We start from the raw sequence: 144179 nt of genomic DNA, 5'->3' as shown, positions 1-144179 counted from the left end.
GCCATCATATTGGGGGTTAGGGCTTCAACATATGAATTTTGGAGGGACATTAACATTCAGTCCATAACAGCAAATAAAATATGTTATTCCAGTTCTAGGTAAAAGGAGTAAGCACACTCTACCGTGCTTTTCTCACTGAATGTACCTATGAGACCTGGATGGAACACATGGAACAACTCTTTGAAGCCTATAAATAGTAGCAGGTGAACTAGAAAAGAAGACCAGAACTCAAAGCACCACTAAATCAGCAGTGAGTTGTTTGTTTGTTTTTTTTTAAGATTTTATTTATTTAAGAGAGAGAGAGAGCACGCAGGAGCAGGGGGAGGGGCAGAGGGAGAGGGAGAAGCAGACTCCGATGAGTGAGGAGCCCAACATGGGGCCCTATCCCAGGACCCCGGGATCATGACCCAAGCCAAAGGCAGATGCTTCACTGCCTGAGCCACTCATGTGCTCCCAGCAGTGAGTTTTCTGCTTTGTTTTTTCCCCTATCAGAATCCCCTGGTCACTAGATGTAAGGCAGCCTGAAACTCGGAATGGGTGCCAGGACTCAGAGAAAGCTCTTGAAGAAGCTTTCCAGTCCTGTTCTGGCTCAAGGATCAGGAAAAGCAATTCCTAATGTTCAGAGAGTGTCCAGGAAATCTGCCACTTTTTCCTGTTCTTTTCTCTGTTCTCTCGGACCCCAGGCCCCAGGAAATCCTGCTGCCCCAGCAGTAGTAATGACTACCATGGCAGTGGGGGCCCACAGGCACCAAAATCTCTGAGGGAGGGAAACCTTCCTCTATGGAGAAGCTGTGGTCCCAGAGGTGTGGGCAAAATCACAGTTGTTTTCTCTCTGTCCTTCTATTGCTTGGTCCCAGGCATGGCACAGTCTCAGGAAGTACGCAGCGGAACAGGATAACTAAAGCACTAGCTTTCTGGTGATGGCAGTAAAAGAGGAAGTCCAGGGAGCTGGGAAGGATCAGAGATCATGGAGAAGGAGAAACTCAGGAAAGTAAGAGATAAAGTTGATTATAAACTCCTAAGCTCCCCCTCAAGCCAGAGCTGAGCCTAAACTGTACCAAAGACTCTGGGCCCCGAGGGCGCCAGGGTGGCTCAGTCGCTAAGCGGCTACCTTCAGCTCAGGTCGTGATCCCAGGGTCCTGGGATCGAGCCCCGCATCGGGCTCCCTGCTCCGTGGGAGGCCTGCTTCTCCCTCTCCCACTCCCCCTGCTTGTGTTCCCTCTCTCGCTGTGTCTCTCTCTGTCAGATAAATAAATAAAATCTTTAAAAAATAAAAACAGACTCTGAGACCGAACTAAAGGATGGGCCACCACACATGTCCCAGACTAATCATTGAGTAGTGGCACACATAGAAGATAGATCCAAATAGTACTACAAATGCTTTGAAAACAGAATAGACATTGAAACCACAACCCACAGAATACTGGTTAGAATTTGTAGCTTGAACGCAACTACCTCTATTGCCTGCTAGAACAAAAATATCAATATCCTGCATAGGATTTAAACAAAACCCAGAGTCTTATACTATTCTAAATGTGGGGATACAATTCAAAATTATTCAGCATACACAGAACCAGGAAAATCTCAACTCACATGTGAAAGACAATAACAGAGGTCAATGTACATATGATACAGATGCTGGAATTAACTAACCAAGGCTGTAAAGCATTTATATAAAAGTGTACCAAGAAGTAAGGGGACATATTCTTAAATACAAAGAAACAGAAGCTAAAGACAACAAAATTGAAATTTTATAACTGAAAAGTAAAATAACCAAAATAAAGAACTCATTGGATGGACTCAATCCCAGAACAGGGATGACACAGGAAAGAGTCAGTGAATTTGAAGATAACTCAACAGAAACTATTCAATCTGAACAATGAAGAGAAAAAATAATGGGAAGAAAATGCACAGTGCCTCAGAGACCAATGGGACAAAACCAAAAGATCTAATATTCATGTTACTGGAGATCTAGAAGAGGAACAGAAAGAATAAAATGCAGTAAAACATATTCGAGTAGATTAAAAATTTCCCAAATTTGGTAAAAAATATAAACTTACAGATTCAAGAAGCTGAGTAACCCTAAACATGAGAAATCCAAAGAAATCCATGCCCATATATAGCATAATCAAACTGCTAATGATTGAAGACAAAAAAAAAAAAATATGGAAGCAGGCAAGAAAAAAAAATGACACATTATTTACAAGGCAACAACAATTCAGTGACTACAGGTTTCTCATCAGAAACTATGGAGGGTAGGAGTCCCTGGGTGGTTCAGTCCTTGAGCGTCTGCCTTCAGCTCAGGTCATGATCCCGGGGTCCTGGGATTGAGCCCCACATCGGGCTCCCTGCTCTGCGGGAAGCCTGCTTCTCCCTCTGCCACTCCCCCTGCTCCTCATGCTCTCTCTCTCATTCTCTCTCAAATAAATGAATAAAATCTTAAAAAAAAAAAACTGGTCCTTTGAGAGAAATGAAATTCATAAATCTTAACCAAAAAAAAATATATAAATTATCATTATCAGGAATCAAAAAGAGGGTATCACTATAGACTCTATAGATATTACAAGGGTATTAAGGGAATTCAATAAGCATCTCTAAACACATAAATATGACAACTTAGGTAGAATTAATAATTGTTGAGAGCAAACTACTAAAACTCATCAAAAAGAAAACAGACAACTTAAAGAATCCTATAACTATAAGGACATTTTTTAAAAACCTTTCAAAATAATTTTCCAGGCCTAGATGATTACACTGTAGAATTCTACTAGACATATATAGATGAAAGATACCAATTCTATACAAACTATTCCAAAAAATAGAAGAGGACAGAACACTTCCCAACTCATTTTTATAAAACCAGCATTACCCTGATACCAAAACCAGACAAAGGCAATACAAAAAAAAAAGCAAAAACGAACAAAACAAAAACTCTAGGTTAATATTTCTCATAAACATTGACATAAAAATCAAACAAAATCTTAGCAAATTGAACACTGAAGCATTTTTTTTAATTATATGCTACAACCAAGCAGGGCTTATCCTGAAAAGGCAAAGCTGCTTCAGTATTTTAAAACACCAACCAATGTAATCTATTATATTAATAGCCTAAAGAAGAAAAGCTACATAACCATATCTATTGATGCAGAAATAGCACTTGAAAAAATTCAACATCCATTCAAGATTAAAAAAAAAAATTGTCAGCTAACTAAGAAAGAAGAGAACTTCCTCAACCTCATAAAGGTCACGTACAAAAGGCTAACATCTGATATCATACTTAATGATGTAAGACTGACTACTTTCCCCTTCAGATCAGGAACAAGGCAAAGATGTTCCTTCCCACCATTGCTGTTTAACATCACACTAAAACTCCTAGCCAGGGGCGCCTGGGTGGCTCAGTCGTTAAGCATCTGCCTTCGGCTCAGGTCATGATCCCAGGGTCCTAGGATCAAGCCCCTGCTCAGCAGGAAGCCTGCTTCTGCCTCTCCCACTCCCCCTGCTTGTGTTCCCTCTCTCGCTGTGTCTCTCTCTGTCAAATAAATAAATAAAATCTTTTAATAAATAAATAAATAAAACTCCTAGCCAGTATGATAAGGCAAGAATAAGAGATAAAGGGCATGCACATTGAAAAGGGAGAAACGAAAATGTCCCTACTTGCAGATGACATGATTGAAACCAAAAGTGACCCAAAAAACTCCCCCTAGAACTGAGTTAAGGAAGGTCACAGGACATAAGGTAAAAACACAAAAACAGTCTTATCTGTATACCAGCAATGAACAACTGAAATTGATTTTCTTAAATCATTAGAATACTCCAAAATTATTTAAATACTTAAGAATAGATTTAACAAAACATAAGCAGGATCTCCACACTAAAAACTACAAAACACTAATAAAAGAAATTTTTAAAAAGCCCTAAACAAATGGCAAGACCTATTGGGGGACAAGAAACTTAACTCTCCAAGCTGATGCACAGATTTAACTCAATTCTATTAAATATCTCATCAGAATTTTTATGGATACAGGCAAGCTGATCCTAAAATTAACAGAGAAATTCAAAGGAACTAGAAAAGACAAAATAAGTTTGAAAAAGAAGAAAAAAATTGGAGGAATCCCACTACCTGATTTTTAAGTTATGCTCTAAAGCTAGATTAACAGGACAGTGTGGTCATGGTGAAGGGGTAGTCACATAGATCAGACAACAACTCAATGGAACAGAATAGAGAACCTAAAAAGACATCCTCACAAATATGGCCAATTGATTTTTGACAAAGGTCCAAAGGATCATCTTTTCCACAAAAAGTGTTAGATGTTCGTATACTTAAAAATGAACCTTAACCAAGGGGGCGCCTGGGTGGCTCAGTCATTAAGCATCTGCCTTCAGCTCAGGTCATGATCCCAGGGTCCTGGGATTGAGCCCCGCACCGGGCTCCCTGCTCAGCAGGAAGCCTGCTTCTCCCTCTCCCACTTCCCCTGCATATGTTCCCTCTCTGTCAAATAAATATATAAAATTAAAAAAAAAAATGAACCTCAACCTAAACCTCACACTTTATACAAAAATGAACTCAAAATGTATCATAGATCTAAATGTAAAACATAAAACTTGCAGAAGAAACCTTTAGAGAGAGTCATCATGACCTGGGGTATGGCAAAGAGTTCTCACACATGACACCAAAAACATGATTCATAAATGAAAAAAAGTGATAAACTGGACTTGATCAAAATTTAAAATTTTACAAAAGATACTAGTAAGGGCATAAAAAGATAAGTTACAGACTAGAAGAAAACATTTGCAAATCACAGACCGACAAAGGCCTTGTATCCAGAATATATAAAGAACCCTCAAAGCCCAATAGTAAGAAAACAACCTAATTGTAAAATGAACCGAAGGCTTGTACAGGTATTTCACCAAAGTAGATAAATGCATGGCAAATAAGCTCATGAAAAAAATGTTAATATCATTAGTCATTAGGGAAAATGCCATTTAAAACCACAATTAGATACCTATTAGAATACTTAAAAAATACTGATGATACCAAGTTCTGGTGAGAATGCAGAACAAATGGAATGCTCATACATTCTCGTGGAAATGCAAAATGGTCCAGCCATTGTGGAAAACAGTTGGGCAGTTACTCATAAAGTTAAAAATATGCTTATCATATGACCTAGCAATGCCACTCCTCAGTATTTATTCTAAGGAAATAAAAACTTCTGTTCACATAGATGTTTATAGCAGCTCTCGTCATAATTACCCAAAACTGGCAGCAACCTAAATGTCCTTCAGTGACTGAATGAACAAAGTGTAGTAGGATGGAATACTACTCAGCAATTAAAACGAGTGAATTATTGACATATGCACATCTTGGATGAGTCTCAAAGGCATGCCGAATAGAAGAAGCCAGTCTCAAAAGGTTACATGCTGCATGATTTAATTGCTACGTCATTCCCATAAAGACAAACCTACAGTGATGGAGAACAGATCCGTGGCTGCCAGGGGTTGAGGACGTAATTACAAAGGAGTCGCACAAGGTAGTTTTTAAGGAGAATGAAACTGTTAATGTATCTTGATTGTGGTGGTGGTTATATGAATCCATTGTATCCGAATTCAGAGAACTGTAAACACACACACACACACATATGCACACCCTGTCAATTTTACCATATGTTAATTTAAAATAAAACTCAAATAGGATATACTGTTGTTATAATATTTGAAAACAATTTGTATCAGGATAAGTTCAAGATTCAGAGGCATCCACTAAGATTCAATGACATGTGATATTCCTTTCTATCCTGAGAGAATGTGATTCCTTGAAATTATATCCTCCTAAAAATATATCTAGATCTTCCCTAATCATTTCTATAACACTGGAGGAGGTGTCTTTATCAAGGGAAAAATGCATGTGTCTTATCTTTCTTAATATTGGTTTGTTACTTCAGTGAGAGAGATGTGTTCCAAGCTTAACACACCACTCAGTATGTCAACAGTCAATGAAATTAACAGTAAACTGTACCATGTAGAAGAGGTATGGAATTTCCTACTCTTGAATTTACTTCCTAGAGAATGAGATTTTAAAATCTTCTTTAAGGGGCGCCTGGGTGGCTCAGTCGGTTAAACGGCTGCCTTCGGCTCAGGTCATGATCCCAGGGTCCTGGGATCGAGCCCCGCATCAGGCTCCTTGCTCAGCGGAGAGCCTGCTTCTCCCTCTCCCTCTGCCTGCCTCTCTGCCTACTTGTGCTCTCTATCTCTCTGTCAAATAAATAAATAAAATCTTTAAAAAAATAAAAATAAAAAAAAATAAAATCTTCTTTAAAAAAAAGAGGTAAATTTTTTTCTGTTAATAAAAGTACCAAATGAACACGTAGGTATAGCTAAATCTATGTCCTTACTTCTGCACTCTTCCTCTTCAGCTCTCAATTAAAACATGATTCATGAGAATCTAGTGAGTGTTTTCAAAATTTGTCAGTGATCTCTCACTAACTGGGGGTGGTGATAGGTACATTCCTAAAAAGTGCCTTGTTAGCTAAAACCTGGCAAGTTCAAGGTTTCACAGAAAGTAGGGAATTTACAAGAGAATAAAACAATAATACTGATAATAAAGCAGAAAAGACTATTTTCCTTCAGTTGCTCATGAGCTCATATCCTGAGAGCCATGATCTGCTATGGAAGATGGGGTTTATTTTATATTAACCACACTTCTTTTTGAAAAAGTTCTTGATGTAGCCCTTAGTATATTGATATTAAATGCTTTCTTGCATTTACTTTCTCTCTAGTAGCATTTTTGCAAGCCTTGGCAACATTCTTAGTAGCCAGCTGGTCTCTCCACAAAAGAAGGGCATGGTTTCTCCTGGCCCGGCCTCCTACTGTTATTCTCTACTTGTCATATATGGACAGGGTGGAGAAGAGCAGACCTCCTCCATCTTTACCATCTGACCTTAAGATTGGGATAGGGGTGCAGATGAAGGTAGGGATAACTGGAGCTAAGTCCTTTAATTTAAAGGAACTGAACTCTTCCAGACATACACAGATCAATTATTTTACAACTCAAGCATACAAATGTGAAACCACATTGTAACTAAACTAGGACGGACAGAATGGTGGCCAACAAGGGGTTACTACACAAATCTCAGAAACCTTCCTCACTTAGTGTTTCCAACTCTACTCCCAAACATAGAATTCAAATTTAGCATTCATTTGTTGGGTCCCGGGGGAAAGAAATTCAAACCAAAGTTGCTTCACACTCAGGCCAGAGAGAATCACAGAACCGTGGAATGACGAAGCTGGTAGAACTAGCTCAGTTCCAGAGGAAGTGACCCAGAAAGGCTATCCGACATGTGACAGGGCCACAGAGCTGACCCTTTCATTCAGTACTGTCAGAATTTCTCAAATACTGTACTCAATCATCTGCATCTTGCATGCTTGAAACTATTTTGAGAGAGGCTGTATTTGTACCTGACACTCTGGACTCGGCAATACTTTCCTGTATCGGGTACAGAGACAGAATTTGGAGACGGTCACTAAAACGGAGTATCATAGACCCCCACCCTCCTATCGAATGAGGACGAATGTCTCCGGAGAGGTTTTTAGTTGTCTCCTGTTTTTGTCTACATGTGTGAGTTCACATGCTGGCAACGCTTATGATTCATTCAACTGAAGAAATAGGATTATTTACTCTTTACCCCTGCCCCCTCCAAAAAAAAATGAACAATCACTGTATTTCATGACTTTAGACACCACTCAAACTGTTTCCCCATCTACCTCCAAGAGTTCTAGGAAAGGAGTCGGGGAAGGCTCCTTCAACACTAGCCCATGAGGACAGCATGATAACAGACTACGGAAAGCCAGTCTATCTAGCCCAAGTAGGACTGAATGAGGGATGCATTGGAATGTGGAAGGTGCAACACTGTCCAGCCTGAGATCAAGATCATCTAGACAAAATTCTCATGTTGCTTTCAGCCGGTTAAGAATCATTAGCATCTCTTCTGCTTTTTGCACACCACCACAGGGGGAAAAAACACTGTTGGGGGGTCAACCTCTTTGTCTCCTTTCCTTAACTGTCCCTTTTGTGGCCCCCCTCCCCATTTACCTGAGAACACAGAAGACATAAAGAAACAGGTATGGGCCATGCCTCTGGCACTGGACTCATTCAGCATTGACTGCTCTCAGAATAGTTCTGGAGTTTAAGCTTAATCATTAGCAGCGGACTGGAAAGGAGAAAGGTGCGTGAAACTCTATCAGGTACAGTGTTTTGAAGTTGAATGCAACTTTGAGCACAGCCAAATTAGTATACTTGATTTGTTTCCTGTACTTCTGTGACTCAAGTTACAGGCATTTCTTTCTTTCTTTTCTTACTTACACCTTTGTTTTGTTTTTCTGGTTCCAGAAACACTGACAATAAAAAGATGAGAAGGGTGATTTTAACGTTACCTTGCCAGTACACTATTGTGGGGCTTCTCTAGGGTGAAAGAAGGTCTAGTATAATCTCCTTCTTAACATCTAAAATCAGCAAGGTTTGACCTTGTCTTTGCTTTGAAAGCCACGTACTCAGTCTCTAACCAGGATATAGTGCTTCTTTTGCTCAGGAAAACTCCCTCAATTTCAGGAGCATTTCCATGAGTTGCACATAGTAAATGTTTTTTTTTTTTAAATGTGTTGTGCTCAAATGAATTAAATTTTATATGAAGAATAGCAGCTCTGATGTTAATGATAGTCCCCAAGTGTGATAAGAAAGTTGTAGTTTGCAAAGAAAAGATAAGACAGGCAAAGTATCGACCTCTAAAATCTCCAGTCTGGCTCAGCATCTCACCTTTACCCAATGAACTAATTTATTTTTCTTGTGCAAAACCCACTCAACAATCTAAGGGAGGAAGTTTTCCCTAAACAAATGATAAATGGGGATGAAATATAGGATAAACCTTTAGCTTTAAAAAAAAATCAATAGCCCTGTGAGGACTTGCATTTTGATGTTTTAGTCTTTGGAACTCCATGAGAGCAAGAACTGTAAGCTCAATAAATGGCTGTTATTAGACAGATGGGAACAACAGCCAATATCAATAATGGTCTTCAGTGAACTGAGAAATATCCACATAGCTATTTTCATGGATTGATCAATATTTTAAATGTTATTGTTGGTGGCCATAAGGATGGAATCTTATAGGTCTTATATAACTATCAAAAATGGTTTATTGACTACTAATCAGTAAGAGTCAGCCAGAGAGGTGTATTAAGAGTGAGAATGAGAGAATCAAGAGGTCAAAGAGAGAGGCATGGCCCTTCACCAGTCAGAGAACACATTCCCAGACAAGGTGCTATGGTTAAGACTTTGAGAGGTGAAGTCTTCATGCAAATACTATGGAGATATGAAGGAATCTTTGTCCTTACAGACTTCTGGAAATGAGAGAACATCATTTCATAGTATAATAAAAATATGAGTATTACAATGGCATGTTTATTGAGTCCTTGCTAAGTGCCAGGCATAGAGCTCAGCACTTTCCTGATACTGTCTCATTTAATTTTCAATGCAACTCTATGGCATGCATACTGTTTTGTCCCCATATTAAAAATGGGGAAGTTGAGGCTTAGTGAGCTTAATATATGGCCCAAAGTCAAAGAGCTAGTAAAAAAAAAACAGATCATGCACTCAAACCCAGGTCTGTTGGACTGCAGTGTCCATGTTCTTAAATCCTATGGGTACCAAGACTCACCCTGATGAGACTGGGCTCTGGTGGACACATCAGGAATGGACCTATCACAACAGGGCAATAATAAACGTACAGTCAGTAAAATGGCTTGATTCCACATCTCCTATCTTTGAACCATGTCTTTCCTTCCTTTTTCTCCCTTAGTCAGGTGAAATCTGTAGGAATGGAGCCTAAAAAGCCCCATTAGATAGGTCAGATTTGGGGGAAAAATCAATTAATTAAAACACTAGTTGAGAGCGGAGGAATGGATGAAATAGGGGAAGGGGATTAAACTTCTGTTTATAAAATAAATAAGACATGGGGACGAAAAGTACGGCATCGGGAATATAGTCAACAATACTGTAATAACCTTGTATGGTGACAGATGGTGACTGTACTTACTGTGGTGAGCACGGTGGAATGTATAGAGTTGTGGAATCATTATGTTGTACACCTGAAACTAATATAACCTTTGTGTGTCGACTACACTTCAATAAATAAACTTTAAAGAAGCATTTGTTGGGCGCCTGGGTGGCTCAGTTGGTTAAGCGACTGCCTTCGGCTCAGGTCATGATCCTGGAGTCCCGGGATCGAGTCCCGCATCGGGCTCCCTGTTCGGCAGGGAGTCTGCTTCTCCCTCTGACCCTCCTCCCTCTCATGCTCTCTGTCTCTCATTCTCTCTGTCTCAAATAAATAAATAAAATCTTTAAATAAAAAAAAAAAAAAAAAGAAGCATTTGTTAAGCCCCTCCTATGTCCTAGGCATCCTCTTTTCTCAAGAAGTTCACATCTGGGGCGCCTGGGTGGCTCAGTCGTTAAGCATCTGCCTTCGGCTCAGGTCATGATCCCAGGGTCCTGGGATCGAGCCCCACATCGGGCTCCGTGCTCTGCAGGAAGCCTGCTTGTCCCTCTCCCACTCCCACTGCTTGTGTTCCCTCTCTCACTGTGTCTCTCTCTGTCAAATAAATAAAATAAAATCTTTAAAAAAAAAAAAAAAAAGAAGTTCACATCTGATAAGAGAATACATAAACTTAAACCCCAATTAGAATTCTGAGAGATGGATATTGTGTCGGTGCTCAGTAGAGTAAATTTGGGCGCAAACAGAATGGACACAGGATTTTAGTGTTTTTGTGCTTAGAAAAGGAGATCTCAAATTCTTCTCATCCATTTTAGTTTCACTTATGTTTCAGGGTTACAACTTATTCAAACTAATAGAGAAATGTGGGGAAAGGGGAGTTTTATGCAATCTTAATTTTTAGAATGTTAAATACCAGCACACATTCTTTTCCAAATACTTTCAAGGGCATTTTCCTCGAATCAGGTAAATGAGAGCAAGCAAGTGACCTACTTACAGCAATAAATGCTCCAGGTTATAAAGCATGGGAAGCCAAGTGCATCCTGGAAACCACAGCATCTGGTCTTGTTTTATGCTTCATCTATCAATCTGCTGTTACAGAAATTGAGAATTAATGTTTCAACTGTTTCTTCCACGTTCGCTGATGAATTCACATCTTTGTCATTCTCACCCGATCCCTCGCATCCCCTCTCCCACTGAAGAAAAGGATATGGAAGGGTATTTATGAAGGTCCTAAATGAATCCTAGGGAGATTGCTCTTTCATCTATGCTTTAAAACTTTTGCTAATGAGTCTATAGTGGGCTTAGCCTTCTTCCCAAGCAATGCCGTTTTGATCCATCCTGACTTTCCACAGACAGTATCATTTGAGCAGTACATTTTCAGTACCGTATAAAAGCGAAACAATAAAACACGGCGGGTTTAAAATAAATATCCAAGTTCTAGATGATGTTTATTGCTAGCATAAACTGTAAAAAAGTCCAACTGGCAGTAGTGCTTAAGAAAAAGGATTATGTAGCGATGGAAGATTGTGGTTTAGTGCAACCCTGATAACATTAGAGAAGTACATATACACACGTTTTAAATTATGTGTAAAATTTTAAAATGTAAAAAGCATGAAATTTACAACATGTTCTTTCAACTTTGAAAGAGCTGAACAACTTTGCTATTGTATCTGTTAGCTCTCTGTGCTTTTTATAGAATGGAGCTATCAATTCATCTTTCCACTCCTTCGATTCTGTTGAAATTCTAATTTTCCATTACTTTTGCCTCGTTGCCATCTTATTCTTTCTATTGGAGCTTCAAGCAGTTTAATCTCGGTCTTTCTCGGTGCTTTTCTGGTTTCAGGTACAGCTTCATATTCTTGCTTTACCGTTCTTTCTCCAACCATCCTATTTAACTTGTCAAAAGAAACTTTTAAAAGAACCAAGGCTACCAAGTGACTATTATACTGGCATAATTACCGCTATGTAATTCTATATATTTGTTGAAATTCTGCTCTTTCTAAATCACCGTCAAGAGAATCATTTCTAATGAGCAACAAATAGGGTCAGGTGTAGTGTGTCTGCTTATCCAAAAATTTCAGGTCTGTTTTTCCTTTCAAAGAGATTTTATTCTGAATCTCAACGTGAGACTTCCTTGCCTTGATTTTTTGCTATACACCATCTGACTTAATGGTTCAGCTGACCAGACAGGCTTTTGGAACTGGAGGTTTTTGTAAAAATACATCTAAAATCATCACTGACTAGAGCAGTTTTTTCAAGTATCCAAAACTATCTCAGATGCTTATTCAAAATTCAAATCCCCAAAACCTAGAGCAGTTAAATGGGAGCTTCTAAGTCTATAACGTAGGAATCTGCATTTTGCCAAGTTGTCCAAGTGAACAGACCCACAATGAAATCTGAGAACCCCTAATCTAAGGAATCCCTTCCCCTTCAGGGTCTAGTGCAAAGATTCACCTTGGCTGTGGAGCAAATTAATCACACTCCCATCCAACTAACAAACGTAAAGGATAATTCAGTTCCAAGTGGGAAGAACTGCCATAAACTGTTCTGGGAGGCATTGGTAAAAAACAAAACAAAACAAAAACAAAAACAAAAAACCCAAAACCCAACTTTCTATAATAAACGTCATAATTATTTTTAATATCTTGATTCTAACAATCACAAGGGGAAGGCCCAGAAAGTCTACAAAAAAATCTGTTGTCATAATTTCCTGATTAATGTTATACATAATGAATTATTTATTGAGCCCCTACTGTGGGCCAAATATGGTGTTTTGTGCTGCCAGGAATTATATAAAGCTATCCTAGGATGAAAAGCATATGTTCACTCAGCTCTATTCTGGAAGAACTTAGCTGATTTAGTGATAGCTGGAAATGAACATGCATGATATGTGAGAAGGCAGTAATTTGATGTCTTAGGACCCAGACATAAGAGGCTTCTTGAAAATTTGCTAAATGAAAATTAGGTCCAAAAGGTATAGGTGTAGATAGCAGGTACTTGGTTTATAGCCAAACCACTGAAAAAGAAATGAGTAGAGAATTTATTTGGGGGCACACAGACTCTTTATGGCCAGTCTTGACTACTTTACCAACAACTTCCTGTACGATCATAGTCCAGGTGAATTGAGACTAGATGCAATCATACCGGGAGTTCCACTTCATTCTAGAATCCATATAAGATGTCCCTAATAGGGGATCAACTCCTCATGGTTTGCCTAAGACTTTCCCTGATTTAGCATCCAAAGTCCTATGTTCCAAAAACCCACTTAGTGTCAGACAAACTGGGCAGATTGGCCACCCTGGTCCTCAGCATAGCAGCGGAGGTCTTTGGTACATTTTCACTCAGTGAATGATGGAAGTCCATTACCATCTTGAATTTCTCAGCTCATTTTCCTTACTGGTGAGCCGATCTTAGTGGGCCACCTTAAGTTCTTTCCTTCAGCAATCTCTATCTTTTAGCTCTGTCAATGTATGCTCCCAGGAGCATCCCAAGCAATGACTCAGACTGAGGATAATCCCAGGGAACCAAAGGAGAGTCTCTTCCAAGACTACTTTCAAGACTACTGAGCAACCATGGTTTTGGTTTGCTTTGGTTTGGTAAACACTGGCCTGGTCTTATAATCATCCTGTTCTTCCCAAAGTTCTATATCCTCTCTAAATAACGAGTCTAGTTCTCTTAAACCTAGCTTCATATCATTCAGTATTAAATTCCATTCTGATTCTTGTTAATGAACCCAATCATAGTTTTTAAAATATTACACATCCCTGCCATCCCATCCTCACCTTTTAAAGACTTACAACTTCGTCATTTCATGGTCTTCTTTCAACTAGACTTAAATAGAACTGGTATTAAATTACTATCTCAAAGAGAAAGTGTAAAGGGTAGGGTCTGAATTAAATTTGGTTCCAGTGAAATTTGCCTATTAGGTACATGAACTTAGGAAAGTTTTTCTCCCTAGGCCTCAAAATTTGCTCGTCAATAAAAACAGAAAATTAAGAGGATGGGTTTTTTGGAGGAATTTGGATTATGGATGCGAAGCACATAGTAGCAGATCACGCGACACCTAGTAGGCATTCATAGCATACACTAACTCCTACAGTCAGGCTGCAGGATTTTAGACATCAAAGATGATGTCTAAAGCAGAAAGGCACAAACTGCCCTCCGGAGGAGGGTAGTCTTGCTGCCTCTACCTGAAGAAAGCGATGCTTCTTCTATCTGGAAACAGTGGCGAATATCATCTCGCCCCCTGGCAGTCTGTGTGTTCAGGTGGCGCTGGCTTTCAGGTTTGCTCCCTTGGGACCTCTTGTGTCACGTCTCTTGTTCTGGAAAGGGGAAGGTGGAGAAGAAAAAGGGAAGTCACTGAAATGCAAATCCTGCAACCAGATAACCTATTCTGTCCCGACTGCCGGTCCTGCTTGGGTGGGCTGCAAAGTCGTTTCACATGGCTTTCAGGCGCCACCCCCAGGTGTTTGTTAGCGCAGAGACGGGGGAGGGTGAGCTCACCGTGGAAACTGAAAGGCAGATGGTGAGGGGTGGGGGTGGCCATGCGCGTCAGAGCTTTGGCTAAAGAACAGACAGAACAGGAGCCTGCGGGTGTGCACGCGGGGTGAGGGGCGAGGGGCGGGCGGAAGGCTGAAGGAGAAGTCGGGGAGAACTCTGCGGGGATGCACAGCATTTCTTCGCACTCTGGAAAAGGCTCCCCGATTTGTCAGGGTCGCGCCCGGAGCCCGCGAACTCGGCAGGGACCTGCTGTGATTAGCGCCTTCCCCTATCCCATCTCAGTAGCTAAACTCCGAACCTCGGTGAGTGCTCTAAGCGGCCGCACCTGCTGCACGGAAAACGTCAGCCCCTCCCGCCGCATCATCCCCCCTCCCCCACCGCCTTGTCTGAAACCCGGAAGCGCGCCCTCTCCTCGCCGACGGCCGTGGGCGGCGCATGCTCCGTGCGAAGGGGCGGGGTACCGTCCCCGCCGGAAGCATTCTCTCCCAGGCGGCGTTTCCTTCCCGTGTGAGGCTGGCTGAGGGCTCCTGCTGCCTCAGTGTCCACCCTGGGGTGAGTAGCGGGGTCTTCCGGGGCCTCGAGGGACGAGCGCGGGATCCCGCTGAGCTCCCTTGGGGACCGGCTGGGATCTGGGAGGCCGCGTGAGGAAGATCACCGCGCCTTCCTCCCACGCCCCTCCTCCGTGCAGCCCCCCGGCTTTCCGCAGCCCTTGGTATCCTGCGGATTAACCTCCAAGGGCGTCCCGGGCCTCGCCTTGGCTTCCGGCCCGGCCTAGGCCCTTGGGTCTCCGTTAGCGCTGCCCCCCCCCCAATGTATGCCACTTGCGAGGGACTCTCGGTAGACAGCCGGGTCGCCGCGGGGCCTGGGCACCGGCGGTCCTAGGCGGAGGCGGCCGGATGGAGCCGGGTGTGACTGTCGCACGGGCACTGCCACTACCGAGTGCAAAGGCGGGGGGGGGTTCTTCAGGCCCGGGCACGCTCTCGCAGAGGATGGTGCTGTTAATAATAACTTGTCCTTTATGGGAGGGTTGGCAGTCATTGTCACAGGCTGTGTTCCTAGGGCCTTGTTGCCCTCCAGACTGGGACTTCGGGGTTGAGAAAAACTTTTCTACAACCCTGCAGTGAATTAGGACAGAAACACCATACTCTCGGTCCCTAACCTGTCAGTAGATTGCTCACTGTCGAGGTGGTACGATTTCTAAAGTTTTCTATCCTGAAACCGAGAACTCTTTAAATGAAACTGTCTGGTGTCGTGTTTGCCCAACAGATAACTGTGCATTGCAGGGTTTTGCCATATTTCTTAGTTGTACATAATAGCGTCTGTATGTTTGCGCATACTTGCGTATTTTGTTGATTTTTAATATTTATTTATACAAGATTGAAATACATTCCGTACTGTTGTGTGCACACGCAGCTTTTGTTGTGTATTCTGCTGCAGTGCTACTGTAACGGCCTTATATTGCAGGTGGATCCGTGTCGTATGAACGATAGATGAGTGGACAATAAAGTATATACGGTTACAAACTACAAGTAGGAGTTTCGGTTTCATTTCAGGATTTTAAAGTCATTGTGGAAGATGCACTACTGGTTTAAACATGGCCGTAGGTCTAGAGTACTCTACTGCAGGTACTATTTTAAATATAGGAAAACGTATAGTTAACAGGTTTTATGTCTTGAAATTTTTTATAGGATTAAAAATTGTCATTGTCTCGGCGACTGGGATGTACTGAAACTTGCCCTAGTTGTTCATGTAGTTCCGGGAACATCCAGTAGGTGGCGGTTCTCTCGCTACTAACTCAAACTTTGAAAATAAAATGTTTTATTTGAATATCACTAGTTTTCACAGATTAAGTTATTAAAACCTTGATTTTTGCCTGTTGGTTTATTTACATCAATGAATAATATCCCTGCGTCATAATATCACATCTTCCAGCTGAATTTTCAAATTTACTCTGTTAAAATGAAGGCTAGGGAAGTCAATTTTTTGGTGGAGTATTGTTAACTCATCTTTAGGAATCCATGCGGATGGATGAAAGCACACTTGAATTTGTTGCATGAGGAGAGATTTTAATTAGGTGGCTTTTCCTCCTTAGCTCCATTTATAGAGATATAATTAATAACTGAACTGTATTCCTTGGGGACAGTAATTGTATCTTGGCCGTTATTGTATGCCCAGTATATAGTAGGCATTATATATACATGTTCAATAGGTGCTTTATGGTGTGAATTAAATCACTTAATGTCCCTAGGTCAAAGGTTCTTCATCTGAAATGAAGGCTTTCAATTATTTTGTTGTTAAGTTAAATAACGTACTATTGTGAAGTAAATGACTCCTCGTAATGGAGAAACGTGGAACCCTTGACATTTTTTGGGAAATCATTCAAAATCTGGCAGCAGTTTTGTTGGAATGATTGAGTGGGAAGTGTTTCTGCAGTTGCAGTTTATCTGTTGAACAGATAATTACTGAATAGCGTCTCTTGTATGTGACAGAAAGATGAAGAAGGTAAAGTTGGTTTTTGAAGTTTGGATAGAAATTGACTAATCCTAGATGAAGGGAGAGAAATGACCTGTCCCAGGGTACCAGACAAGTATGGTGGAGGGAAAATACGCATGGCATTTTCAGATACCAGTGACTCCAGCTATTGAAAGTTCTTACTGAGAAGTAGTGAGAAAATGCTTAAATGTTACTCTTTAAGGCTAGGTTAGGATGGTCTGGAACACTTGGAAATCCTGTAAGTAAAAGGAAAGCTTTGAAGTCTTTTTATCAGGGAGAAGTATATACTCCTGAATGGAAGGGGGGAGGTATCTAAGAAGAATTTAAAAATCGTTGGAGCTATTCCAGAGGGAGGGAAGTGAAGATCTTTAATTGAGTAGTAGTAGTGACAAGGGAAACTAATTTTAGTGGAGGACCATAGATATGAATCTATGCAGTTCCTAATTTTTACCGGTTGCTGAGCCATCTGTGCAAATTCTGATTTATTCCTGTTCACATGAGTGCAGAATATAATCTCTCTCTCTTTTTCACATAGCATAGCATTCAGCATAGTCCTATGCCATGAGAGGAAAATGGCATTATTAGAATCTGAGATCCTGTCTTCCAAAATGTGACAGTCCCATCGTCCCTAACAACCTTATTGTTCTGGGTAGTTATTGCCTTACTGACAGGGCTGTGCATGCCTTCTGCAAGCCTGTATGTGATTGAGGTAGCTGTTCAGAGATGTAGGTAAAAGTAGGCACGCTGTCTCCTTTTTTCCTCTCCGTCTCAGGTGACTACTATACTGTGGTTCAAAAACGTGTGAAGATTCTAGTGCTTCATATTTAGCTGGGTGGTTGGAAACAGTAGGATGGCTCAAAACATTTAATGTCACTTATTAATAGAGAAAATGGCATGTTTAAATTTAAGCAGGCCTTGAAAACCTGAAAAGTAAGCCTGAGGAAAAAGCGAGTCTGTTCAGTTTCAGTTTCACTCAAAAATTGCCTCTTGTACATTGTACTAAGAAGAAATTCTTACCATCACATTAGTAAAGTATTTCATTGTATCTCTAGATTTTCTGAAATAGTTATTTAAAAGCTGTTTAAAAGAGTAAATACCGTAAGATGTTGACTGTATTATTGCAGAATTATCGTCTGCTTAAATTATATGAGCTTTAAGGAAAATTCATTTAAAAAGTCTAATAAACCTCAGTTTTTAGTATGTTCATTTTTCCTTAAAATAAAACACTTTAAGGCAGGTAATGTTGAATTTGACTAGAAGTTAGTTTTTCTTGCTAAGTTTAAGCTACTTATCAGTCTCCCAATTGTAATGAATCTAGTTATTACTTAGTGACATTTCTGTTTGTCTTTTAAGGTTAATCAAGATGGTACATGCTGAAGCTTTTTCTCGTCCCTTGAGTCGGAATGAAGTTGTTGGTTTAATTTTCCGTTTGACGATATTTGGTGCAGTAACATACTTTACAATCAAATGGATGGTAGATGCAATTGATCCAACCAGAAAGCAAAAAGTAGAAGCTCAGAAACAGGTATGACTGAAATGTTTGAGGATCATTTTTTCTTGTAGCTAGCTAGTATTTTTCCATTAAACTAAGGATATAGAATTATAAATTAATTAGAAGTTCTCTAAGACCCATGTGAAAATGTGTTTGAATGTCCTATTTAATTTCATTATTCCTAAAAAAGTATTCGTTTTTCAAATCCTTTCTAACTGTATAACTTCTCAGGATAAAAGGGGTGAAAAATAAAGATATTCCAGTATTCTGTTGTGAACATCTTCATTAGAATATTTTTGTCAGCTAATGAATGAAGGAATCTAGGTAAAAGATTTCAACAGACTAAACAAAAACAACTTATCTTGAGTATTGGTATGCATTTTGCTTTGTAGACATTTGAAATGTGGGTAATACTGATCAGCTGTCAGTCTTACACTTGCAAACTCACTAATTTCTAATTAAGAAATTGCTAAATATTATTATTTTTTAATATAAGTAGTAGGTTTGTTTGTTTTTTTTCAGTAACTTCCTCTTGTGGTCATTTTCTTATGAGATTGACATATCTGTTTTAGTTTCTATTCTTGCTCAAAAAAGTAAAAGGCTTACAGGAGCCTTTCAAGTTTTTCTTGCTGTTTGAGGGCAAGATGTTTATATTCATTGATTTTTAGATTCCTTCTGGGTGTTGTGACTGTGATGCATTCAGTAAACATTTACTCAGCTCCTAGCAAATTCTTGGTGGCAAGGATAAAAGATAAATAAATCTTGTTCTTTCAAAATGCTATAGGCTAGTGTGGCAGACCAGGGTGTACATAAGTGAGTGCTTTACAGTACTATGCATAGCTCTTAAATCAGTGAAAATCACCGTTTTGTGACTACTGCTTACTATTTGTATCCGAAAAGCAATTTGAACAGTTGTGAGTTTGTTCCCTGAATTTGATTATACAATAGTTGATTCAGGGTCTAGATTATATCATAATATCACTCAATTTATAACTCTCTAAGAAGTCTGACCAGTGCAGTGTGTGTGTGTGTGTGTTAATTAAGTATATCCATGTGTCAGCTGAAGTGCAGCTTTTCCTGCCACCTACACAATGCAAGTCAGTTTGAGTCTGAGGCCAAAGTATTGGTAAGTCATACCATTTTCAAAAGTTTTAAGGGGCGCCTGGGTGGCTCAGTTGTTAAGCGTCTGCCTTCGGCTCAGGTCATGATCCCAGGGTCCTGGGATCAGCCCTGTATCGGGCTCCCTGCTCAGCGGGAAGCCTGCTTCTCCCTCTCCCACTCCCCCTGCTTGTGTTCCTTCTCTCACTGTGTCTCTGTCAAATAAATAAATAAAATCTTAAAAAAAAAAAAGTCTTAAAAGCAGAGATGTGACTATTAAAACAGAGAATTTTGTTGTTTATTTCCGTGGCTTCTAAGAGCTCCTGGAACACCCATATGGAAGATGTAGAAAGCCAAACACAGGTATTAAATAACACATGAATGGATTGTTACCTTTAAGCCTTTATTGAGAATGTATGCATAGTATTGTAAATATCATTTACATGATGTGTTAGATTCTGCATCTGTCCTCATAGTGCCCGTGGTAGGGTAAAAAGACTTGTCCATGATAATATAAATTATAATAGTAGCATATTCTAATTACCTAATGAGTAGACAAAAACTATGGCATTTAGAGAAAGGAGCAGTCACTAATGATTGAGGTAGTTGAGGATGGCTTCATGAAAGAGTTTGGCCACTAGAATAGGCAAGGACAATTTGAAGTAGATCATGAACAGAATCTTGACGATTGTAGGAATAGCAAGACCTGTTGCAGGAATAGTAAAAAGACTAGTCAGATTGGAATAGAGGGTTTATGCAACTAACTAGTAGAACTTGGAGGGAGAGGTAAGGGATTAAAGTGTAAAGTCGGGGAAAAAACTTCTACTTTTCCTTACTCTGTTCTTTTTGAACAGAGGCTGATTAAAAAAAAAAAAAGCCACAGCATTTTATAAGTCATCATCAACCAAGAAGGAGGCATGCTGTTTGCTTGGTCAGCGGCTGTAGCTTCTCCGATAGCCTTCCTCTCTTCCTTCCTTACCTCCCTGGCCAGCTACTGAAATACCCTATTGACCAGTTGAAGTCTTCTGTATAGGCAGTGATAAACTACTAAACTATCAAACTGCCTATTAAAGATTTTTGAGTATGTGGGTGATATGCAAAGGAATTTTTAAGGATAATTAACTTCACAGTAGTATATAGCAGGAACTGGGGTTAGGGAGACTAGAAGCAAGATCTGTTGCATAGACTTAACCAGATTGCAGTAGGCCTGGCAAAGATTTAGAATAAGGGGGTGACAAAAGGAATGGAATGGGTGAAATAGACTAATAAGAATGAATGCTGGAAGGACTTTGTGATGATACGGGAAAAGAAAAAGGACATCTTACAAATGAATCCAAGATTTGTTTGGAGTCCTCGAAGACTCATAGTATCTTTCATCGAGGTTTAGAAACTGATAGATGGGCAAGTTTATGGGAAGATGATATTTGATTTGGGCATGTTGAGTTTGTGTTGGTGGTAGGCATCCAGAGGAATATGTTCATCCAGCAGTTAATGGTAGGTCTCAGTCTCAGAGAAAAGGTCAGTCCTTAGAGGTTCCTCATCAGATGCTCAGAAGTTGGCCTTATTAGAGAAGTGAGTCTCAACTGGGATGCCATAGGCCCCAGGGTTATTCTTGTGTAGGTATGTATCATTTGTGGGGTTTTCCCCACCTTCCTCCTACCACCATCAGGATTTATACATTCAAATATTTGTTGAGAGCTTTTCTTGTAATTGTGAATATAATAAATGCTGATGACTGTATTGGGAGTGATGAGGTCTCTAAAGGAGGTGCTATCAAACACCATAAATAGTTGGCTGAAGGATAAGCCTTCATTTAGGGAATGGGAAGAGGAAGTGAAGCCAGTGGAGAATGAACAGGTTGGTTAGGGTAACTAGATATCTGGACTGACCTTCCTGCTAAAAGTAACTAAATGATCTAGATAAAATATTTTTTTTAATCTTCTTAAAGGTATTCATGAGCTAGCAAGAAAGTAAGAAATTCAGGTAAAAAACTGGAGGCAAAGATTGAAAAAGATAACATGAGCTTGATGGCCAGCTTTCACATTGGGGGGAATTTGCTGAAGCTGCTGAATTTGAACTTCTGTTTTTATGGCCCAGAGGAGCTCAGGATACAAAGCACAGGACCATTCCAAGGTAGGATGTCTCATAGACAATACTCCCATAAATCTTTGACTCCAAAAGAGTATATCCTCTTTGGTAATTACCTAAAGATAAAGATATAAGAATGGTTTAAAAAGAGAAATTTAAGCCATACACTAGTTGAAGTGACACATATAAACTGTAGACACAGAAAGGTTGAAAATTAAAAGATGGAAAATGCCTCTACCATACAAAGAGAAAGCTGGTTGAACACAAACTTTAAGGCAAAAATACTATTAGAGAAAATAAGGTTCATTACAGAGTGATTAAAGATTCAATTCACCAAGAAATATAATATTTATTTGTGTACATCTATTAATATAGCTTCAAAATACATAAAGCAAAAAATTGATAAAACTATAGGGAGAAATAACACATCCGTCATCATGGTGGGAGGTTTTTAACATTGCTTTCAGTTAGTGGTAGATGAAATACTAAAAAAAAACTTTTTTTTATTCCAGTATAGTTAACATACAGTGTTATATTAGCTTCAAGTGTAAAATATAGTGATACAACAATTCTCTACATTACTCAGTGCTCATCATGATAGGTGTACTCTTAATCCCATTCCCGTTTCACCCATTTCACCCCCCACCTACTCACCTCCACTCTGGTATCCATCTGTTTTTTCTCCATAGTTAAGTGTGTGTTTGGATTAGATTATTTGGGGGGGGGGGTGGTTAGTGTTGAGTTGTATAAATTCTTTATATAATTGGATACTGATCTTTTATTGGATATGTCATTTGCAAATATCTTCTCTTATTCAGTAGATTGTCTTTTAGTTTTATTGATTGCTTCCCTTTTTTGCTGTGCAGAAGCTTATTATTTTGATGTAGTCAGATGAAACTTTTTTTTTTTAATGGGTAAAGATCGCAGATTTACGAAAGTAACAGCATTATCTAGTGGCCACATATAGTATATTGTGCTTCAGAAAATGCAGGGGTATTTAAAAAGCACCCATGTAAGATTTGTGAAATTTAACCAAATGCTAAGTTGTAAAGCAGATGTCAAGTTTCATAGCACCGGTAGCATGTTTGTTACATTCCCTGGCTCCAGTGCAGAACAGGAAGATGGTTAAATATCCAATAAGTTTGGAAAGTAAGAAACATCTTTAAAGAACTCCTAGGTAAAAGAAAACATAGTAGAAATTAGAAAATATTTATGATGAGGGCGCCTGGGTGGCTCAGTCGGTTAAGCATCTGCCTTCGGCTCAGGTCATGATCTCAGGGTCCTGGGATCGAGTCCCGCGTTGGGCTCCCCACCCAGCAGGGACTCTGCTTCTCCCTTTGCCTCTCCCCCCACTTGTTCTCTCAATCTTGCTCTCATGCTCTCTCAAATAAATAAATAAAATCTTTAAAAATAAATAAAGAGCATGAAAGAAAGGTACAGTATTAACAAGAATATGAATTTGCTGTTCCTCTTGGCTCCGTATTCATCTTCATTTGTCTAGAGCCCACCTCGGGCTCCCTGCTCAACGGGTCTGCTTCTCCCTCTCCTTCTGCCCCTCCCCCTGCTTATGTGCACACACACACACACACACGTGCGTTCTCTCTCTCTTTCAAGTAAAAACTTAAAGAAAATAGGATTGAATTAAACTTAATGTATTAATGTTTAGAGAGAAATTTATAGTCTCAAGTGTTAGAAAAGAAAGTGATTAATAAAGTAAATCAAACTTAAGCTCAAGAAAAGATTTTAACATAAACCCATGGATAATGAAAGAAGAGAAATAATAGGAAGACAAATTAATAAGAAATAGAATATACAATAGAGAGTGAATAAAAATACAGAAAATGAAAAGACAGTAAAGAAAATCAGTGAAACCAAAAAGTTGGTTATTTGAATATACAAAAATATTTGACAGTTTTGTAAAACCAAGAAAAAAATGAAGCCACCAATAAATATTACTGGGAATGATAGAGGAGACATAATGACGATGCTACAGACATTAAAAATAAGGAAAATTAATAACTGCCAATAAATTTAAAAACTTTAGATGATACAGATAGACTCTTAGAAAAATATAAATTGCCATAACTGACTTAAGAATTAGACATGAATAGTTAGTCCCATACCTATGAAATAAGTTAATATTGGACATATATATTGATAAAGAATAGTCCAGGCCCATAGAATTTTACTGGCAAGTTCTAGCAACATATAAGGAACAAATTAATAGTAACAATTTTATACGAACTCTAGAAGAGGGAACAGTCACCAAACCTTGTTATGAGGGTAGCATAATAATAACCCTAAAACTTGTAATGGGCTATAATTTATCTCAATTAAATGAATAGAAAAATCTTAAAATACTAGCAAGTTGAATTCAGCAGTGTATAAAAAAAGATAACATTATGACCAGTTGGATTTATTCCAGGAGTTTAAGGCTGGCTTCAGTTGAGGAAAAAATATATTTATAATGTTCTGTAATAACAGATTAAAGGATAAAACTATGATTATCTCAATAAATGCAGAAAAAGCCTTTGTTAAAATTAAATATTCATTCTTTTTAGAAAAGCTTAGTGAATTAGGAATAGAAGATAGCATGATAAAATGAATTTACTGTAGGAAACATACTTCATGGTAAAAAATTGAAAGCATTTCCTTTATGATTAGGAGTAAGTCAAGGGAGCCTGTCATCATCACTTCTGTTCAACATTTTACTGTTAATGATGCATAAATCAAGAAAAAAGATAAGATGTAGAAGGATTTGAAAGAAGAAATTAAACAGTCATTATACATATAATATGGTAATCTACATAGAAAGCAAACAAAGTCTGTAGCTAATCTCTCGGGGTTAATAAGGGTTTAAGGGCTGCTGGATATAAAGTCAGTGTACAAAAACCAACTATTTCTGTGTACCCATCACACTTTGAAAATGCAACTTTAAAAAAATACTATTTATAGTAGTATCAAAAATATACAGTAACTGACAAACACAAGTTGTACAACACATTTTTAATGAAAATTGTAAAACTACTGAAAACTATGCTTAAATTCCATGCCAATAAAAAATATTGACAGGCTTTTTTGTTGTATTTTTTTTCTAAAATTTTTATGGAAGAATAAAAGTTTATATGTAGGCAAGACACTCTTGAAAAACAAAACGTAAAAAAAGAAGAAAAACAAGACATGTATTGGGGGAGGGAGTATTTGCCTTAGTTTATATCAAAACTTATAAAGCCAGGGGCGCCTGGGTGGCTCAGTTGGTTAAGCGACTGCCTTCGGCTCAGGTCATGATCCTGGAGTCCCGGGATCGAGTCCCGCATCGGGCTCCCTGCTCGGCAGGGAGTCTGCTTCTCCCTCTGACCCTCTTCCCTCTCATGCTCTCTGTCTCTCATTCTCTCTGTCTCAAATAAATAAATAAAATCTTTAAAAAAAACAACTTATAAAGCCATAGTTACTAAAACAGTATGCTATTGGCACAGGGATGGATTAGCAAATTTAGCAGGATAGACTCCAGAAACAGACCTAGGCATACTTTGGAAACTTGATGTATGACAGAATTGGCTCTTCTTTGTAGATTATTGGAGAAAGGATGGACTTTTCAATACATGATACTTGGACAGTTGGTTCTATAGGAGAGGGAATAAATTTTGTTTTTTACTTGATACCATTTACAATAATATCTTCTGTGGATTAACAACTTGAATTTATTCATATAACAAATAATTTACTGAGGACGTGTTCTGTGGTTCTTTTTACCTCATCTATGTATTTTAAAGATACCTTTTTTTAATCTACTCAATTATTAACAAAAGCACCAAAAAAAAAAAAAAATGGCCAGAAGAATAGGGAAAAAACCGGGATAACGTAAGGTGTTGGTACTAGTCTTTCCCACCTGAACACACCTGAAGTATACAAAACACTGCAGACTAGTAGTCGTTCATTGTGGCAGTATATTTCAACTGGAAGGCCTACATTCTGAAATAAGAATTGGGGGAAATTGGTGGGTGTTGAATATAATTTTTAAAAGCCCCTCCTCACATTTCTCTCCCACTATCTGGAAAATCATTTGTGTCAAGTCGTCAAAACCAAAGGAAGAGAAAGTTGCAAAAGAGAATTATTTGTAAATATGTTATAAAATGATCCAGGAGAAAAGGAGGACATAAAGAATTTAATCAAAGAAAGCGATCTGTAAATTTAGTGAAATCAGCATTTCCATTCACTGGGGACAGCAAGTATAATTTGAAGTAAAAGAATGTGGTTATTCCAGAGTTTGCTGGGGAAAGGTAAAGAAGAAAAGGGAAAAGACTAGTGGAAAAGGAAGAGGTAGAGGGTTGCTGCCAGAGGATGGAGGTAGGTCCCAGAGGGGTTAGGATCAGTAGTTAAGAACATTTTAAGATTGAGTTAATTTATTCTCAGTGAAGTGGGGAGATGGGACCTGCTGAGGTAAGTATGTGATCAGGATTTAATGAGCTAAATCATTGTGGATTATGAACATTAGGGCATAGTTGAAGGAAGCATGACTTTATTGGGAATTGAGTTGTTTTGTTTTTATTAACTTCTTCAAGTATTTCTCAGCATCTTGGTAGCAGATAAACAATGGTGGTGCGGAACCAGCATTGAGGATAAGGCTGACTGATACAAGTCTAAGGGGTTCTAAGATTCAACAGAAGACGTTGTTAAAATGGTGAGCCATAGTCCAGGCCATTTAGGAAGTCAAATATTGCCAAGTGGGGGATAATTAAGTGGGAGTGCAGAAGGGAATTAAAGAATTGAGAGGATACATTGAGGGTAAAGATCACATGTGAATATGGGTCAGGAGGAAGCTATGACTTCTATGGTCACAAAGGCAGAGCACTGAATATAGAAGCTGAGATAAAGTTTTGAGGCTACTGATAATCAGTGGGCCTCATGTGAATTTAAAGGCAGTGCAATTGTCAGATGAAAGAAAGGTAAACGATGATGTCAGTGCATTCAAATTAGGAACAGTAACCTAGAAGTAGTCTTAATGTTTGAATTAGAATATTTGTAAATAATTTCTAGCCTGAAGCCAGGAAAACTTCCCAGCTTGGTGAAATGTGGGAGATGGTTTCTGCAGGGTGTTACACAGGGACGGGGATTTTCTGGGCATCCACTGCTGCTTGGATCGTATTTAGATGTAGTAGAAGAGTTCTTATAGGTATGTCTGATGAAAGGGTGGTTAATTGGGATGTAGAAAAATGGAATCTCTAGGTAAGCTCTCTGTTTTAGAGCTTTCAAGTACAGGATGAGTAACATAATGCTTGACCTGTTCTGAGCATTTATAAATACAATATTTGGGTTAGCATATTAATTAGACTATAATATTTTTGAGATTGTAGTTTAATTGTCAAAGGCCACGAAAGATTCGCTACTGAGAATTCTACATATGAAGGTCATATACTGTGACCTTAGTGAAGTTAATGTCTTCTTATTTTTAGTCCTATCATGATACCTTAGTCTTCAAAACTCTTAGTTATTTTGAGAGAAGTATTAGCCGAAATATTTTGTGAAGAGATGATACACTGAAACCTTTAAAAAGAAAAAAACACAAACTGTCAGCTGCCAGGGATTTTTAAGAGCAGCCATCACAGAATGCCAGTTACACTGGGACGAGCTAACGTTTGCCGACACCAGGAAGCCATTGTGACCTACATTATTGATCAAGTGGCTTTCGCAACTAAGGTTTACTGGCGCTGAATCTTAGAGGACTGAAAAGCTGAAGTAAATTGAGATAGGAAGTCAGTAAGAAATACACGGTTAGCATTGCCTGATTGGCCAAGGAATAGGTAGAAGTGACGGACGGGAAGAGAAGAGCAGCCAGAGAGGAAAACTGGAGGAGAGAAAACTCTGTGCAGCATTGTGCTGTATGCCCAGGGTCAGTGGAAGAGCACGATAGTAGAAGGCCATCTGATCCTGTAACTTCCAGAATACATCCAGTAAAACCAGAAGAGATACATGTGCACTAACCCTAAGAGGGGAAATGACTTGTGTCCTCTAGAAAAGGGTGTTTCAGGAATTTTAATATAAGTTTATAATAGATTATATCTAGGGCGCCTGGGTGGCTCAGTCGTTAAGCGTCTGCCTTTGGCTCAGGTCATGATCCTGGAGTCCCAGGATCGAGTCCCGTATCGGGCTCCCTGCTCGGTGGGAAGCCTGCTTCTCCCTCTCCCACTCCCCCTGCTTGTGTTCCCTCTCTCGCTGTGTCTCTCTGTCAAATAAGTAAATAAAATCTTAAAAAAAAGAGAGATTATATCTAATATATAAAGCTAATTACATTCTTTGGTGTTTCCTATTTCAGTGTATTTTTATGAGCTTTGTATCCATGATTTCCTCTGTCCACACTTAGAATATGTTAGCTATGACATCTGTAAAAAAAAAAAACAAGTTTAATTATAGTTCACCTCTGGTTTTTCACCCTTAACTTGTTAATGCTATCTCTAACTTTCTAAAATTATTCTTCCAAAAGAACAACCAATTTTATGAATCTTTCAGAAACTGAACAAAATGTTTCTTTTCTGCTACTTCTTTTTTCTCCATCTCCTCTTTTCCCATTCCAGGCAAAAATAGTAGTTCACTCTTTCCTACCCTACTTCTTAATCTTGTTACAAATACTTTACATGGGGAAAAATGAAATAGCCTGAAAGGATAAAAAAATACTATGAAACGGTTAAAAAGATGAGTGTACAGTAGAAAGTAAGTTTCCCTCCTACCTGACTCCCCTGCCGACCCACCCCCACCATTTTTCCTCCACAGAGTGATAACTACTTGGAGAGACTCACCGTAAAAACCAAACAAAAGGGGTGCCTGGGTGGCACATTCCTTAAGCGTCTGCTCAGGTCATGATCCCAGGGTCCTGGGTTGGGCTCCCTGCTCAGCGGGAAGCCTGCTTCTCCCTCTCCCACTCCCCATGCTTGTGTTCCCTCTCTCGCTGTGTCTCTCTCTGTCAAATAAATGAATAGAATCTTTAAAAATAAATAAAAATAAATAAAAACCAAACAAAAGTTGGTAACTAGAAAATACAATTGTCACTGAGCTGTGAATGATAAAGCAATGCGTGAACATAAGCGGTTTTTAGAGTACAATCATAATTTTGTTTTTCCTGGTAAAACATTTTAGAAACGGGCTCAGTTAAAGGTGTCAAAGCTAAAAACAGTTGAATAACTTCTGGAACACAGTTTGGTGTTGGTATGATGTGTTTTGGGGTACTTTCTTTTTGTTTATTTGTTTATTAAACATGTTCTGCTCTCCCAAATGAGGAATATTAGTGTTTCAGCAGAACATGAGCTCTGGAATTAGACAGATCAGGGTTTGAACTCTGGAAATGCCAATTCCTAGCTTGTAATCTTGGCAGTTCTTTTGATTTCTTTGACCCTTGGGTTCCTCATCTGAGAAATGAGCATAATAATAGCTACTTCTCAGGATGATTTTAAGGGCTGATTGTAAAAAAAAAATGAGTTTTGCCCAATAAATATTAATTTCTTTTTTCTATCAATGTTTTTTTTTTTCTAAAGATTTTATTTATTTGAGACAGAGAGAATGAGAGAGAGAGAGAGCACATGAGAGGGGGGAGGGTCAGAGGGAGAAGCAGACTCCCTGCCGAGCAGGGAGCCCGATGCGGGACTTGATCCAGGGACTCCAGGATCATGACCTGAGCCGAAGGCAGTCGCCTAACCAACTGAGCCACCCAGGCGCCCTCTGTCAATGTTGTCAATGCAACTTGAAGACATTGTTAAATGGGACTGCTTTTATGGGGAAAAGATTTTAGGTAAATTTTACCACAGCATTTTCTAGCTCTATACTTGTTATTTAGGAAATCCCAGACATAAAAGGCTGTTACTATTTAAAGCAAGAGGCAGTTGTGGCCTGGAGTAAAAAAATTTTTTTTAAAGATGTTACTTATTTATTTGACAGAGAGAGACAGCGAGAGAGGGAACATAAGCAGGAGGAGTGGGAGAGGGAGGAGCAGGCTTCCTGCCAAGCAGGGAGCCCGACACGGGGCTCAGTCCCAGGGCCCTGGGATCATTACCTGAGCTAAAGGCAGATGCTTAACGACTGAGCCACCCAGGCGCCCCCTGGAGTAAAATTTTAAGAGCAGGTAGCTAGTGGGGGAGAAATCAGTGTTTCCAACTTGGCGCTATTGATATTTGGGGCCAGATAATTGGGGAAGGGCAGGCTATGCTGTGCCTTTAAGAATGTTCAGCAGCATCCTTGTCTCTTTGACTAGATACCAGTAGCATCCCATCCCCCCAGGTTGTGACAGCCAAAACTATTCCCAGACCTTGTCCTATGTCCCCTGGGGGGGCAAAAATCACCCCTGGTTGAAAACCAATGTTCCATCAAAAACTAATGATGTAATGTATGGTGATTTTTTTTTAATATTTAAGGACCTCAAAAAAAAAAAAAACAGTGTTTTACAGCATAGCCTAAAAAGAACACATGTGGGATGGCTTCACATTTATAGAAGCATAATGAAAAAGAAGAGTAAATTGATGTTATTACAGATACTAAAATAGGATACCTTTCATAGCTGACACACAAAAGATTTAAAGTCAGCAAAAGAAGATATTTACAAGAAAGATGAAAGAACCTTGGAAAGGCTATTTTATCCATTGCTTCAGTAATTTTACAGGAGATAGCTAAGGAGGAAAACAATGTGGTTCATAGCACTTTTTTAAAAATGCTACGTTATAAGGATATGATTTATCCACATTTATCCTAATCCTCCAACCAATCTCTAACTGTAATGCTGTGTGATACGGATTTCATTTAAAGCAGCAGTACCCCCTGACAAGAACAAGATCTTATAGAATCAAAGTATTTTAGGGGGTGCCTAGCTGGCTCAGTTGGTGGAGTACGCACCTCTTGATCTCAGGGTTGTGAGTTCAAGCCCTACGTTGGGCGTAGAGCCTACTTTAAAAATATGTAAAATAAAGTATTTTTTTAAGTATTTTAGGAAAATGTAACAACAAAAATTTTGGTCTTTATTTCTAAAAATGCTCACTTAATTGAAATTTGAATGTGTTTTCTGTAGATTTTTGAAGACTCTTTAGTGGTCACAAACTCCCATCTTATAATTGGGGACAGTAGGGTCATGTGGGTTAGTGGATGGGCTCTGGAGTTGGGTTGCCTGCATGTGTATGTTGTCTTTTCCATTTGCTAACTTCAACCGAAGGCAAATTATTTCATCTGAGCTAAACTTTTAATTTCCTTTTTTTCAGTGGGGAAAAACTGTACCTACCTCATAAGCTCACTCAGGGGATTCAGTGAGTTAATCCATTTTCCGTATTTTGGCATGATAGTTGGCACGTTCAGCAAGTGTTTATAACCATTTTTTAAAATTTTAATCAAAAGCTTTGTTGCATTGGTAAAGCTCATAGGTTTAAAGCTAGTTTGCCCAGCTCTAAAAATATATGTAAGTATATTTCTAATTTAGAGTTATTTTTACTATCTCTGGTTGCCTAGTCCCAGGAATTGGCTTTAACTAAAAAGGACAACATCTCAGAACAATTTGAGATTTGATAGCTATGGGCATCTGATGTCAATAACTGGGTAATTTGAAAGAAGTAAGGCACCTGTTTTCAGAAACTTGTTTTAAGGGAAGAAACTCCCATTTGTCCATTTTTTGATACGCTTAACTCCTCTGTCTTCCATTTTGAGGTTTCATCTCCACCTGTCATGATAATTCTACCAGGAAAGAGATCGAGTTGGACCCTGGAGTCTCAGTGGAGCAATAGAAGGCCCTATATGTATCTCTTCAGTCATGTACCTTATATTTTCCATTTCCTAGGAGCTGGTTTAAATTGCTGTGATTTCTGTGGAGTTGGACACTCAGATCTACCCGAGGGCTTACACTGGGGAAAGATGAGATCAAGGGGCCTAGAATTTCCCTGGAAAATTCTTCTATGTCTAGTCATCACTGTTTAGACTTCACAGATCATCCATCTCTTTTGGAGTGCCAGTACGTAAATATCAAACTGAAGGAAGTTGCTTGTTTTTTCGTTCTAGGCAGAAAAATTAATGAAACAGATTGGTGTGAAAAATGTGAAGCTTTCAGAATATGAAATGAGTATTGCTGCTCATCTAGTAGACCCTCTTAACATGCATGTACGTATCTTTAATCTTATTTAAGATTTTTTTGGTTTAGCACTTAGTGTCAGGGCTCCTGAAGACAACCAGGTTTGATGATTTTCTAAGAGGAATCACAGGAGTCCGCATAGCTTTGCTCACAGATACGATTTAGTACAGAAAAGGGATACAGGGCAAAATCAGCAAGGAAAGAGGGGCCTGGGATGAAGTCTGGAGGAAATCAGCCCAGGCTTCCGGAGTGTTCCCCAGTGAAGTCACACTCCTTCAACCACAAGTTGTGAGAACACATGTAAAGTGCTGTCCACCAGGGAAGCTCCTTAGTGCCCACGGTTTTAATTGGAGCTAGTCACATAGACCACTTCCTAACATCTCCCCAAATTCTAGACTTTCAGAGGGAAATCGGATTTCCCCACCATAAACCATTTTGTTTACACAAACAGTTGAGGCACAGTGAGGTGTTCTTACTGGGGAGTGGTGGGAATTCTCCTGAAATCTAAGCTCCCATACTCCAGCCAGGGGCCAGCCCCGCAGGCAGGCCTTTCTAAGGACAACAGTCTGGAGCCTGCTGTTTTAACTTTTCTTGGCATACACCTGTTTAGATAAACTTGTACTTTAATTCACCTTTATGGCATATAAAAAGTCCTGCTTTAAGTTATATGGATATTTGATTCGGAGTTTAAGTGTAGATTTTCATGATAAGGTATGGTAGACAACACAAGCTTCTAAATCCCAGTTTTTCCATTCATGGCCTTGGCAAATTATTTCCTCTTTGACTGTCAGTTCCCTCCTGTATAATCCAGGGACCCTGTATACCTACTCTACCTACTTCAAAAGGATTATTTGAACATCAGATTAGTGTAATTTTTTTATAACTGATTTTATTTGGGGGGAAATTTTTAAAAACATAATAAACTAAATTAGATTATACTAATCTGAACATCAGATTAGTATAATTTTTTTATTAGTGTAATTTTTTAGAGTTTATAAACTCTAAAATCCCGTGTATTTTATAACAACAAGTGTAAATGAATTTTGTACAACAGATACAAATAAATAGAATAAATGATATTCCTATCTCTAAATCTGGAAAATGAAAGTCTGTAATGTCTTTTAGTATCTGTGTGCGCAGAGAGATACATGTCCCCAGAAGTAATCCTCCATTTGAATTCGATTTATAAATTTATAGTGAGACTTTCTTGGCCTTACCAGCATTCACTTTTGAGTAAGGCTGTATCAATAGACTCTGTTTTTTGTTATAGCTACAGTGGAAGTAGGTGGTGATTTTTTTCAGATTTGGCTATGGCTTTTCATTTTTTTTTTTCAAGTTGTAGGGAAAGTAAATCACTTGTAAATAATTGCTTCTGACTCACCCCATCTCCAGCCCCTTTACTCTGTCAGGTTAGAGCTAGGTTGATGTTTTTTACTTAGGTCTTTTTCAGTTGGTTTATTCTCCCCTCCACCCCTCACCCCCCAGATTTTTTAAGTTGAGTCAGAAGGCTTTAAAATACACAAGCTGTGTTTATTTTGAAAGTATATATCTCCTATTTGCTACTTATAAAGATAAAAGTTTTGGCACAGTTCTACTTAAGATTAATAAAATTCAAAAGTCCAGTTTTGTGTGACTTTATTTCTAAAACCTATTTCTGTTATATTTGACAGTATCCTGTATGAATTAGGGGCATTCCTGGTATGAGTGACTGGTATGAATTAGGGGCTCTTCCCCATCAGCCAGTGCTGACTTAGCTGTTTGAATTGGTTCTCAATCTTCTTGGCAGAGTATCTCCTCCTCATAAATGGAGTGAATTCAGTTTATTAGATCCCTGTAGAGTTCTGAGTGCTGGGCCTAGTGCTTTTTTTTTTTTTTAATAGTAGTTGACTATTAAGTTCCTTTTTGTAATTTCATAGTTGTTAGGAATTTCATTATTGCTATGAAAAGTCTTTACTCACATTATATGTTAATCTTTTATTTACGGATAATTATCAGATTAAAGTTTGCCATTTTGGGGGGATTTTTTTTACTTCATTGAGTATACATAAATTGTAAAATCCATGTCGACCTTACCTTTCACCAGGTTACTTGGAGTGATATAGCAGGTTTAGATGATGTCATTACGGATCTGAAAGACACGGTCATCTTACCCATCAAAAAGAAGCATTTGTTTGAAAATTCCAGGCTTCTGCAGCCTCCAAAGGGTATGGTACAAGTTTCTATTCACTAAAGTATTAAAAATGTAGGAAACACTGAAACTTTCTGCCATTATAGAACTGGTATTTTTGAGGGTGGATTTTCAAGAGAAAACTGAGATCAAGTGTGCTGTTTTATAAATAGTAGTTTTAAAATATTTGCTCATTCTTCGGCTTCCCAAATTTCAGTAAAATTTTTTCCCTATAATTACATGTCAAAACAATCCCTTTATTTCAAACTCATTTTTACGACTTCCAAGTAAATAAAAATTTGGGAAATTGAGGTTAAAAAATCCAAAGTCATGATACGGGTTCTTTTGTTTTCAAAGTAAGACTTCTTTTTGTTGTTTCACAATTTAGTAATTTTTTTTCCTCTTAGTAATCGTAATTATTTTGGGATTGCAGTGGTGTTTCAGAGGAAATACTGAAGTACCGATGAACTAGAAATTAAATGCTACTTATTTTTAAGGGGAACTTCTTTATCCCTATTTAGTAATCACTTTGAAAGCCCTGGAACTCAAGAATTGGAAATGCTTATTTAAAAAAAAAGGAAAAAGGAAATGTTTATAACTCCATCCTTAAATGTAGTACTTCTGTTCTTGTCCATTCAAATATTAATCATGTTTAAATATTAATCATGTTTAAGTGTTGTTCAGGGTGATTCAGATGGAGCCTAGAGGATAATTGGCAGTGAGATGAATAGAGGTGTGTTACCACAGCTTTCAGATACAGACGCTACAGTGGAGCTTGATTTACAGCTACTCTTCTTTGTATGCCCAACACTAGACAGGTTTGCTTTTCTGTTGCTAGTCAAGGCCGAAATCAAATTATTAGACACATACATTTTTTTAAAAAAATAGGATCTGTAGAAATACCAAAATAGCACTATGTATAAGTTATAGTTGCCTATAATTTTACTAATTTTGCAGTTATATCAAAAAGTGCATTAAATTATATTTCAAAAGTAATTGCAGCCGATATCTGTACATTTTCATGAAATAGATAATTTTCCTTCTGGGAAATAGAGAATGATGACAGTTATCACCAAAAATGACATGTTCTTTTCATTAACTAAAATAACAAAACTGTTATTTATTAGGTATTTCTTTTTATTTTCTAAAACAACAAAGCTGCCTTTTTTCCCCCTTACAAAAAGCATTTAGTTTATTATGTTTTTAAAAATTTCCCCCCAGGGCGCCTGGGTGGCTCAGTTGGTTAAGCGACTGCCTTCGGCTCAGGTCATGATCCTGGAGTCCCGGGATCGAGTCCCGCATCGGGCTCCCTGCTCTGCGGGGAGCCTGCTTCTGCCTCTGACCCTCCCCCCTCTCATGTGCTCTCTCTCTCTCATTCTCTCTGCCTCAAATAAATAAAAAAAAAAAAAAAAATCTTTAAAAATTTCCCCCCAAATAAAATTCAAATGATTTATCTGAGCCCAGATCAGAAGAGTAAAGTAAAAGTTGGGTTATTCAGTTACGTTCTTTACTACCCTCTTCCAGATCATTGGTAGTCTGAACAAGAAAATTTTATAATTTTTCATGTCTCAGTTTCACAAAGTTAGTGAATTTAGAAAAGTGAGTTGTGTTTCACATGCTATTAGAGAAAGCTCCTTTCCTCATCAGCGAGCTCTTAGCCCAGGTAATTGGGTGACTTCACCAGCTGGACTTGGCCCTAGTTAGCACAGTGGGTACCAAATTATGATGGGATACTTCAAAGTTATGTGTAAATCTGTTGCTTATTTGAAAGTATTATCCAAAACTAGAAGTGGTTTCTATGAGTATTTCAAATTTTTTTTTTTAGATTTTTTAGATTTTTTATTTATTTATTTGAGAGAGAGAGAATGAGAGACAGAGAGCATGAGAGGGAGGAGGGTCAGAGGGAGAAGCAGACTCCCTGCTGAGCAGGGAGCCCGATGCGGGACTCGATCCCGGGACTCCAGGATCATGACCTGAGCCGAAGGCAGTCGCTTAACCAACTGAGCCACCCAGGCACCCAGTATTTCAAATTTTTGTAAGTTACGCAAGTGTCTCTTGATTATGTAATCTCAAGTTAACACTGTTTAAGGCTTTTTGGCCCTGCATTTTTGGAAAGTTTTTTATCAGGAACAAAAGTTTGAAAAACCATTGACTTACTTTTTGACCCTGAACATAAATTGGATATTAGTGTACAGAAGCAGAGCATAAAATCAGTTTCATACCGTAGCTTGTTCCATTTTTGAACTGGAAATAGGTTACCTAGACTAGAGTCATTGCTTTATTGCCAATTTTATGTTATCCCTAGACAGTTCATTGCTATCTAAGCCAAAAGTCATCACTGCCTCAGAGACTACACAAGGATAATTTGAGAATGACTTATAATATACAAGCACATGAAGTCATACAATCACATAAAGGTATAAAGTTAGAGCTGTCAGGCCAATAAGTGGTTACAAGAACATGCCATAAAATATTAATGGTTGTATTAAAAAAGTAACCCTTTGTTATTCCAAAATTTACAATTAAAATTCCATCTGAATGCTATATAGTTCTTTCTATAAACTCTAACTTCAGTTATCGTTATTTTGGCACAAAAGTTTTATGTTTGTGAATTTCACCATGTTCCATGTTCAATGCATCGTGAAATTGTTAAGTAACTTAGGAAAAATATATTTTGAAAAGTCATTTTTCTGGGGCTGTAAAAGCCTCCTTCCCCCCCACCCCACCTCTTTGAGTACTTTGTATTTAAATAGATTTAGTTTTTACAGATACTAATTTTTCCACCTTTTAGACAAATTTTTTATTAAAGCTTGAAAGTCAGTAAACTAGCTCAAAAAAGAAAAAAGTTGGTTACTAGTAAGGTATTTGTCACTCGGATTATTTCAGATTTAGATCTTTTGTCCCAATTCTCCTTTTCTTCCTCATCCTAAATCTTTTGTGTGCAGTATTTATGAAGTGAAGCCTTACCAAAACTGATGAAATACTGTATGGTGACATAACATAACATAACATAACATATAAATAAATAAAAGTTCTCATTTAAAACATTAAAACATAAAACATAAAAAAAAAGAGGGGTTTGAGTTTATCCTCTGCAAAGCACGAAGTAATAGGCACAGTTTTTTGTTTTGTTGAAATTCATTCTAAAAGTATCGGAATGAGCTCAGAAAAACTATTTAAAAGGTTGCAAAACTATAATTGAAGCCGAATGCCTCACATTCATTTGCAGGACCATTCATGTATCACTCTTCATAAACATGAACAAAGGATACAGAAGAGGTGCCACTTTTAAAAACCGCTAGACTCATTAATAACATGCCAGATGAAACAACATGAATCTTGGTGAAACAACATACATACAGAAATGGGGATAAAGCAGTTGAATGGATAATTATAAAGCTAACACATAACTACCACCCAGGTCAGGAAGTGACCAGTGACTGCCCCCACCTGCTCCCTCATCTGTCACATCTCTGTCCTCCAGCAGATTATGAAATCCCAAAGCTTTCATTGCATGTTAAATCTTCAGACATTAGTTAGGAAAAAAAAAAAAAACTGCTTAATAACCCTAATTATAATCCTTGAAGAGCAATAATAGGAAAAACTTAATCCTGCAGAAGTGCCAAAACTGAACTATTAGGAATAAAATATTCCAAGTGATAAATGGATACTGTGAAACAAAGAAGACATTCTACAAATACTTGCCAAGGTTATAAAGTGACGGTGTAGCTGCAAAATCAACAAGATATGAGGACTTTTGCATCAATAGATTGTTCAAAAAACCCCTAAGATTCAAGTAATATGTGTATAAAAGTTTGCTCATAGATCTGCATTCCATACTAAATTATATGATCAAAATACAAATGTAATAATAATTCCAAGCTTCTGCAGTCATCCCATATGTTTTCAGTTTGATTTGAATTAAATGACATTAGACAATTATTCTGTATTCACATGTTGCCATCCAAAAGAAAAGTGTCAGTAGGGGGTTCAAAGTATAACTGACTTAACTAAATTTTTTACACGTAAATGAACTTAATTAAAACTTGCAAAGGGCTGCATGGAAATATTAACATGTTCTGGCAAAACTTACTGGTTTAAATTTTAAAATAGCTTCAGGAAAGTTTAGTTTAAGATGATTAAACTTGGCTTAGTTGAATCTTAAAGAATTTTTAAGACTACCAGAAAAATCTGTGTGTGCCAGAAGAAAAGTTTGAACATTATTTTGAAGAGCTTGATGTGAAAAAATTTGTTAGTTTTATGGAATCAAGCTCAAGTTTCTCATTAAAAAAAAAAGAAAATTTGGGCAGGGTGGGACTTTAGTACAAAATATTTATTTTTCTTATATTTTGTATTTTATTTTTATTATATAATAAGAATATTTTGGAAATCTCCAAAGCCTCTTCATTTTACCCCAGCATGCCATCTGTAAAGACTGTTTTTTTAAGTGCAATTACATGAGAAAAGTAGAGAAGCTCTGAATTAAGCAGATATTTAAGTCTGTAGATTACAATTTTTGTCAGACCTATGGTCGGGATTTTAGTATTAACTTACGAAAATGTTTCCTCATTTTAGTTGAAAAACAGTTGGTGATGATTCCCAAAATGCTTAAGACCTCGACCAGTTTCTCATATTAAAAGCATTACCTTAAATTGTATTAAGCAGTAAACTGCTGTCAGTGGAGACTTTAGGTTAATAATACAGTTTTATTCCTTGGAAATTAAAACAGGAGTGACTGGCGGCTTTTGCTCCTTTTAAGAGGAGATCTTTATCTGGGTGGGAAAAGTCTCATGCCCTTTTGGCCAAAACTTAAGTTTGCCAAGTAACAGTGAAACAGGGTTGGCTGCAGTCAGTTCTGAAGAAGTTCTCGGTTTTCTCTGGGCTACTGGTGATGCGCTGTTGTGCTTTGTTAGCGCGTGAAGGTAGGCGGTGTTAGACCATTTTGTCAGCTGTTGGTCAAGGGGCGGGAGTGTGATTGTCTTCTTTCCCTGAAGGGAGGAAACACAAGCGTGCTATGATTATAACCCCAAATACGTGTCATCACTGACACTGAACTTCGAGAAAGTGGCGCCTTCCTTTTCTACTATTCAAAAAAGATTATCAATAACAAGTGAATGCTGGGGAAAATTTTAGTGTAGGCAGCATTAATATTATCACATAAGCTAAAGCAAATACCCCGTTCTCTTAAAGGAAATGATAAAATAACATGTTTATTTCCAGGTGTGCTTCTCTATGGGCCTCCAGGCTGTGGTAAAACATTGATTGCCAAGGCTACTGCCAAAGAAGCAGGCTGTCGATTTATTAACCTTCAGCCTTCAACGCTGACCGATAAGTGGTATGGAGAATCTCAGAAACTGGCGGCTGCTGTCTTCTCCCTTGCCATAAAGCTGCAGCCGTCCATCATTTTTATAGATGAAATAGGTATGCGACCTTTCTATATGATTATTTTAAAGCGCCATTCTCAAGGGTGGTATTTAGATGACCGGATTTAGTTTTTAACATTTATTAGATCAAATTAAGAAAACAAAATAGGTAACCAACATCCATATATGCTCTGTATAAATTTCCATATTAGAAAATGAACCATAATCTGTTCATGACCTTACTTGATAGTAATTTTCTGTCTTCTCCCTGTTAACAGGCAGCACGCAATGACAACGCATACCTGTTTCCTTACGCATCTCTGTTTGTCCAGGGTAGATGCCTGGAAGTTGAGCCATGAGGTTGTGTGATGGGTCTGTCTTCAACCTCACTCATGCCTGTTTCCACTCTCACCATTATATAGTTTCCCTAAAATTTATTTTTTCAGACATTATCATTGATTTTTTGTCACTTTAAAGAACATGAATTATCTCATCGTTGTTTTGTGTTTCCCTGCGTTGCTAGCAAATTTGGGCATCTTTGGACATGTTGACTAGTCATTTGGGTTTCCTTACTTTTAAATTGCTAGTTTTTCTTTGGGGCTATTTGCATTTTCTAGGTAATTCTTTGTTGATGTTTATTATGATTGCAAATATTTTCTAGACTGAACTAGTTTCTAAACTTGTGTTTTCACTTTATGATAGTTTCTTTTACAGGGATTTAAATTCAGTTGTATTTATCCATCTTTTTTCCTTATTTATACTTTTTGTGTCTGGCTTACAAATCCCTTCACTATCACCATAAATATTCCTCTTTTTAAAATATATAGTGTGAAGTAGGAATCTAATTTCATTCTTCTCCATATGGACAGCCAACTTCTAAAATAGATCATTTTTCCCTGTATGTCATGACTTTTATATTAGTGCACTTTTTCTGTATTTTATGGATCATCAGTACTTTTGTTCTGTTCCTGGTATGGTGAGTCATAGTAAAGCTATAGCAATTAAAACTACAGCTTTGAATTAATTATACTATTATATGTAATATGATAGGCTGTATAGAAATCTAGAGAGAAAAATAGGTACAGATGTATGGTATTTTGGTTACTTGTTTGCCTTGTGTGTGTCTCTCAAAAATTTATTGAAACAGTTTTGGAGTTTGGGTGTGAATTTTGCACAAAAGCGCAAATAGCTAGATTTTTAAAGATTTTAATCTAAGATGCTTTAACTAGGAGGTGTGGTCAGATTGCCTTTATTTTGCTAGCTGATATATTTAGATATATTTCTCTTATATCACTGTGTGCTTTTTATTTACCAGTCTAGTGGACTTTTTTTTACTTTATCTCCTTTACCCTGCCGAAGTTTTTGAAGTTATGTATTGTTTTTCTTTTAGTGAAACATTTAGCATACCTACTTGCCTTAAAAGTCTAGGCTAACCATTTCTGTCCTCCTCCCAAATAATATAGGGACCTTACAACTCTTAAACACTAATCATTCCACTCATCTCTTACATGTTAACATTTTCTCTTATTTTGTATCCTCCATACTAGTTGTTATTTGTACACTGGTGGTACTTGTTTAGAGACCCACATTTGCCAGTTTGCTCACTGTTGCTTCTTGAACACCTGCCTTTTCTGGATTTAATTTCCTTCTTAACCAAAATCTGTCGAAGTTCTTTCAGCAAAGATCATGAATACAGTAAATTCTGTCTTTGGATGAGAATGTGTTAATTCTACCTTCACTCTTAAATGATAGAGAATTATTTTTCTTCATTATTTTGAGGCTACAAGTCCATTGTCTTCCAGTCATTGTTGTTGCTTTTGAGAATTCTGCTTGTAGTCAAATATTTCTTTGTAAGTAATTTATCTTTTCTCTGTAGTGCTATTAGATTTTTATCTTGTTCTCCTATTTGATTATGGTTTTGCAAGACTTATATTTTGTAAAAAATATACATATATGAATGTGCATACACCCACTTCACCTCTGCTTAATTTTGAGTCATTTCCACAGTTTTATCATCGAGTTCTCTACCATATTTCATCAGTTCTAAAATATACCATTTTGTCATTTACATTTTAACCTTTCTGAAATTGGGATAGCATGTTATAATTGGCAGCTTTTTCTTCTTTTAACATTATAACTGACAACATTTAAAACTTTGTTGATGCATAAAATAATGGTACAACTAAAAATCAGTTAATCTTTGAGTAAGGTATAAAAAGCAGTTCTTTGCTTGGCTGTGTTTATGTCACGACCATTGGGTGTGTATCCTGTTAATGATATTTGAGCTTTAGAAGTTCTGTTTGATTCTTTTTCAGATTTATCTTTTTTCACCATAGTTTGCTCTTCTGTTTGAATTTCAATCCCTTTTATGTCTCAGTTTTAAACATACTATTTTTATATAGTTTTTTTTGGATTGGTTTTTCTGTGGTCTGAAATTCTACTCCTTTGTATTGTTAACTCTTTTCATACGAATTTGTTTCCTTGGGTCATTTCTGACATTAGATAGCGTACAGTGTGTTTTTATATGAGAATTCTTCCTTGCCTGAGAACAATCAAGAGTAGTTTTCTTATCTTCCACAGAGAGCCTGTGGGGTCTAATCACTCACGACCAATTTTTATGATAATTTCTCAACTTGGATGTTTCTAGACTGAATGAATGACAGTCCAAATCCAGACTTCACGCCTGAGAGAGACCCCCCCGCCCTGTGGTCTTGGTTTTTTATTTTTCAGGGGAGACTTGTTTATTCCCAGAGCCCAGACCAAGACAAACTTCTTTAACTCTCTGTAGTAGTGAGCAGAATTTTTTTCTGTGAGTGTGCATTCTTTTGAGCATCGTGGTTCCAGCGTGGATATTAACATTGACGCAGAACCTTCCAGTGCTGTACATGCATATCTGCTGTGTCCACAAACGCACACACACAGTGGCATAATCACCTCACATTCTCACCACTTCTTTCCTGCTTCCTCTTTTCCCGAACTCTTGAGGTTTTTTTTCCTCTTTTTTCCTTCAATCTCAGGTACTCATTAAGCTTTTTTAAAAAATTACTGGACTTTGTTTTTTTAGAACAGTTTTTCTTTTTTAGATTGATTTATTTATTTGAGAGAGAGAGCAGAGAGGGAGAGAGAATCTCAAGCCGACTCCCCGCTGAGCATGGAGCCCCACACGGAGCTCAGTCTCACCACCCTGAGATCACGACCTGAGCCGAAACCAAGAGTCAGTTGGTGGCTCAGCCAACTGAGCCATCCAGCTGCCCCTAGAACAGTTTTAAGTTTACAGAAAAATCGAGCAGAAGAAAGTACAGAGAATTTCCATCTTCCCTCCCCCTGCACACACACAGTTTCCCCTATTATCACTATTTTGCATTAGTGTAATATATTTGTTAGAATTTATGAGCCAGCAAAAAAAAAAAAAAAAAAAAAAGAATTTATGAGCCAGTATTGATACATTATTAGTAACTGAAGTCCATAGTTTATATTAAGGGTCATTCTTTGTGTTTACAGTTCTATAAGCTTTGACACATGCATAATGTCCTCTTTCTACCATAGTATCAGGCACCCTGAAAATCCCCTGTGCGCCACCTGCTTGTCCTAAACTCCCGAACTCCCAGCAGCCACTGATCTTTTTACTCTTTACCTTTTACAGAATATCATACTTGGAATCATACAATATGGAGCCTTTTCGGATGGCTACTTCCACTTAGCAATATGCTTTTAAGGTTTCTTCATGTCTTTTTGTAGCTTGGTGGCTCATTTCTTTTTATTGCTGAGTAATATTCCATTGTATGGTTTTACCACTGTTTATCCATTCATCTATTGAAGGACATCTTGTTTGCTTCCAGTTTGGGGCAGTGATGAATAATGCTGCTAACAGCAGTGATTTGCAAGGTTTTGTGTGGACATACATTTTCATCTCAGTTGGGTAAATACCTAGGTGTGCATTTGCTAGATTTTATGGTAAAACTATGCTTAGCTTTCTAAGAAATTACCAAACTGCCTTCCAAAATGGCTATACAATTTTGCAATTCCACTCGTTTATTTGAGAGGTCCTGTTGCTCACCATCCTCTCCCATCACTTGATATTACCAGTTTTTTGGATTTTAGCTATCCTATTAAGTGTGTCGTTGTATCTCATTATTATTTAAAGTTGCAGTTTCCTAATGACATATGATGTTGAGCATCTTTTCATGTGCTTATTTGCCATCTATGTTATCTTCTGTGAAGTGTGTGTTCAGATCTTTTGCCCATTCTTTAACTGGCTTGTTTTCTTATTGTTGAATTTTAAGTGTTCTTTGTATATTTTGGATACCAGTTTTTTTATCAGATAGGTATTTTATAAATCTTTTTTCCCATTTTGTGGCTTATTTCTTCTCTTAACAGTGTCTTCCACAGGGCAGAATTTGTAATTCTTTTTCTTTTTTGGGGGGTTCTTTATTCAGAATTTTAATAAAGTCTAACTTAACCATCCTTTTTCTTTGATCAATTATGCTTTTGGTGTTGTATGTAAAAACTCATCACCAAACCCAAAGTCACCTAGATTTTCTCCTGTATTATCTTCTAGAAGTTTCATAGTTTTGTGTTTTACATTTAGATCTGTAATCCATTTTGAGTTAATTTTTGTGAAAAAGTATAAGGTCTGTGTCTAGATATATTTTTTTGCACATGGATTTCCAGTTGTTCTAGCACCATTTGTCATGAATGCATTAAGTTTAAAATAATACATTTTTCGGGCGCCTGGGTGGCTCAGTTGGTTAAGCGACTGCCTTCGGCTCAGGTCATGATCCTGGAGTCCCTGGATCGAGTCCCGCATCGGGCTCCCTGCTCAGCAGGGAGTCTGCTTCTCCCTCTGACCCTCCCCCCTCTCATGTGCTCTCTCTCATTCTCTCTCAAATATAAATAAATAAAATCTTTAAAAAAAAAAAAAAATAAAAAAATAAAATAAAATAAAATAATACATTTTTCCACCTTTGTTGTCAGTATTTACATACATGTCTTTTTCCATTCTTTTCAGCATCTGAGCTCTTAGGTTCAAAGTGTATCTCGTAAGCAGCAGACAGTTGGGTTGTTGTTTTTTGTTTGTTTTTTTTAAATCCAGTCTAATTTCTTAACCATGTACATGGGTACTCTAAGACCGTCTACATTTAATGTAATTACGGATATGGCTAGGTTATTTACTTATCCAGCACTTTAAGTTTTTCATATTATTTTAAGCAGCTGTCTTGCCAGAACCAGCTTCTTAGTAATGAAGATAATTTAGGACTAATTAATAGCAGAGTTATGGTGGTTAGGTAGGCGGCTGTACCTTACACATATTATCTTTAAAAAGAAGCAATTTAAAAATGACAGCATTTTCTACATCCAGAGTAGATGGGTTAGTTTGGTACATAGTCCCAACAATGGGATAGACTGTATAAAATTGGAACTACATAAGAAAATCCAGGATATATATTTGCCATCAGAAGACTCTGTCATCTTGTGGTATTGTGGTTTTGCCATAATTACTTAAAAAAAAAAAAACCAACTTTTTTTTTAAAGCCTGGATGGACCCTTGCAAAGCATTTCTGTGCTACTTGCACATATAGATTGACAGACTTCAAGTTGTAGTTTCAGTGCTAAAATGTAAAATGTACTCAGAATTCTACCATTTATTTGAAGGGATATAAGAAAACATTTGAAATAGGATTATACTAGGCAATCCAGGATTTATTTTTACTGTCTTTTTTTCATTCTTAGGATGTCCTGTCTTCCAGGTCTTTTCATTCTAGAAGGAAAATGTTTTCCCCCCTTTCAAAAGCATTTCATGTTCTTTGTAGATAATTGGGAAGACAGAAAATAATTCAAGGGAAAATTTGAATTGTCCTTAAGTCTATGACTGAGAAAGAACTAAAGCAATTAGCGTTTTGTTGTACTTTTTTTTTTTTCCAGCTGCCCCTTTAGATGGGACAGGTTATTTTTTTTTTTAAAGATATTTATTTATTTGAGAGAGAGAATGAGATAGCACATGAGAAGGGGGAGGGTCAGAGGGAGAAGCAGGCTCTCCGCTGAGCAGGGAGCCCGATGGAGGACTCGATCCTGGGACTCCAGGATCATGACCTGAGCCGAAGGCAGTCGCCCAACCAACTGAGCCACCCAGGTGCCCTTTGGTGTACTTTATTAAAGGCTTTTTCACATTACATAATGTATACACACATGCATGCTAGCATGTGTGTTTGAAACCATTTTCTGTCCCGCATTTCCCACTTAGTAGTGTTTTGACATTTTCCAATGTAATTTTTCTTTATTTCCAGGAAAACTATGTGAGGAAAAAGAATGCGACCCCATAATTAAGAATACATAGGATGCAGATAACCTGGAAAGTTAGGGCCACAGCGCACAGACCTTCCTCCAAGACACTACTTGATCTTCTTCCAGCCTCTCAGTACCAGATCCTGTACTACTTTAAATATGTTGGCATGAAAGTATTTTTAGCAAAGAAATGAAGATTGGGAGTTGATTGTGTTTTAATTTGCCCAGTTATTTGCCAGAATTATTGTATCAGACTGTGTGAAAAGGCATCGTTGAACTCTTTTTCTTGTACTCTTTCACAAAGTTGTCAGCTTTTGATTAAGGATTTGAAGTTATAGGAAGAGTAAATAATTCAGTATTTCTAAGGTTGAGGACTTTTTCCTTTTAGACTCCTTTCTGCGAAACCGTTCAAGTTCTGACCATGAAGCCACAGCCATGATGAAAGCTCAGTTTATGAGTCTGTGGGATGGACTGGACACTGATCACAGCTGCCAGGTGTGTGAAAGAAATCTTTTGCAAGCTCGTGGCGGGGGGTGGAGGGTGGGAAAGAGAAAATTCGCTGGGCTACTTCATAGGCTTTTTTAGAAAAGTGGTTTTTTTTAATAACTATTTATACTTATTAAGTGATGGGGATCTGAAAGCATGATTTGTGCACATTTTCATCCATTTTGAGGGCTTCATGTTAAAGAAAGTGTTAAAAGATTACCTAAGTGCCTGAAACAAATACAACAGAGAAGAGAAAACCAGGGTAAAGCCTCTCCTTGGAGTTTTTAGACTCTTCCTAGTGGCTGTGGGTCCTGTATGAGCGTTTCTTAGACCCTTACCATAAATCTTTATTCTCCATTCTTCTGTCACTGACCTTCGTTTCCTTTTGCTGTTTTCATTAGTTGCTGGAACATACACACTTTCCCACTTCCTGCCATATGCACCTTTCTCAGGATCCAATTTTATAAAAGACAGTCTTCTAGCCTGGGCCTTGTCTGTTCTCCCTGCAGGGCTGTGAGCACCAGAACTAGGTCCTTTGGTATACCCCGAAGGGAATGCACCTGTATGGTTCAGTTTACCTCTCGGGGTTCCCATTTTCTCTTAGTTCTTCGCCTCTAAATGTTCCATACTTTCTTGCCAGAACAATAATGTATTTTAAAAGAAAATTTAAAAAAAATTCACCTGGCATGTTTGTTTTTCTGCCATTAATACTGGAAATGGAAGTTCTAGAACCACTTTTCTGTTCTTGTTTTTTGTTTTTTTCATGAATCACCTATTTTATATCACATGGAAGAGTACTGGAGAAGTTAATGATGGTGTTTTGCTGTTTTAACTTTAGTAGGTATTTTCTATTTTGTTATCTGTTTTTGCCCTTTCATATTTAGAATTATTTCTTTTATCACTTCTAAAAAATTCAACCATTATTTCTTCCAATATTGTTTCCCCTCCATTCCCCATGGGATCTCCTTATGGAATGCCAATTGGATGTACCTTACTTATATTCCATGTGTTTTAACTTCTCTTTCATATTTTTTCTCTCTCTGTGCTACAGTCTGGGTAATCTTTTACTTCTTTTAATTTGCTAATTCTAGGTTCAGTTGTATCTCTTCTGCTATTTAATCTTTTTATTGAGCTTGTTATTTCACTTATTATATTTTTCAGTTCTAGAAATTCTTTTTTTTTATTTCCCCCGCCAGTTCTAGAAATTCTTTTAGATCCTTCTTGAAGTCTGCCGGGTCAGTTTTGATGGGCTCTTCCCCATCAACTCATGTTTCCTACTCGATTAGAAAACTAAAGCCCTGGGATCAACTAGCTGTGTGACCTTGGCCAAATAATACAGTCACTCCGTATCTGAAAGGAGGGAGAACTGTCTATAAAAGGGGATGGGTAGGATCCACCTCAGAACCGTTGTAGGGTTTCAAGGAATCTGAGTAAAGTGCTTTTAGCTTGCCCGGTATATATTTACTGCATAAGTATTTACTTATGATTTTTCTTATACCTTCTTTATTCTTTTAAATGTGTTAAAATACTAATTTTATAGTTGTATCCAACAATTCTGACCTATGACTGCACATCTGGTTCTGTCATTTGTTCTGAGTTTATGGTGGCTATTCCCTTGTGTGTTTTGTGATTTCGTAGGAAAAACCATATTTGGTAAAACTTTTTGTTTGAATTTTTGGAACTTGTGTTGAAGGTTTATGGCCCACACGGCCCAAAGAGGATTTTGTATTTGTCTTCTGCCAGATTTTTTTCAATACCAATAGGTAGATTCAGATCCAAGATCCATGTTAGCTGGTGAAGAACCTGAAATCTCAGATTGTGTGTGTGTGTTTATGTGTTTATATGTCTTTACAAGAACCAAAGCTTGACTCTCCTGAATGTGTTTTCTAATATTTCACCACTTTTTTCAGGACCTAGTACTTCATGAGTCCCAGCTTTATGTAGGGTGGTCTCTTTAAGCCTGTAAGGTGTCCAGTGTATACCCCACTGTCTAAGATCTGTACATTTCCACGTGGTACATGGTGACCTTCTCCCCTTGCTTATTACTTCCCTTATGCATAGACTTCACTGCTGGCTCAGCTCAGTTCCTTTACATTTTTGCAGATTTGTTGATTAATTTGAGGTTTTTTATACTTCATTATTTTCGTTTTATAGCCGGAGGGTTTAAGGATCTCCTACGCCCACCACATTACCATAAATCAAAAGTTAAAACATTCTCCTCAAGGAGAACATTAAGCCACGTGTCCTCCTTCTACATCCCCTTTATGAAAACACAATTTCATTATGAAGGAAAGTTGCCTTTAGTGTTTGTTGGATGATTAGAGAAGAAAGCACAACTTAGATAAATTTAGGTGACATTAATAGGAATAATTTTTATTAATAATTGATGCTAATAAAGCTGTTCAATGATAATACTTTATAGGTTTCCAAACACCGATTATCCTCCTGAGCAACAGTATTTAAAGCACTTAGCCGTGTAAGAGAAAATTGTTTCATATTATATCGTAACAGAGTGTAGTTTTGAAAGTCATGGAAATAGTAGCAGTTGGATCAAGTATACTCCAGAGCCACACAGCACGGGTCTGATACAGTACAACTTAAAACTGAGCTTTCAGAACCACAATTCTTCATTACACTGACAGTGTTCACTATTTTCGTTGTGATAAATCTATATTTGTAGGAGCAAATAAAGATGTGGCTTTTGTTAAACTCTGGTAACAATTTTTTTTACCTTTTCTGTGTGTTGAGGGGATTAAATTTGATATTGTTAACTTGAATATTAGTTTTAGACATATTCTTTCATATGAACCAGTTAGTTTTTCTCTAAAATTGTCTATTATTATGGATCCAGCCCAGTACCCCTGCTTTTTCTTGTGTGTATGATATGCCACAGTGGAAACAAAAATCGCTGAGTGGCCCAAGTCAACCTGTCACCAGTTCTGGAAATCCAGGTTAACTGATGACATGTTCTTCATCTGCAGAGACATGAGACATAAAGATTCTAAAAATCTACTAAAGCGCTAATTTTTCTGCTTAAATACTAAAAAATTACTTTCTTCCCATTTTGAATTTTAGCTCAGTTGCACTAGAGTTAACATATTGTGTACAGTTTATCCGTTTTTGCCTCTTATAATCGCTCCTTAAAACAACTTCTTTGGGGCGCCTGGGTGGCTCAGTTGGTTAGGCAACTGCCTTCGGTTCAGGTCATGGTCCCAGCGTCCTGGGATTGAGCCCCGCATCGGGCTCCCTGCTCGGCAGGGGGCCTGCTTCTCCCTCTCCCTCTGCGGCTTCCACTGCTAGTGCTCTCCTGCTCTCTTGTTCTGTCGAATAAATAAAATCTTAAAAAAAAAAAAAAAAACTTCTTTAAGTGAAACAGGTAGTTTGAATCACTCTTGCTTTTTTATCATCGTGAATATCTGTTACCATCCTATATGTATTTGTTACATCATGTTGTGCTAGGTTTATTTAAATTCCTTGATCCTAATTTTTAGCATTCTATCTTCCATACTGGCTTTTGTTTTTTAAAAGGCTGTTTGTTCACCTAGAATGTTTCTCAAAATACAGCCCATTTTTCAGGTTTTTTAAAGTACTGTCTCAGCCACAATGTCTTTTGTGATTCTCTACAATCTGATATGTCCAGTCTTCCCAAGCTTCCCACTTTGAAACTCTTTTAACACTTAAAGTATGCTCTATCTCAAAATGTACTTATATTCATTCTTTATCTTACGCAGTTCCTTTGATCATTTTTAAGACTTTTTTTGTCTTGGGGCGCCTGGATGGCTCACTCGGTTAAGCGGTCAGCTCTTGATCTCAGCCCAGGATTTGATCTCAGGTTCGTGAGTTCAAGCCCCTAGTTGGGCTTTGCGTAAAGCTGGGCATGGATCCTACGTTAAAAAGAAAAAAAATTTTTTTGTTTTACATTTCGTAGAAATTTTACTTATTTTCTAGGGTTATAGAAAGTCAGTAAATTGGAAAAATAAGAGCATTAATATTTTTATTTTAGGACAACTTAAATACAAAATTGCATTGTGGAACTAACATTTCTCAAATTTATGCTTGTATTTACATTTTTCCCCTCTAGGTGGCAACCTCTCACAGTTAAATTGAAAATAATTTGGCTCTTGAATGTCATTAAATGTAAAGAGTAGAAGTAGAATATAAGATTTAGTGGGTCTTTCAACATGTTCTGGAGTTAGATTATTTCAGAAATCTAAAACCCCTTAGGCTGAAATAAAATTATATTAAAAGTTTTCATTAGAATACCAGTAAATTTCATTTTGGGTAGCAGATGTGGGCCATTATTGGGTTATACAGAAATACCAACAGTAATGGTAATATTGAAGCCTTTCAGAAATTAACTTGTTTTGGATATTTTGTCTTTATTTGTGTTGATTTTTCATGTCCACATCCTTTATAAAGAAAGTGATATAGACCCAGAGATTGCATTTTCTTTTCTTCTTCCTTTTTTTTTATTTTTATTTTTTTTATTTTATTTTTTTTAGTAATCTCTACACGTTGGGTAGAGAACACATGACCCCAAGATCAAGAGTTGCACTGTCCACTGACTGAGCCAGCCAGGCACCCCATTCTTTTTTCTTTTTTTAAATTCTACCCAGCAGGGCGCCTGGGTGGCTCAGTCGTTAAGCGTCTGCCTTCGGCTCAGGTCATGATCCCAGGGTCCTGGGATCGAGTCCCACATCAGGCTCCCTGCTTGGCGGGAAGCCTGCTTCTCCCTCTCCCACTCCCCCTGCTTCTGTTCCTGCTCTCACTATCTCTCTCTGTCAAATAAATAAATAAAAAATCTTTAAAAAAAAAATTTTTTAAATTCTACCCAGCATTTTGATGTTTGCTCTTAGGTTTGATGTTTGCTCTTATTCTCTTGCCCTTGTTGAAAGTTTGATCGCTTGAGGTTGTATTATATCATTGAGAAGATGTCACCAGCAGTGCTGATAAATGCCGTGAAATGGTGATGTGAAATCTAGAGGGAAAAGTACACAGTTATCTCTTCTTATCGCCAGAATCCTCAGACTCGGGGGAAATGATTCCTTTATATTAATATCAAAGGACTTTTAGTACCCCCCATATAGCCTCCCAAGCTGTAACATACATGACTCTTAGTTATTCATCATGCAGCTGTAGAGAACCATGTACCGCAAAATACTACCTTTTTTACTTTAAATCTTTATAATTCTTCGTTAACTGAACAGCATGTTATTTTAGTTATGAAAGGCTGGTGAAATGCATCAGTCTTACCAGCTTTGCTATGATTTGATCTATTTAGGATTAACTTTGATTTGTATTTATAAATTTTTGAGTAATACTGGATTAAAATCATTTCTTACAGAAGATTTAAACACTCCTTAATTTTTGTATCTTCTAAGCTCTAGTAATAATATCCTGAAGGAGCCATTACTGGTAGATGTAATACCTTGTGTTTTCTTTATCTGCCCAGGTCATAGTGATGGGAGCTACTAACCGTCCTCAGGATCTTGACTCAGCCATCATGAGAAGAATGCCCACAAGATTTCATATCAACCAGCCTGTGAGTGGTTTTGATTGATGTTATGCACAGTTAAATACTCAGCTTTTTACAGGAAAGGAATGGTTTCTTTAATCGGACTTACTTATGATAGGCGGGAAAGGAACGGGGCAAGAATTGCTGCTTATTTGTCCTCTCCACTCTCCACTCTATTTTCCTTCTTTCTTACTTTCCTAAGATGAGTGTTACTTGCTTCTCTTCAAAGTTTGTAATTACCCCGAGTTAGCTTAGCTACTTGTGTGATTTTCTTTAGAATGTAGCAAGTCACCTGGGAAGTTATGTAGAAAACCCGGACTATGGTTTTGGTTTAGTACAGGATGAAATTAGGAGTGCTGCCATTAAAGCATCCTTCCCTTCAGAAGGCTGACTGGAGGAACGATGGCCGTTGATCTGATTCATTATTGGCAGTTGTAGTCGGTGCTTTCCTTTTTTTTTTTTTTAGTTTTATTATGTTATGTTAGTCACCATATGTTACATCATTAGTTTCTGATGTAGTGTTCCATGATTCATTGTTTGCATATAACACCCAGTGCTCCATGCAATACGTCCCCTCCTTAATACCCATCCCCCCACCCCCCTCCCCTCTAAAACCCTCCGTTTGTTTCTCAGAGTCTATAGTCTCTCATGGTTCGTCTCCCCCTCCGATTCCCCCCCTTCATTTTTCCCTTCCTACTATCTTCTTTTTTTTTTATTAACATATAATGTATTATGTTTCAGAGGTACAGGTCTGTGATTCATCAGTCTTACACAATTCACAGCACTCACCATAGCACATAACTTCCCCAATGTCCATCACCCAACCACCCCATCTCTCCCATCCCCCTACCACTCCAGCAACCCTCAGTTTGTTTCGTGAGATTAAGCGTCTCTTACAGTTTGTCTCCCTCTCTGGTTTCATCTTGTTTCATTTTTTCCTCCCTTCCCCTATGATCCTCTGTCTTGTTTCTCAAATTCCTCATATCAGTGAGATCATATGATACTTGTCCTTCTCTAATTGACATATTTTTTTTTTAATTTTTTTTTTTTTTTTTATTTGTGTGTGAGATAGAGAGAGAGATAGCACGCAGGCAGAGGGAAAAGCAGGCTCCCGGCTGAGCAGGGAGGCCGATGTGGGGCTCGATCCCAGGACCCTGGGATCATGACTTGAGCCGAAGGCAGACGCTTAACCGACTGAGCCACCCAGGCGCCCCGACATATTTCACTTAGCATAATACCCTCTAGTTCCATCCATGTCATTGCAAATGGCAAGATTTCGGTTTTTTGATGGCTGCATAATATTCCATTGTGTGTATATATATATATATATCTATACCACATCTTCTTTATCCATTCATCTGTTGATGGACGTCCATCTTGGCTCTTTCCACACTTTGGCTATTGTGGACATTGCTGCTATTAACACTGGGGTGCACGTATCCCTTTGGATCCCTGCATTTGTATCTTTGGGGTAAATACCCAGTAGTGCAATTGCTGGGTCGTAGGGTAGCTCTATTTTCAACTTTTAAAGGAACCTCCATACTGTTTTCCAGAGTGGCTGCACCAGCTTGCATTCCCACCAACACTGTAAGAGGGTTCCCCTTTCTCTGCATCCTCGCCAACATCTGTCATTTCCTAACTTGTTCATTTTAGCCATTCTGACTGGTGTGAGGTAGTATCTCATTGAGGTTTTGATTTGGATTTCCCTGATGCCAAGCAATGTTGGCACTTTTTCATGTGTCTGTTGGCCATTTGGATGTCTTCTTTGGAGAAATGTCTGTTCATGTCTTCTGCCCATTTCTTGATTAGATATTTGTTCTTTGGGTGTTAAGTTTGATAAGTCCTTTATAGATTTTGGGTATTAGCCCTTTATCTGATATGTTATTTGCAGATATCTTCACCCATTCTGTTGGTTGTCTTTTGGTTTTGTTGACTGTTTCCTTTGCTGTGCAAAAGCTTTTTATCTTGATGAAGTTCCAATAGTTCATTTTTGCCCTTGCTTCCCTTGCCTTTGGTGATGTATCTAGGAAGAAGCTGCTGCAGCTGAGGTTGAAGAGGTTGCTGCCGCCTGTGTTCTCCTCTAGGATTTTGATGGATTCCTGACTCACATTTAGGTCTTTCATCCATTTTGAGTCTATTTTTGTGTGTGGTGTAAGAAAATGGTCCAGTTTCATTCTTCTGCATGTGGCTGTCCAATTTTTGCAACACCATTTGTTGAAGAGACTGTTTTTTCCACTGGACATTCTTTCCTGCTTTGTCGAAGATTAGTTGACCATCGAGTTGAGGGTCCATTTCTGGGCTCTCTATTCTGTTCCATTGATCTATGTGTCTGTTTTTGTGCTTGATGATTACAGCTTTGTAATAGAGCTTGAAGTACAGGATTGTGATGCCACCAGCTTTGCTTTTCTTTTTCAACATTCCTCTGGCTATGTGGGGTCTTTTCTGGTTCCATACAAATTTTAGGATTATTTGTTCCATTTCTTTGAAAAAAGTTGATGGTATTTAATAGGGATTGCATTAAATGTGTAGATTGCTCTAGGTAGCATAGACATTTTCACAATATTTGTTCTTGAAATCTGTGAGCATGGAATGTTTTTTCCATTTCTTTGTGTCTTCCTCAATTCCTTTCATGAGTAGTCTATAGTTTTCTGAGTACAGATTCTTTGCCTCTTTGGTTAGATTTATTCCTAGGTACCTTATGGTTTTGGGTGCAGTTGTAAATGGGATCGACTCCTTAATTTCTCTTTTTTCTGTCTTGGTGGTGGTGTATAGAAATGCCACTGTGGATTGATTTTATATCCTGCCACTTTACTGAATTCCTTTATGAGTTCTAGCAGTTTTGGGGTGGAGTCTTTGGGGTTTTCCACATCAAGTATCATATCATCTTCAAAGAGTGAGAGTTTGACTTCTTTGCCGATTCGGATGCCTTTTTTTCTTTTTGTTGTCTGATGGCTGAGGCTAGGACTTCTAATACTATGTTGAATAGCAGTGGTGATAGTGGACATCTCTGCCGTTTTCCTGACCTTAAGGGAAAAGCTCTCAGTTTTTCCCCATTGAGAATGATATTCGCTGTGGGTTTTTCATAGATGGCTTTTATGATATTGAGGTATGTACCCTCTATCCCTATACTCTGAAGAGTTTTACTCAAGAAAAGATGCTGTACTTTGTCAAATGCTTTTTCTGCATCTATTGAGAGGATCATATGGTTCTTCTTTCTTTTATTAATGTATTGTATCACATTGATTGATTTGCAGATATTGAACCAACCTTGCAGCCCAGGAATCAATCCCACTTGGTCGTAGTGAATAATTCTTTTAATGTATTGTTGTATCCTATTGGTTAGTATTTTGGTAAGAATTTTTGCATCCATGTTCATCAGGAATATTGGTCTGTAATTCTTTTTGATGGGGTCTTTGGTTTTGGGATCAAGGTGATGCTGGCCTCATAAAATGAGTTTGGAAGTTTTCCTTCCATTTCTGTTTTCTGGAACAGTTTCTGAAGAATAGGTATTAATTCTTCTTTCAATATTTAGTAGAATTCCCCTGGGAAGCCATCTGTCCCTGGGCTCTTGTTTGTTGGGAGATGTTTTGATTACTGCTTCAATTTCCTTACTGGTTATGGGTCTGTTCAGGTTTTCTATTTCTTCCTGGTTCAGTCTTGGTAGTTTATACGTCTCCAGGAATGCATCCATTTCTTCCAGATTGTCTAATTTGCTGGCATATTGTTGCTCATAATATGTTCTTATAAATGTTTGTATATCTTTGGTGTTGGTTGTGATCTCTCCTCTTTGATTCATGATTTTATTTATTTGGGTCGTTTCCCTTTTCTTTTTGGTAAGTTAGGCCAGGGGTTTATCAATCTTATTCTTTCAGAGAACCAGCTCCTAGTTCCATTGATCTGTTCTACTGTTCTTTTGGTTTCTATTTCGTTGACTTCTGCTCTGATCTTTATTATTTCTCTTCTCCTGCTGGGTTTAGGCTTTATTTGCTGTTCTTTCTCCAGCTCCTTTAGATATAGGGTTAGGTTGTGTATTTGAGACCTTTCTTGTTTCTTGAGAAAGGCTTGTATTGCTATATACTTTTCCTCTTAGGACTGCCTTTGCTGCATCCCAAAGATTTTGAACAGTTGTGTTTTCAGTTTCATTAGTTTCCATGAATTATTTTAATTCTTCTTTAATTTCCTGGTTAACCCATTCCTTCTTTAGTAGGATGCTCTTTAGCCTCCATGTATTTGAGTTCTTTCTGACTTTCCTCTTGTGATTGAGTTCTAGTTTCAAAGCATTGTGGTCCGAAAATATGCAGGGAATGATCCCAATCTTTTGGTACCTGTTGAGACCTATTTGTGACCTAGGATGTGATCTATTCTGGAGACTGTTCCATGAGCACTAGAGAAGAATGTGTATTCTGTTGCTTTGGGTTGGAATGTTCTGAATATATCTGTGAAGTCCATGTGGTCCAGTGTGTCATTTAAAGTCTTTATTTCCTTGTTGATCTTTTGCTTAGATGATCTGTCCATTTCAGTGAGGGGGGTGTTAAAGTCCCCCACTATTATTGTATTGTTGTCAATGTGTTTCTTTGCTTTTGTTATTAATTGGCTTCTATAATTGGCTGCTCCCATGTTAGGGGCATAGATATTTACAATTGTTGGATCTTCTTGTTGGATAGACCTTTAAGTATGAAATAGTGTCCTTCCTCATCTCTTATTACAGTCTTTGGTTTAAAATCTAATTTGTCTGATATAAGGATTGCCACCCCAGCTTTCTTTTGGTGTCCATTAGCATGGTAAATGGTTTTCCACCCCCTCACTTTCAACCTGGAGGTATCTTTGGGTCTAAAATGAGTCCCTTGCAGACAGCATATCAATGGGTTTTGTTTTTTTATCCAGTCTGATAACCTGTGTCTTTTGATTGGGGCATTTAGCCCATTTACATTCAGGGTAACTATTGAAAGATAGGAATTTAGTGCCACTGTATTGCCTGTAAGGTGACTGTTACTGTATATTGTCTGTGTTCCTTTCTGGTCTATGTTACTTTTAGGCTCTCTCTTTGCTTAGAGGACCCCTTTCAATATTTCTTGTAGGGCTGGTTTTGTATTTGCAAATTCCTTTAGTTTTTGTTTGTCCTGGAAGCTTTTTATTTCTCCTTCTATTTTCAGTGACAGCCAAGCTGGATATAGTGTTCTTGGCTGCATATTTTTCTCATTTAGTGCCCTGAATATATCATGTCAGTCCTTTCTGGCTTGCCAGGTCTCTGTGGATAGGTCTGTTGCCAGTCTAATGTTTCTACCATTGTAGGTTACAGACTTCTTGTCCCGAGCTGCTTTCAGGATTTTCTCTTTGTCTGTGAGACTTGTAAGTTTTACTATTAGATGTCGGGGTGTTGACCTATTTTTATTGATTTTGAGGGGAGTTCTCTGTGCCTCCTGGATTTTGATGGCTGTTTCCTTCCCCAGATTAGGGAAGTTCTCCTGCTATAATTTGCTCCAAGATACCTTCTGCCCCTCTCTCTCTTTCTTCTTCTGGGATCCCAATTATTCTAATATTGTTTCGTGTTATGGTACCACTTATCTCTAGAATTCTGCCCTTGTGATCCAGTAGTTGTTTTATCTCTTTTTCTCAGCTTCTTTATTTTCCATCGTTTGGTCTTGTATATCACTAATTCTCTCTTCTGCCTCATTTATCCTAGCAGTTAGAGCCTCCATTTTTTTATTGCACCTCATTAATAGCCTTTTTGATTTCGACTTGGTTAGATTTTAGTTCTTTTATTTCTCCAGAAAGGGATTGTCTAGTATCTTCCATGCTTTTTTCTAGCCCAGCTAGTATCTTTATAATCGTCATTTTGAACTCTGTTTCCGACATCTTACTAATGCCTGTATTGATTCGGTCCCTGGCAGTTGGTACTGCCTCTTGTTCTTTTTTTTGAGGTGATTTTTTCCATCTTGTCATTTTGTCCAGAGGAGAATAGATAAATTGAGAGAACAAAATGCTAAAAGGGTAACAATGGTCCCCCAAAAAATACACACTAAAGAAATCAGAAGAGACCTGAAACCGGTGGGGAAAGAAAGGCAAAGAAAAAAAATATATAATCGGGCTGGTGAATAGATCAGAGCCACACAGTAGATTTTTGGTGTTTTTTGGTCTGTTAGAAGAAACTGCCTCCCAAAATTTTAAAGAAAAACTTATATATGTACAAAAATAAGGGTAAATATGACGAAGGGATGGAATATGACTGTAAACATGAAAATTATAAAAGTTTATAAAAGGAATTGATAGGAAGTTGGTTGAAAAAAGAAAGAAAATTAAAAAAAAGAGAGAGAGAATGTGATCAGGCAGGAGACTAGAACAAAGCCATACACTAGAGATATAGGGTATGTTTTGGTCTGTTAGAAGAAACTGTATCCCAAAATTTTAAAGAGAGAAAAACTTATAGATGTATACAAAAAAATAAGGTTAACTACAATGAAGTGATAGAATATGACTCCAAAAATGAAAATTAAAAAAGATTTTTAAAAACGGAATTGATAAGATGTTGGTTGAATAGGGAAAAAGAAAAATTCAAAAAAAATAAGAAAAAGAAAAAATAAAGAAAATTTTAAAAATTAAGTTTGAAAGACTAAAGAATCATGGGGAAAATCATGAATTCTGTGTGCTGTATTCCCCTAGTGCTGGAGTTCAGCCGTTCTCATTGATCAGTAAACTTGGTCTTGGCTGGCTGTTCTTGCTGATCTTCTGGGGGAGGGGCATGTTGCTGTGGTTCCCAAATGTCATTGCCGGAGGCGGAATTGTGCTGCCCTTGCCGTAGCTGGGCTAAGTCATTTGCTTGGGTTTGCTCTTGGGAGCTTTTGTTCCCTGCAAGCTTTCCGTACAGCTTTGGAGTGTGAGAGTGAAAATGGCGGCCTCCCAGTCTCCGCCCCAGAGGAGCCGAGAACCCCGGGCCCCACTCCTCAGTGTTCCCCCAGAGAAAAGCAGTCAGTCACTCCTGTCTCCCCATCCCCGGCCGCACTCCATGCTCACCCGGCCTGTGACCAAGTGTTTCTATCTCAGGCTCACGACCCCATTTGGAGTCTCCAAACCCAGCAGATTCCCGTGGTGCGCTCCCCCGCCACTCCTCCCAGGGGAGGAAGGGGAGTCTCCCCCGATCTGCTACTTGTTGGGTCCCTGCTGGAGGAGCAGTGGCCTGACTGTGCCGTGGAGCACAGTTTATGGCAACCCCGAGTTGAGAGCCCACTCCTCGGCTCCGTCTCTGCAGCCAGCTTCCCCACTCAGATATCTGGGAGCTCTGCCACACTCAGGCACCCCCGGTCTTTCTGTGCGAGGGTTCCACCCCCCGCTTAGCCATTGGAGTGACATCCCTCAGCGGAGCAGACTTCTAAAAGTTCCAATTTTGTGCTCCACTGCTCTATCACTTGCTAGTAGCGGGTGACGGAGGCTCCCTACCCCCGCCGTCTATCTTCCCGAATATTGCCTCAGATTCACTTCTCCGCACATCCTGCCTTCCAGAAAGTGATCATTTTTCTGTTCAGAGAGTTGCTGCTCTTCTTTCCTTTGCCCTCCTGTTGAGTTCGTAGGTGTTCACAATGGTCTGATACCTATTCAGCTGAATTCCTGGGACCAGACCCAATTTAGGTCTCCTACTCCTCCACCATCTTGCTCCTCCTCCAAAAAGTCTTGATTTTAAAAAGCCTACTTGTCGCAGTATCTCAGATTCTTAAATCAATCTTTGTTGTAGAACTTTGACCACAGTAGGATACAACAGTTGCTAATACTCACTTCGGCTGGGACTGCTCTGGTGCTTTCCTTTGATAGGATTAATGGTTACCCATTCGCTGAGGAATTGCACTTTTACTTAATGCAGATGTAAGGGCAGTCTTGAACCAGTGCTATCTTATCTTATCTCCTTTCTAGTACTTTTACTTTGTTAGTTGAGGAATATCCTCAAGTCAATGATTATAACTTTACTGTGTAATTTTTCCACAACGTCCTCACATCTTGAATTTTATGTGCCTTTCGACTGAAGAAGGAAAGAGGGTTAGTAAGTGAATACATGTGCCATACGATCGGCATGGTACGTGTATAGCTGTGTAGAGGAACTCTCAGTGTCATTCCTTTCAGATTTTGAAATAAAAATATTTTAATACTGCTTACAGTCTCTGGCTAAAAACCACTTGTCCCCTTGTATATTCTGCAGCTTGCCAGTCTGTGGCAGTAAACGTGGTTTCCTAACATTGATGGTGGTGGCCTCTGGAATTGCTCTGATCTCTTCTTTTCTGTTGCTACCACCTCTGGCCCTTCTGAGGATATGCACAAAGTTAGCCACTCTGTTAGAAAATGTACCCAAGAAATCAATGAAGAAAGTTTCTAACTTGATGTAGGAGACTCTAGAATTGAGTTTGACGAGTGTTGAGCACTATGTATGTGTCAGGCACCTGCCAGGCTCTGGGGAAGGAACGCAGCCCCTGTCCTCCACTCTGTGTCACAGGAAAGGCAGACATACATAAATGACATAAAAGGTACTTCACAAAAGTACCTTTAAAGAACTGTGAAAACCTGAAATGATGATGAAAACTAATAATTCTGTCTGAGTAGTAAACTTTACGGAATCCAGCTGGGCCTTGAAGGATGGCAGGAATTTCATATGCAAGCGAGGCAGGGGAAAGGCTCTCAGAATGAACAAAGGCAAGAAGGTGTGGGAGCACGTGTTTAATGCTGACCTCTGGGGGTAGTTCACTTAGGACCTCTGGAAAACAGGTGGAGGGAGGCCGGGAAAGGTAGGCTGCTGCCATCTGTGGATGAACTTTGTGCCTCGACCAAGAATTTCACTTTTATTTTGTTAGCAAGGTGGACATTTTTAAAGAAAAATAATTTACCTCAGTGGTTCTAAAGACAAAGATTAAATTGATAGAATCTCTGCTTGTAGTCCAAGAGAAAACAAAGGTTTTTGATGTACAGTAGAATGAACATAGGACACAACAGCATGGAAGGTAGCCTTTGCTAAAGTTCTAAGTTATCAAAATGGGCTGTAACAGAATTTATCAAATTTGTTAAAAATTTGTGTGCTCTTAATGTAGAAACTGGGCTTTTGTAACCCCCTTTTCATTCTGTTCTTAGTGAATAATACACTTTATATGGTAATTTTTTCTTATTTTGTAACTATGATGTCAAAGTATATGATTAACCTTTCCTTAAGACGCTTCTCCAAATTAGATTGTCAACAAAAAGTAGTTACTGGTGATCACATAACATAACAAGTTTACCTTCACACTTAACACTCTAGAATTACAGAAACAGCAGGGTTTGGTTTTGTTTTCTGGTCATTTGATTTGATACTCAAGGATAACTAGCTCTGTTTTTCAATGCCTTGGGAATAGGAATGAGTTCAGCCATGATAACTTATTTAAAAAGCATTTATATTTACCGTATATGTAAGGCATTCCATAAAAGCTTCTATTCCCTGGTATAATACTGTGAACCATCATTAGGGCGAAAAGCATATAAACAAATGTACTGTCAACACTGAACAAAAATTAATATGAATTAGCAAGCATGGAAGTTACAGGTTCAAGTGGAGGAACTAAGGGGGTATTGTTGCCATCTCTTCCAATTAATGGTAAAAATTTTACTGCACTGTTAAGTTCTCAGAAGTTTCCTGAATAAAGAAAAGGAAATTTGCAGAGCCACAGGGGAAAGACATTGGTCATCCCTAGGTATTCATTCACTCACTCAAGAAACATTTAAGGGCATGTTTTTTTCCCAGACATTGTGCTTAATCGCTGGGGATTCAGAATAAGAAGATTGGAATTCAGTAGGTTGACCACAGACGATTAGAGTCTAGAACCTAGACCTTGCTTAAGCCAATATTTTAGAGTTTCTGTCGTTTCCTGTAGGTACTGTCAGATGGTTTACAGAGGAAAGAAGAAATATTAGGAAAACCAATTGATCCTTATTTTTTTTTTAATGCTAACTGGAAATTATTCTGGTTTTAGGCTCTAAAACAAAGAGAAGCAATCCTGAAACTCATCTTGAAAAATGAAAATGTAAGTAGAAAATTTCAATTTTCCCCATCCTATAATATGTTCATGAAACCATTTTAGAGGGAAATGAAAAAGTAACCTGAGAATAAACAGCTTTCTACTTGGCATAAATCACTGTAAAATACCTGTTGGCTGTTCATGCAAATCAGTAACCCTGGTGCATTTGAACTTAATAAAGATGGTCTGCTTTTTTTAAAGCCCTGTGTTTTCGTATCTACAGATTAAAATCTTCTTTGATATTTTCAGACTGTTCTCCAGTTATATAAGATACATTTATTTTTGTACAGCAGTATGCAGGGGTTTTTTAAATTTATTTAATTACAGTATTTTTTGAAATTGGAATTTAGATTTAAGAAGGTATGATAATCAAAATCTTTAATAGTTTGTGTATTTAAGGTCACATGCTTCAGGATTAAAATAAGTATGTTAAATGGTATTCAGGGAAGATCTCGCTTCCTCTCCTGTAATTCTTTTGTATCCTTTCAGATGGCATTGTCCATACCAGCAAATCAGAATATGCTATTATTCCTCTTCCCTATTTTACATAAACCATATTAATAAACTGCATACACTGTCCTGTGCATTGCTTTTTTCACTCATCTTTGAGATCTTTCCATATTAGCATGTAGTGTTTTTGTTCTTTCTCTCTCTCTCTCTTTGGTTTTTTGTTTTTTTGTTTTTTGCATTGCATAGGATTTTACTGTATGGATATACCATAATTTATTTAATCAATGCCATAACAAAGAACATTCAGGTTGATTCCGATCTTTTACTATTATAAAAATGCCTTGTATGTATGTCTCCTCACACTTGTGCAGGAATATTAGTAGTGTGGATTTTCCAGAAGAGGAATTGCTAGATCAGAGGATATGATTTATAATTTTGGTAGCTATTGACAAATTGTCTGTGCTAGTTTCCTCTCTTACCAGCAATGTTAGAGTACCTCTTCCCCTGTAGCCTTGCCAACAGAATGCTATGGAACTGTGCCGACATGATAGGTAGGAAATGGTATTTCATTGTATTTTTAGGGATGAAATGAGTATGTTTAGGAGCCACTTGAATTCTTTTCTGTGAAATACTTGTTCATATTCTTTGCCCATTTTTCTATTGCAGTGTTCTTTTTCTTATTGATTTATAGGAACTCTAATACATTAGGGAGATTTCGCTTTGTTTATATGATTTGAAAATATTTTTTCCTGGTTTGTCTTTTTTAATCTACTGGAATTTTCCCCCCTTTATGGTTTCTGAGTTTTGAATAACATCGTATTCCTCACTATCCTAAACTTCATATCTAAACTCATTATTTGAGGGGCACCTGGCTGGCTCAGTCGGTGGAGCATGTGACTCTTGATCTTGGGGTTGTGAGTTCGAGCCCCACATTGGGCATAGGGCTTACTTTAAAAAAATAATTAAATAACTCACTATTTGTACTTGCTATATCCAAACTAAAAAAAACAAATAGATTCCCATAGTCAGGGATTCTTGTATTTCCGTGGTTTGCCTCCGTCCTTGGGTCACTAATTCTGCTCCAGTTCTCCCCTCCTTCCCCACCTCCCAGGTTTACTTTAGTTGTATCTCTAAAAGAAAGAATTCTTAACTTTTTTGATTTAACGTCATAAACATTATTACATTCAACAAAAAACTGACAATAATTCGTTATTATCATTGAATACCTTGTCTGTTCAGATTTCCTGTCGTCACCTAAATGGTTTGTTTGTTTAACATGTATTTGTTTGACTCAGGATCCATATAAAGTTCATAATTTGCAATTATTTGATAGTTTTTCAATCTCTTAATCTATGGGCTATAGATTATTCCTTCATCTCTCTCTCCTTTTCCTCCACCTTCTTCAGTTTATTTGTTGAAACAGCCAAGTTGAGTTTGTCCACATTTTCCCATGGCGGATTGTGCCCTTGACCCCCAACCCAAAGTTTCCTGGCTATTTTTGCTGATTTTTCTGTATGAATTTTAGAATTAATTTGTCTTATTCAAGAAAAAACAAACACTAGTGGTTTTAATGGATCATAATTCAAGAGAATTAAGATCTTTTTGATGTTGAATATTTGTCCAAAAGCAGGTATGTCTTTTTGGTTCTTCCACTCTTCTCCCGTATCTTTCAGTAGTGTCCTGTTCATTTTTTTCTTTAAAACCAATCAAAGAAAACATATATGCTATTTGCAAAAGTTTAAAGAACCTAATAAATTACAGAGATTACTGTTGTGGGGATGATAGGGCCATTTAATAAAAGAGATAAACACTATGTAGTCTTTTCTTAAAAACTACATGTACATGAAATATTTTGTACAATTTCAGGAAAATTCGTAAAACTTTCCATGTGTTCTGGGTAAGGAACTCCTGTCCTATGTGAGTGAGAAATCAACAAATTACATTTGCCTTTTAGCAGAATATTCGATAACTGCTTTCAAAAAGACATTGTGTAGTTGTACTGCTGTTTGGGTAAAGGACACTTAATTGGTAAACCTTTAACAAAGAGAGTCATCAATGAGCAGTTCAGGGAAGAAAACAAAAGAGATAAAATAATTCCACAAGTTCTTTTGAATTAGGATGGCTGTGGTGTGGCTTGAAATTTATCACCTATTAGAAGGTAGTTCCTGACAATTTTGTAGAGACTTCAAGTTAATACAATTATTTAATTTAAAAAAACGTAACGAAGGATGGTATTGCCGGAAGTTAACTTGTGTGGTTGAATATAGATATAGATGATGTGGGTGACTTACGTACAGATGACGAATATAAATGATACAATTTAAGCTCTGTCTCATAAGATAGCCATACTTTACACAGGCTGTAATGTTTTCACATCTGACTTAAGAAACTCCTCATTATTTCTAAACTTTGATTTCATATTCTGCTTTTTTTTTTTTTTAATAGTAGCATCTTTGGAAATCCTTTTAGAATTACATTTGTCGTGGGTATAAGGAATTTTTAGCATTCTTTTTCTTAAAGCACAAAGAACTAGTCTCCAGTTTTATGATTCGCAGTACTTCTGAATGCTTTCTGGATAACTGTTGACATGGGAACATCTTATTTCCCACTAGCTGGTATTTATATGCTGAAGGCATATTGTTGCTTCACTAGAATCTGAAAGAATTATTGTAATTCTGTTAAAAGATGCCTCAGATGATACTCTTTTCTAGTCTTTCACATTTCTTTATTGATAGTTCCTTAACACAACTCGCTTATTTAAAACAGGGTAGTGATTTTGGCTTTAAGTTTAAAGTATAAAAAGAATTAGAAGTAATAAAATGGATACCTTAGACAGGTATCCTGTCTCTGTATTGAGGAGATCAGTTTTTTTCTTCTACAAACAAATCTGAGTTTAGACCTTTTCCATAACACAGCAGGAGTAGTTCACAGGCTTGGGCTTTGGAGACAGACCCCAGGGCCCCCCACATTCTGGCTTGACCCCTCCCTGCTGGGTGACCTTGGGCAGATACTGTTGAGTGTCTCTACGCCCTTATTTTTCTCACTGGGAAAGCAGAGGTAATGCCAACAGTCTCCAAGAATCGTTTTGAGAATTTAAGTGAAGCATGTGAGGTGCTGAGAGCGCCCTGCGTGTGCGCCCTCCACAGTAGACGCAGTAACCGCACACAAGCGGGTGCTGTGCTCCGGGCTATCTTAGGAGTCCGTTGATTAATGCCAGTGTTGCTCCCAGGACTCAAAACCTTGTTTAACTTGGGAGCTGCCTTCCTGGTTGCCTAGTGAAAACAGTTTTCATGACTTCATGGTTTGTCTGATAGCTATTACCTTGTAAAAAGGGTTACTTTCAGAGTATTTGCCATGTGCCTAGCATAGTGGTGAGATAGACCTTGTTTTACTTAATCCTCCGTCCATCTAAGGAGCACATACATAATAATGCTCTTTTACAGTTGGGGAAACTGAAACCCAGAGAAGTTATAGAATAAATTGCCCAGGCTCACATAGCAAAGGAGTGATGGAGCCTTTCTCTTAACCATTATGGTGCGCTATCTCTGTTCATCTTGCTCCCCCAGTGACTGGAATCTTCTCCTTTTCAATCCTTTCTCATACTTGATTTGTTCATCTTTGTGACTTTATCACTGTGTCATGCACAAGACTTGTGAATGGTTACAACATAGTGCAGTCCAACAAAGGAGTGGTCAAGAGATGGGGTGGAGGTGTTGATTGTTTAAGGGACGAAGACTAATTTTTAACATCTCAGTGTATACTTTGGAAGGTGTTTTTTAAGTAGTTTTTTAATTCATAAAATATTTTAAGTGTATACACAAATAACCTTATATCTACCACCCAGATTTAACAGGTGCTCTTCACATACTTTGCTTCCCATCTCCTGCGGTCTCTGTCATTGCTTGTCCTGAAGTCGGTAGTGTCCATCAGTCCCATGAGTGTGGAAGGACAGATGCGTAATGCATGTACTTTTTCACAAATATTACAAGCAGTAGAGAAATTAGATTCCTCTTTGTGTCTGACTGCTGAGGTACACATGTAAGAAGTCTTCTCAGACAGAGAGGAAGAGAATAGACAAGTCCTATCATAATCAGTCTGATGGTGTTTGCATGTCTGTTCTTCCTAGGCACTGCATGGTATGGTCTAGGAAGGCTTTATTTCGCTATTACAGTCATAGTGACAGTTAACGAAAATTAGATTTCAAAATTCCAGCTTTTATGGTTAAGGTAAAGACTAGAAACTGATGATTCTCCTTCCCTGCTATTCCAGTATATGTTCTTCAAGAAGCATGTTTGGAGAGATGCTCTGCTGCATTTTTTATATGCCTTTTTCCCTGTTGAAGGTGGACAGGCACGTGGATCTGCTCGAAGTTGCCCAGGAAACAGATGGCTTTTCCGGCAGTGACCTGAAGGAGATGTGCAGGGATGCAGCACTCCTCTGTGTCAGGGAGTATGTGAATTCTGCATCCGAAGAAAGGTACGATCTCTCAGATTTGTCAAACCCTTGTAGAGCTTTTAGGTTGGTTCATGTTTCTTTACAATACCAACCCTGCTTATGGAATCAAAGGTGGACTTGAATGAACTTTATTAATTGCCTTTTTTTCTAAAGGGAAGTTCTGAAAATGAATTGGGGACGTGGGTCGTGGGGAGGCTCCGGAATGCAGAGAAAGAAACAAAAGCTGGATTTCTACCACACATCCACAGACTGGGTCACAGAAGGCCGACAGGAGCTTAAGCTCGCAACCTCTGTTGGAAGAGCAGGTTCTCCAACACTCCTGGCTTGTTTTGCATCTTAACTTCCTAATCCCATTTCCTGTTGTCTTGCAGGAATTTCACATGTAAATGGGGGTGATAAATGGGGGTTAGGGCCCTGGCTGGGGGTTAGACTTTAGCTTGTTGACAGTGACATGTTTACTAAGCAAAGAAACTGTTGTCACTGCAGCCAACTTCAAAGCAGGAGTTTGAGAAACCAATTCATACTCATGTGTTTCAGCAGAGACGCTAGAGAACCGGAGTAAGTCAGCCCTGATGAACCACTTCGGAAAAGGCCCCTTGCCCTGGGCCAGCGTAGCTCTGCGTCTCCTCAAAACACTGACCTTCTGACGGGTTGCTGTAACTCTTAGCAGACCGGTGTACTTCCTGGGCCTGTGGTGAATGAGTTCTCCACCTCTTGCCCTTTTGTTTCTCAGGCCCCCTTTCTCCTCCCCCGCTGAGGCTTTCACTCCACAGGACCTGGATTTGCCTCTTGTGCTGTGTTTTTCATCACAGCTCATTGCCATAGCAGGTGTGTCCCTTGGCGTAGAAAGGTTAGCTGGGTGTGCCCTAGTTCTGCACCTGCCTTTAGTGCTCCCTGGGGCCCCGTCAGAGAGACGCTCACTTCATTTACTTGTTGCCAGATTATCCAGCTTCCCTGACGCTAACGGTGGGAATACTTTTGACCTCTGACTGTAGCCAAGAGTCTGCTTTCCACAGGTTTTTATTCTTGTGTATAAGATAATGAGGAGAGAGGCAAAAAAACCCAACCTATGAATACATTTTGTGTGAATAAATTACATTACTCTTTTTCTGCTGTCCTCAAAGCCTTTGAAAATTTTATATTTCAGTATGAAAAATCTGGCTCATAGACTTGGCTTATAATTTTTTCCCCAAGTGTATTTTCCAAAGTGTTGTAAATTATGAGGAGACGTTATATATTATTATTAAAGAGGGGAGGACTTAGAGTGGTTGGTTTTTGTTAATAGCAAAGCATTCTGTTTTCAGTTTGTCACATGCTAAATATATACATGAATGTATGGCCATGAATGCTACTTGTGATTCCTTGATTGGAATTCCGTTCCCGTTTAGATCAACCGCACACCTATAGCTAACATTTTTCCATTATGCTAATACTCTGCCCGTGATTCTTAGTGTGCGGTGTTTGGTTTTCATTCCTACATCTCGAATGTGTATTTATGACCAGCCATTTTGGCCTCCTGCCTCCTAGTAGTCAGTGCTGCTTAAAAATCTCCCCAGACTTGCATCTGCATCGAGAATTCCTGGAGGAATTCACATGAAGCGATTAACTGTGGCTATCTTTGGGGGTCTTCCATGGGAAAGAGATGTCATGTTTTAATCTGGGTAGCATATTTGAGAGAGGGGTATCCCAAAGTCATTTGACCATCTGGTGGGTTTTGTTTGCATTTTAGCCACGATGAGGATGAAATCCGGCCCGTGCAACAACAGGACCTGCATCGGGCAATTGAAAAAATGAAGAAATCAAAGGATGCAGCATTTCAGAATGTTTTAACACATGTTTGTTTAGATTAAGAGTAAAGATCATTTGTACAGTTCAGTGTGATCTAGTTCGATGCGCTCTCTTACCATCAGTGGAAATAGAATGAAAAGAGAAATGTTCTTCACCCAGTGAGAGAGTTCAATGTTCCTGACACTGGTTTTATACTCTGAATTCTAAGTTATTGAGAAACAGTTGTTGTATAAGCGGTATTACTACTTGTCAGAAATCATGAGGAGGAACAGTTTGATCCAGCATGAGTGGGTGCTTGTGTTTGACCTCTGTAGCCATACGTTGCAGCCTTAGAGCATCTAAGCTGGTCTCAAAGATGATTCACTGAGTCATTCGTGAGAAAGGGGGATGTGAGTGTGTGTGTGTGTGTGTGTGTGTGTGTATTAAATGTATATATTCACACATTTTATATTGATATTATGTAGATATGTTTGAATACAAAACTTTTTTTTTACCCCAACTACTGAATCAGAAAGTACCAAACAGTATATAGCAAAATGAAGATTTATGGTTGTGTCTGAGGTACGGTGATTCGGCCATTTCCAGTTGTTTCCTTTGTTTCAGCTTTTTTTTTAAGTCGAGCATCTCTCTGCAGTGGAATAGTTGCAGTCGGCCCCATCTCCGTTTCCGGATGTGTCTCTGCTATTATGGTATCAGGATAATCAAATAAAAATACTTGTTCAGTGATGAGCATTGAATGGTTGTCAGGCAGTCGTGTGATCAGGACGGATTCCACATGGATTTCACCTCCTTCCGGCAGCACACTGAGTAGAGATGTGTTTCAGATCGATACCCCAACACATGGATTGGAAGCCTGGCCCATGAATGGCTTTGAAACACCACAGTGCCATTCAGCACGTGTATGTGACTGTCCTTTTTTCATTTCATGGGACATAGTTCTGTTGTAACCATGGTTTTTTAATGTTATTTTAAAGTTGTATGTTCTTTAATTATGGTCAAATATAATTTGGCCATCAAAAATGAAATGATAGTCTAAAACAAGTAGCTCTTACTAAATGTGCTAAAAATACTCATTTTGTAACTTTAATTTTTAAAGTTTTCTTAGCATATTATAAACTGTGCCCTAGTTAGTACAGATATACACATCAGAATCTCCATATTGTATCCGTAGTCATTCGATGCTATGTGCCCTACATATGAAACTTTTTTTTTGTCCAAAATTTCACTAACCAGAATTCTGTTACAGGCACTTAAACACACCGCATGAGGAGAATGGCGCAGTATGATCTTGAGGTGCCTTCTGTGAACCATCTGAAAGATTAAATTATGCTTCATATAGTTTTGTTTTTATTGTATTTCTTTGAAAACTCTCAGTCTTCATTCGTGAGTTATTGGATTAATTTATTTGATAGGAAGTCTCTCACAGAACCTGTTGGAGCGTTTACTCTGTTGTGCTTTGAATGATGGGTGGGGTAGAGGCTACGGCAGAAAGCAAGTCACGAACAGGGTGACAATGATTGAAAATTGGCTGCAAAACACAAGATACAAAAAATAAGTTTCGTCTCCATTTTTAATGACTATATTATATTTTATAAATATGTAATAAAGAGGACCCTCTTTATTAATTTTTCTCTACTTGGTCTTCTTCAGGTATGTAACATTTTCTGGGTTGTTTTTAGTGTATAAACCTTGCCCTCGGAGTGTTTTATCTCGCTGTGTAGCTTTCACACGTCTCTGGCGTACATTCTAGTATCCAGTCATTATTGTGTCTCAGCAAGGAGTTCAGTAATGATTTGATTTTAATCTGATGGCATATTGACTCAAAATAAGAGGATCTGTCTCTCGTGTCCTTTCTTAAATTCAGAATATCCAGTAGTATAGTTGCTAAGTTGATCATGGTTTTAATCATCGAAGGAAGTTAGAGACACTAATCCCATCAACCGTGACTCATCTTTAAGGCCTTAAAGTAATCAAGGACACTTTTTTATATCCCTCTGAAGAACTTTTAGTGTTCTATAATCTGTGCTTGCTGCAGACATGCATTTGACACAGGTAGTTGGGTGCTGGGTTCTGGGGTATTCCCTTGTGCGTGGCAGTTCCGAGTACCGGCTGTGGAGTGGAACAGCCTGGGTTTAAATCCAGGCTCCCCGTTAACCAACCCTGTCCCGGGCCCTAGTGACCTACAGCACCACGCCCAGAGCAGTGACTGCTCAGAAGGGGGTGCTCACGTTATTAGTTGTGTTACTTTTGCACACCGATTACATCACTGTTGGCCGAACTGCATTTGTGAGCATCCTCTATGCTTCCAGAATCCCGAGGCCTGTACTCTGGGGCCTGAGATGGAATTGACCACCCGTGTGGTATTTCTCTAAAAGCCTCGTTGGAAGACTTCTGGTAAGTCTGGTGTGTCTCAAACTATTCCCAGGTGTTTTTGTGTAGAGTTGAGTAACTCGGGATTTGAAGCAGTTCAGTATCTTTATGAATTTCCCTCGCTCCTACCTCTCTGCTCCCAACTGCAGGGCAACCCAGGACCCACCACACTATCAAGAGCTGGGTTGGGTTAATCTAAATAATGCATGTGGGCCTTAATAAGCTACCATTACTGGGTGGCTGCAACTTCTAAGGGTTGGCGTTAACGAGGATGTCTCAAGCCTTGAGTGCCTCTTATAAAAATGGCAGCATCCCTTGTTGGTAGGAAGTGCTTTTACTGGAATTGTGCTGTTTGTCGACAAATGTTACAATTTTCTTCTGGATAAGGAAAACAAATTGGATGCTGTATATTTTATAATTCTCTTTTTAGCTTCTCTTAAGGTCAGAATATTGGATAGAATTCCAACATGCAGATCACATATCCTGCCCTCAAAGCCATAGAATCATTCCATTTAGAGCTGACAGAAGTCCTCAGAGGGCCTTCGTTATTTGTTGTAGATTCAGGCATCAAACAGTTCACCGATCTTGTCAAAAGTTCAAGCTCTCTTTACATGTATAGGTGGAAGTTCTGTGCTCCCCTCACGTTCACGAAACTGCGGAGAAGACAGATGACACAGATGCCAGATGAGATCAGACCTAAAGGAGACTGGGTAGCAATGTGAGTAAGAACGCAACCTCCTCAGTCACACCAGTGCTACTGTTAACACTGTTACTGCGAACAGAGCTCATCGCCAGAACACTGGAATGGGAGCATGTGTTTGTGATGAATATTTAGAGTTAGAATCACTCTGCTTGGGAACACTTGTAAGTACAAGCTTTTGTGCTGGGAGCTGCGGTTGCAGTGAATGTGAATGCTGGTGTGGAATGTATCAAGGATCTGAGTTTGTGAATCCTGACGGTTCAGTTTTAAAACTAGAGCACAGTGTTGTCTGCCAGAGATGCGTCGCTTGCAGAAATCCTGACAATGGCCGAGGTGCTCAAATGGGGGATGGTGATCCATGGTCCAGTCGAGCAAATTCCTTTGCAGACGTGTGTGAGGGAGCCGAGCATTGTCTACGGGGCCAGAGTCCTGGTCTCGTAAAGAGTACCCGTGGGGTCCCACTGCAAACAGCTGACTCAAGCAATAAAGAATTTATTTGAAGGATATGAGGAGCTAGCTCATGAGCTCAAAAGGAAGTTCAAAAACTGGACTTAGGACAGAAAGCTCCCAAAGGTTTTGTAGCAGGAATTGTTCAAGGATCTAGCTTTTATTCCTCTACTGGATTAAATGAACCCCATTTATCTTTATTTATTTTTTTTTTTTTTAAAGATTTTATTTATTTGACAGACACAGCGAGAGAGGGAACACAAGCAGGGGGAGTGGGAGAGGGAGAAGCAGGCTTCCTGCGGAGCAGGGAGCCTGATGTGGGGCTCGATCCCAGGACCCCGGGATCATGACCTGAGCCGAAGGCAGACGCTTAACGACTGAGCCACCCAGGCGCACCACCTCCCCCCCCCCATTTATCTTTAAATTGCCCCATTCTTGAATCCTGGAAGTGGGTGTGCAGACCCCAGGGAAAACCACTGCCCGTGGTCCTGGAGCTCTGAGAGAGGGGCCCTCCAGGAACCCTGGCTTACATGGTTGGAGAGCAAGACTAAATGCAAAAGAGAGCAGTGTATCGACCAACGAAACGAGTACTGTGGAGAAGGTGGCTAGACAAACAAAAAGTGACAAATGACCAGCCAGTCGCGGGCAGCCGTAGGTTATGTGCTCAGTGACGGTGGTGTTCTAACTAGCGGGTGTGTGGGGAGCAGCCGGCGCTGCAGGCTGTGTGGGCGGCCTCCAGGGATCCCAGACACTCTGCTTCCCCCTGATGCTGCACTGCTGCTTGGCATGTCCAACTTTTAGCTAAGTGATCACTAGTTGGTAATGTGTTTTGGTCCAGATAATGGGTATAAAAAGAACACTGGAGACTGAAGTACAATGCTGGGTTTTGTTTTATTTCCAAGGAAGGCAAACGTTTTCCTCTGACGGGCAGTTGTGGTGAAGACCTGATCGTCCCCATTCTGGAGTCCGGTCATGCCAGGTCTGGGCTGCAGCCATAATTAGAGGAGTTGGGGAGGGGCTGGACGTGCAGGGGTCAGATGTCCATGCTAAGGGCGTGCTAAGCCCTCCCCTGACCTCTCTGGCAGCAGCCTTTTGATCTTGGCAGTACTGGAGCTGGGAGAAGCTGGGCGTGCAGGGGTCAGATGTCCGCGGCTCCCTCCGTGTGCTCAGTTCTCACGGGGTCTGGCAGCCAGTCACCAGGAGGACACACGAGATTCAGAGCCTCTCTTTGACCATTTACTCTGTGAGATCCAGGGAAGGGGGACTGTCTAGCCTGGCAGTTTGTTTTTGAAGGTGATATGTTTGTGGATCTTGGTCAGTACTGTCTGAATCCTGGTTGAATTCTCCGCATATCTGCCAAATCTCCATCTGAGGCAGGCCTGCTCTTCCGTACCCTGCATCCAGACTTAGGAGTCTCCTCCCTGGGGTACACGCAAGCACCCAGGCTCCTGCTCACCCCCGAGGGGCTTCTTTCTCTCCAGAGGGCAGTCGGTGAAGAATGCTTGTATTCACTTTTCTTTGCCAGCCTTATAGAGAAGCATTATTTTTATTTTGTCTCGGTTTTCTCTTGTTACTCTGGGAGTGAAGGTCTTTCACATCCTCCTACATTCTAGCAGAATTACAAGTCCTGTGAAGTTCATTTCCAACTTTATAGGTTTCAACCCCAGCTGTGAAACATATATATGTAATACAATTTTATATATGTATATGTATGCCATGTATATGTGGCATTGTAGCCTTGGGCAGAACCTCTGTTTCCTTGAGCACCTGTTCCCTTATCTGTAAATAGAAATCATAAATGTGTACCTTGTGGGATTGTTTTAAGAATCCTATGGAAACACTTTGGGAGTGAGGAAGTGAGTCTGGCTGCAGGCTCTCGTGTGCTTAGGGAAGTCCTCTCCTGTCTCCCATTTCTAGGCCTCCATTTCCTTGTCTGCACCATGATGGGCCTGCTGAAATAGATCTCTACATTCCTGTCCCAGCTCACTAAGCTGCGCACTGTGGCAACGGCGGCCATGTTGATAGACACAGGGCCCTTAGTTAGCGATGCGGACCTGACTGCAGCACTCAGCTGCTGATGGGTGTCAGCCTTGGTGAATGCACTTGTTCTGATGGGCACAGGTTACCAAAATGCCATCAGATAGGCAGGTTGGAGACACCGCATGGTCCTGATGTTTCTGTGTATTAAACATGTATTTCCTTGACTCTGTTGGAGCTTAGAGGTTTTCTTTGTTGTTTGCTTTGACTACCCAAAGATCTAGTACTTTCTAGAATTCCTTTTATCATCTGAGGATAGGACGGGGGATACAACCTTTTTAGTGGTTCATGGGATTAATATCTTCCCATAAATGTAGGCTCTTCTTGGTGAATACACTTGTAGAAGCCAGTCTTAACTAGTTCAAAATACCAGATCAGTATTGGAGTTATTTACATGAAAGCAGTCCATATAACCTACAATGAGCTGAATTTTACCTTTGAACTATTTATGGAAAGCAGGCTTATGAAATAAATATAAATCAAGATTGTTCTTTCCGGGCGCCTGGGTGGCTCAGTTGGTTGAGCGACTGCCTTCGGCTCAGGTCATGATCCTGGAGTCCCGGGATCGGGTCCCGCATCGGGCTCCCTGCTCGGCAGGGAGTCTGCTTCTCCCTCAGACCCTCCCCCCTCTCATGTGCTCTCTTTCTCATTCTCTCTCTTAAATAAATAAATAAATAAAATCTTTAAAAAAAAAAAAAAAACAAAAAAACAAGATTGTTCTTTCCACGTAAGTGTGTATCATCTGTTACAGTTTATAACTGTCACATACATTATTTTGTGAAAGAAGTGCACAGCAGGCTTAAACTTCTGGGGGGGAAATACTGTATTTAAGAATTTTACCAAATACAGTGTGTATTATTGATGCCAGCAATAGTAAATACATATGGTGACTTTAAAAGAGCTGTGTCCACTCAGCTGGGGGGGTCCTCGCCAGCATCCCCCATTCCTTGCTAGCCCCATAGAAAAGTGTGATTTGTATACTGTCTAGGTTTTTCTTGTATCTGACTAAATCTCTAAACCCTAGCCAGTAACCCATTTATTTTTAGTAATATCAATAAAATTCAGTAATAATTTAAATTTTTTTCATTAAAATAATTTACAATATAAGCAAAAAAGGTAGGCAGATTCTGGAGTGAGTATCGGTGAATTGCTTGTATATCATCTTCCCCATTCCGTGAACCTACTGAGTGGCCCAATAATAGTTAATATTCATCAAAGAACTAAATGCATGTGAGAGGCAAGCAAAGTCAGTGGTTTTCAAAATCTGCGCGTAGTGCATTCCTGATCCTTGATGCATATGGTGATGAGGAAATGCTTAAGTAACGGGGACCTGCATTCAGAATCTGAGGCAAAGCGGCACGATTGGTCCTTCCGACCTTCACACGGAAGAGCAGCTCCGGTGCCCATCAGGAAAGCCAGACCTGACAGCTGGGTCCCAGAATGGAAGATGAAAACAAAATCACACTTGCTCTCCTCGAGTAACCAGGATTGGTTCCTTCGTGCTAGGAAGATGGGCTGGAGAGAAATCCTGGGGCCCGAGTGCTGGTACGTTGGCAAGGTCTGCCATTGTCAGACCCAGCAACTTCCAGGGGCCTTTCCAGGGTTTGTGTTCTCCCTGCCATGAGGGTCTGGCATCCCCCCTTGGCACCCCTTGTGTCTTCGTGTTCTCACACATGTCCTGCCCTGCTTGGTCCCGCTAACGGTCACTTCGAACAAGCGAGCGAGCGAGGCCCTGGGCGAGAAGCAGGCTCTTTCCCCAGTGAGGAGCAGTGGCAGGATGTGCAGGAACCCTTCAGGACCACAGGGAGGTGGCCAAGGGGGAACATGGCCCCAGACTGCCAGGTGCCCGCAGGCCACAGGAAGTAGGGGTGGAAATAGGTACCCGGCTCAAGACAAAGGAGCCATGGCTGAGGTTGGCGGCTGTGCGAGAGTGGATGGAAAAAGACAACAGCAAAAGCCCGCTCTCAGCCCGGCTGGCGCACTCCCTGGAGGTACTTTGAGAAAAGGGAGCGAGTACGAAAGAAAAGAGGTCAGACCCTCCCGCAGTGACATCCTACGGTGAGCCCCCAAGCAGCCTCGTCCCCCTGAGGACATCAGGAGCCCTGCACATCTACACCCACCGTGTGGTTTTTAAGTGACTCGGATGTGGGCAAACAGCCTCTTAATCGTGGTCAGAGGGTTGCTGCTCTTCTTCCCAATTACACAGTCACAAAGCCCTCGGCAGTCCCGTGGCTAACCCACACTCTGTCACAGGCAGAAAGGACTCCGCGTTCACTTTGAGAAGTTTATTACATAGAAATACATAGAAATAGTCCTTTGCACTCAGTATTATTAAGTGCAGAAAAGCAGTTTTAAATATATCTTTAAAAATCACAAAATATATTGATTAAGGCACTACATTCCATCTCATGTTTTCAATAAATACACTGTTCTTTAAAAAGGCAGTACTGAGTACCTCTGATTAAATCAACATAGGCACTATACTAGTCAAGGCAGTTACGCTTTGCTGTGGCCATTGTGTGTAATTTACTCTCAAAAGAACTTTCAGTAGCTAAGATTAGCATTTTCTCAAAAAAAAAAAAAAATCACAGTTTTCTCTTTACAGTTTAAGTCTCTTCCAGAGAGACCTAGCTATAAAAGGTACGGTTTCTTCATATATTCTTTAGCAACAAGGAATTATGTATAAAGTACAAAGATCACCTCCCAAGAAGTAAAGCCATCAGAGGTTAGATGTCTCGGCACAGCATGAGTCTTTGGAAAAGTATTTTCTCCAGCTGCACTAAGATCCGCTGGGTTTAGAAAACTCTGGACCTTCTGGCATCCAAGAAGACTGCTTCGTAAGTGCCTTCCGTGCAAGGAGCTTTGCTAAGCAACTGAGGGGGGCCAGAGGCAGGCACCGTGTTTTACAGTGTAGACGGAGCCCCAGACTGCAGGTCAAGCGGCGGCAGCAAGCCCGTCGGGTGTCACCAGTACTTTCTAACCATGCCAACTGTGAGAGTTTGTGACCATGCTCAGCCGCTCCCGAAGCAGGCGCTAGGCATCATCTGGTGGGGACCCCTGGGAGACAGAAGGGCTCCTGGGGTCTTTTCCCCATTCCAGCAGCTTGCTAGTCTGATGGTCGGGACTGGTTTGGCCCGAAGCTGCTTCTCCCAGGACACAGGGACCATAGCAAAGAGGAGAAAAATTAACTTCCCACAACAATGCCAGATTGTCTGAACCTTGGGTGCCAATCTTTTCCTCAAAGCGTCCTGTGTTCTGCAACTGAAAAATCACCGTTGAACCGGAGTTCTAGTCACAGAAGGGTGGTAAGACCTCCCTCCTTTCTTAGAAAACGTAACTTGCCGAACTAGGTTGCATAGATCCGAGGTGTGGCTTGAGCCCCTTAGGAGACGGGGCGGGAGGCAGGAGGTGAAATAGCGAGAATCTTCACGTGAGCCACACCTCGTTTAGGGGTGAGAATTTTTTTTTCCCCCTTAAGTCAGTTGTACAGAAGAGGTTGCTCAGTCTGGTTCGTGTTACTGTGTGACACTGGGCAAGACTTAAGCTGGAAAATACGCTTTACTTCTTGGCAAGTAAACTTAGACACACAGTCAAAGCTTTCCGAAACCTGGGAACCTACGTAATCAGACGCAGTAGAGAACACAATTTCATTCTGAAATAACAGTACTGCTTGCACCTGCTAAGAGGTGGTCTTCATTCGGACTTTCTTTTATATATTATTGAAGTTGACTTTAAATTATAGACGCAATTTTTACCTCATTATAAAACATGAAAATCGATCACTGAGAAGCAATTGTGTACAAAGCATGTAATCACAAAAATAGGAAAAAGAACCCAAGAGCATTTCGAGAAGAAACTGTGGAGCCGGAGGGCACTTAGTTGTTCTTCTCCAGGGACCGGTAATAGTCTGTCAGGACCTTCCATGCTTTGGGCGCCATGAAGCCATCTGGAGGGTTCTCTCCTTCCCGGGCCAGCTTCCTCATTCGTGTCCCAGAGATGAAGTCAAATTCGTCGTGCCTGTCACGGGGCAGCCACACAGAGCTCAGAGCGGGTAAGTCACCCCGCCCCCAGAGATGCCTGCATGAGGTGACGAGTCTCAGACCCTATCTTCCTGCACCTTCGGGAATGGGCAGTTCTAACTCTTGAGTAAAGGAACTGGCAGAAGGGGCGTGATGGCAGCCACACGCTCCATGCTGCCTGGGCACCTACTCTGTCCACGGGCATGTCCCCTGCTGCTACGCTGGCTTCCTTTCCCTTAACACCTGCTCAAGGAAGACTTGTTGAAAGAGAGCTACTGATGGACCATCTACTGACATGCAGGGGCCGTGCTACGCTTCAGGGGGACACGGAACATGTAAGACCAAGTCTCGGCCTTCTAGGGACTCTCATCCCACCGGGAGCATGTGGAGATGCCCTTCCGCAGATGGTGTACAGATGGTGATTAAAGAATCTTCCTCTGGAAACCTACCTTGCCGGGTCATAGAAGTCCATGGCTTTTTTGGCTTTGTTGTAGGCAGCTACGCGGAATGGAATGATTTCCACCGAGGTCAGGCCCGGGGCCATGCTCAAGACCTTGCCTCCGTGAGTGGGTTCATACAGGTCTTTCTTGGTCTCGGGGTGGGGCATGCCTGCAGGGTCCCGGCCCACGATGTAGAAATTGACCCCTGCAATCATCCGGGACCGACAGTGCCACTGGACCTAGGAAACATCACGCAAGGGAGATGCTGGTCACCACTGGCCAGCTCGGGGGTCCCTGTTTATAGAGATGCCTTTGTTCTGCTTTAAAAGTAATCCAGGATCAACTGATAGTTGGAGGACATCAGTGGAGTGTCTTAAGACCCCATGCTCTTCTTCACGCTCACTACATCAGGTAGGGTAGGAGCTCTAGACACGAATTCCCCCTACCTGACCCCAGCTTCCTAGAACCTGAGAACTGTTCCTAGAACTGTCTCCTAATCACCCCTCCAGACAGGCACGTGGACCAGAAACACTCAGACCTGTGAATTTTACTTTCTAGTCCCTCCCTATTCAGAATAGATCACAGTTTCAAGGAAATGACAAATTCCAACATGTCTAATTATCCGACTGCCAATAATGAGCCGATTATACGAAGACATTGATTCTCGTTCAACACGACATTGGGATTTCAAAATGAATCACCCCGTCTGAAGCTCAGTGAGAAATACAGAGGATGAGGAGGCCTGGCACTGCAATCTGGTTGAAGAGAATTAATTTCTGAAACTCTGGGGTATTCCAAAGCACTGGGACCCTTCCAACTGATCACGCTTCCCACATAATTGGTGCCATGGGACGGAGAACATCCCTGTTTGGCGGGCTTGTGCTATGACAAAAGGGGACACCGAGCTTTTAGAGACGAATTCTCCTTTCTAAGGGCGCTCACAGGCGTTTGTGGTGAACCAGTCAGAGTGACTGAAACTTGGGGAATTGAGTATGAGGTGCGATACGGTTTGCCCTACAGCCTCAGTCAAGTTGCATTATCCTCCTTGCTCACACGTCAGCTCCACGTTCTCAAAGGCAGTGTGTAATGGATCTGAGGTGGTGTTTCTAGCATTCTTACAAATACTAAACGTAAACATAATTAAGTTGGATAAAGAAGAAAGACTGGAAGATTCCAGAATCTGCTCATGAGAGAAAAGGATCGCAGAGACTCACTGGCTCCTCTTAAGTAAAGTCTGAGCCCCCATCTCCGAGGCCCCCAGCCCAGCCCAGGGAACCGCTCACCTCTGTGGGGCCAGCGTACAGCATCGGGGATGGGAAGATGGCAACGATGGTTGACTTGGGGTCCAGGACCCCTTCTTCCAGCACCGCTGCGTGCTGCTTCATCCGCCACTCCAGGGGCACGTCGTCGTCCTTGGTCCAGCCCCCCAGAGGGTGCAGCAGGAGCACGGGGTGCTTATAGCCCCGCTCCAGCAGCCTGCGGCGGGTGTCCTGCATCAGCAGAGCGTGGCCATTGTGGACAGGGTTGCGCAGCTGGAACGCGAACACCGCATCTGGGAAAGGAGCAAAGGCCGAGCTGAACAAAATGCACATTGTCGCTCGTCCGCAAGCACAAGAAAGAAAATGCAGGGGGAGCTCCCCTCTGCTTGCTAGAATGTTTAATAAAGCCAGTTAGATCTTGAATTTTAAAAGAAAGGAAGGGGCAGCCTGGCTGGCTCAGTCAGTAGATCATGTGACTCTTGATCTTGGGGTTGTGAGTTCGAGCCCCATATTGGGTATAGAGATGACTTAAAATTTTTTTTAAAATCTTGAAAGAAAGGAAACAAAAATGTTTATTGTTCAGAGCATTCACTATGCCCACTTGCTTTCGAAAGTCATCTGGAGAATCCACCTGGGTCTTTGGGGGTTACTTGGTTACTCCAAAGGCACCCACCAGACCAGACAGGACACACAGGCAGGAAGCCGTAATGGGAGAGCCTGCCTCGGAAATGAAGCCATCTATTACCAGGGCCTCTGCCACCAAGCACCACTCAGTCCCCACGTCACCCTCTGCTTCAGGCTCGCTCCCCTAGGGGGTGAGCAATGACCAGCGCCATCTGGGGCCTGCGAAAAGTTTTAACAACCTAAAGACGTAAAAACATATTTTCACCTTCATTGTAAAAAAAATCTTCAAAACTACTACACTTAGTGACGGGCTCCTGACAGCCTTCATTTCCTTCTAGTTATGAAAGAAATACCCATCATGGAAAACGTGGGGAATCCAGAAAAGCCCCAAACAGGATATAAAAACCACTTATAATCCCACCATTACTTTTTCAAAAATTTATAAAGTGAAAATCTTCCCACCCCTTGGTCTACCTCCATCCCCAAGAGGCACCTGTCACCTGCGGTTTGGGGCGCGTGCCCCAGAGACTTCTGCTTCTAGACACGGAAGTAGCTTAGGGTTTTAAGAACAATTACTGTATTTTGTTTTCCAAAATTACGCTGTAGAGATTGTTCTGCAATTTGTGTTTTTGCTGAATAAATACACTTTGGGTATTTTTCTGTGTCCGTGCCTATTTTTAACTGCTGCATCCTATTCCAATATGTGGATGTACTTCAACTTTCTAAATTGCTCCAGTCCGTATCAATACACACATCCATAGAGGTCTCCAGCTTTTTGAAACTATAGACATGGCAGACTCCTGGTATCTCGAATTCTATAATCAGAGGTTGGGGAGGAGGACTGACAAAGGCACACAAGGCAGTCTACGTACCAGCGTTCATTTCTTTACATTTCTGCTTGAGCTCCAGAGGCGTCAGGCGGTACTGGTCCAGCCCGTCATTCCACCTAATTCTCTCCAGCACCTGCAGGTCTCCACCCACCAGCCAATCCCCACTTTCCATCACCATCTAGAAAGACCATGAGTAAAGTTGTTGGAGATGAGTGTCGACTCTAGTTTATCTGAAAACCATTTTCTCCTAGACCAACCTTGGGTTAATCCTGAAGAACCGCCTTCCATTCTTAAGCATTTGTAACACAGTATTTCTCAAACTTTCTGGTCTCTCAACCCTTTTATACTTTTCTTTTTTTTTGAAAGAGAGAGAGCGAGCGGGGGAGAGGCAGAGGGAGAAAAAGAATCTCAAGCACACTCCACACGCCCAGCGCTGAGCAGGGAGTCCGGCTTGGGGCTCGATCCCACGACCCTGAGATCATGACCTGAGCTGAAATCAAGAGTCGGATGCTCAACTGAGCCACCCAAGCACCCCATCATCAAGAACATTCTTAACTGAAGCCGGCCCTGTTTTTACTGCGAGTGCTTGGTGTTGAGGGGACGACCCAAGCTGAGCCAGGCATCTTGAGTCCGAGGGGCCAGAAGTTTCGCCCACGTTGCTTCTGGCACGGGCAGTACAAATGTCAGCCCAGTGAAGACAGCACAGGATGTCTCAGCATTACGAAGGCAGTTTTGAGACTGGGGTTCTGTGGAAAGGTCTCGGGACCCCCAGTGTTCTGCGAGCCACTCTCTGGGAACCACCACCAGCACATCCCTAATACAGCCTGATGTGTCTTAGACTGTTTTCAGTAAGGACCCAAAATAGAGAAGCTGGGGGAAATCAGGCAAGTTGTTTTCCACCGGTTCATTATTGCTGAGCACAGTTTCTAAGGAAACTCTGGAAAGAAGCATCCTTTGTTACCTCTAATTTGAAAACAAAAGAAAATGTCCAAAGAGCAGCAATATGTTGCCAAATCCACATCTAAGGCTAAGCACAGACTAAGTAGCTAAAACCTTATTTTTCTCAATCTTTGACAAGGGCACCAGGACCACTTGATGGGGCAAGAAGTCTCTTTGGCAAACAGTGTTGAGAAAACTGGATATCCACATACAAAGAGAAAGAGTTAGAGCCTTATTTTATACCCTGTAAAAAAATTCACTCAAAATGGATTAAAGACCTAAATGTAAAATCTAAAACTATAAGATTCTTAAAAAAAACCACAGAGGTTACTGTTAACACCCTCACTTGTCAATACCCAGTCTCTGTTGAAGTGACTTCCGGGGACAGTAAGAAACAGAAAATGCACACCTTGACAAGGAACCACACGCTTCCTCTCCCAGCCTGTCTTTTGGGGTGGAGCACGCAGCCGGGGAGGCAGCCCTATTTCCGGGGAGGGGCTGAGTGAGGGGAGTCTGTGGGGGGTGTGGGTGGAGCTCAGCCATCGGGCCTGGGGCGCCCTCCTGGTACAGGACAAGGCCAAGCAGAGAAGGAAAAAGGGTTCATGGCAGGTCGAGAGCCAACTCATCACACAGCACCATGTTCTGGTGGAGAATTTAAATTTGAACCTGACCTTCTGGGTTATTCTTAACGTAGAAGGACAGAACATAGTTTATCTAAGAGTTTGTTAGTTCAATAGGTAACTTTTAAATATGGTATGTGGGCTTTCATTTGCCCTGGGCCCCACAAACGTGAGGGGTGAGCCTGGCGGGAAGGGTGGTTACAGCAACGGAAAGGAAAAACACGGCTGTGTGGGATGGAGGGAGGAAAATCACTTACTAAGAATACTGTCAAATCCCCGTACCTGTGCATTTGCTTTCTCCTCCTTGCTCAGAGTTGGGCGATGGATAAAATGTGGACACTTACCCCAAATCCCTAGGAGTGCAGTAACTCATGCTGGACGCTAGGGGTCCACCCTATATTGTTCTGTTGGTGAAGGCACCATCTGTCCAGTTTGGTTCACAACTCAGCCTAAAAAATGTGTCTATCTGATGAGCAATTCCAAACTATGCTTCTGGCATTTCTGAGATGGGGAGAAGCAAAGGGCATTTCTCTCCCCAAGATGGCCCAACTGTCCCCAGAACGTAGCTCTCGCTACCAGGAAGGGAGGTTCCGTGGCTCTGCCCCATTTCCCAGGCTTTGTGGCCTAAGGGCCCCCAGCTCCTTTTGCGCCTCCTGCTAAAGGCAGGCGGGGGGACACCGCTGGAGAGTCTGCAGACCTGGGCACACGGACAGAAATGAGGGACGGGCTTTCGGAGAGTCGAAGGAAGTGTGAGAGGGCATCCGCGCTTGGAATCACAGGCAACAGCAACGCAGAAAGGAGGAGCGGGTGAGCTCGGACCCTAGCACGAAGACGAGGTGGCTGCTCTGAGGAGCCCCACAGACGCAGCCTGGGGAGGAGGCGGGGTGCATGGGCTGGAGCGGGAGCAGCTGTTGAGCATGGGGAGGTACACTCGTCACAATGGAAAGGGGACAGGGAGGGGGCAAGAAACCAGGAGGAAGTGAGAAATGGCAGGTGTTCGGGAAAACAGGGTCACAACGAAAGGGTTCAGAGATGAGGCTCAAGAGGCAGAAAACTGAGGCGGTCCCCGTGGAGAACATCCCTTCATCTCTGTGCTGTCCGGTAGAAAGGACAGGACTTCATGCCTCGTTTGCAGACGGGAGAAGCGGCAGCGCTCAAGGACGCACAGGCACTGCCAGATGCCAGGACACCGCGCCCAAGACCCCCCCAAGCCAGGCTGCTCCTCCCACTGCACCTGCTGCCTCCCCTGAGCTCTGCCTGCAGGGTGAGCCCGGCCCAACAAGACAGCCCTTCATCTCCTGAGCTGGCAGAAGGCTGAGCAGGTGACAAAACTGGAAGAGCTGGGGCCGCACAAGGGCAAAGTCTGGGAGCATAAAGGCGGCACACCCCGTCACGCGGGTCACAGGGAGGAAGGAGGAACGGGGTGGCAGCCTGGGGAGGTGGCAGGGGCAGGAGGAACAGTGTCTGGGTTGAGGGACCAGCATGTGCAGGAGCAGGAGAGGACAACACGCTGGCCCGCTCTGGAGCATGACCAGCCGGGGATGGGTCGGGCAGGACGCACCAGCTGCAGGACGGACAAGGCTGAGCCGGAGTCAGGCAGGACACGGCGGGGGGAACGGATGCCCCGGCCCAAGGTGGAACAGAAAAGTGCCCAACGTCAAGCCAGCCGTGGGGAGGGGATGGATCGCCAGGACCCAGCAGCTGAACCAACACGGGAGGAGGAAGACGCCCAGGATTTGGCCACAGCCAGATGGGGGTGAGGTGCTTGCAGGTGGAGCCAGCCCGGAAAGAGCCCCGAATACTTCTCTAACGCCAGGATCCCAACCTTCACAGATTCACAAGGAGCGCTCAGCGCCAACCCCCAGAACTGACCCAGCCAAGTACTCCCAGGCCCACTGGAAATGCAACAAGGCCCATGCCACTTTTGGGAGGGGTTACTTTGGGGGGGGAAAAAAACACCTTTAAGTGTAAATTTCACTGTAAATTTCAAGGTGCTAAAAAAGGGGCAGTGAAAAGTCCCTTCCCTGTAAACGGTGTGTGTGGTGCATCCAGCGAACACGCGTCACACTCTGGATGTGGTGTGTATGCTGAGTGCCTTCCTCTGTCAGGTTAACAATGGCCCATTTCTCGCCATTAGCTCACGGGAATGTTTGCAGAGTCCCTCTGATGACCTCATGGGACAGTCACTGACCAGATGACCAAGACCACGAGTCACAGCACCACGTTCCCTGGCTTTTAAGAAATTCTGAGCTCCACTGCCAACAAGATGAAGTAATTCTCAAGAGCTTCCTCAGGTGTTTCTTTTAGGACTACCACAGTGGATGTGGACAGCAGGCCCCAAGAGGGGACGTCTCTGGTACAGGGAGATGCAGGGTCACTCTTCTCTCTCTGGGTCACTGACGGAAGATCAGAACCCATCACAAGACCATGAGGACCAGGGAGTAGATGAAACAGAGGCAGGATCAAGATGCTCAGCTACAAGGTGGATGATTGTGTCCATCAAATGAGAAGCTGCTTTGCTCATTCACTTCTTGTGTTTGGAGGCCTTGAAAAAGCCCCTCCTCCCTTGCAACATGTCACAACTGAAACAAACGAAACCAAACCAACATCCGCCCAACCAATTCCAGTAGGCTCATTCAAACATCTTTTGTCGGGCACGGGGCTGGAAGAGATCCTGGGGTTATTTTGAGTCTGGCCCCTCCTTTTATACAGCTTTTTAAAATTTCAACCCAAATGCTCTCATCCTGGGCAACGGATGGCTTTTGCATTCAATCTCACATACTTTCCTTTAAGGGAAACGGACCACACCCAGCAATTCCATGAGACTCTCCACCCCCACCAAGCAGAAGTTGTGAAGGAATCTGAGGAGGTTTAGCCTATTTTGCCTTTAGGCGGGATAGACTCAAAACAATCCTAATCAGATGAACGCATTTTTCAATCTTAAAATATCCACTGATGACAATGTGCTCTTTCCCTCTGGAGACTCTAACGCCATCTGCTCTGCACTGATTTTTGTTTACTAAGAGGATGTCACTGACCACGAGGCACACACTCCGAGTCTCTCTCCAGTGGTCGGTTGGACCCACTCTGGATAAGGAATGCGCTTCCCGTGAATTTCCAAGATGGAGAGTGCCACAAGCTCTAGCTATGGCTCTGATTTCTGTCCTTTACTCAAGATGCCAGACTCAATTATCTACCCAGTCCAGTTGTTTCCCATATAGCGGAGGGAGCCAGCCATCACAGCCTCTGAGGACTCACTGAATCATTCAGAGCAGCCCCCGAACACAAAAGACACTTCTCTGCCCCTATCTAAAGATCTCCGAAGGCACAGCCTGCAAGACCTGCCCTAGAAATGCATTCCTCAGGCGGTGCCTGGGGGACTCAGTTGGTGAAGGGTCTGACTCGACTTCAGCCAGGTCATGATCTCAGGGTCACGGAATCAAGCTGCTCGTCTTCGGGCTCCACGCTCAGCACAGAGTCCGCTTGAGTTTCTCTCCTTTTAGCCTCTGCCCCTCCCCCTGCTCATGCGCGCGTGCGCGCTCTCTCGCGCGCGCGCGCTCTCTCTCTCTCTCATAAATTGATTTTAAAAAAAGAAATGCATTCCTCTATCTGACCCTGGTGTTTCTTTTAAGTCCTTCATGAAGGAATAAAAAGGAATGATTTTTGTCCTAAACTGAAGATCAAGAAAGCCCTTCCAAAGGTCTTGCTACTTACTTTGATATGGGGGTGTTTTGCACACATTGTCCCCCACACACGGGAACAACGCTCCTCCTTTCTATGTTCGTAGAATTCAGGGTCTCGTAAGATAGCCACTCTCCGTCCACCATGTGTCAGGACAAACTCACTGCGCCCCTCCAGCCGCGTCTTATCGTCCGCAGAGACAGGCAGTACAATGGGGATGCTCATGTTGATCACTCCGTCTATAGAAAGAACCACGTGATGAGTATGGGATGCAAGGTGTGCCGTCCTTGAAGGATGACTCAAATGTGCACAACGTCCATTCCAAACATCTGCAAAGGCCAGGAAGGCCTAAATCCAACATGGTTGTGTTGGCTGCAACCAATTTCCTGAGAGTCTACGATGAGAAGCCCTCGAGAGGCTTCTCAATACCAGAGATGGGGCATTTGTGAAAAGTGGGCTGAGTTTCAAATCACGGAGGTGGCTTCAGTGAGTGATCTAATCTGGGGGATGAGAAGGGGGCATCTCCCTTTGAGTTCCCTTTTGAAAGCTTGGTCCTGACCTCAACATACCAGAGAGTTTAAAATCTTTAAAAACCCAATTACACACAATGAAGGTTGGCCAACAAAAGCCTCTAGTCTTTCTTGGAAACAAACCTTGTAACAACATTGGCAAATCTCTTATATTATCTATTTAGGCTCTAATTGTGGTACCAACACACACTGAATTGAAAAAAAAAAAAATCAGGGTGCCTGGGTGGCTCAGTTGATTAAGCGACTGCCTTAGGCTCAGGTCATGATCCCAGGGTCCTGGGATCGAGTCCCACATCGGGCTCCCGGCTCAGCGGGGAGCCTGCTTCTCCCTCTGACCCTCTCCCCTCTCATGCTGTTTCTCTCTCGCTCGCTCCCAAATAAATAAATAAAATCTTTAAAAAAAAAAAAAAAATCAGACAATTAACATTATGGGGTAGGACCCCAAAGAAGGAGTCCTCCTGATGTCTGTTTCCCGTGGTCCGGGCATGGCATCACCTTTAAATGGTATTGAAAAGACTTCTCTGGGATCACAGCCCTTGCTAGCTCAACTGCAGTTGAGAACCATCAGTCAAAAAACACGGACGAGGTAAAACCATAGAAAGTGGATTTGTAGAGCTCATGCACTTTGGAGAGTGAGCTCCTCTCCCCTTTACGCTAAGTGTCTTACTTTAAAGGGAATTTAAGTAAACTGGCATTCTGGTTTCTCAGGATACAACACAACAAACTGGAGGGTATGGGATGTGCTGTTCAGAGAATTTCTCATCCCATCTTCAGCTACAACACATGCCTAGGACCAGCTTGATCTCAAAGGAAGAGGCAAGAGAATTACTTAAAAGCTGACTTAGAAACTGTGAGGGCTCATTTTATGTGTCTACTTGGCCAGGCTGCAGTGCCCAGATATTCAGTCAAACGCTGTTCTAGAGGTTTCTCTGAAGGTATTTTTAAGATGAGATGAACATTTAAGACAGTAGACTTGGGGTAGAGAGTGTCCTCCATAAGGTGATAGGCCTCATAGACTCAGTTGAAGGACTCAAAAGAAGACCAACTTTCCAGGAAGAAGAGGGAGCTCTGCTCACAGACTTTGAACTTGAGCTACAAGTCTTCCCTGGGTCTCTGGCCTGCCAGTCTACCCTGTGGATCTTGGACTTGCCAAGGCTCTGCAACTGTGTGAGGCAATTCCTTAAAATCAATCTCTCCCTCTGTTTCTCTGGAGAACCCTGACTAATAAAGAAATCAAAAGTAAAGTCATGGGGGGCTCCTCCTGTGTGGGGCCAACAACCCCTCAGGGCATCATTACGTTAGAGCTCAGCTCAATAACTGGCAATAACTAGTGACAATGATGTCACTTTGTAAAGCTTGTGTTTAACACATTTTTAGAAGTGAATATGAAGTTATTTGGGGTTTCTTTTTTTTTTTTTTTTAAGATTTTATTTTTTAGAGAGCGAGCGAGAAACAGCATGAGAGGAGAGAGGGTCAGAGGGAGAAGCAGGCTCCCCGCTGAGCCGGGAGCCCAATGTGGGACTCGATCCCAGGACCCTGGGATCATGACCTGAGCCGAAGGCAGACGCTTAACCATCTGAGCCACCCAGGCGCCCTTATTTGGGGTTTCTTAGAAGGACATTTTTTAAATGTTTTCTAGAGAAAATGGTTAAAAGATGTAGTTATTTTTCAGTTTGGGGCTTCAAAGATTACAGTTGGGCTTTCTGGAAACATCTAATTTCTTAATGAGGCCAGATAATGTAAAAGAAATGAGCCAGCTGTGTCCCCCCCTTCTGTGGGGGCGCCTGACATCCACCAACTATGTCCGTCTCTCTACTATAGTCACACATGAGAAAACGGGGCACGCCGTCAGCGTACAACACTGAACAAGATTAGGGAGATCTGGGGGGATTCCCAAGGTCAAGACTCAGAAAGAAACCAGAGCACGTGAATAAGGAAAACAGTCAACTCCATAGGAAACAAATGCGGTTATTTATGGATTTGAGGAAATGTCCCACAAATTAATGAAGTCTTTTAAACCTAACCTTCAAAATCCAACATTTGGAATGCCTCTGATGGGGTTAAAGATCTGAGATCGGAGTCAGCTATGAAACCCATCTCCGGGCATATCACTTTGCAACTTCTACATACTCTCCAAAGTTACTAGAGTGTAAAGAATGTCACAGGATAGAGATAGCAACTGCAGGGGACAAAGAAATCCTGTCTGTCAAAATCCTCTGACCCCCACCCCACCCCGCCCCACCGCCAGTGCCCCGGGTAGCCCTTGTAAACCACAAGTAAGCTATCTGCACAGGAAGTCATGGATTTTGACATTCAAGTGACTCCTTTGTTTCAAAGCTCAGGCATTCTGTGGGCTCAGTTCACCTCTGGGCTCAGTTTCCCCACTTGAGAGATGGGATAATGAATAATCCGTACCTCCCTGGGTTGCTGGGGGTGGGGGCATACCGTACAGCCCTTTATCATTGGAGGTGTGTCATCCAAGATCATGAAACCCACCCCGCAGTCTAGGCTAGCCAAGTGGAACGCCTTCAAGGGTGCTGATGATCTGACTAGAAACCATGTGTTCTGTGGGTTACTGACCACACTGCTCACAGTGACCCGACCAAAATCAAGTAAACCAAAACGCAAACCAACACCATTTTCCTGTGGCAGTTGCCTCCTTTGGTCCACTAGGTTCCTGCCCGAGGTAGCCTCGCACCCATGTTCCTCTTGGCCTTGAGGGAAACCCTGCCCTGGGGAAACAGCCCTTCTTGATGGGTGGTCGAGAGCCAATCTGGGGGCGGGCAGTGGGGAGGAAGACGAGTTCCACTGAGTAATGATGCCAACCGACCACATCTACCCGGAGCTACAACTCCACACAGGATGAGCAGCTTGGCCTAGCACCTCCCTCAACTCTTCCACTCTGGGAACTCATCCGACAGTGTCACGTTCTGCTGAGGCATCCTCCATGGCTTTCAGCACCGACTCGGGCTTTCAGCCTTTCCCACTGTGTGCCGCAGCTCTGGGGAGATCTCTCTTACAGCGGGCTGCCTCACTTTGCAAAAGAGCGTTGTGTGCTAAGTCCACGGTTAGTCTAACACACAACTTTTGCATAGGACTCTTCCTAAGCAAAAATGAAATCACTATTGCTTAACTAGGCTTTTTTTTTTTTAGTTGCAGGACTAGAATTCAATGATTCATCACTTACATACAACACCCCGTGCCCATCATAACAAGTGCCCCCCTTAATGCCCATCCCCCATCCAGCCCATCCCCCACCCACCTCCCTCCAGCAACTGTCAGTTGGTTCTCTATCATTAAGAGTCTCTTATGGTTTGCCTCTTTTCTTCCCCCCGTGTTCATCTGTTTTGTTGCTTAAATTCCACATTTGAGTGAAATTCTATGGTATTTGTCTTTCTTTGACTTCCTTCAATTAGCGTTATACTCTCTAGATGCATGCACGTCATTGCAAATGGCAAGATCTCATTCTTTTTTATGGCTGAGTAATATTCCATTATATATGATGTGGTATACACCACATCTTCTTTAGCTGTTCATCAGTCATTGGACACTTGGGCTGTTTCCATTGTTTGGCTATTGCAGATAATGCCGCTTGAAACATCGGGGTGCATGTGCCCCTTTGAATCCGTATTTTTGTATTCTTTGGGTAAATACCTAATAGTGCAATTGCTGGATCATAGGGTAGTTCTATTTTTAACTTTTTGAGAAACCTCCATACTGTTCCAAAGTGGTTGCACCAGTTTGCATTCCCACCAACAGTGCATGAGGGCTCCCCTTTCTCTACACCCTCGCCAACACCCGTCGTTTCTTGGGGTGTTAATTTTAGCCATTCTGACATGTGTGAGGTGGTATCTCATCATGGCTTTGAGCTTAACTAGGCTTTTTAAAGGGAAAACAACAATGATGAAAACAACACCAAAGATAAATGATAGCTTCACAGTTTTACCTTTCCATTCTGGTAGAATGCAGAAGTTTACAGTCATAACAATGTGTATATTTATTCTCAGTTCTATAACTATCAAATCACCATAGCTTGAAATTAAATTCATGCATAATCACACCACAAAATACAATCATGCACAATCCAACCAGGTGCATCCATTTAAATTGCATGTAACATCAATTTATCCCTTGATTAAAAATGTTTCATAAATGCAGTAGAAAAAAATTCTAGATTCGTGAACTAAATGAGGACCAGTAGAAGTAATTAGTGGAAAGGATCACAATTTTTTTAAATCTCAGGGACAAAATGTACAACAATTTAGAAACAAGTTTACTTTTGTCAGCCAAATAGGACATTATAAACAACAGCTGCATCTGATCCAGAAATTTCCTGTTATTTGGACTGTGATCAACAGAAGAATGTAGCATTATTATTCTATTATAACTGATTGGATCATGAACTGTTAATTCCAACTGGATCATTTGGATTTTTTTAATTATGTTCTTAACCATTTCTAATTAATGTAACTATCTAATTGTAATAATTTAACTACTTGGAAAGTTGAAATACATACCAGGAAGGACCATGCCTAGAAAAATACAAACACAATTAAGAAACATGTTTTCAGCTTTCCACCAAAATAATCTTAAAGCAACAATGTCAAGGAACAGGTTCCTATTACAAAACGTCACACATGTAACATATAAATATACTGTGCTCTTTGCTACTGCTCTAAAGAATATATAACAGCAAAAGGCTTCTGAGACCAGAATTTGTACTGAATAATGTTCAGTGCAATCCAGAAGCATTACTCAGATGATTAACTGTTTTGAAATAATTGTAACACATGTCAGCAGCACCTCCAGCTTCAGCAAAAAGTTGTCTCTTACACAAATATGTGATGTTATAACTATTGTCCAATGGTTCCAAACCAGGCTCTGCTAGGTGTAATAGCAAACTGCTCTAGAACATTCTAGAATCCCAGATGTTTAGAGGACACGAAAGTCTACCTAGCAGAACAAGGACAAGAACTACAGCCAGGATAACTTGGATTTGAAGCCAGGCTTCAGGTGAGTTACCTAACCTTTCCAAGACTTATTTCCTCATATGAGCAAAATATCTTCACAGTAGTGTTACTGGATTAAATGTGATATCCTGTGTCAAACGCTGGGGTCAGAACACATTAGGTGCCGGATAAATGCTGGTGGTACCTATGGAAAGCCCTCAAGCCCCCCTTGGCAACTCAGAGCTGTGAAGGACTTGTCATCAAATGGTCAAGTCTCCTGAGGCCGCCATGTCGTGACTCTCCTTGGAAGCCACCAGTCAAGAACATGAGCTTAAGGTTCCATTTTTTAATTAGGTGAGATATTTATGACTGGAGGGTCTCTGACAACCTCCAAACTACATATCCAGTGAAAAAGTGATATAATAAACCAATGAAAGTAGAACCTTGAATGATAGAGGGAGTAACTCCTGTTGTGTAATGATCAGAAACACTTCAAAAAAAAATTTTTTTTTTTTTTTTTGCTTTTCGACTGAGCAGACTGAGTTTTTTTGTTTGTTTCTTTGCTTTGTTTTGCTTTTTAATTTAAGGGGAAATGGGAACTTTTGAGAAAATTAAAACCAACCAAGTATTTTTGGGAGACATGGTCCAAATTAAAAAATATATATATTGCCTGCAGAATGCAGGTGATCAAGAGATGTGCAATTGTTTGATGGCAGATGACAGTGGCTACATGTCTGTGGCTCCAGAAATTTCAGATTTTCAGTCAGTGGTGACTCATGACTTTCATGAACTGATTAAAATTAAATGGTATCCATATGAATGAGATCTTGTTCGACCTTCTGAGATACACATATATCACTTTTTGGAATTTAACTGTATCTACACAGCCCAAAAGCCATCAAGGGGAGCTCTCCCTGGAGACTCATGGTATGGTAAGTGGCTTCCTCCTGACATGCTCAGGGCTGCTCTCCAGGTGGGAGGGAGGCCAAACCCACCCCTTACACAGCAGCAGCTCCATTTTCATCTGCTATATATACTGCGTCAGAGTTCACGGACATACAAATGATCTGGCTTAAAAAAAAAAAAGGGTAAGGGGCGCCTGGGGGGCTCAGTCGGTTGAGCGTCTGACTCTTGGTTTCGGCTCAGGTCATGATCTCAGGGTCATGGGATCGACTCCCTTGTGGGGCTCCTTGCTCAGCGGGGAGTGCAGCCCCTGCCCATTCACTCCAGCCACACTGGATAATATAAGAGATTTGCCAATGTTGTTACAAGGTTCGTTTCCAAGAAAGTCGGCTTAAGCCTCTCCCGCCCTCTCCCTCTCCCCCTCCCCCCTGCGCTCTCTCTCTCAATAAATAAATCTTAAAAAAAAAAAAAAAAGGCTTGACAACCACTGATATGGGGAGAAGAACCACTGTACTAGGGTTCAGGAAACGGGCTGTACTATCTGTCCCCGAAAGCTCATATCGGTCTTCATTACCACTCTATCTCCAGCTGCTAGAACAAACCTTGGCATATGAGGACTCTCGATAAATATTTGTTGGCTGACGGATGAACATCTTATCTGCGCTACTTCCAGACTGATGTAACTATGGGGGAGCCACAGAGTCCCTTCAAGACCTTGACGTCTTTTCATTGTATGGGGGGAGGGTGTTAATATAGGGAACATTTGCTACTGGACCAGTTGTTCCTTAAACTTTCCTCATCCCCATGGGGTAGGGCCTGTATTAGCAGCCCCATTTTACATATGAGGGAACTGAGGCCCGCAGAGTTAAGTAATGTGCCCCAAGTTCACAGCAGATCACTAGCCCATGAACCCAGTTCGGCTCCACAGCTCACACTGTGCCCCACTATGGTATTTTACCTCTACTTAGAGGTGGGCAGCACATTATATCCCTGGTATCTGTTTCTATCACTGGATTTACATAGGAGTCGAGGAAGCTTCTAGAAGGTGGGGGGGACCTCTGAATCCTCACTACAACGGGGGCTGCAGAGTCGTGTCCAGTGGACTGTGGTGGACTCTGGGGTAGACCAGCAGAAAATCCCCAGAGGGGAAAAGGATCCTTGTATGGGGTCCCAGAGACAGGCCCTGTAGGCTGGGAGGGTTCCAGAAGCAGCATGACGCGTGGTCCTAACCCCCGCTGGTGGAGCCACCCCAGCAACCGCAGGAGAAGAAAGGCCCGGGTTCAGCTCATAGGGTTGTTTCATCCAGTTCCCTGACACTGTGGGATTCAAGCAACTGCTGGAGAGTCCTCAGCTGAGGTTCGCGCAGAGCAGGGGGACGTCTGCCTTCCCACTTGAGAGAGAGTCTGTGAGCTGCCACAGGCCTACGGGGCCCAAGGACAGTGTGGCTGGAGTGAATGGGCAGGGGCTGCACCTCTGTGGGTGCAGAGCGCCACGGGCATCCACGCGACAAGAGGCCCATGGCCGTGGGCCTGACTCGGGGCACGGGAAACACCCCCTTGAGAACTCCCACAAGCGCCTGGGTGTGGGTTTCCGGAAGAACTGGGATGTCTGCATGAGCAGGCAGGAATGGGGAGCTAGCGGGAGTCCAGTATTAATGGGGGAGTGACCCCCCTCAGCTCCGTGCCTCTGGGCTTCGGGGGCAGACACATGGGGGGCCTGGGCAGGGAGGCCTGTACCAAAAGCTTTGTCCGCCGCGTGGTAGCGAGGCCCAAATAAGAACAAGAAAATCGATGTGTTTTACAAACTGCAGAACACCATAAAATGAAATCGAAAGGGTGTAGAGGAAGGGGGCGAGATATGCCTAAACGATCCGGATAGATTATTACGGCATTCACTGTCCTGCATCTTTATGGATCACAGACTCCTTTAAGAATCTATCAAAAGCTAAGAACTCTCAACCCAGCAAAACGCCCCTTCTCCCTTCCATAAACTACAAAGGATTTCTGCCTGCTCTAGGATGGTTTTTGTCCCCCCACCCTGAAGTCCTAGACCCCAGGTGAAGCACCCCGACTTCTTCCACAAGCACACCCAGCGCCCCTGGCACTTTCCTTTATGGAGCGAGTCCTCGTCACAGGTGACAGCGCTGTGTCTCTAACAGAGCCCTCACTTCCCATGTGGTTCGCTCATCTTTTAGCCACAGCTCTGGCTGGGATGCTCAGGGTCAACCTCTTGCCCGTGGCTGGCCGCGGTGTCCAGTGACATTTACTTAACAGCCTGTGTCCCGTCCGTGTCAGAATTAAGACATCAAAGGAAGTGTCAGCCTCCCTAGTACAGATGTGCTGACCTTCTAACTTCTATCGGAACGGCCGCCGGGAGAGCAGCCTGGTAGGGAAAGCACTGGGCCAGAAGGCAGGAGATTCTGGTCTCTGGTCTTGGACCAGTGGTATGAACTCGGCGAAGCACTCAGACTGGGATCAGCTCTCTCATCTCTAAAGGGGGGTGACCATAGTTGCCTGGTCAAAGCGAATCACGCCTAAGAAAATGCCTTGCAGATGGGCAAGTGCTGTACAGATATGGTTATTATTGCTAAGGCAAGCCATACGGAAACCAATTATATTTTGGAATGTTATTTTATCCCCCCAGGCAGAGTCACAAGCCCAGGCCATGAACATCTTTTCCCAAGAAAGACTATCTGCCTTGATCTTTCTTCCTAAAAGGTCTGAAGCCCTGCTCGGTGTCACAGACTCGGTGTGTCGTCATCCCCACCCCCACCCCTGCCCCGACCCAGGTCTCCCCACTAGCAGCCATTCCTCAGGGGCTTGAAACAGACAAGTTCCATTTGACAAGCTCAGGCCCTTCTGGGAAGGAAATGATCACAGAAGGGGCCGGAAGTTTTCTGAATAACACATGCTTCCGATCTGGACCAGATCAGCTCTCTCAAGTCATTCAGCCTGTGCCCAGAGGGCAGACTTAGCGCTGCCCCAGGAGGGTTCGGAGGATGTAGCCAGCCTCCTGTGGTGCATGGAAGGGCATGAAGAGAGGCACTTCAGCATCCAGTGGCCCGGCAGCCCTGGGGGTGAGAGGGCCCTGCGAGTCAGCACCGTGCGCTAAGTTTACCCCCGCTGCCCCATGATGGTCCCAGCAGCCGGCAACAGGGCCCCCAATCACCCTCTACTCTGAGTATCCAGGCAAGTAGAGTGAAACAGACTTAATCTTCTCTTGGCTTTTGCATGCAAGTAAAACCTTCGATTTTCAGTTCCTTACTTTCAAATAGTCAGTAATCCTTTGAGGATAACCCCCCCCCAAAAATCCTAAAAATGGAATTTATACATAATAGAATTAGACACACCATAAATCATCTAAATATCTCCAGAGTGAGAGGTATGAACCAAGAATTAATACCAAGAATGAACACTTCTTGTTCCTGTGAAGATTTTGGAGCACGATTTTTTTTCTTTAACAATGAAGAGTAAAAAACAAAAGCGCATACCGTCCAGCAGGGTATCAAAGTGTATGGCCTGCAAGTATTCCTTCTCTCGCATGAAACCTTTGAGGGGAGTGGCCCAGCCTTCGCTCAAAACTTGGACCCACTGAAGATCCAGCTGCAAAACACAAAAGCAGGTGAACATTTCCATAAGCTCTGTTTCCCAGCCATCTGTCCCCAGGGCAGGCCTTTCTCATTGGCTGGCAGAGGAATGAAGGCAGAACCTTTCATGTGTTAAGTGTTCCATTTTGATGCCAACCACGCACGATTAAGGGGCCAGATAAGCTTGAGCTAGAACTTTCCTACCAGAGAGTGGTGATCTAAAAATTGAGGTGCAGAGAGCCTCATGATGGGCAACTGTGTTAACATCTGCTGTTCATGCTTTCCTTTTTTTTTCCCCCTACAAAAATTCTGGTCGGGCTACATATTTTCACCAAATGTACTAGGTAGTTGACTGAAATTGGCAAATCATTGACTCAAAAAGTCCAAAATTCTTAGCATGATACTGAAAGCCCTTCAAGCTCTGGCCCTTCGGGCTGATGTAGAGATTTCCTACCTCCTCCCAGGCCTCTCCTCCTCCCCACCCTCTCCTCCTCCCCACCTGAAATTCCTATTCATCCTTTAAACCCCCGAAGCATGGGTCACGGCTCTGCTGACCTTTCCTGCCATCCCTACGACCAAAACAATGCTTAGATTATTTGAAGATTTTTTGTTCCTTGCAGCCCATTTTGTTATTGGAACTATCATTCCACACTGTAATTATAATTATGTACTTCTCATGCTCCTGGAGCATTGGAGTACTCAATTTCTTCTGTAGGGTCAGGGGCTTCTGCTTATATATTGGCCATGCTTTCTTCAAAGAGGTATGAATGAGCTGCAACAGGTTCCCAACTTACTCTGCCTCTTATAAAAATGTCCCAAGGTTTTAAGGGATAAGAAAAAGTTACCGATGAAGATCTGATCAGCTGGTAAGGACCAATAATACTGACACATACAAAGCCAAAGGCATCTGCCGTGCACTTGGTGGGACTCTGCAGCCTACACGTTCCAGGCAGTAAAATCCGTGTGACCAAAGGGTCTACACCTTCCCCCGAGGCTGCACTCTGCCTCTTTAGGAAAGAATGGGATTTGCAGAGTAGGAAAAGATTCCTATCACTTTAGATCAGGGTGGCTCTTTGTTTTCTCCAAATTCCTTCTAGATTGTCCAAAAAAAAAAAAAACCGCTTGCATTCTTTTTTTTTTTTTTTTAACTTGCATTCTGAACAAACTTTTCTCAGCAGCCACCAACAAATGGATACCGCCCAACGCCTGCACTCTGGCGTAACTGAAGATATAATGACGACTATTTGACGCTGTCCTCTGCAGAACAGAAGTTATCTGCCCAGCCTGCCTCTGCCCCTGGCACTGACCGGCTACCTTGTGGCAGCTCTTGGTGAGAGATCTGCTTGGCAAGAGGTTTTTTAAAAAAAAAAAAAAAAAGGCAAAAATTAAGTGTTTTTCCTTATGGACATTGCATTTCCCTTATCCATACCTTCCTTATTATCCAGAGTGACTGTAAACAGATCATAATGATGTCGATGAAGCCTAATTCTCCTGGGGCCAGCCCACACCATCTTACCTTGGTAATTTCTAACGAAGGGAGAGCTTCGGCCTCAGCCCGGACTTGGTCAAGTTTGTTTTCTGGCACGAAGAGCTCATGGATGCCTTTCATGATCGTGTGGGGTACAATGTTCTGAAAGGAAGCAGAATTGGTAACAATCTGTAAAAAGAAACTGTTTTACAGAAAACTGTAAAAAGAACGCTTTGGTAAATAAATGACCTATCGTGACTTTATGCAATTAAAAAAAAAAAAGCGCCCTGGTCCACCCACCTGCTCTTGTAGGAGCTCCACCACCTGCTGGACACAGTCACTCACTGAGGACAAGTTGGTTTTCAGCACCCGCTCGGGGGTTTCGGGTTTCTCATAATCAGAATCAATACCCGTGAACCCTGCAAGTCAGGAGGGTGAAAATCACATCGGCACCAATGGAACAGGCTTGCTAAACAGTACGGTTTAACCCGTGTTGGAATAATGCATTACATTGAGAATTCAGGTTAGACCAGAAAAGGTCATCAGCTGTCCCTGACCTCTAGGCATAGGTAAGTATATATCTGTATATATTTACCTAGCTGTATTTTCAATATAGAAAGCCCCCAAATTATCAACAAAACGTGGCTAGGACCAAGCCCCCTGCAGCTGATTAGAATCCAAAAGGAAGACGAAAAGAAGAAGAAACTCTGGAACCCTCCCCTTAGACACATACTCGTGGATATACACCCACTTCAGGGACCTGAACTTGACTGCTTAAGGCTGAGGTGACGGTTCTTGCAAAACACCAGCCCCCCTGTCAATGGGCCCGTGGACGTACTGAATATACCGTGGTTCGATAAAAAGTTGTGTGTGCTAGATGCAATTGCGGAGAACAGTTCTTGAGACTTCAGACAGGTTTCTGGGGATGGAGCACGAAGGCTCGAGAGCAAAAGCTGCCGGCGCTCCTACCTTTGATCTCCCCGGCTCGGGCTCGCTTGTAGAGGCCTTTCACGTCTCTACTTTCACAGATGTTTAGAGGGGCATCCACAAAGATTTCAAAGAACGGCAGTCCTGCAGATTCATGGATTTTGCGGGCATTCTCACGATCCTGTGGGGGGGGGGGGGGGAACACATTCGAGAAGGTGAACAAGAGGTTTCGCAATGGAATTCTTCATCGTGGACCGGTGTGAGCTCTGGTGCTTGATAGCTTTGGGTTAACATGGCATGCGGGCTCTGCAGAGGTAGCAGGGAATCGGTCCTCTAGAGTGAAATCCAGAAACATTCCCCTGGTGAGCACAGCTCTTTCAAGGGCTTTCAGAGAAAGCCACAGAGACGAAATCTCTGCTGAAGGACAGGGCTGGCCACATGGGAGCATTTCATTCGTAGGGAGTGTTCAAAGCGCGTGGCATCCTATTTGTAGCTCCCAGAAATTTCCTGGTTTAGAACAAGAAGAGTGTCCCTCTTCCTCAGCGATTTCAACATTAAGCACACATGACCTGAGGCTTTGGCAGTGAACTGCCGTTTCCTTTAGCAAACTAAGCTTTCCAACTCTGGAGATGTGAGATTACAGGACTTTTCGACTTTTTCTTGTTTAACTTTTTCTTCCTTTCAACTCCGGCCAGAAGGTGAGTGTGGAAGGGTCTATGTCAGCTGGTGCCTGGGCATCTGGAAATGAAGGAGCTCTCTAGACAGGACCGATATTAAGTAGAGGAAATGAGGGAGCAAGGGAAGAAAAGGCGGGGGAAATTGAACCTACAACAGCCCTGGGTGCCCAGCCCTCACCGACTCCTTTTCCAGCCTTGTGTGTGCCGCCCCATCCTTTTACCTTGGTGAAAGGAGAAATGAAGCTGGTGATGCAGACCAGACCAGCATCGGCAAACAGCCTGGCCACCTCGGCAATCCGGCGAATATTTTCTTCTCTGTCCCCGGGGGAGAATCCAAGGTTTTTGTTAAGGCCGTGACGTACATTGTCCCCATCGAGGGAGTAGCACGGGATAGCGTGAGAGACCAGGTACTCTTCCAGAGCAAAACTGATCGTGGTTTTTCCAGCACCGGAGAGACCTGTTCATTATAATCATTTGACCTCAAATCAAAACCACTACAATCTAGGAAGAGCATAGTTTACTGCAGGTCAAAGTACTTGCATTTCTTCCAAACGTCGAAATAACCATCTGTCCCCTATTAGAATTACAGCATTTCAAAGCAAGTGGGGTTCATAAGTAGGGAGACCTGGGGGTTGTACATGGTTCTTGGTGGGTTCTATTTTGCCTGCAGCGTGTTTTAAAGATGAGAACATTGTGCATACAAATCCAGATTCTAGCTTCTCTTGGAAAAAAAAATCAGAAGATCTGGCAACCGTGTTCTCATGTCCCTCCTGCCAGCAATCAGCGGGAGTGGAGAGGACAGTCAGTCCTGGAGACTGGGAGGCCCACCTCTCCTAGGGAGGCTGCTAAACAAACCATTTGACAATAGATCCCTTCAGCTTCAAGATTTTTCCAAAATGATTCTCAAAACATGAAGACAGTCATCCCGAGCTAGGCTATAGATGTGTTTAGAGCTGCCCTACACTCTTCGGGGTCTGGAGCCTTTCCATGAGAACAGAGTTACCATGTGCCTTTTATCATGGTTTCAAAGCGCATTGGTGGGGGACATGCTGTATGATTTCTATCTGAGGGAAATCATGAGGAGAAAGGGAGTGCTCCAAAAATCTAGTTGTCCTAAAGACCTCTGGACCTGAAAAACGGAGCACTGTGCCAAGCCTCTGTCGGGGAGTACCCAGGCGTGGGAGAGGAAAAGTTAGGGCGAAGAAAAGAAGGTCAAGAGCTTAACATGTAGAAGACGGCAGGAGGAAGGAGGGAAAAGACAAAAAAGGTAAGAGAAAAGCAGGGACGAAGGACAGAAGGAAATAAAGACTTGGAAAGAGGGGCTCCCAGCCAGCTCAGTCGGTGGCACATGCGACTCTTGATCTGGGGGTCATGAGTTCGAGCCCCACGTTGAGTGCAGAGATTACTAAAAAACAAACAAACTTTAAAAAAACGACTTGGAAAGAAAGGTGATGTACGAAAGGCAAACAGTTTCCACAGCGATAGTTATGTTTTCAAGTCACACCCTTGGCCCTCACAGAGAATCACGAGAAGCAATGGCTCCATGAGGGATGTGCCGCCATCTTTGTAAATCATTGTTGAAGACACTATTACATTATTTGTGTGGCTCAGTTTCATTTGAACGGGGACCTAAGTGATAAATTCCTCTTAGAATTGTGTCCAGTGAGGCAGAAGAAACAGAATTCCTAAATCTCTGGCATGTTCTCTCACATTGGAAAATGAGGGAAATAATAGAGATTTCTTTCAGTTTTGCCTCAGGTCTCAAAACGAAGAGCTAAAGCACAATAACTGGATTAAACTAGACTGTTGGCATATTTATTTTAATGCACTGAGGTCGCACAAATTACACGTCCCGAGAGCTTTATTTCCTAAGGGCCAGGTGCTGTGCTGTCTACACATGCTTTATTTTATTTAGTCCTACCCCCATTCCCAGGGGCAGGTTCTATCCTTATCTCATTTCACAAATAAGAAAAGTGAGGCTTAGCCAGCTTAGTTGGCTTGTCCAAAATCACACAGTTAATGTAAGTGCAGCTGGGGGCTCACAACCAAGTCTCTGGATGTGAAGTATTTGTTTCTCTTGGTCTGCCTGCACAATAGCCTATCTCTGTAACATAAAAATACAGAATAAATTGGGAAAAGATTTTTTTTTTTTTTTTATGAGTAAGAAAAGATAGGGGAAGTCCATCCCTTAGGGTCTTTTTCCTCTTCTACCAGTTACCTTTTGTTTTTAAGGCTGTCCCACATTATAGAAAGTGGACTCTGTGTTTGTCCCAATACAGAAATTGGACAAACCCATGAGCGCAAACACGTAACAAGAGGGAAGCTTCTGGAAGTCAGCTGTTTTATCTACTGCCACACAGCATGTCTCTTAGACGGAGTCGGGGGGATATCCCGACAGGATTCATGACAAGTGAACGCTGCCTTTTGGAAGATAGCAAGCTCCTCGCCCACCGTCTGTCCCCAGCCCACCAGCTGCAGAAAGGTGTTCCACCACGGATGAATGAAATCAGGAGACCAAAGGCAAGTGCCTCAGGCACCAGGAAAAACTTTGAAGAAGATGGAGGAGGCTGATGGAGACAGGAACAGGAATGACTGAAGAGCAAGGGAAGGGGTAAGGCAGGTGCCGGCCTGCCAAACTCTTCAGCATTCCCTTCAGGTTGGATTAATCAGCATTTGGGTTTTTTAGTTTTTGGTTTTTTTTTTTAAGATCTATTTATTTATTTGAGAGAGAGAGAAAGAGAGCAAGCAGGGGTTAGAAGGAGAGAGAAAGAGACAAGCAGACTCCGCACTGAGCATGGAGCCTGATCTCACGACTGCGAGGTCATGACCTGAGCCGAAATCAAGAGTCAATCACTTAACCCACTGAGCCACCCGGGCGCCCCAATAAATCGGAATTTATGAGCAGGCAGTACCACACAGTTGATCTCAGAACCTGGGTAAACATCTTTGCATCAGTTTGAAATACCGTGTCTATGGTATTTCCTTTTGAGTCCGGGCTACGCCGGACTTCTATTCCCAGGGATCAACTTCCTCTACCTTGTGCTCAGAGCCTAAGGGAACAGCCCCAGACTAATTCCTGTCCCATCACTAAGTCTTAGCTGTGACATTCTGAGGCTATAAAAACACAGGAAAAGGGAGAGATTCGTTTGGTCACCTCCGTGGGAGTGAATTATTTCTATTTACAAGGGACAATCCTCAGCTAAGTGGAAATCACTGGTTTTCCTTCCTGTGCAGATCCTTATGTTTTCAGTTTTCCGGGTTTTTTTTTATATTAAGTGAAACAGTTCTCTTGGATGTTAAAACATCAGAAAACAATAAAGAATTCTCTAAACACCCAAAACCTTGTAGACAGCCAAATGCTCGCTGTCGAGTTAGGAAGGCTCCATCATGAGTACCAGTAAATGCACTTAGGCACGAGCATGAGAATGACGGGATCCCCTCAACCTGAAAGGGGCGGGGGAGGCCATCGTCAGCTGGCCTCTTTCCTGCCAAAGAGGAGAGGGGCAAGAACGCAAGAAGCCCCATGTCTCCATCTTGGGCCTTCTTCCCACTCATGGCAGCAGTAGGGGTAACGGCCAGGCTTTTTACCACTGCTCTCTGCCTCATGCCAGTGTTAAAGTAAACACATCATGTGTTACACTACGTTCCTTAACATTGTATGTCACGCATCAATTTTCAATTAAAACAAAAAAAGTATCAACGTGGCATACCTGTCAGCCACACGGTACATCCTCTGAATCCTCCCCTTGTGCCAACCACCTGCCCTCTCTTGTTCCTGCTCACGTGGTGGGCCTGATAGACGACGTTGGTGGATTTCTGCTGGCTCTCCTACAAAACAAGACCAAGCCCAATACTGTGTGAATGAAATAACACAATAGGTATACCTAGAAGAATAATACAATATGGATACATATAATAATACAATAACTATACTTATATATGATAATACAGAATGTATACAATAAGTATATATACACATATGTATACAGAAATAATAAAATAACAGAGGACAGTAATAGCCATCCCTAACCGAAACCCCTCTTTTATGATTGGCACACAGAGTGACATTTATTAATTCTACTAAATCAGAAAAAGACACTGCCTTTAGAATACCCATCATGACCCTCTGAAAGTATAATCTGAATGAGACAATTATTGACACGATGTAAAAGTTTGGGTTCTGTGACACTTAAAAATGTGCACCTTTAGGTAATGGTTAAGGGAATGTCTTTGTCTCCGTAAGTGCATGTTCTCTACCAGATCCTATGGAAGTCGACAGGAAACAACCCAGTTCATCCAGCCCCCGGGGAAGTCCTGGGGAGGGGCTGGTTGAGCCCCACTCTGTACGGAGCCGGGGAGAGGCACTGATCACAGAGCAAAGCACTGAGTCAGGGGCACCATCTTGGTCCCACACAGACATGTCTTTCAAGCACAGTCCCTGAGCGAGGTACGGCGCATGAGGCTACTTCTTCTCAAGCTCTACACTCTGTTTCCACTTTCCCAAGGGTCAGTGTGAACTTTTAATCTTTCAGAAAGCCCTGCAGAAATAGAAATGGGCCAGTTATTAGTCTTGGAGGCTAATGCAAATCTCAAATATCTTTATTTTGGCTGCAATAAAATCAGCCAGTAAGGGCAGAGATTATCTGATCCCGATCCTAAACTCTGGATGCTATGAGTCTGATGAATAAAAATGGTAACACAAGCCAATAAGTACAGTTGCTGGTGGACATTTCTAAAATAGCATGTGATCCCAGGGCAGGGGGGTGGGGGGTGTGGAGAACCCATCATGATGGTTAAATAAAAATGTTGGGAACAACTCCTATATGTCTTTGGTGTGGTAACTGAATTTCTGTTGACAGATGGAATCCAAGTCTCTGAACTGTAAAAATCTATGGAGCCTTTTAAACGACACACATGTAAATCCACCAGAGCTTAAAAAAAAAAAAAAAAAACGGCATCAATATTCTTTGAGCAAGACCCAGAGAAAACTCTGAGCCACATGTGGACCATTTTATATTCTGGAGCAAATTAAATCACTTCTTTATGGCTCATTTGGGGAAAAAAAAAAACCAAAACACCAAAAAGGGGAATACAGCTAGGACTGTTTGGGGGCTTACAGGAGATAATGTGTGGGAACATACTCTGTAAAAGGCCAAGTTCTCTTCCCAAACGGGTGCTGACGGTGACTAGTGAGTGTGTATACCCACAACAGGAGAGGCCGGGAAAATGGTTTCGAGAGCAAGGTGAAGGAGCCCCTTGCTGGCCGTTGGGGGCTCAGAAGGCGGCGCCCACCAGGGGGGCTGGGCCCGCCAGGAGGGCCCGGAACCCAGCAGAGGCACAGCCCAGGCAGGAGACGGGCATTGCCAGGGTCCGACGGAGCCAAAAGGAAGGTGCTGAGGGCACAGGTGGGATCAGCTGGGCGAAGTTACATAAATCTTCTGAGGCTGGAGGCACTGATCATCCTTCAGGCAAATGCGCTGATCATGCTTCCGTCAGAACCCAAGAAGCACTAGAAGCTTCATAAATGAGGTCAAATTAGATGAGCTCAGGAGGTATTCTAGCAGTATTCCCTCGGGCTGAACAAATCCCCTGAAGGGATCCCGAGTCCTTTGGGCCAAGTGTCTGTCATTTATAGCTCAAGGACAACAGTCACATTGCCTTTTTCTCTGTTTCCTTGTTAATCACTGCTTTTTATTCAAGGAAATTATGTCTGGATATCAGGCCCCAAAGTCAGTGCATCTGTTCATTCATGGGTTCTCTCAGCAAATGTTCATGTAAATGAGCCCCTACTACCTGCCAGGGACCATCCTAGGCACTGGGAATCTAGTGTTAAACCAAGAAGGATCCCCAGCATCACTTTGGGGGGAAATACAGGCAAAAAGATCAAGTAACTGGGGTCCCACGCCCTTTGCAGAGGGTCTCTTACACATACTTGTATACCATATGAAGATATATGTAAAGAACACCCACAACTCAACAATAAAATGAGTAAAAAATCTGAACAGTCACTTCACCAAGGAAGATACACAAATGGCCAGAAAGCACATGACGGGCTCAGTGTCGTTAGTCATAAGAGAATGCAAATTAAAACCCACATGAGACGCCTTTGCTAAATCTAATGGCAACGAGGACATGCTCTCATGTTGACAGTGGAGGTATAAAGTGGGACAACCATCCCGGAGAGAAACCTGGCAGGTTCTTATAAAGCTAATCATTTACCTTCCCCACGACTCAGCAACTGCATACACAGGCATTTACTCAAGAGAAAATATATATCCGCAAAAAGATGCGTACAACTTTATCTGGACAAAAACCGCAAATAGCCAAGTAACCATCCACAGGAAAATAGATCACACACACACACACACACACACACACACACACCCCAACCATGTCGGAACAGCAGTTGTCCTGAAAGGGTTTGAGGTACACAGGTGTTGGAACTCACCAGATGTATACTTAAGATAGGCATTTCGTTACATGTAAATTTTACCACACACCAAAAAAGAGCCATTAAAAAAAAAAAAAAAAGTAAGCAAACAAGAGAATATATACCAAGACTCATATGGTGGAATTCTCTTGTTCAACCCTGCTGCCTTTTCCAAAAAAGGGCTCGGGTTCCAATCACAGCATACTTGACTTAAGGGGTGGCTGCTCACCTGGGCAACTGAACACCCACCAGAGCTTCATTTGTCCACAAAGATTGTTTTTTTCCTCTCTTTTGGCTGTCTTTCCCTCCCTCCAGGCAGAGATCCAGAATAAACTTTAAACTTTGTTAATCTGTGGAAACTTGTTAGGATCTTGTAAACTGCGTCCCCAACCAAGGGCTTGGTTTTCAAAAACTGTTCAGAATCCACAGGAAAGAACCACCACTATAGTGGTTAAGAGTTCACCTCTGAACTTTTTGGATTTTTATTAGCTGAATCTTCATCATGGGTGTTTGTACAGGATTTCTATCATTCCAGCAATGTCGAGACAAACAAAATCTTTTCAGATGGCCAGGTACTGGGCTTTTTTGTTCAGCAGAAAGTATTTTGCTTCTTTTTTTTTTTTTTTACGATTTTATTTATTTATTTGACACAGGGGGTGGGAGCGGAGGGAGAGAGCAAGCACAAGCAGGGGGAATGGCAGGCAGGGGAGAAGCAGGCTCCCCTCGGAGCAGGGAGCCTGATGCAGCACTGAATCCCAGGACCCTGAGATCATGACCTGAGCCAAAGGTAGATGCTTAACCGACTGAGCCACCCAGGGCACCCCAGTATTTTGCTTCTTATTTATCTTACATTTACCTTTGATTTTCTCCAAAGGCAAACAAAATAGAAGCAGGTATTTTGAATGATATTTGAACTGCAAAGAGGCAGGGCAGCCAAAAACTTTGCTTTGCTTTGCTGAAACCTTTACTGCCTTCTAAAGAGCATATGGTGTTCTAAGCATTGGAATGAGAGTGGCTGTCAGAGAAAGAATTCTCTCTATGGAAAACAAAACACACGTTAAAGAAAAAAAAAATGTTTGCTTCCCTGTGTGTATAAATGGAACACACATCCTCAGAACCGCACCTCACACTGTCACTTGGTGGAAACCACAGAGTTGGTGGCATCTTCTATTCTGGGTGTCTAAATAAAATATGGCAAACATCCCTACCTTTTTCCAGGTTACTGACCCAGAAAAACTCCCTCCAGCATGCATAAGAGTAGCATGAGTATGGGTTTGGAGTCCAGCAAACCTGGATTTGAAACCTGCCTCGTGGCCTCCTGGGCAAGTCAGTAACATCCCTGAGCCTCCAGTCCTGCTCTGTAAAACGGGGCCAAGTATAGTTTCCTCATACGGTGGCCAAAAGGACGAAATAAAATGGTCTTCTACATAAAGTATCAAAGGTGAACCTTACGGGCCCTGGTGGCATTTAATCTAGCCCGGGGAAATCCTGGTCGTTTGTCTAAATCACCCAGATCGAGAAGCATCCTAGGGACTTGGGTCTCCTCTCAGGCAGGTCTGGGCAGGTGGGGCTCAGGAGCAGATCAGGCAACGGGCAGCACAGTACTGTGCCTGGGGTGTAGAGTTACACACACATGATGTCCTTGCCACTGCTGCTCCAGTGATTCTTCTCTTTGACCCCAAAGTCCAGCCAGGAAATACACCGTTCCGAGGTGTACTCACCAGTTAACCGGCCTGCAGCCTCCCTGTACCCCAGACTCCCCGCTCCCGTGCTGGCCGTCTTGGTCATGAGCCCTCAGTTACCAGCACAGGATGGCCTTTGGCCCAGGTCAGCCTCCCGTGCTACTGGGGGGGAGGAAGGGGAACCTTGCCACACAGCAACCCCCCCGCCCGGGGTTGCAGGGCTACCGCTGCCAGGCCCACCCCCCCAGTCCCACTGGCGCTGCAGGAGGGGAGGGGGGTGCCCAAGGAGCTTCTGGAACTCCGGGTAGGGTGGGCTAGGTGATGGCAGAAAGCCTCAGCCTTGACTTTGCGTGACTGGGAGAAAGGGAAAAGACGAGGGATGGCATCACGGCCGGGCGGGGCCTCCCGGAGCCCGGTCCAAGCCATGTGTCACGGGGAGCCTGTTGTGAAAGGCAGGGCTCCGGCGGAACCAGGAAGCAGGAAACCATACGCAAGGTTAGGGGTTTCCCTGTGCTCCAAGGCTTTTTTGACTTTTGCATAAAAGCAAGTGGATTTGAATTCATCTACACCCTCCTGCCTCCCACGCAGCACAAACACAAACTGCAACTCCACTCTGTCCCTTTGAACTCAACGCTCACTGCTGAGCTGTTGGTGTCCCTGGTCTGTCGGGGACCCCTCCCTGAGTCTGTTCAAGATGCCTTTTCTAGTACTGCAGGCTACCAGGAGCGGCATTTCTCATGCATGATCTCAGGCGCGGCTCAAAACCTGGGAGCTAAGCAGGCTGGGCATTGAGACCCACTTACAGATCTGGAAACTGCGGGCCAAAGTCCCAAACCTGGAAGATGCAAGACCCAGAGCCAGGCTTCCTGACCCAGTCCAGGTCTTCCTTCTGCCTACACTGAGCTCCTGGCTTCCAGCCCCAGCTGTGTGACTTCTGCAGGACAGGACTAGAGATAATGCCTATCCAGGCTTTCAATCCTACATAATAATGTAGTAGTTAAAAAATCATTCTCACTTCATTTGCATTACTTCAAATGAGGAGCTTCAAATGTGTTACAATTATCAATGTGGATTTATATTTCTTTCCTTTCAGATTATTTCCTTGGGACATATAACCCAAAATGAAATGCTTGAGTATTAAAAGTGGTGAACTACTTACTTCATAGATCTCACTGTTTATGGCCATTTCCCAGAAGGACGAAACCAAGTTACCAGGCTACCCTAATACTTGTTTCTAAATAGTCCAACTGATTTCTTGTGTTTGCAATTTCATTGTTTTTCCCCGCTAGATTAGTTTATTTATTTCATTCAGAGGAAAAAAAATGCCTATGGAGAGAATCATGGAGCTTTTGCAAACTGATATCACAAATGGGAACCCCTGCATGCTCCTCTGTACGTCCTGTTTGGTAAGGCAGAGTCTGAGTCAGCCAAAGCCACTGGTGGAAATCTCCCGCAGAGGAGGGCCCTAACAATACCAGTGAAGTCTGCAAACAGCTGAGCAGCAAGAAGGCCGTCCTAACTCAACTTCGACGCAGTCACAACCCACTGGACATGGATGCTTCAATTCCAATCCCATGGTTACTGAGAGATAGGGGAATTTTGACTGAAGACGTGTCACTAGATTCAAAACAGATATGTTTTAAAGGAGTTTACGTGGAGGAAACTATGGTTCTATGGCATTCTGTGCAAACAGAGATGTTGGATGAGCCTCTGACCATGCTAAATCCAGTCCCATGCACACAACTTTCACAATGAAATGTATTTAATTCTTATGCTAACTCTTGAGTTAGAAGGTGGCGGCCCTATCAGGTAGCCGCTGTCAAAATACCAGTTGTGAAAACTGAGACAAGTGAGTTGACAAGTTCCTGAGAAAAGCTATCTATCTATCTATCTATTTATTTATAAAGATTTTTATTTATTTATTTAACAGAGAGAGAGCACAAGTAGGCAGAGCGGCAGACAGAGGGAAAGGGAGAAGCAGGCTCCCCGCCGAGCAGGGAGCCCGATGCGGGGCTCGATCCCAGGACCCCGGGATCAGGACCTGAGCCGAAGGCAGCCGCGTCGCCGACTGAGCCACCCGGGCGCCCCGAGAAGAGCAATTTAAATCACTTGTCAAAAACCATTATTGGACGGGGCGCCTGGGTGGCTCAGTCGGTTGGGCGGCTGCCTTCGGCTCAGGTCCTGATCCCAGGGTCCCGGGATGGAGCCCCACCTGCTTGTCCCTCTCCCGCTCCTCCTCCCCCTGCTCTCTCTCGCTCTCTCTCTCACGTAAAATTAAAAATTAAAAAAGAGGTAGCAAATGTGGAGTACTTGGGTTTTACTGAGCGTTCAGTAAATATTTGTTGAGTGACTGATAGAAGGGTGATAAATAGCCTGTCAGCTGATTGACTGATGTGACATCCTTAAGCAATATCTCGTTCCTCGTGGGCACACAGCCTTCGCAGCCCTTGAGAAAGTGGTATGTTCATAACTCAGTCCTGGGCACCTTTATGTCATGTGCTGAAGTCTTCCTAAAGCGACTCCCGCCGTGCCCCGCGTCTTCTCAGGATGTGACTCCAGAGCACAGGCAAAGCAGCCCGCACGTTAAAATAAACAGAGTTCCCACTCACAAGTGCATTTGTAAAACATCCTTTGAAATTTGCATCAAACTATGTGAAACAATCTGTGATTATGGTTTCTGGTGAGTTCCCCATATCTTCGGAGACTCAATTAAGCTGAGGGGACCCAATGCGTTCCAGTTGGTGCTGAAATCCTACCCATCACTGAAATCTGGTAAAATATTAAACTGGACATCAATTCAATCCATTGCTTGAATAAGTGAAACAGGCCACATACTTTCTGAGCATATCCTCTTGTGGATTATTCCGCTGTTTTTCCAAGACAGCCAACTAAAATATATATATTATTGTGAGCTAAAAGAGTCCTTCAGCTTGAAATTGCCTGAAATCACCATTCTGAAAAGTTCATCAGAAAGAAAGCTTGCACATGGAAAGCTTGCTTACTCTCTGAACAAGCACAATTGAATTAAAAATCCATCTGTTATACTGCCTATAGTCTGTACACAGTGAGGTGGGCTCCTAAGGGTAAGGAAGGTCACTAAAGGGGCGCCTGGGTGGCTCAGTCGGTTAAGCATCTGCCTTTGGCTCAGGTCATGATCTCAGGGTCCTGGGATCAAGTCCCGCATCAGGCTCCCTGCCCAGCGGGAGTCCGCTTCTCCCTCTCCCTCTGCCCCTCCTCCAGCTTGTTCTCTCTCTCTCACTTGCTCACTCCCTGTCTCTCAAATAAATAAAATCTTAAAAAAAAAAAAAGGTCACTAAACCCATCATGCTCTGAGATAAACAGAATCATCAAACTTTGGTGTGGTCATTCCTGCCCAGCTCAAGTCCTTTTATGCATACTACTTTGATGATTCTTGATGATTCAATTAAGAGAACTCGGGGATGGGAACTGACATCAGGAGACCCCATCTCCCCATCAACCATCAAGAGTGTACCCAGAGTGGGACGCATGGGTGGCTCACTCAGTTGAGCGTCTGACTCTTAATCTCAGTCAGGGTCTTGATCTCTGGGCAGTGAGTTCAAGCCCTGCATGGGGCTCCACGCTGGACATAGAGCCTACTTAAAAAAATTTTTTTTTCTTAAAAAAAAAAAGAGTGCACCCAGAGAGAAACTATTTCTGTGAAGAAGAACAAAGCAGAGGGCATTTGGGAGAGAGCCAGATTAATGCCTTTCTCGAGACTCACTGTCGTTATTATTAGGAGTACAGGACTCCAACCCATTGCAACATGACTTTGATGCCCAGCAGTCAATTCAAACAGATTAAATAAATCACTGCATGAGAAGTGTTTAAAACCATGCCCTTAGATGCCAGAGTTCTTCAGTGCTCCCTAGATAGCCTCTGCCTTTCCTTCGTATACCCTGAGCGCCTCTCAGCTATTCCCAGGGCTTTGCCTACCATCAATATGCTGTGGGCTGCCAAATCTCTATCTTCAGATATCCAAATGCCCCGGACATATGGTTCCCTGGTGCCTCTGAAACTCAGCATGATCACGACAGAATCCATCTCCCTGTCATCACCCCCTGTGCCTCTGCTCACATCCCTCAACACTTGGAATGACCTCCATCTGCTAAGCTACAAGTCATCCTACTGAGCCTTCCCTCTTAAAAAAAAAAAAAAAAGTCAATTTACCACTAAGTCAGTTTGGGCTGAGAACTACCTCTCAAGCCATCCCACTATTGTTAGTGAGCTAATCGCTGGTGAGAACGTCCCTGACAGCCTTCAGACTGAACCCCCTGCCTCTCTCCCCACCGGGTCGGCCTCTCCTTTGCCATCAGAGTCTAATTCTCTTGCTTAGAATCAGGCCACAGACCTCACCCTTAGTAAGGGGTCATGACCACCTTTCTCAGCACTACCTACTGCCCTTCTTGGCCTTGAACCCTGGCATGAGTCCAGAACCAGCCTTTTCCATGCTTCTAGGCTTCCCCCCACATTGTCCTTGCTTGGAATGTCCTTTTCTCTACGTGTCTGCTTACTCACTCCTGAAGGCCTGGCTTAGACACTGCTATGGGCCTCTGGCTAATCTTCCCAACCACGGATGGACTTGGCTTCTTCTGCCCCACAGTATCCTGTTTCTACTGATAGCTCGTTTCCCAAACTTAATCATAAAACTCTCAAGGAGTATTTGTTCAAAATACAGATTCCCAAGACCAACCCCAAGATATTCTGATTCTGCTGGTCTAGGGTAAGACCCAAGAAACTGTGGTTGGTTGGCTGGTTGGTTTTAAAAGCGCCTCAGAGGATTTTAATGCGTAGGCAAATCTAGGCAATGCTAACCTATGTTAGAGAATTCATATTAATTGTGATTATTTGCTGACACGTCTGTCTGCCTCACCAGATTAGGAGCTCTGTAGAGTCCGCTCTACCCACGTTTGTCCAGGAATCCATGTGTCTGGAATATTGTAGGGGTTTCAGATTTACTGAATGAATATTAACTATTTTCACTCAAACTAATTTGTCATGCCCGTGACAGTTTGTAAAATATGGCTTGTTATTCGAATGTCTATTATGGGCAAAGGTAGAGAGCCAGGGACTGGAATACTCTGGGAAGAATAGAGCAGCCAAGGTGGGAGGATGGGTGAGAAGAATGGTAAAAAATCTTTTCAAAATCTTGGCACCGTTACAGACTGGGGGCGTAGCCACACCTATTGGTACTGGCAGATGAATTCAACAATATTAATTAAAAATCACCACACAGTCTCTGCACTCAGCGGCAAGTCTGCTTGAGGATTCTCTCTCTGCTTCTCCCCGAGCTGTCTCTCAAATAAATAAAAAAATATTAAAAAAAAAAAAAATCCCCATACAGGGATGCCTGGGTGGCTCATTCGGTTAGGCATCTGCCTTCGGCTCAGGTCATGATCCCAGGGTCCTGGGATCGAGCCCCGCATCGGGCTCCCTGCTCAGCGGGGAGTCTGCTTCTCCCTCTCCCGCTCCCCTTGCTTGTGTTCCCTCTCTCTCTGACAAATAAATAAATAAAATCTAAAAAAAAAAAAAAAAAAATCACCATACAGATAAATAGACTTTCTGGTCCCCCACCCCACTTCCCTAGACTAGAGGTATGTTCCCTTGAAGAAGATGAAGAGCAAGGGCAGTGACTGGTCATGCGCCCTGGTTCTGGCAGCTCCATGCCTTTGAGCCAATGACTTGACTTCTCAATCCCTCATTTGTAAAATGACTCCTATTTAATAGTCACTGCCTTACTGAGCTGTCAGGAGGATTAAATGAGAAAATGCACACGAAACAGCGCAGGGCCTGACCAACAGTTGAGCCCTCACTAAATGTTAGCTACAGTAAGAAAAATAGTTGTTATTAACGATAATTAAGTGTTCTTATTACTAAAAAATAATTATAATAACAACAATTAAGTGACTGATAACAGGTAAAATTATCAAGACAGCCCTAGGGCTTTCCTCTGCTCAGCCTTCCCCCGCCACGAAACATGGAGTATAGAAAGAAATCTAACGATTTCCCTCAAAATTCAGGGGCATTCTCCTCTGGTTTCCAGCTATAAAAACCCCTCTTGCTCTGCATTTCTGACTCAGCACAGAGCAGACGGCACAGGGCCCTCTCAGCCGTGTGCAAAATGCATCACTGTGCCTATGAACTAAAGCACATGTAAAAGTATCTGCAGTGGTCAGTCCCTGACGTGTCACAGAAACTAAGAGTTTCAGAATATGGCATCCCTCATCGTGTCCACTTCACAGATGGCAAAACTAAGGTTCCACGATGTTCGGTGTGTTACCCAAGGTCACATAGATTCCTAAATCCAAGTCTTCTTGTTCCGAATTGAGCAATCTTTGAGGCTCTTAAAGCTCAATTTAGTCACAAAACCATAGGGGGCAAATGAGTTGTTGGAAATTACCATGGCTTCCTTACAAAGCTGTGTTTGGGGCTGGCTGACAAGAGGTAAGCGTGCATACATGCCGCCTAAAAGAAGCCATTTTTTTCAGAGGATACAGTCTGGGCTCTCGAAAACACAGGTTTTGCTTTCATAACATTTACTCCTGACCCCCCACTCCTATTTCCTTAGATCTGGTTCCTGGGAATGACTTGGGCATTTCTACCCCAGATCCATTCCTGGGCACATGGACCGATGTCCTCTCCTTCTCCAGGGCATCAGCCAAAGCACCAGCTGGTCATTCTAAAACTTCTTAGAAACCATCTTTGCTCGCTGGGTTTGATGCTCACCCAGCAGGGCTGACACAGCTCTGTGGCTGGCCCTCCGCCGTGACATGCGCACTTTTTCCTTTCACCCCGCACACCCCATACCTCCATATTCTACCCACGCATTGGTCTGGACCCCTGAGTTTCCCCCTGAAGTCCAAGCAGTCTCATTCTTCTGGGCCCATGCACATTCTTCTTTTTTTAATACTGAATTGTTAAATAAGTAACATCCATGTGACTCACAAACTTTCTATTGCAAGAAAGGTTCCCAGAAGAGGCTTGCTTCTACCCATCCCCCCTTCCACCTCTGAAGACAGGTAACCCCTTCTACCAGTTCCTTGTGTATCCTGACAGTTTCTTTACGCAAAGAGAAATAAAACTTAAACCATGGAGATATGTGTTGAATCCTCCCTTCCACACTATTTACACATCTTGCTTTTTCAGATCTACCTTGGTGAATTTTTTTTTTTTTTTAAGGTTTTATAAATTGATTTGACAGAGAGACACAGCGAGAGAGGGAACACAAGCAGGGGGAGTGGGAGAGGGAGGAGCAGGCTTCCCGCTGCGCAGGGGGCCCGATGCGGAACTCGATCCCAGGACCCTGGGACCATGACCTGAGCCAAAGGCAGACGCTTAACTGACTGAGCCACCCAGGAGCCCCTTGGTGAATCTTTCCACATCAATACAGAGAGTTTTCTTATTCATTGTACCCCAGCATAGTGTTCCACAGTACGGATATACCATAATATATTTACCTAGTTCCCTTTTGATAGATATTTCCAATTTTTTACTACTGCAAACAATGCAGCAATGAAATGCCATATACTTAATTTTCCACATGTGAAAATATGTCAATGGGATGAATTCTTATAAGGGGGATTGCCAGGTCAATCAGTATAGTCATTTGTAATTTTGATACATATAATTAAATTGCTCTCCACAGAAGATTTGTATTTCTGGAAATTATACCACACTGTATATTCACCATCAATACACGAGTTCCAGGTTCTGGAACTTGTACAGACTATGTTATCAAGACTTTTGGATTTCTTCTAATCTAATGAATAAAAAATGGTATTTCAATATGATTGTACTTTGAATTTCTATTATTCTGAGTGATGCTACATACCTTTTATTATGTTTAGGATTGTTTGTATTTCCTTATTTATTTTTAAACTTTCATTTATACCCTTCCCCCATTTTCCTACTGCATTCTTAGTCTTTTCCTAATTGTTTTATAGGAGCTCTTCCCGTTGGTTCTTTGTCCCTTGACTTTATGATTGGTGTTACTTATGATCTTTCTTACGATGTTGCTCACCATAGAGTTAGTGTTTTTAATGTGGTTAAATTCATCAATCTTCTCTTTTAATTGCGACTCTAATGTTTCTGGTTATATTACAGCTTGGACATGATTGGTGGGGTTGAATGTCAGCACTACTTCAAGCAAGAAAAGAAAAGTAAGAAAAATACAGGGTTGTTTTGGTCTTACAAAAAAAGTCTGAATAAAAAAGAGTGGTTGGGTTTTTGTTTCTTAGAAATTTCTATGATTCTTAAGGATTTTCCTCTGAAGGAGAGAGACAATATATAAACTCAATGGTAAGTAGTACCTTTAAAGTTCTTACAAATCGTGAGATTTGGCGAATTTATGATTATATTAAATGCACTTGTCTGTTTTACTACATTTTGAAAAATAATAAAACAAACTGTAATGACAGTGAGAAGTTCCACATACCTAATTCTTTTTTTTGAGAGAGAGAGAGAGAGAGAGAAAGTCAGAGCATGCACAAGCGGGGGTAGGAGCACAGAGAGAGCGAGTGTCAAGCAGGCTCCACGCTTAGTGCGGAGCCCAACACGGGGCTCAGTCTCACAACTGTGAGATCATGACCTGAGCCGAAATCAAGAGTCTAATGCTTAACACACTGTGCCACCCAGGAGCCCACCACATGCCTATTTCTGGAAAAATACAGGTTAATTAGCTTTTTATTTAGTGCTATTGTAAATAAAGTGTTGTAATGAGATACAAATTCCTTAGAAGAACGATGTAGATTGAGCTTACAATAATTTTAGTTTATAGTAAGGCTCCAGGTTACACCTGACGACTTAGTACACATCCATCTTCCCCTTGATCAAATTCAACCCTGTTAGAAATAAGGATATTAAAGATATACAACTCATTTGATTAGAACTTTAGAACAAACAAGCGTATGAAGGAAGGTAGGTGACATTACATCTAGAAGAGCAGTTTTAAATCAGATAATTTAATAGATTACACCAAACTCAGATAAAACGGTGTGCAATTTCCTTTTCACTGCTTTTTGAAGTGGGAGTAATCTTTCATGTATCCAGATTCCAGTTCCTTTACCTAAGTGGCTAGTCTAGTCAGTAAATTAACCAATTAAAACCTGAAATAGGACAAAATAAGACAGTTTAGGACACGATCTTTGTACATATGTGAGCTTGCATTCCACCCAACCTGGGTTACAAGCATCACAAATCACAAATCTATCATATTCTGCACGTCATTTATTTCTTCCATTTTTTTCAAAATACATTCATTGAGCACGAGCTATATGCCCAAGAATGTGCCAGGAGCTGTGGGTACAGCAGGAAATGAGACACACGAGGTCAGCTCTCTAGCCTCCTGAGACAGCCTCCAAGCCTACCCATTGTTTGCAAAGTACTCACAAAACATTTAAGTGATTGAAATTGTGCTGGAAAGGGGCGCCTGGGTGGCGCAGTTGGTTGGGTGCCTGCCTTCGGCTCAGGTCATGATCCTGGAGTCCCGGGATCGAGTCCCGCATCGGGCTCCCTGCTCGGCAGGGAGTCTGCTTCTCCCTCTGACCCTCCCCCCTCTCATGTGCTCTCTCTCATTCTCTCTCTCTCAAATAAATAAATTAATTAAATATTAAAAAAAAAAAGAAATCATGCTGGAAATATATTGAAAACCCCGTCAGAGTTGCCAGATTCGAAAAATAAAAATACCATATGTCCCATGCAGTATTTGGGACATACTATAAATTGTCCATTGTTTATGTGAAATTCAAACGTAACTGGAAAATCTTGTATTTTATCTGTGGTAATCAAAACAGTATGGTCCTGGCAAAAACAAACGAAAAAGACACAAAGATCAATGAAACAGAACCGAGAGCCCAGAAATAAACCCACGCGCATACGGTCAAGTAATCTATCACCAAGGAGGCAAGAATATCCAATGGGGAAAAGACAGTCTCTTCAACAAATAGTGTTGGGAAAACTGGACAGTAACTTGTAAGAGAATGAAACTGGACCACTTTCTTACACCACACACAAAAATAAACTCAAAATGGATTAAAGACCTAAATGTGAGATCTGAAACCATAAAATTCCTAGAAGAGAACATAAGCAGTAATTCTTTGACATCGGCTATAGAAACGTTTTTCTAGACATGTCTCCTGAGGCAAGGGAAATAAAAGAAATAAACTATTGGGACTACACCAAAATAAAAAGCTTCTGCACAGTGAAGAAAACCGTCAACAAAATAAGGCAACCAAGTGAATGGGAGAAGATATTTGCAAATGATATATCCGACAAATGGTTAACATCCAAAACATAAGTAACTTTTACAATTCAACACCCCCCTCAAAAAATCCGATTAAAAAATGGATAGAGGCCCTGAATAGAAATTTTTCCAAAGAAGACATACCGTGGCCAACAAACACATGGAAAGGTGCTCGGCATCACCCATCATCAGGGAAATGCAAATCAAAACCACAAGATATCACCTTGTACCTGTCAGAATGGCTGGAATTAAAAAAAAATAAGTAGTAACAAGTGATGAAGAGGATTTGGTGAAAAAGGAACCCTTGTGCACTGTTGGTGGGAATGCAAACTGGTGCAACCACTGTGGATAACAGCATGGCGGTTCCTGAAAAAATTAAAAATAGAACTACCCTACAATCCAGGAATTCCACTACCAGGTATGGAAGCAACCTTAGTGTCCATTGACAGATGAATGGATAAAGAAGATGTGGCGTACACACACACACACACACACACACACACACACACACACACACGAATATTACTCAGCCATCAAAAAAATGAAATCTTGCCATTTGCAACAACGTGGATAGAACTACAGGGTATTATGCTGAGCGAAATAAGTCAGAGAAAGACAAATACCATATGATTTCACATATGAGTGAGACTTAAGAAATAAAACAAATGAACAAAGAAAAAAAAGGGACAAACAAAAAATAGACTCTTAAATGTGGAGAACTGGCAGTTACCAGAGGGGAAGTGAGGGGGGAGGGGTGAAATAGATAAAGGGGATTCGAGCACACTTATCATGATGAGCACTAAGTAATGCACAGAACTGTTGAATCACTATATTGTACAGCTGAAACTAATATAACACCGTGTGTTACTTATGGTTCAATAAAAATAAATAAATAAATAAATAAATAACAAGACCGAGGGAAAAAACTTATTGTTTATGTGAAGTTCATCACATAAACAATAAATCTTGTATTTTATCTGGCATCCTACTAGGGCTTTCCTTGTAGAAAATGAGGGCTAGCCTTGCATTTATCACACACATTTGAACCCTGAGGATGTCTGTCTCTGTTCCTCATTCCTTTTTTTATACTCCACTTATAAAAATCTCTCCTTCGAAAGCCTTTTCAAAGGAAAGCCTTGGTGTCAGTCACAGGGAAAGGATGGTTTAAAAGTCTTGGTTCCAAACTGTTGGCTGCTAGAAACAAGGGCAGGGTGGGAGAATGGTAGGCATTGTCTGGAGAGATGAAAGTTTCACCAGTTCTGAAATTTCATCATCTTTCAAAGTTTTGATAATCTTTTCCAGCAATGCCTAAGAGCCATATTAAGAACATGCAGCCTTCACACATGACCTTGAAACTGGTGGTGAGCAGGGTCATGGGCTGGGGGAGGCTGTGCGGCCGGGCATGGGGAGGACTGTCTGCAGACACGGGGCTAAGAGAAGTCAACCTCAGGATTCAAGACTGTGCTCAGACCGTCCCAAGTAGCTGCTCCCTCCTCCTCTATTAACCAAAGAGTAAAATAGCCTTCTTTTCTTTTCTTTTTTTTTTTTTTTTTTTTGAGAACTGCCACTCTCCTACCTTGCAAGGCTCACAGATTCCACAGTGGAAAAAAGTGTCTGGAAGAAAAGGATGGAAGGATGAAGTTCTACAGAGGAGAGCCTGCACATGTAACTTGGATAAAATGCCTCGAAAAGAAACTTTGCTTTAACCTAGTGGTATATACCTACACAACCAGCTTTGTCATTCAAACAAACAGAAACTTCCGTCCACATTGGAAGGTAGCAGCCAACTTTACTTCTTATTCTCCAGGGCAGGACACAAAGTGTGCGATTTGCCTGCCGGGGTGCGTGATATCTGGCCATCATCTCGCCAAAGATCCAACTAACTCCTGCCCTGTTCTGAAATGGTCAGGGAAAGAAGAAGGAGCGGAGTATCTCGTTTCCCACAGAGGATGGCATTTGGGAATCGGTGGCCCTCTTTGAGCCCTTCTATTTCCTTCCCAGAAGATGCCAAGAACTGACCTCCCATCATCAACTTTCTGGTTCCTGACCCAAGGCTGGGAAATTAATTTTTTTAAATTATTTTTAAATTCCTTTTTTTTAAATTTTTACAGAAGGCCTAGGAGATTCTTTTTTTTTTTTTTAATTTTTATTTATTTATCTGACAGAGTGAGAGAGAGCACAAGCACGGGGGAAGGGCCGGCAGAGGGAGAGGGAGAAGCAGGCTCCCCACTGAGCAGGGAGCCTGACACGGGGCTCGATCCCAGGACCCTGAGATCATGACCTGAGCCGAAGGCAGACGCTTACCCGACTGAACCACCCAGGCGTCCTCATCTTTCTTTTTAAGTTAATCTGTAACCTCTACTTATACATTACAAAAACAGAAATGAGAGTTAATATTTCTTTTCCTGTGAATAGCCAGAGAAGGCTCAATGCAGGAAAAAGAATTCCTCGATACAGGAAAAACAAGAAAAAACCCAAACAGTCCTAGGTCTCTTCATATTCCACCCAACAAAAGTGGAATCTAAACACTTATACACTAACTCCCCTCTCTCCTCTCAAGAGTTGACCCAGCTTTTAAATGTGCTTTTGCAATGGGGGGCCCAGCTCCAGTGTACCCCGGGTTTACCAGAGAATCAGAAATGTCAGGTGAACTAGTGGGGCCACCTAGGGGAGGACAGTAAACTCAGCCCTGGCACAAAGCTTAGCTCCAGGGGCAGGGATGGGTCCATGTGCGGCCCGGTGACAGAGATTTTGTCCCACGGCTGCACAATTGTGGACAGTTGGAGGACAGGGGACAGAAGGAAGGCAATCGGGCCCAAGAGCTGCTTCACCACGGAGCTCAGTCAGGCACCGAGGATTCACTGGCTGGCCCGCAGTGACCTGCCTAAGTTGCGGGCAATAAATCTGAAAGCTGCGCCAAGCCTCAGTTTCCCCGTAGCACCTACCTCACGGGATGGTGAGTCGATATTACAAGGCCCCCAAGTGCCACTCTGCAGGAGTGTGGTGAGGAAGTCACGCAATAGAATGTTCCACAGCAGTGAGAACAGACAAATTTCGGCGACACACAAGAAGGACGGGTCTTCCAAACACAACGCGGCGGGAGGCCAGACACGACAGGAGCGCGTGCCGTCCGAGGGCAGTGATCGGGAGCTCCAGCACGGGCAAAGCAACATCATCTGTGGTGCTGGCAGACGGGGCGGACATCGGGGTGGCTGGCCGGTCACCCTGTGAGCTGGGCCTGTCGCGATGGCTCGTCAGCCCCCGCCGGACGACTGGCACAAAGCACCAGCGGGCCGGGGGGACAGCCTGAGGGATGTGGCCTGCCTCTGGAACCGCAAGCCCCTCCGTGGACAACGACACGGTCCACATGTAACATCACACACGCAGAGGGAAGGACGCTCCAGCAGCAATCACCCGGCTTGTCAAGTCAAGTCAAAGCCTAGGGTCCTGGGGGGCACGACTAGGATTTGTTTTTAACGGGAGTAACCGGACAGGCTTCATCGATCATGCATTCAAATAATCGCACAACTCGATTCTGCTGCATTTTGCGGAACACGTGCATTGATACAATGGGACGAGAAAAGGATCCAAAAATGGCTACGCAGGCTATCAATCCCCTGCTTTTCTGCTTCTGTGCCTTATATGCGGCATACTGCATCTGAGGAAGTGGACAAGCCTCAGGGCAGCTCTTAGGGAGCCTGGTTCCCCGAACCTTGTGTTTAAACCTTCATGAATCCACACGAGGACAAAATATTCCCGATGGCAAGCTTGCAGGATCATCATGCAGCACCTTTGCACAAGTCCTTCGAATTCACACCACAGAGCTCTGCTGGGTTCTCGTGGGCCGACGGAAACACGGGGAGGGTAAAGCACATTCCCCCAGACACGCACAAGGCCCCCACTGTTGAGCTGTATCGTGCTCCTGGGCCTCATTGGCACAGGAGAGGCTACACGATTGGGAATACGGTGTTCTTGCCTCGGGAGTATGGGGAGAGCAGACTGCATCACTGGGCTTAGCAGCCTCCTTCCCTCGAGCCCCGCTCCCCGGGGTGAGGAAGAGAGGTTTCCAGAAGCCTCAGCTTGACTGTGAGCACGGTGGGCTGGTTCAGCTCCACCTCAGCCTCGCAATCTGACCATGCTTGTCCTCTAGGTCCCTCCTCCTCCTCCTGAGGACATGCACACCCGTCCTCTTGCCTGCAGAGAGGGAGCCCTGCAGAGCACCCCCCAACCCCGTCCCACCCCTCAGCTCTGCGCATCTTCTAGCACCAACACCATCAGCAACAGCCTCACCTGATGGGCCGGCCTGATGTGGACGACGGCACAATCGTTCTTCACCCCTTCATGCTTGCTTTCAGTGTTCCTTTTGCAAACATCTTTTTAGATGCCATACTTCGTAACTTCCCTCGAATACAAATATCCTGCATGATTATCCAGCATATGCTTTCCATCTTAAGGACTCATCAGAAATTTCTGGCCCCAGAATGGAGAACAACCCCCACTAAGTGAAGGTGGTTTTGCAGCCCTAGGAAATCCTTTCGCAGGACATCATAAAGATGCCTTGTTCAAATGTTGGTGATAAACTCTGCCCAAAACACAAGGGTCTTCTTGATTCAACTGGAAAAATCGGCTTCAAGGCCCAGCTGACTGGATTCTGTGTACCTTCCTCACAAGCTGTCCCTTTGTTGATTTGTGTGGGCAAGCCTGGGGGACAGGGTGGGGCGTTATGCTTTGCTCTTCTGTAGACCCACAGAAACAAGCTACCTCAGCAAACCCTAAGCAAACAGAGATCTTTAATAGAAGATCTGGTATCAAAATGGAAACCTGGATCAGATGAGCAAAAGTTTTAGTTTGTGTTTCTTTTTCCCTCCCCTCCTGACCCCTCCTTCTTCCCTCCGTCTCTTTCTTTCTCTCTCTCTTTTCTCTCTTTTCTTTCTTTTCTTTTTTTCTTTCATATTGAGCATGTGTTGAACCTGGAGATAGACATAAACTTGAATTTCTTTGAATTGATGTGATAGACATGTGATTTAAAAAGCATGGCATGTTTAATGACTTCTCTTAGTGCAATCAGTTCTATATTTTCCTTCCCTTTAAGGCGGAGTTTTGCTGCCCCTGTAATTTGGTTATAAAATGCCTTCAAAAATGCTAGGGTCTATAGAGGTAAATGTCAGAAGTCTCTTTTCCCTGTTAGCCTAATGCTCTTTGTATCATCCTCTGGTTTTTTTGCTTCTGTTTTTTAATTGTGTAAATTATCCTCAAAAGCCTACTTGTGTTAGCCATTTACCTCGCTATGCTTCAAAATACTACATGTCCACTTTTCACAATAGCCTGCAACTGGAAACAACCCAAATGTCCACCAACTTGCAAATACACACGTGCTACATCCACACATTGTAATACTATTCGGCCATAAAAAAGAATGAGTGACACCTGCTACAACACAGATGGACCTTGAAAACGTTTTACGAAGTGAAGGAAGCTAGACAGAAAATACCACAGATTATATGATTCCAGTTCTAGGAAACATCCAGAGAAGGAAAATATTTGGAGGCGGAAAGTAGACTGTTGGTTCTTGGGACTCAGGGTGGAAACAAGAGCAATGCAAATGAGCACAAGGAATCTTCTGGGTGTGATGGACATGTTCTAAAATTAGATTGTAATGATGAGTGCACAACTCTGTAAACTTCCTAGGAATCTTTGAATTGTACATCACTGAATCCTTAAATTGGATGAGTTTTATAATATGTAGATTATTCTTCAAGAAAGCCGTATTTAAGGACGTCCCTTCACATGTTCATTGCTTGATGAAAACGCTGAGTTAGCCCATTTCATTCACCCAGAATCTCTTCAAATTTTTGTATTGGCTCCAAAATACACCATTTTTGTCGGTGACTAAGACCACACACAATAATTCATCTTGACTCTAACACTTACCCTAAGTGCGAAACATCCCCTGTTTGATAGTGTCTTTATTTTGAAAAGACTGTGGTGAGCATGGTCTCAAGGATTTCAAAGCCAGGGCTGAGCCGTACAATGCTCCCGAATGTGAAGCCGAGGCTCTAAGAAATGTGTGGGTAAATCAATTGTGGTATGTTCACAGAATGGAATACTATACAGTAGGCTTTCTCAACCTTGGCACTATGGATATTTTGTCGTGGGGGACTACCGTGCATTTTGGGATGGTTAGCAGCGACCTTCCCCTTACTCCCAGTTGTAACAACCAGAAAATGTCTCCAGACATTGTCAACACCCTAATGCTCAGTCATCCCTGGTTGAGAATCACTGTGACACAGCATTGAGAATGGACAAATACCAGCCACACACAAACAGAATGCATGACCCTCACAAATGTAACTTGGCGCACAAGAAGCCAGACATAGAAGAATACATCATATATAATTCCATGTATATAAAGTTCAAAACCAAGCAAAACTAGTCCCCTGGTGACCTTGGGAGAGAGAATCAGTGACTGGAAGGAGCTTCTGGGAATTGGTTAGCATCTGTTTCTCAGTCTAGGTGCTGGTTACACAGGTGTGTTTATGAAAATCCACTGGGCAGTACAGGTAAGATTTATATATTTTTCTGTATGTATATTACCCTTCCATAAAGTTTAAAAATATGGGTATTGCTGCTGGAGCAGAATACAGGGCATTCAGGGCAACTCAGGAGGGGCGCGGCACCGACTAACAGGGTGCTAGCGCATTCCTCCACCGTGACTCCTTCCGGCCCACTCAGAACCACAAGACAGAAATCCAGTGTATTCCACTGATGAATGACAGCTTGTTCCCGGGGTACTTTGTTATCCAGGTGCCAAAACCAAGAAAGCCACCACCCCCCACCCACTCCTGCCCATTTTCAATTCAGACTTGGATAGCACAGGTCTAAAATTAATTTCAGTGTGAAACTGAGCTGCATGAGACGAAAGGAAGGCTCACTCCAGTGCTAAAGAGATGAGTGGGTCTAATTCCCAAATCTGAGAGTACCACACGTGCCCAAGGAGGCGACCACTGTTGTTTGCTATCCTAGTGAAGAATGGCTTGTGCTGGTTCATTCATGCTCTCTCTCTCAGCTGGGGCTTTTCCAGACCAATGAGGTGCCCTGCAGAGAGTGGACCAGAGCCAAGGGTGGAGTTTGTGGCCATAATGACCTTGATCTAAGCACAGTTAGGTGACATCAGACCCAGGCTTACTAATACGACCAATGAGTTCACTCTCTACACAACCTAGCTTCTGAAAGCCTCAAAATATCAGGAGTTACACATATACACACACGCATATGTGTATATGCGTGTCCAGGTTTACAAATAAATAAGAGATAAATAATTCCCCGTGGGTCTCTTATGTCTCTGCACATCATGTGAGTGGGGGGCTAACTACTGTTTATTCCAGACTATCTTTTCAAGGATGTTTGTAGAGGGAATAGCCTTGGATTATAGAGAGAGCATCTCCGTCCAGAGCAAAGGGCCAGCCTGCCTATTGCCCATTATTAAAAGGTTCAGGTTCCCTAAGCTTAGAGTTCCTCTCCTGTAATGTAACTCACTGCTTGTGCATGTATCCATCTAGATGCATCCATGTCACTCACCCCCATGGGAGAGGGGGCAAGAGAAACCAATATATATACTAATGTTCATACTGCTTACTATGCTATGAGTAATAAAGTCCTTTGTCCCTAACCCACGGGTCTTATGTTTTTTGCCTTGAAACTATGACAAGCTAACTTATTAGATGGTAAGTGGGATAAAATTACAGACCCTTCACAGGTCTTAACTATACACCTTATCTAGGTAGGTAGGTAAGTAGACAGGTACATAGATACAGTTTTCTGTTTTTGAAAAGTAAATCTCCTACCTACCTACTCATTGCTCGTGGCAATGATACTATTAGCTTACTATGTATCCTTCCAGAGATATTCTAGTCATTTATAACTGTATGTATCTTGTTCCTTTTTTCTCCCCAATGTTACCAGGGTATAGGCACTGTTTTGCACTATTTTTTTTTTTTTTTTAAGTGTTTGGAGATCTTTCCATATTGGTACATTTAGGGGATAGGTCGTTCTTTTTTAACAGTTGCAAATTAGTCTGTACTATGGATATATTATAATAACAAACTAGTACTGAGTATGTACAATCTTTCCATGGATTGATATTTAGGTCGTTTCCAACTCTTTATTACAAAATGCTGCCAAGAATATCACTGCACATATATTATCTTACCCATTTGCAAGATCTCTCTGGAAAAGAATTTGTTTTAGAATTTGACTTGCTAGCTCAAAAAATATGCTCTATTTTAATTCTGACAGGTATTTCCAAACATCTCTATGACGACTGTACCAATATACACCTCTACTAGCAACGTAGGATAATGCTTGTTTCCTCATATTCTTGCCAACACAACATGTCGCCTTCAGTTTTTACCTTTGCCAATCTGATAGGTGAAAAATTAAATCTCTTACTTTGTATTTCTGCTAATGAATGAGATTGAACACCTTTTCATATGTTTAAGAGCCATCTGTATTTCTTTTTCTGTGAATTTCATATTCTTTCACCACATTTTTTTCTGTTGATCGCTGATTTTTCTTTTTTTTTGGTAGGAGTGCTATCTATATATTGGAAGACAGCCCTATGTCTCTTATGAGTTACAAATTCCCCCCACCCTGGCTGTTATCTTTTGACTTTGTTTTAATTAAAAAAAAAAAAACAACAACAAAAAACCTTTGGCATGTAATTTTAAAAATGGTTTTATATTAACCTGTATTTGTACGTGTGTGTGATATCTGAGTTTGCGTCATGCTTAGAAAGGTCTTCCAGGTTATGAGACTATAATAGATCCATGTTTTCTTCTTGTAGCTTTATAAATTTATTCTTTTTTTTTTTTTTTAAAGATTTTATTTATTTATTTGACAGAGACAGCGAGAGCAGGAACACAAGCAGGGGGAGTGGGAGAGGGAGAAGCAGGCTTCCCGCTGAGCCAGGAGCCCGATGTGGGACTCGATCCCAGGACCCTGGGATCATGACCTGAGCCGAAGGCAGACGCTCAACCATCTGAGCCACCCAGGCGCCCCACAAATTTATTCTCTTATGCTTAAATCTTTGCTTCACCAAATCATTTCTTTTCAAAATAAGTTCTCAAAACATACATTAAAATGTTATATTTATTCATAACACTAAGTATAGCTAAATAAAATGATTGTTTCTCAACTTTGTGGTCACATTTTTTTTTTTTTATCACCATCCTTGGCAGGCAGACCTAGAATCAATCAGCCTTAGATATAGATTGGTTCTAGGTATAGTCCACATGGAGGCAATAACATAAACCTTATAGAGCTAATGTTGTTTTCCTATAAAGAGATAGCAGATAAGCCTCTAGTAGTAACTTGATAAAGAGGTTCTACTCTACAAAATTTTGAAATTATATCACCTATGAAAATGAAGATGGTCCAAAAGAGGCACAAAGAGCTTTCTTGAGGAAATTCGCTTGGCATCTCTCCCTGCTGGTTCTGCACAGGCTGGTGAGAAGGCTTGGAGGAGAATTCCCTATTCTTATTTACCCTGCTTCCAAGATGCCAAGCCATTTTTTTTTTTTTTTTAAGTAAGCTCTACACCACCGTGGAGCTTGAACTCATGACCCTGAGATCAAGAGTTGTATGCTCCACCAACTGAGCCAGCCAGGCACCCCTGTTCTCTGCCATTTTTTTTTTTTAAAGATTTTATTTATTTATTTGACAGAGACAGAGATAGTGAGAGCAGGAACACAAGCAGCGGGAGTGGGAGAGGGAGAGCAGGCTTCCCGCCGAGGAGGGAACCCGATGTGGGACTCGATCCCAGGACCCTGGGATCATGACCTGAGCCGAAGGCAGACGCTTAATGACTGAGCCACCCAGGCGCCCTGTTCTCTGCCATTTTTAATCGCAAGGTCTCCTGGCCCGCTATAGGTGAAATTTGGTTTTCCTCCTGATGGTTGTATAGAATTCGAGTAAAAGGATAATTTTTAATTTCTTTTACGCTTAATATATGTGGGCACATAGTTTTCAAAACAGTTGTAACCAAATTTACTTCAAAATAAGACAGAAGGAAAAAGAAAGGTGCCATCCTAAAAAAAACAACTGGAAAACACAAAGCCTACCATTAACTTAAGAACGGCCATGAGCTTGAGTCATCTAATCTCTTTAAGCCTAAATATCTGTATTAAATGTCTACTTGTTCTTTTATGTACTGCATTAAGAATGAATGATCTCTGGGAAGGTAAGTGCTGGATACAGCAACTTATCATTAATTTTTAAACCTAATGAGATAAGTAAAGTTGATCAAAAACCCATAATCATGCAATATGTGCCCTCCTTTAGCCTAATGAGATAAAGTTGATCAAAAACCCATAACCATGCAATATGTGCCCTCCTTAATACCTATCACCTGGGTGTTATATGCAAACGATGAATCATAGAACACTACATCAAAAACTAATGATGTACTGTATGGTGACTAACATAATAAAATTAAATTAAATGTTTTTAAAAACCCCATAACCGGGGCGCCTGGGTGGCTCAGATGGTTAAGCGTCTGCCTTCGGCTCAGGTCATGATCCCAGGGTCCTGGGATCGAGTCCCGCATCGGGCTTCCCGCTCCTTGGGAGCCTGCTTCTCCCTCTGTTTCTCTCTGTCTCTCATGAATAAATAAATAAAATCTTAAAAAAAAAAAAAAAACCCCATAACCAGAAAAACGGAGGCAAGAAAAGTCACAATGGGGGGAAAAGGCTTGGTTATAAATTAATTTGATTCATTCTAAGTAATCTTAAGTGCTAGGCACGAAATACATAAAGGGACAGCATTTCTGCCCAGGAGGCACTTCCACATTTCCCCCAGAAATGCTAAATGGACACCAACAACTCACAAAGCAAAGGCATTTTTGGAGAGCTCTTCCAATGTGGGTTCCAGATACTCAAATCTATCAAATGTGACAAAGGAATTCTTTTAGATTTGTTCCCATCAGAACATACTAGGTTCAACAATGAGGACTAGAAACTTACATTATCAAGAATCACAAGCCACTTACACAAACGGTCCACCCTCTTGATTGTGATAGGAGAATGGGGCACATTTCCAAGGCTAAATAGTCACCACAGCCAAGAACAGCTGACTAAAAGAATGCTCTCCAGGTTTTTCCAGAAAGCTGTCTGCTCATTAGGTAATGGCAAAACAGGACAAGCCTGGCAAGCTTTTAAACATTCCAGTTGCAATATTTAATTTTAAACATTCCATGAGGAATGCAGCAATCACAGAAGTCTGCCTTAGCTGGGAAATGGCCTAACATTTCTGGAAAAAAAAAAAAAATCTGAAAAGGGCAAGTAGCATCCCAAAGTGGAGAAAACCAGCCTACTGGTTAGCTGGCAGTCCTCAGGCACGTTGCAATGGTCCACATCTGCACAGGGAAGGAATCAGGCTAGACCATGGTTCTCTAGCCAGGAAGAACTGAGGAAACTTCTAGCCAGCTTTTAAAGAAACCAACACAGATGGATTCAATCCGATTCTCTGGGAGTGGGGTCCAGGCCTCAATATTTTGTGAGGCTTAGCAGGACTGAAAAATTCTGGACAAGACAGATAGTCCCTAAGCTCCCACTCAGGTCTCACTCAATTAAGGGAAGCATGCAGAACCCGTGTAATGAATGGAACACAAGACGCATAAAACACAGACAAGTGGGGGCGCCTGGGTGGCTCAGTCGGTTAAGCAACAGCCTTCAGCTCAGGTCGTGATCCCAGGGTCCTGGGATCGAGCCCCACATTGGGCTCCCTGCTCAGTGGGGAGTCTGCTCCCTCTCCCCCTGCTTGTGCTCTCTGTCTCTCTGTCAAGTAAGTAAATAAAATCTTTAAAACAAAACAAAACACGGGCAAGTGTACAGAGAATTCTAACCAGGGACTTATAACACCTAGATATTAGCAGAGAACAATATTCTCAATGAAGCTTGGCTTCCCCATACATGAACAATAAATATACTTGATTAATCAAATCAACAACAGAACCATTCGAGGCACAGAACCACATGAAAGTATCAGGCCATTAACCCCTGGTGGTGGTGGTGGTGGTGGTGGTGGTTCTTTTTATCCAATTCCAAACTTACAAAATGCATCCACATCAAGTTCTGAAAATGCAGAGACCCAAATCTCTTTACTACGAACTACAAATCAAGAGTGTGAAAGTGGTAGGTTTTTCATTTCTCACTAGAAAATATGAAGAGTTGATGTGGCAAAAGCCAAGAGGATTTCTGTATGAGGACATGTACACTCCTTGTTTTATGGAAGAAAGAGGTGACACTGAATGACGACAGCCAGAATCGATGCTCCAAGAGGGCACCGTAGGTCGAGTCCTTTAAGTGATCCATTTGAATGGGGTCTTAAAAAAGCAAAATCTGGGGTGCCTGGGTGGCTCAGTGGATTGAGCATCAGACTCTTGATTTCAGCTCAGGTCATGATCTCAGGGTCGTGGGATCAAACTCTGTAGCGGGCACCGCACTCAGGGCAGAGTCTGCTTGAGATTCTCTCCTTCTCCCTCTGACCCTCCCTGCCACGCCCCCACACCCTGCTCTCTCTTAAAAAAAAAAAAAAAAAAAAAATTCCCCATCTTTGTTCACAACTGTTCTGAGTTCTCTGGGTTCTAGATGAAGAACCTCTGATCTATGTCTTCATCCATCCTAAAGTGGCTTTAAGCCTCCAGCAAAGGTAGAACATGAGACCACAGGGCACCCAGTGAGCATTTCAGGTGTTTAAGGCCCTGCGACGGTCACACAAAAATGGGGAGAAGGTGAAGGGCTCTCTGAGGTGGGACCATAAGGAAAACTCTGTGATCTTCTGGAACTAAAATTCAAATGTGTCTTGTTTTTAATTTAATATTTTCTGCATGGTTCCTTAAAAAATGTACGGTGACTTGTAAGGTCCATAAAGCATAGCAAAAGCTCATGAATCAGAAATGGATGAGAAAGATTAAAGAGAAAATGGTGTGGGGACATAAAGCGTCACAGCACCGAGCATGAAGCTAGAGCCAAACCATGGACAGTGGGACGCAAATTCACGTCTGAGTTCACCGGCAGGTGTGTTGAGGGGGAAAACCCGGACGGTCACAGTTTCCAGTTTCCAAAGGATTATGCCAAAAAAAAAACCCCAAACAAAACGAACACAAAGAAACAAGCAAACACCTCAGAAAAATAGAACCCTTCTGGTACTAGAACCAGGTGGAAATTTCTCCCATGGCTCTCTGTAAGGAGAATATCATGTGTCATAATAAGTGAACAATAACCTCCCCTGCTCAGCAGGGAGCTTGCTTCTCCCTCTGCCCCTCCCCCTTCTCATGCTTGCTCTTTTTCTCTCTGAAATAAATAAATAAAATCTTTATAAGAAAAAAAAGGGTCAGAGAGTAAATATTTTCAGCTTTATAGGCCATGGGGTCTATTGCAAATGGTCATCCCTCCTGCGAAAGCAGCCACGGACAATGTGTAGACAAATGGGCACTGCCCAGTTACAATAAAGCTTTATTTATAGACACAGGACTTTGAATTTCATATACCCTTCATGTGTCACGAAATTGAATTCCTCCTTTGTTTTACCCAACCATTTGAAGAAATGTGTAACCACTGTTCTCAGCTTATAGGCCATACCAAAACAGGCAGGGGGCTGGATCTGGGGCCACCAGGACATAATCTCCTGACTCCTCACCCACAGGGCCAAGTATCCCCCCAGAGGTCTCCTCAACTCATACCCATCTCCTTCCTCAAGCTTCTGTCTTTATCAACTTTTTTAGATAATTACCATTTCCACATGATAGAGGCAACTATCCACAAAGCCAACCAGGATGGTACCATGAAGAGACGTAGCTTCAGGAGTTTTATGCTCCATGGAAGTAAGACCGTAATCCAGGATGAATAGGCAGCAGAGAAATGGTTTAGTTTCCCAGTCTCCTTATTGAAATAAACACACACACACACGAGGGCACGTGCGCACACACAGTGGCAACATTTGAATGTACAACGTTCTCTATTTCAAGGATCACGTGTTCATCTTTTAGAAACATATAAAAACACATGTCATTAGCTGAATCACTTAATGCATGTGTTGGGACATTCACAGCACTAGGTCTCTCAACGGGAATGAGGCCAGACAATGTCTCGCGACACACAGTTGGTCAGTGCAATCCCAGGAAGAAACCCTTCATTCAAGGACCACTCAGATGCCCCTGAGCTTCCCCGTGTGCGGGGACAAATGAGGTACTAGGGATCCTGGGAAATTGGGCTTGTCGCTACTCTTCCACCGGCTCACAAGAAGGCCCCATCTCTTGGGGCACCTGGGTGGCTCAGATGATTAAGCGTCTGCCTTCGGCTCAGGTCGTGATCCCAGCGCCCTGGGATCGAGCCCCACATTAGGCTCCTGGCTCAGCAGGGATCCTGCTTCTCCCTGTCTGCCTCTGCTCATGCTCTCTCTTTATCTCTGTGTCTCAAATGAATAAATAAAATTAAAAAAAAAAAAGAAGGCCCCACCTCTTTACTGTCTTCATCTATGATTTGTAATACCTGTAACTACCCATTCTGGAGAGTGGCTAGATCACCGATAAGAATTTACAGGTAAGCTAGGACGAGCATGATGAAAGAAAAGGATTGTGCATTACCCAGAGGAGCCCCGCTAGAGTTCAGGGAGGTGACAATCCCCCTCGTGGAAACACAGCACACAACTTATTGTGTCTCCTCCAAACATGGAACTGTATCCAGAAGATGCCCTAAACCACACAGTTGTAGGATTTGACGCAGGTCTGAGACACCCTTCCGAACACTGGCCCCATAATCAGTCCACCGTAGGCTGTGTTTTGTCACCCTCTGTATTTTTTGATACTTTCACAAGCAGTTCTGGTAAGGAGCTGTGCATAGGATATGGGTCCCCTGAATCATGAAAGATTAAAATTCTGTGCTGAGCTATGGAAATGCCGGCGAAGCCTCTAGCACATCCAGAGAACAGGCGCAGAGCTTGCAGGGCTTTGGGAACGGGGAGGTCATGAATGCCCGTCTGTGCAGTGCGCACATAATGAACAAGGCAAGATCTAGAGTTACATGTAAGTCACTGCAATGATTTCTAAGGACACTTCTTCTTGAGTGTGTGCATTCACCCGCTAGAACACTGAAGCTTTGTGTTGTTAAAGCGAGATGCTGGGTTTCATTCCAAACACCACTGTTCCCAAAACTGGCCACAGAGCCTCATCCAAACTAAAATTTATTGCCTTTTAACGGCATTTGCTAAAATCCACATCTTCTACAGATTATACCACATTCCAGAAAGCCACGGAGGAAAAAAGTCAATCTCAAGGCAACATCACCTTTTTAGTTTCTTCCCTGCCTTCATCTGCATCCACAAAGACAACATTTAAAGGTAGGTTTAAATCAGAATCATCTTCATGCTGATCGTCTTCGCATCCATTATATCCACTACGTTACGGAAGGAAAGAAAAAGAATGATTGAAAACACAACATTCATGCTTCAGAGGCGGACACTTCCAGCGTTGTATCCGAAGGCAAGGTATTTGCCCTCTATAAGCCTTAGGGTTCTGGACTACAGAACATGGATGAGAACATCAGGTACCTCATTGGTTACTGTGAGCTAAGATACTGTGGAAAGTCCCTGAATAAGTACTTGTCCCCTCCCATCTGTTTAGGGAACTCAGCTGGGTCAACAAGATATCCTTCCAAACCCTGAGGGAGATTTACACTGTAATCAAGAATTGGTATCATAGTGTGCTGTTTAAAAGGCTTGTTAAAACACAAACTCAGGGTGTCTGGGTGAAGCTCTGCCTTTGGCTCAGGTTGTGATCTCAGGGTCCTGGGATCAAGCCTTGCTCCCCTGCTCAGTGGGGAGCCTGCTTCTCCCTCTCCCTCTGCTGCTCCCCCCCACTTGTGCTTTCACTCTCAAATAAATAAAATCTTTTTTTTTTTTCAAAGATTTTATTCATTTATTTGACAGAGAGAGATACAGTGAGAGAGGGAACACAAGCAGGGGGAGTAGAAGAGGGAGAAGCAGGTTTCCTGCAGAGCAGGGAGCCTGATGCGGGGCTCGATCCCAGGACCCTGGGATCATGACCTGAGCCGAAGGCAGACGCTTAACGACTGAGCCACCCAGGCGCCCCAATAAATAAAATCTTAAAAAAAAAAAAAGGTAGACTCAATTACTGAAAAAAAAAAAAAAATGGAAGAAACCAGGTATTCATGATGACCCAGATTTTTCCATTCATTAAAGTGGCTGACTGTGCAGATACAACTCATCTTTTGGACAACCACGTATCCAACATGTCTGGCATGGTGAAGACATGGTTTCTCGTAACTGAGTTTCTATACTGTCGCCACACTACTCTCTTCGTTAAAATAACGTAACCCCATCTCCAGTAAAGGAGTTCACTCTCACCCCCAGAATTACATCCTTCAGTACTGCTCTCTCCACGCTAATGCAACCACTCCCCAATATATGTCTTCCAAACATCATGGAAGGTGTCTTTTACAATCTCACAGTCTTTACAAGCTCCTCCTTGGTCCCTAGGGAAATCCAAGCCATCTCCATCTGGCTGCCAACATCCGTAAGCCTTGACCTCCATTTGGGTCAAATTTTTATTGTATGAAAAATGCATGGGTGGCCTGGTCTTCTATCGTCTACAAATCACACTTACTAACTTGGCTCGAGTATTAGCAGCTTTAGTGGAAACAAATCATCCTGTCTGTGTTTGCTGAATACTGACATAGTGGTAAGGCTGAGCAATAAAAACTATTACCCATACTTGTTGGGTCTGAAAACAAAGAAAATGCATTTTCCAATTATTCACCTTCTGTCACCAGAAGGGGGGGCAAAAAAAAGTGTGTGAAGGTAAACATACATTTGCTATCGTGTGCCATTTACTCTTTTTTTTTTTTTTTTTTTTTTTTAAGTGCTGGGGAATAGCTCTAAATAGAATTCATTATTGGGGTGCTTGGGTGGCTCAGTCAAACGTCTGACTCTTGGTATCAGCTCAGGTCATGATCTCAGGACGGTGAGATTGAGTCCTGCCTTGAGCTCGGCGCTGGGCATGCAGTCTGCTTGAGACTTTGTCTCTCCCACTCCCTCTGTCCCCCACCCTGCTTGCACTCTCTCTCTCAAAAAAAAAAAAAACACCTTGTTCCTATTATCTTGAGATATTAGCACTAGGCAGCTGCCAAAATATTTTACAAATCAAGCAGTAATACCAGTTACCTAATCCGGCTGTGCTTGCTACTTGGTGTTAAGTCTCCTTCCCTCTATGAAATAAACAACTTATTAACCACAGAGGAGCTAAGATTTTAGCTTCTCCTGTGAGTAACTCTCTAACGACTTCTTTCATTTAAACGAGTTCCCTTCTATTTGTTCGTAAGCTTGCCTCATGAGATGAGCTCTAAATGAGCTAATGCACAGGAACGCCCTGGAACAGTGCCTGCCCTATACCTGCTCAGTGCTGGAGATAACAAGTCACAACACAGTAGGAATTTTCTAAGAAAACATGCTCTAAAAATCAAAACTCCTGATAAATATGCAAATCCCTCAGGTGGAATTCTAATGTTAACGTTTTAGGAGCTCTCTTCTTACTCACATGACTAATGTCAACACAATTCATGACTATAAAAATTTTTATTTTTCAGTAACTTCTCAAAGCATTGTTGTGTTGACCCCATGGCCCAAGAGCTGTAATTACTCATATAATTTTGGAACAGACCCTCTCTATTAGGACTCTGCAATCTAGGTAGATTTATTATTATTATTATTATAGACTTTAGGGTACTTCATGAACTTAGGATAAATGGAGATGCATGGATTTTGAGGCTAAGCTGGAAATTCCGAGAACTACAAGAACTGAGGTTTTAGTGTGTAACTGACAAGGTCCTACTTCTACCAAATATAATTTTATCTACATTACACATCATGTAATCACTGGCATCTTTTTTTTTCTTTTTTGATAAAATGATTAAACCATTTGACGAGGCTTAAGGAAGAGTGAGTGAGGTTGAGGGAGTAGGTTGAATTTTCTAAAGAGAAATGGGCTGGCCAATCAAAAAGTAATTCAAAATGGTAAACTTACATTTTGCGAACACTGCTCTGGGGTCTGTATTTTCTATCTCCAGAAGGTCAAAACAAAACGCTAGAGCTAAATCAGGGTGTAATCATGACTCATTGATAATCAGCTTGGGAGTGCTGCTTTTTTTTTTTTAAATCTATGGAAAATACTTCCCAGTCAGTAAAAGAAGAAACAAAGCTGTAGAAAGAAATGGGTAGGGCCTCCTTCAAAGGGCATGTGATAAAGACAGAAGTGGTGGGGGTGCAGTCAGGGGACCAGAGTTCCACCTTCATGGTAGGATCACCAACCAGCTGGCCGGGAAGACGGCCCTGGCCTTGGAAAGCTCTGAAAAGCTGTGTATTGATCGCAATTATACAGGGCTTATTAAGATGAGCTCTTAATTTTTCTTCCAGAAGTAAAATGCTAGGGTTCTTCTAAAGTAGGAACAGCCTGGTTAAGCATCTGACTCTTGATCTCGGTTCAGGTCTTGAGCTCAGGGTCATAAGTTCAAGCCCCACCCTGGGCTCCACACTGGGTCTGGAGCCTACTTAAAAAATAAATAAAAATAAAGAACAACCTGAATTAAATCATTTAAAATTCTGGGACGCCTGGGTTGCTCAGTCAGTTAAGTGTCTGCCTTCAGCTCAGGTCATGATCCCAGGGTCCTGGGATCAAGTCCTGCATCGGGCTCCCTGCTCAGCAGAGAGCCTGCTTCTTCTCCCTCTGCCTGCCGCTCTACCTACTTGTGCTCTCTCTCTCTCTAATAAGTAAATATAATCTTTAAAATTTTAGCTTAGTAGAGAAAAGGATTTTAAAATTGTATGAGAAGTCAGTGGGGAGTTTTGTGGATTTGGGCCCAGGATACTGTAGTACTTACTGACTGGGCAGAAGGTTGAAAGAATATAAAGGTTGTGGGTGGGGTGTTACAATTAGAAAAAGTAAATGCTATGTTTAGAAAAGACTTAATGACAGAGTTTGAATGGACTAAAAAACTATAATTAGAAAATACAAGGCTTTAGTAGCTATAGTTAATTACGGCAAGCCCAGATCCTGGGTGGGTTATTCAGTAAACACTTGTTGAGTAAATGGAGTACAGGATAGGTATATGAGGACTTGACAGGAACTAAAAAGGGAAAAGATTTTAGAGACCTTAAGGAAAACGAAGTAGTGGACAATGGGACCAGGAGCAGAGGACCAAAAAGTGAATTCAAGTTTTTAACAGTAGGAAATACATGAAAATAAAAATCATCGCCAGTGGATGCCTGGGTGGCTCAGTTGGTTAAGCGAATGCCTTCAGCTCAGGTCATGATCCTGATGATCCTGGGATCGAGTCCCACATCGGGCTCCCTGTTCTGCAGGGAGTCTGCTTCTCCCTTTGACCCTCTCCCCTCTCATGCTGTTTCTCTCTCTCGCTCTCTCTCAAATAAATAAATAAAATCTTTAAAAATTAAATAATTAAAAATCATCGCCAATATCTTGGGTTGCTGATTTTGCTAGAAATTGGGAAGGCATGAATTATCCATAAATAAATGATGATTGGGGCGGGAGTCGATGAATGAGGTTATGGGGATAACATCTCAGACTTTAACGTAGGTGATTTAGGTCTCTAACTAAAGTCTGCAAATGACTTTCAAAGCACAAACCCAGCATACATTAAAAAGAAAAAAAAAAGAATTGCAATATTAGTAGACTGGCTATAGACGCTTGGTGGATAAACGTCAGTATTTTTCATAACAAAACATGTAAGGCAGTTGTTAACTAGATATTTAAAGCAAATCTTAACCTGGCATAGAAATGATCACCTTTAATGATGTAGAATTTGATATAGTATATTTATGCAACTTTTAGAAAAGCTTTATAACAGGTCACAGGCTATACAGTTTTATTGCCAAAAGGTAATTATCTGGTGCTAGACAGATTGAGTTCGCCATGTTTATGTTGAAGTCATGTTTTCTCGATACCAGTTATAGCAAAATCAACTTCCAGAGTAAATCTGAAATGCAGAAAGAGCTGCTGAAAAGGTTTTAAAGGAAGTCACCCCAGCCAACTGATAGAAGTCACCATGTGTTATCAGAGGAGAGTTACAATTCAAGTTTTAAAGACAGTGGCTCTCTTACAGAGAGAAAAAATTAGTTCCATCTTGTTCACCAATTTATGCTAAGGTGAAAAAATTATTTGGCGATCGAAAAGGCAGAAAAGAGGAACAAGAAGACCAAATCTGTACAATTCCAATGTTATTGTTAATTGACCTTGCTGGAAATTTTTATTTCATATTTACTGAAAGCCAAGGGCACTGACACACCAGTGTGAGTCTGAGAAAGGGTGTGGTGTCCTGTGCCTGGTGCTGGGCTCGCAGAGAGAGGGGCCCAGTAGCTTTGGGGACTCTGAAAGCAGGGGACACCAGGCGTGCTTGTGATCCCGGATGGACCCGAGGAGAGGAGGCATGGACAGACTCCAGCAGCCCCCAGAGCTCCTCAAAGTGCTGGCCTGGTCACACCAGGGCAGGAGCCTGGTTCCCACACTCCTGGGAGTGGCGGGCAGCATCAGGATCTTAGCCCCAGAACTGTGCTGGGGCAGCTGTGACCTCAGGGTACCCAAGGAAGAGGACATGGGGAAGTGAGAAGGGGCCTTTCAAACCAGAATGCACTTGAACTGGGCCAACACTAAGGATGAGACAGTTGGTGCACATCTCAAAGGATGCCCACCCAGAGAAGGTAAGCAGCCCCACCCCGACATTAGTACTTTGTAGGGAAAAAGGATTAAATTAAATATTTCTGACTAGCAATCTGATTTAAGTTTTTAAAGCACTTCTTTTTAAAGTGCTCCCTGTATAAGAATGGTAACAAGTAGGGAAGGTAAAGGTTTGATATGAAATATTAATGATACCCAGGAATCAAGGAGAGACAGATATGGTGAGCACTGTGAATTGTGTAACACTGATGAATCACAGACCTGTGCCCTTGAAACAAATAACACATTGTATGTTAAAAAAAAAAAAAAAAAAGAAGCAGAGATTTTTGTTTCCAGCACTGATGGTCTAGGTTGTATACATTTCCTTCCATGCAAACAAGTAAGAAATGCAAGTTATAATATAATATAATATAATTAGAAACACCAAAAGCTGACAAGAGAAAAAGAAAACTACCAGGTTAAAATCTGCAAGGGACCTAAGAGGTAAGCAAACAGGGAGGCACTTCTCGCCTGATAGGAGCAGGTGTGAACAATTTCGACAGCCTCACAGGGAGCTGAAAGAGAGAGCTGAAAGAGAAATCGAAGCCCAGAACATACCCAAGTGGGAAGAATAAAAAAGCCCATGTCAAGTTAAGCTGAGGCTCTTAAGAGTCATCCCCCACACAGAAGAGTGCATCCAAATAAACCCACCTCCCACACGGACAGACTGCAAGGACAATTTGCCTTGGCATTGAAAGTATTCCTAGGGGGAGGCAGGGTGGGTGTGAGAACTTGCCTGCAAGAGCTGGCCCTTGTGTGCAAAACTGCAACTCAAATTCACATCACCTGGGTGGTCTAAAACACTTTAATTGGTAAATTTAGGTCAAAGTGGTCCCAGACTAGGGGTGCCACCAGACACCCAGCAGAAACAAAAGCAAATTCTACCCCTAAAAAAGAGCCATTCATCCTAAGCCTCAAAGAACTCCTGCAAGTCATTTTTCAGTGGTAATGACAAATACCCAGGCAAAAATAAGCAAGCACACAAGAGCAGACAGATGAGAAGGGGAAATCTCAGAAAAATCTAGATCCTACAAGCACATTCATCCTTTAATGAATTCTGTGGCCATTTGTGCAACCTAGTGTGTACGAGGGTCTGTGCCAGATTGCTGGGCATGGGTGTCATCTCAGCTGTCGTGTGAACAAATCACCAAGACTAAGGGGTGCCCATGACTATTTACTGATAGATTTTGAAATAAACAGCCGTCTCCTAGAGGACTGATATCGACATTACTGATTCCTCTCCAGGCCCCCATTCCCTGGAAGTCCCATGTTCAAGTTCGGCCTGATGACCCCTAAGCAAACCGCAGAGTCCGGTGCATGGACAGAAACGTGATGAAAGACAAAGCTAACTATCTCAGAGTGAGCTGCACTTACCTTTAACTGTAGAAGTCTACACAGATGAGTTTGGGATAATAGCATGAATTGGACAAAGACTAATTTTAAGGCAGATCTGGAAACAGTTGAAGGCACAGGAAGGGTGGAGAGAGGTTAGTCCAATAGTGACATATGCATAGAAGGCCTTTCTTTCTTGGCCAAGGTTGTTGGCAAGATCTTGCTGATATTCGGGTTACTCTGGTGTGTCCACACTCATGGCCAGGCTGGCTCTTCTATTCAGCTTTTCACAATGAGGGTTCATATCATCACTTCTATTCTTCCGCATCAGTTTGCTCTTATTAAATATTCTGGTGGTTCTTATTTACCCGGCTTTCGGAACCGTATGACCTGTGCTTCCTGCTCCTTGTTTGATGAAACATGACAGCGTAGTGTAATAACAACAGCTACCACATACAAGGGACTTACTCGGGGCCTGGAACTGTGCGAGATAGTTTTTTTTTAGGAGTTATTGACTCCTCACAAAATTGTAAGGGCTAAGGCATCATTACCTCCATTTTACAGATGGGTACTATGCACCACAGAGGTTACATCCTGAAACACATAGAGCAGGAGCAAGAGCATGAGCTTGGAAGTTGGACAGACCTGCATTCAAATCCTGATCTGCTCTTGGCATTCTCCTCCCCTAGAGACGAGGCTCAATTTGGTGGGGCGCAGGCCACCGTGTGGATGAAATGAAATACAGTGTGGCCTCGAAGTAGTGCTGGTTTCTCCTTCCTTCCAATGGATACTCGTCTGAAAATTCATGTGTTGCCTTAGGGAGCACCTTCAAATAGTTTCCAAAGTCGCTACCGTTGGAAAAATAATGTGGTATTGTACACAAAATAATAAAAGGCAAATAATCTCTTATATTTATGGACCGTTTTAAGATTCCAATACTCCTTCACTCCTTCCCAACCATTGGCTTGTTTGATCCTTTGGAAAATATTTTACTATCTCAGTTGTCTTTTTTTAGAATGGTTGTCTGTCTCTGGGACATAGTAACATTGTCTGAACATAACATTGCCTTGAAAAAATACTAATCCAGGAAATGATGCAAGAAGAAAGAATCAGGCCTTTGCCTTTCTTTCTAGTCCTCTGGAAGCTGACTGCCTCCTTCCTTCTCCTGGGTCTGTGTGAGTGTAGGTGGGATGCTGGTGGCCAGAGCTGGAGGTAAGTCAAGGGAGGGAGAGATGGATGTGACACATAGCTGTCTTTGCTTTTCACGGTAAGGATGCCTAGCACAGAAGGAATGTGCTACCTTCCCTTATAAAAGAACATTTCATTTTCTCCTCAAGCTTGTGAGAAAATCATTCTATAGTCTCTCATCCAGAAAGTGTGGCAACTCTGCCTATTTGTGCTCTCTCTCTGTCAAATAAATAAATTTAAAAAAAAAAGTGTGGCCAAAAAAAATCCTGGGAAAGATGTATTCATCCCACACAGTAGGGGCGCGACAAATATTTGCAGAGACTATGGTGTACATTGACCATCCTCTGTGGACAATGCAGAAAATAATGTAATGATCCCTGTGAGTCTCTGAAAAAGGCCGCCCAGCCTCACTTCTAGGATAGCTTCCTAGATCACTAAGACCCACTCCTCAAATAATGATTGTCTCTGAGGCCACACGTGTGGACCTATCTTGTCTTGGACAGCAAGGTTTCAGAATACATGTGGAGTTACCATTTAAAGCTTGAGAGATTTCAGATGCATTTAAAGCTAGCTTGCTTTACCCAGTCGCCTCTATCTGGCCCTTTTGGAATTTGTGCTGGTGCGTGGATTATAATCATGTTAGCCTAAATAAAAGTTCAGAAGTCCTGCTAGCTTTTTCAGGTGTTAATTTAATCCTACACAGAACACACGCACACCCCAAACAAAAAAACAGATGGTTTAAAATGTGTAAATAGAAAAAGCAAAGCCTCTGGCGCTCAAATTTCTCACTGTCTCTGACTGCACAGGGCCCGCGATCAGTTTGTAACCCCCTGTTCTCGGACCTTCCTCACTGCCGGGCGCCTGCTGACTGGGGGCCTGAAGGGAAAGACCACCTGTCCCTTCATTACTAATGCTTGACAAAGCTCCCTATCAGAACTGGGAAGGAATTCTTGAAGCAGGCAGGGAAGAACTAAAACCCCACTGATATGCAAAGCCACCAAGTGCCCCGGCAGCTTGTCACAGAGAAGACACCATTTAGAATTTTACAGAAGTTAATCAAATTAGATAGGAATAAAACACAGATGATTTTCACTTAATATTTTTAACAATCTTACAATACTGAGAGTCTCCCCACTTGAAAATCGCTCCTATAAAAGGCAGCTGAAGTTGATGCCACCTTCGTCCTGGACCTTCCTGCCCGTCCAGTGTGGTCCCCTGAAACCACAGAGCACCCACCGCCTTTCCCTTGCTGCTCAAGCCCACACCTGCAGCCCCTGCCTAGCCCCCTTCAGGCTCCTCCCCCCAATTCCTGGTTTGCCATCTCTCCTCGCAGCCGGCCAGGAATACACCTCAAAGAGAGTTCAGTAATAAGCATTATATAATAATAGTAATAAACATGTATTGAACACCTACTATGTGCCAAGTTCAAGTCTAATTCTATGAGAGGGGTCAACCCTTTCAGTAACCAGCATAAACAACCTGAGGCTTGCAGTGTGGTAAAGTCGAACCATCAGCAGTCAGGCTGCCGGCTGAGATCTAAGCAGGGCTTGCAGACCACCTCCGGTGTGGACCAAATGCTGTTTGCAAGGCTCCTCCCACCTGGAGTCAATGATTACTGCTGCCATTTTTAGGATGCAAAATTAGTAGGAGCCCCTATTCGGGGCACCTGGGTGGCTCAGTCGGTTAAGCAACCGACCCTTGATCTCAGCTCCGGTCTTGATCTCAGGGTCGTGGCTTAAGCCCCTCCTTGGGCTCCACGTTGGGCGTGGAGCCTACTTAAAAAAAAAAAAAATACCCCTATTGCTGAGAAAGGAACTTTTCTTTGACAATCTCTCTATTTCCCATAAATGGGCTAGCCCAGAGTACTTCTGGATTAAACTGCGCCTCCTCAAAACAGTCGGCTCATCTTAATCCACGAAGCCGAGGAGCCCCGGGCGGACCCAGAGGTGCCGCCCGCTGCCAGCAGGGAGCTGCTGAACAAGCTGGAGGGCTAAGGGCTGCCGGCGGGAGCAGCTGCTGTTTCCTCCACGAGGTCTGTCATTAACGTCCCCTCGGAGGGGGTGGCACGGACAAAAGCCCAAGGAGTACCGCCGACGTGCGCCCAGACCCGGCAGAACCGGCCTCGGCTCTCGGCCACCCACTGGAGCGGCGCGGAGATCACACGGAGGAAAAGGCGGGTCCGGGGAAGCTCTTGGGGGAAGAGAGGAAATTTCCCGTTCCTGACCCCCCTGCTCGGCCGGGACCGCAGTGCGCGCTCCGGAGCTCCCTCCGGGCGTGGCGACCCCAGGCGGCGCAGGGTCCCCGGGGCGCCGGCGGAGAGGGGCTGCCCCGTGAGGGCTGCCCCGGGGTCCCCCCTCCCCGCTCTCCCTCCTCCTCCTCCTCCTCCTCCTCCCCTCCCGGCGCCGGAGCCTCCGCGCCCTGCTGCTCGCCGCTCCCTGGGAGGGAGACGCGGTGCCGGGGAGCGGCGGCGGGGGTGGGGGCAGGCGGCCCGCAGCCTACCGTCTTCTGCTTCTTGATCCCCGACATGCTGGCGGACTGGACGTTGCGCGGCGGACACTCGGAGCTCGACTCCCGGGAGCGGAGGTGCGGGGACTCTGAGAGCGCGGCGGCTGTTGGGGCCCGACTCCCGGGAAGGAGGTATAAAAAGGCTCCCGCAGACACGTCGCACTTCCCTTGACCGGCCCCCTCCTCCCACTCCTCCCCCTGCCGCGCTCCTCTCCGCCCCGTCGGCTCCGCCAGCAGCGCCCAGCCCAGGGGCCCGGCCGCCGCCTGGGCGGCTCCCAGCCCGGCCCCCTACTCGCCCGAGCTGCCGCGCCCGCGCCAGGCGGGGGTCGAGGTCGCCCTCCCCGTGCCGGCGCGCCCCCGCCTCCCGCCCCACCCCGCGCCTCTTCCAGGAAGGATTCCGGCCTCCGGGACGGGCCTGTGGGCAGGGTCCTCAGTGGGCACCGACGGCCCGCTCACCTTCGCTGGCCACCACGGCGAGGGTTCAGGTTATTGACCCCGCGTCCGCACCCGGCTGTGCGCTCCTCCCGCGCCCCCACGTCCCCGCGAAAGCATCACGGCCTACTTTCTCCCCACCTTACTAACGAAGCAACTGAGGCTTTCAGACTTTTCCCAAGTTATGTTCTAAGTGAGGGGCCTCAAACCCAGGCTT

At 42.2% G+C, this 144179-nt stretch overlaps 2 protein-coding genes and 1 long non-coding RNA gene across 6 annotated transcripts in view; 1 reads left to right on the top strand and 2 right to left on the bottom strand.

Moving 5' to 3' along the window:
* Positions 1-14314, bottom strand: part of LOC110586028 — a 21352-nt gene extending 7038 nt beyond the window's left edge. The window contains exons 1-3 of the long non-coding RNA XR_002480656.1: positions 14228-14314; positions 11032-11126; positions 9705-9745 (exon numbers count right to left, since the gene is read on the bottom strand). This is a non-coding gene — a long non-coding RNA (uncharacterized LOC110586028). The remainder of the gene's footprint in view (positions 1-9704; positions 9746-11031; positions 11127-14227) is intronic.
* Positions 14315-15026: 712 nt separating this feature from the next.
* ATAD1 (ATPase family AAA domain containing 1) lies at positions 15027-68866 on the top strand. Of its 3 annotated transcripts, XM_021696090.1 has the most exons (10): positions 15027-15089; positions 18384-18555; positions 31729-31827; positions 33882-34002; positions 39186-39386; positions 45999-46105; positions 51549-51638; positions 61592-61642; positions 66429-66562; positions 68271-68866. In XM_021696090.1, the coding sequence occupies exons 2-10, from the start codon at positions 18394-18396 to the stop codon at positions 68389-68391; spliced, it is 1086 nt and encodes a 361-aa protein (XP_021551765.1). In that variant the 5' UTR covers positions 15027-15089; positions 18384-18393; the 3' UTR covers positions 68392-68866. The 3 variants fall into 3 exon arrangements, with proteins under 3 accessions (XP_021551765.1, XP_021551767.1, XP_021551766.1); XM_021696092.1 differs by lacking the exon at positions 39186-39386; XM_021696091.1 differs by lacking the exon at positions 18384-18555 and having other exon boundaries at positions 15068-15089.
* Positions 68867-76159: 7293 nt separating this feature from the next.
* On the bottom strand, positions 76160-143692 carry PAPSS2 (3'-phosphoadenosine 5'-phosphosulfate synthase 2). 2 transcript variants are annotated; one of them, XM_044915997.1, is made up of 13 exons: positions 143525-143692; positions 103046-103163; positions 99557-99792; positions 98701-98839; positions 98032-98150; positions 97780-97893; positions 96168-96279; positions 91343-91357; positions 86329-86534; positions 81098-81233; positions 79626-79894; positions 78352-78581; positions 76160-77900 (listed from the first exon to the last, which is right to left on the bottom strand). In XM_044915997.1, the coding sequence occupies exons 1-13, from the start codon at positions 143549-143551 to the stop codon at positions 77759-77761; spliced, it is 1863 nt and encodes a 620-aa protein (XP_044771932.1). In that variant the 5' UTR covers positions 143552-143692; the 3' UTR covers positions 76160-77758. The 2 variants fall into 2 exon arrangements, with proteins under 2 accessions (XP_044771932.1, XP_021551760.1); XM_021696085.1 differs by lacking the exon at positions 91343-91357.
* Positions 143693-144179: the final 487 nt, after the last annotated feature.

This window comes from Neomonachus schauinslandi, chromosome 6 (genome assembly GCF_002201575.2).
Source record: "Neomonachus schauinslandi chromosome 6, ASM220157v2, whole genome shotgun sequence".
NCBI classification, from domain to species: domain Eukaryota; kingdom Metazoa; phylum Chordata; class Mammalia; order Carnivora; family Phocidae; genus Neomonachus; species Neomonachus schauinslandi.
This window is presented reverse-complemented; position numbering and strand designations above follow the sequence as displayed.

Bases quoted from the DNA above. Each gene is read 5' to 3' on its own strand.
- ATAD1 (XM_021696090.1), top strand. From the start codon at position 18,394: ATGGTACATGCTGAAGCTTTTTCTCGTCCCTTGAGTCGGAATGAAGTT. The intron at 34,003-39,185 runs GTATGGTACAAG...GTTTATTTCCAG, and splicing joins GCTTCTGCAGCCTCCAAAGG to GTGTGCTTCTCTATGGGCCT. The intron at 66,563-68,270 runs GTACGATCTCTC...TTTGCATTTTAG, and splicing joins AATTCTGCATCCGAAGAAAG to CCACGATGAGGATGAAATCC.
- PAPSS2 (XM_044915997.1), bottom strand. From the start codon at position 143,551: ATGTCGGGGATCAAGAAGCAGAAGACG. The intron at 98,151-98,700 runs GTAGGAGCGCCG...CCTGACTTGCAG, and splicing joins CCGAGCCGGGGAGATCAAAG to GGTTCACGGGTATTGATTCT. The intron at 97,894-98,031 runs GTGGGTGGACCA...GCTTCCTTTCAG, and splicing joins TGGAGCTCCTACAAGAGCAG to AACATTGTACCCCACACGAT.